A 143,760-nucleotide genomic window follows, 5' to 3' on the forward strand; every position below is an offset into this window, starting at 1 on the left:
ATAGCTCAGAGATAGATTTCCCCTAGGTTCGATCCACAGTAACACACACACACACACACACACACACACTCATACTTACACACACACACACACACACACACACACACACACACACACTGTAATAACAAACCAGTTTTATGGTAGTAGGATCAACATATATTTTTTCTGGAGAATAGCTATATTTCTCTGAACAGAAGTCATTAGTGAGAAGCATGGCAGTGTTGTGCACATTTTCCACACTTCTCTGCTGTTGCTTAGTGAAGGCCATGGGCTCTCTTACCCTTCCGTCTCTTGCAATCTGTTGTTTTCACGGCAGTAAGTGGAGGGAGGACACCAGCCCCACGAGGGCACAGGCGGACATGGACTTGGATGTGAGGGCTGTTCACGGAAACTCTCCCACAGACCCCAAGCTCAGCAGGCAGCGGTGACTGAGGTGCCTGCGGGATCCCAGGCCACGTTAAGGTGCTCAGCACGCCTTGTCCGCCCTCCCAAACCCCCTGCCCTTGGACGTCCTCACCGGAGCGAGATGCTAGCGTCCCGCCTTGACCGGCTGGGGCCGGTCACTTGCTGGGGCGCCAGCTGCTCAGTGTGGGGTCTGGCTTTGGTGCTCTGGAAGCCCTTCCTCCTCCTCCCCCTCCTCCTTCCCAGCTGGACAGGCCTCCCTCCTGTGTTCCAGTGCTCAGTCCTTGGAGAGCTGTTTCCGTCTCCAGGCTGACCAAGGTCTAGCCCACGCGGCCCTCTCTCTGCCTCCATCTGCCAGGGCACTAGCTGTGGGCGTGGTCAGACAGGCGGGCAGGCCCCTCGCACCAGCCTGTCCTCAGAGGTCCTCAGAGCCCCTGCTTCACTCGTCCAGGGGCTGAGAAACCACATGCAGATTAGAAAGAAAAGCCAAGCGTTCCGCACGCCATACAATCGGTGCTCCGCAGGGGCGGGGCGGGGAGGAGGGCCCGCGCAGGAGGCCACGAGAGCCTCGCGGGACGAGGGCTCTGCTCTGGGGTCTGGCTTCTCTTTCTCTGTCTCTAATGCTTCATGGATATTTTGGCCTCTGAAAGGTGAGAGGTAACTACATAGACTTGCAAGTCCTCTTCACGCAGCAGCAGGCTCTGCAGCGGGGACGCCTCTGTTCGCTGTGTGTGAGTGTGAGTGTGAGTGTGGGTGTGGGCTCTGACGGGAGCGATCTAGGAGCCACGTTGGTCGTGGGGCACAATTGCAGGATCACAGCACGTGCACGCATAGGTATTGGGAACGTCTATTTCACCAAGAACTTCGTCGCTGCAGAATTCCGGTCCTGCCGTAGCACAGCAAGACTGAATGTTATTTAATCATTTCTTTCTAGCTGGGCGTGGTGGTGCGTGCCTGCAATCTCAGTACCTGGGAGGCCGAGACAGGAGGATTACAGGTTCGAGGACAGCCTCAGCAAGTAGTGAGGCTCTCATCAACCCAGGGAAACCTTGTTTTCAAATAAAAATAAACTGGGGGTACAGCTTGGACATAGAATGCTCTTGGTTTCAATCCCTGCTCCCACACATACCAGAAACCTTCCTCCTCTTATTGGCAGCCTTCTGCGCCTCATCGGTTATTAGTGAGGCCTAGCAGATGTTTGCATTTGCTGCATATTAATTTTTTACTTTTCTGTTAATGGGAATTAAAAGAAAATTCTAAATTGTTCTCAGTCTTCACTGGAGAACTGTGTTTATACAGCTCTCTGAGCCGTATACCTGCGAATACTAAGCCGTTTCCTGCTATACGCATGAAGGTTTCTTTACCTTCTCTTCCTTCCACTTGTCTCCTAAGTTTGCTTTTGGCATCTTTGCTGAGAAATAAATGACAGTTACCGGGAGAAATTCATTTTCCTCACGCATCACCGGGTTCATGGCTGAGGCATCTGTGACCAAAGCTTGATCGGCAAGAGAAAAGCACGCGGATTTACTTAGCACGAGCTTACATGTCACAAGAGCCTTCAGCAGCGAAGACCCAAAGAAACAGGAGGAAAGGGGACCTCTGGAGCCGGGTTTGGTGGAGTGCGGCTGGCAGAGCCGATCCAGCTGGCGCGGTGGCCCATGGGGATGTCCTGGGGCTTGGAAGCCTGGGCAGCTTGCTGGGGCCTCCGGCGTCTGCCCCTGGGTTCAGGCTGTGCACCTCTGGACCGAGTCCTGGGGACCCGAGGGCTGGCCAGTCCTGCTGCTCGTGTCTTCTCAGGCTCCAAGGGCCGCGTTCAGGGCCCAGGGCTCTGGCTTCACCACCTCCCCTTTGACTCCCCCTCACCCCACCACGATTAGTTTTAAAAACAATTCTATGGTATCTCTTGGTCCTTTCGCACTATTTTGTGTTCATCACGTCTGGACTGAATTTTTAATGTAGAATATTGGATATTTTCAAAGTGCGGACTTTGAAACCCCCCTGGAAATCACAAGTTTTCCCTTGGTTTAAAAATCCCACGGTGCACAGCAGGCTCTTGGCGCCTGTCCTGGACGCTCCCCTGACTCTGCCTGCTCAGAGTGTTTTGATCTCTGCTCCTTACCAGCTATTCTTTGATAGCTTATCTAATTAGTTTTTTTTAATGTTCCTTCCTATACATCTTTTCTTCTAGATGAAGGTTGAAATTAGCTTGTCAAATTCCTAAGGATTTCCTTTGGGGTTTTGACTTGGCTTGCATCGAATCAATTAGTTTGGGAGCAGGGTCTTTTTTTTTTTTTTTTTTTTTTTTTTGCGGGGCTGGGGATGGAACCCAGGGGCATTTGACCTCTGAGCTACACCCCCTGCCCTATTTTTTTTATTCTTTATTTTGAAACCGGGTCTCACCGAGTTGCAGAGGGCCTCACTAAGTAGCTGAGGCTGTCCGCGAACCGTGATCCTCCAGGTCTCAGCCTCCCAAATGCTGGGATTACAAGCGTGCGCCACCATGCCCGGCTGGGAGCAAGTCTTGATGGCGCCGTGTGGCGTGGTCTGTTCCTCGCACCCACGCTTCCCACACGGGAGCTGCGCCCTCAGCGTGGTGGGCTCTTCCTGCACCATTGCCCCGCTTTCTGCTGCCTTTGCTGTGGACACCCCTGCCCTCCATTGCTTGCCCTCGCCCTCTCTTTGCTGAGAACTCTCGGGAGCACTTCCTACCACCCTCCCATCTCCTTCAGTGCAGCTTGCTGATGGCACGGCTCTCGGGGATCAGCTGCCTCCCTGTCTTCATTGCAGTGGCCTCGCAGAACTGCTGTAGGTGAGGATGAGCTGGGTGCTGGTGCGTGGGCATCAGTGGTGCCCCTCGCCGGAGCCAACCGCCCCAGCGAGATGACAAACTCTAGCGGAGAAGAGATCTTCTCCCCGAGAGGAGCAGGTAGAGAGAACATTTGTCATGGGGTGTATGAACATACTTTGGAAAGGTTTGTGTAAAACTGAATGGGAAAACGGTGGTTATTCACAGTGCAGGATACCGGTGAGTTGTGAGGATGTGGCGTGTGCAGCCCAGAGTCACACGGCCGGAGAGAGGAGAGCAGGACTGCAGGAAGGTGGTGCACACACTCCAGCAGACTGGCGGGGGCAGGGCGGTGCTTATGCCTGGTCAAGTGTGACATGTGCGAGTGGGTGGTCACATGTGTGTGCAAGGGGAGGGCACACAATCCTGGCACTTTATCCCTCTGTCCATCCATCTCTCCCCATAACACCGGTGTACCTGTGTCCCCCACAGCCCAGGCCCCTGGGTCCCATCATCTTCTCTGAGGCGAGGTATCTCATCCTTCAGAAACAGATGCACACCGTAGGCACCTGCCCAAGCTCCAGCCCTCTCTCTGGTTGACTCTGGGGAGACGCTGGGTAGCCAAGGCTCCATCTGGCTTTTGGCCGGGGTCCTGGTCTCCGCTGGCTTTGGGCTTTGACACTGGCCGGGCCCTTGTGTCCCAGGCTAGAGCTGGTCTTCTCGTCCACTCAGTAGCACAGAGTTCATTGTAAGATTATTCTACCTGGCATGCCCATAAAACTGGCCAGAGTCAGATAGTAAATGGTGACATGGAGACAGCCTCCAGACCCTCCCGCGCCTCACGGGGTGCTGGCTCCCACGCGCTGCTCCATCCCGGTCGCCATGACTCCCACATGTCAGCCTTCGCCTGCGTGGGGTCATGGCCCATCGCGCGTTCCTGCCGTGCTTTCCATCTGCGCCTGGGTGTGAGGTTTCAAGCGCCTGGCCTCGCGTCCCCTCACAGAGACGGGATGAACCACCCCAGGAGGAGCGAACACGGAGTCCTACCAGCCACACACGCAGGCCCTTCGCACAGCCCCGCTCTCTGGGCTCCGAGCTGCACAAGTTTCCTTTTGTTCTGAGAAACATTGGTACCAGTTGACTTTTGGCATAATTGAGACAACATCTCTCTGTACATTAGCTCCAAGGCCACCTTACTTCATACAGATGAAAATGTCACTTGGGTTTAATTAAACCACTGAGTTAAAAAAAAAATGCTCAGAACACAGTTCTGGAGATGACGCACGCCCTGAGTCCCAGCGTTTGTCCCTGCCCCTGAAGACAAGCTCACCCCGGCCGCCCCCGCGGAGCGCAGCCCCCGTCCCAGCCGCAGAGCCTCTCTGCTGCTGAAGCAGCGGCAGGAGGGTCAGGAGGCAGGCGTTGGGATCTTGGTGTTCTGTTTGTTGGGCAACAAGTTACCACTTGGAGGGCCTGGCACTCATGGGGGGTGCTGGCTCCGGACACTGAACGGGGCTCCAACTTCCTGGGCTTCAAACTCTTGCCCCCGGTGGTTGGGGACAGGCCTGGGAGGGATCCAGGACTCCTTTCTCGTCCCAGGCTTTCTTGTTTTTAGCACAGGGTAAAGGCAAGCTTGCTTCCTGTCACCGAGCTGCCCTTGGTCTCAAAGAGGAAGGCACAGGAAGAGCTGGCAGCTGTGTTGTGGTCGAGGGTTACCAGGGCCTCCTCAGCCTTACCCACAGCGGTGCCCACCACCGACCCGGCGGGGCCGCGTCCTTGGACATGCGTTCCTCTCCACCTGCGGGGCAGAGCGGCTTCCTACTTAGACTCCTGCATGTGTGGAATTCCAGTACGTGCTCACAGTGACTCCGGATTCCCTGGCTACAATTCCCTTCCTGCGTGGAGCAGCAGAAGCTGTATTCTACTAACAGGCCTGCTGGAGTGTGGGTCAGAAAGCTGGGTGCCCTGGATAGGGGCCGCTGCTGTGATCCCCGCTGCGAACAGTTCAGCTCAGTGCTTGTCCTCGAGCCCAACCCTGCTGCCTGGCCTCCTTACCACTTGGAAGACTCCGGGCTCTTACCTACAGCCTAGCGTCTGCCGTGAGGCCCAGGCCCCAGGAGGTGTACGGCATACATATAGCAATTAACAAAATGCTGGACCCAGATCACTGGGGCTCGTGAACCATCACTTCAGGGAGCAGGACCTGCCAGCCGGCTGGAGAGTGTGGGTTTTCTGTGCGTGCTGCAAAAACGGGCACAAGGGGCACAGGGACCCGGCGGCGTTACGGACACTCTTCCAAGTAACGGCCGCCACCAGCCCCTTGTCACCGGTACCTAAAGCCAGCATCTGCACCATCTCAGGACAGTGCTTCACCCCAGCGCTGGCTGCCCATGCAGGTGCAGGGCAGACATGAGGCCCTGGCAGGTGGTAGGCGGTAGGGGAACATGGGCTTGGAAGGGCACCCGTGGGCAGGACAGCTGTGGCAGGCACCTGTCCTTACTGAACACAGGTTCTTCCTGGGCACACCTGTGTGGCAGGGCCCCAGGAACCTGAACTGGGACAGTACATGGCAGTCCTCATCTGCCCACTGCGGGGGACCCAGAGGGGTCCCCATGGAGAAAAGGCTGGGGAGGGAGAGTTGCAGGGCAAGTGGGGCTGGGCAGCCTACTGTGCCCATATATAGCCAGACACAGCCATCAGGTATATGGTCCAATTTGGATAAGGTTAGCATCAAAATCAGGACTTTGGGTAAAGCAGATGCCCCTCCTTAAAGCAGACAGGCCTCATTCGATCTCTTGAAGGTCCTAAGAGAAGACCGAGGGCACCAAGCAAGAAGAGGCCGTGTTTTCAGGGCCCTTGAGCTGGGGCTTCAGGAAGAGCCACTGCCCGTCTCAGCCCGAGGCCCCTGCGGCTCAGGAGCCCGAGCCTCAGACGCACCGCCCTGCCTCTCCAACTACAGACCCATAGACAATGTCACACACCTGTGTGTGAGTAGGTGGAGGTATAGATACCTAGGTAATAGACACCTCACTCTGTGAATATGGATAGGCAGGTAGGTACACAGACACATAGAGACAGATCCGCAGAAGCAGCAGCAGACCTCTTGATAGATAGAGAGCTGGCTGGGTATAGGCGTAGGTCTGCAGACATTAGAGCCCCCCACCCCCATTGGCTCTGTTATCTTTTTTTTTTTTTGAGAGCCCTAATACATGGTCCCACTTTCCTTGTGAATTTTTACTAAACAATTACTAAATACTAACTTTTTGAGTGCATGTGGTATTGTGGATTGGGCCCAGAGGTATTCTACTCCTGAGCTACATGCCCAGCCCCTTTTTATTTGAAGCAGGGTCTGCCTAGGTCACAGAGAGTCTTGCTATGTTGCTGAGGCTGTCCTCAAACCTGCGATCCTCCTGTCTCAGCCTCCCAAATACTGGGATTAAGGATTACAAGTTGTGCCACCATACCTGGCTAAATCCTAACTCTTTTATGCACATTGCTCAAAGTTACCCTGTGTGTTGCGTAACGTGGCAGGTGGTAAAGACCTGGAACCCTGCTGTCCTCCCCCACTGCGCCCTGCGCCCGTCCTCCAACTCCTGCCTCTGCCTGGAGCAGAGTGGGTGTGGCCTCTCACCCTTAGAAGCCCACACCCAACGGTGTTGTGTCCCTCCTCCAGCCACCCCAGGAATGCTAGGTCCAGGGTTCCCAGGGATGCTGGCACCAAGGGCAGCTGCCCACGCCTGCTCTCATGGCCCCAGGGCTTCTCTGGGGCTGGACTGCTTCAGCTTGGCTAGCCCTCCTACTCGGAGGCTCCTGGCAGCTGGGAGGCCTCTGCGCCTGCCTTGTGCCGGCCCTGCCCACCTTCCTTAGGGCAAGGCTGTTCTGTTGGAGGCGAGTGCCTGGATGTGCTCAGCCCCCACGGAACCCTGTGGATTTCCCCTCACATACTCCCTGGCTCGTCTCCAGCCTTGTTGGCCACACCACCACCTCCAGAGGAGAGGAGAGCCTGTTCAGACCCCACTCTCCCTGCCTGCTGGCACCTCCTCCACTTCCATTAGGCCACCCAATTCTGTCCTTCTGGCCCTGGCAGGAGAGTGGGCATCCAGGGAGGACCTGGGTCCCCCTGGGCCTCACTGCACATGGAGCTCTGTCTGTAGAAGCCGCGGGCTGGCCCTGGCGTGAGTTCAGCAGAGCAATTATTCCCACTGGGACGCTGGGCTCTTTCCTGGCCAGAGGACTTGGCAGAGCCTGGACCCCTGGGGCGGTGAGGGCGCCTCTCTGGCCTCTTCTGTCGAGCAGAATCTCCAGTGCCTCTCGCTGCCATTGACCACGCACTTGAGCCGGCACTGCAGTCATCATCCAGTTATGGGGGACGAGGAGGGCTGTGCAAGCCCCGAGCGGGCGGGAGGGACGTGGGCTCCCGCCTCAGCCCACCGCCCGCTGCTCCTGGCCAGCGGCCAGCCCTCCGCTTCCCTCAAGGCCAGCCTGTCTTCTCCTTTATTCTTGAGTCATCATCGCTCAGAAACACCGAGAAGCCCTGGGGCCGTGAGAGCAGGCGTGGGCAGCTGCCCTTGGTGCCAGCATCCCTAGGAACCCTGGACCTAGCATTCCTGGGGTGGCTGGAGGAGGGACACAACACCATTGGGTGTGGGCTTCTAAGGGTGAGAGGCCACACCCACTCTGCTCCAGGCAGAGGCAGGAGTCGGAGGAACGGGGCGCAGGGCGCAGTGGGGGAGGACAGCAGGGTTCCAGCTTCCCAGGGCCTCCTGAGCTTCCTTGTGCCAGATGGACACAGTGGGCTCTGCATCATGCAGTCGCCTGATGCCCACAGCCCCTTCCCACCCATGTTGGGCTATGGTTGCTTCTCTTTGGCTACCAAAGGAAATGGAATGCAAGGTGGAGACCAGCTCACGGTCGGTGTTTGTGGCTGCAGCTGTCTGCAGCTATCTAGCAATGGTCTCACCCCCAAAGCAGCCCTTGCTCGGCCTGGCTTCCCCAGGGCGTGGACCTGCTGCTCAGGGCGTCTCTGGAGACAGCTCCCTCTCCCCAAGACAGCAGCCGCTCCTGGGATGGTTCTGCTCCCTTCCCAGGGCAGTCAGCAGCCTTCCTCAGGCCCCCTCCTGGCCCCAGGACTGAGCGCTCCCTGGCCCTGGCTGTGTGTCTTCCCAGCCCTCCTCTGCACAGAGATTGCCCTGCAAAGAAGACAAATGGCCGGCTAGTGACACTATGCAGGACAGGGATGTGGGCGGGCGCCGTGGGGCCTGGCCTCCTGCTCAGCAGGCCCCTTGCACGCTTCAGGTGTGCCCGTCCTCCATGCAGCTGGGTGGCTTGCAGAAGGGCTGTGCATCTCACGAGGCATACATATGTTCAGAAGGAACGGATCTGAATTTGTAATGGGGCACTGACTGCATACGAATCACTCCCTAGAAGCTAATGTCATGTTTCCAGTGACTCGTAACAGAGAGGCCCTGGGGCAGGACTGAAGCAGAGAGGACCACCCAGGAGACTTCACTCTGAGTGTGGGGGCTCAGTCCTCACCGCCGCGTCCAGGGGCGCAGCTGCCGGCACCTGCCCCCGGAGCAGCCTGACCTGGCGGGACAGGAGGTGGCATCTGTGTGCCCTTTCAGAAGGCCCAGCCCTGCCTTCTGCCATCCCGTCAGCTCTCCCTGGAATAGCCCCGCCTCCACTATCTCCACTAGTTAGAGGTCTTGTGTTGCAAACAACAGACACCAATTCTGGCTAATTTAAGCAGAAAGGATTCAGGCAGAGAATTGATGGTGTAGTTTGGCAGGGACCCGCCTGGCTGGGAGGATGCCCTGCCTGGGTCCTCAGCCGTGGTGACTGTGATTGAGGGCCCGCTGGCCCGTGGCGTGAAGGACGCGAGCAACCTGGAGCCCCAGCCATCGCCGAGTGTGTGGGAGGGGAGCTGGTGGAGGGCAGGCTACTTCGGGATGGAGCACGCGGGGGAGGCAGTCAGTGGTCCACCCAGCACCAAGGAGATGCAGGACTGGAGGAACGACCAGGAGGAGGTGGAATGGAATTCTGGGAGATCTCTGGCTCAGTCTGCCAGGGGCAGGAAGGGTGGCAAGAGCCAGCCGGGCGTGGGGGAGGGTGAGCGGCTGGCTGGGGAGGGCTGCAGAGGGCGGCGCTGAGCTCCTTCCTCTGTCCTTGGCCCAGGCCCTCCTCTGGCAGGCTCACCCTCCCAGGCCACTGTGCCGAGAGTGATCTTGACCACACTCCTTTAGGAAGTACTGAGCGGCTGATTTCTGGGGTGGGAGCTCCTGGAGATTTGCGCTGTTTCTGTAAAAATGAAAGGTTAACTTTGGAGAAAAGTGACAGGTGGTTGGGAGAACCACTCTGACTTTGAGATACAGTGAGTGGGCCCTCTCCTCCTCCCCTCCCCTCTCCATCTCTCCTCCCCTCCTCCCCTCCCGTCCCAGGCTTTGACAGAGCCCACAGCTGGGTGTCTAGCCAGCCACCCCCGAAGGACACGGGCAGCCCGCTTCCACAAAGGGAAAGCAGACTGCTGCGACACGCCAAGGTCACTCCTGCAAAGCCCAGGCCCACTGCCGTGGACACCCAAGAGGGATCACCTCAGGGTTGGCTCCAGCTCTGGAGAAACATGTAACAAACATGGCAAGTTGCCCCCAGTATCTTTCGTCCCTTCCTCTCTCTGTGCTCGATGAAGGAGATAATGATTAGCCACTACACCTCGCCGAGGCCCTGTGCTTCCTCACCGGCTGCCCGGCCGGAGCTGCTGCCTCTGCTCACCGGCTCCCAGGCCTGTGTGTGGTGAAGGGGGCACAGAGCCCCGGCCAGCCCAGCCATCTTGGCATTGTCATTTGAGGTTTTCTTTAATTAAGTCTGCCTTGGAGTGTGTCAAGTACTCTGTATTGGCGCCATTCTTCTTATCTCTATGGCAACGAAAATATTTCAACATTTACATGGACATCATATTCTTTGCTAATGTACTCTCTGAACCACGCGGATGCCGAGGAGGGGCGCGGCAGACGCTGGCTTTGGGAGCTGGGGGAGCTGGGGTTGCCAAGACGACCAAAGGATCTGAAGATGTCCTCACCGGTAGCATTAAATGGAAGCTTTAAATTAATTCACTCTCCTGTGTTTTTGTAGCTTATGCTGTTAATTGAAATAATAGGAATGACCTTCCCTGTACATCCAGAGCACCTGTCCTATTAAAATTGTGCTATTTGCTTAAGTACACTCATCTATCAGGCAAATCTAGCATGAAATGGGGTGAGTAGAAGACACTCGCACCGCCGCGTTTGCCTCGGAGTCACGGGAAAACAGTTTTGCTTGTGTCTGCTTGAAATAACAGTAATAACATTTTTTTTTAAAGTTTAAAACTTCTTTTCTCCCCGCCTTGCAGGCTCGGAGCCTGAGAAGCCTTCCTTCTGTAGCTCTGGCCAATGTTGGTGAGGGGCAGAGGAGGGCAGGCTTGTTGACTGCCCATGCATTTGTGCAGCCTGGGCACTGGCAGGGCGGAGCGCCCTGGGCTTCCCTGCCCTCGGGAGCCTCTCCCATCAGCCCACGCGGGTGCTGGCAGTGACTCTGGGCTCCCTCGGGAGCCCAGGGAATCAGGGAGGAAGGTGCTCTGGTCCACACGACCAAGGCCAGCCAGGCTCACAGTCCCTTGTGACGCTTTGCTTCTGAAGGATGTCCTGTTTGGGACTAGGGATTAGATTAGATAAAAATTGAACATGTAAATTTGAGAGTTTAGGGGAAGGAATCCGAGTCAAGATTTGCAGGATCCAGAATTAAAATTGTCTCTGGCTGTAGAAAGAGGGGTCATCTCCAGGCAGCATTGGCACGTGAACTAAGACTAAGTGGCCAACAAGCACTCCCCACGAGAGCCCTGTAATCTCAGACGTTTAGGAATGAAGTGTCTGATCTGAGCCAGTCCCTCGAGGAGGCAGGAGCCCCAGGAGACAGGAGACCAGAGGCGTCCCGGGGCAGGGGTCACGCTGGTCTAGCCTTGGACGCACAGGCATGATGAAGTCCCGGCTCTGAGAGCGGGGCTGAGGGGGAGCAGGGAGGATGAGCGCTCAGCAAGGGGCGCCGACGTCTCTGGTCCCTATCTTCACCTAAGACCAGCTGCACACCAACGTAGTGCAGTTTGTACTTAAGTCCCGTGTATGTAGTATGACCAGAAGTTGCAAAGTCAACTTCAGCCATCCACATCTATAGCTACAGAACAAAACAAAAGCAACAAGCAAGCCACAATTAGGGAGAGCCGGGCGTGGTGGCGCGCGCCTGTAACCCCAGGGAGGCTGAGACTGGAGGATCACAGGTTCGAAGCCAGCCTCAGCAACTTAAGCCCCTCAAGCAACTTAGAAAAAACTTGTTTCAAAAAAATAATAATAAACGAAATAGGGCTGGAGTATAGCTTGGAAGTAGACTGGCCCTGAGTTCAACCCTATTACTACAAGCAAACAAACAACCAAGCAAAAATAGGTGTATCTCTCTATTTGGAATGAGATTCTGATTTTCTTGAGTGCCTTAGTAGGAGTGCTAGAAAATAAAATACATTTCGTCCTGGGTCTGTGAGTCAACAGGAACGCTATTCTAGGTCTGTGAGTCAAATGTGACACCAGTGTGAGAGGCGGTAGGGGTTGAGAGACACAGCTTGGGGTGGAAAGGCCCAGGCCTCAGAGCTACCACCCCCAGAGCTTTCTTGAGCCTCTCCCCGAGCTCAGCCCCACCTGCTGGGGCTGCCTGAAGGACCCCACCTGGTAGAAGAGTTCACCGGGCCCCGCTGCTCAGAAAACAAGTTCCCCTCCTGCGCGATGCCCTCCCTCAGCGAGCCGAGCAAGCCCGCAGCAAGCCCGCTGGGGAGCCGGCCAGGAGGAGCGCTCAGGCTGCTCCCGGAGCGGCTCCAGAGTGATCAGCCAGCGCTCCTCGGGGATTAGCAATTACTCTAATGGTTTTCTGACTGCTGACTTTAAAGGCATTACATGAGGGCTTTCAAAATGATCACTTTTGCTTTATAGCTACAGTATGCACTGCCTTTCCTGCTCTCAACCACACACGCTGCTGACCTAAGCACAGGCCTGGCACACGCGCCCGGGCGAGCCGCTCCCGTGCTTTCTGAGCTGGGGAGGCTGGCTTTACTTTTGTTGGGGTTATAGGTTTTACCACTTTTTACTTTTCAAAGAAATATAGCAAAATATTGCTTCCAGAAGATAATATTTCCACCCCCATGTTAAAACTGGTCTTTTTTTAAAAAAAAAATTAAGTCATTTTATAGACAAGATACTTGATTTCCATTAAACAATATAAGGCAGATTTGTAGCCAGAAATAATTAAATAGAAAAAACATATATCATTAAAAACGCATTGTTCAAAATCATTATAAAGTTATTATTGTCATATAAAGACAGCGCTCCCCGATTTTTCTCCAATTCTTTTTCAAGTTTGAATGCCCACACTTGGCCAGTAATAAAACAAGAGCAAGTACAGAGGATCCATTTGAATATCCACATCTGATAACTGCTTGGACTGAATTTTGCATATTATAAAAGAAAGACGCTGGGTGCTGTGGTGCACACCTATAATCCCAGTGCTTGGGAGGCTGAGACATGAGGACTGCAGGTTCAAGGCAAGCCTCGGCTACTTGGCGAGAAAGACCCTCAAATACTTAGTGAGAACCTGTTTCAAAATATAAAATAAAATAAAGGTAGGGGTATAATTTAGAGGTAGAATGCCCCTGGGTTTCATCCTCAGTACACCCCCACCAAGGAAGGACGTACAGTGTTGAAGAAAATAGAGTGGATTGAATATTTTGGGATGACACCAAATCAAAAATGAAGATGTATTTTGGGAACGTTTTTGAATGTGCAGCTGGGGGACTGAGGCCAGAGCAGATGCGCCCCACGCGGGCCGGCCGGGGCTCTCCCCGGTTAGGGAGCAGACGGCGTTATCCAGCTCCTCTCTGGCTCCAGCCACACTGGGACCCGGCGTTGGTGCCTGCGGGTCCTCCAGCCGGGCTGCCGCTGGCAAGTGATGCTTCACGAGAAACAGGCGGGGAGGTCTAGGTTTCCAACCAGCCTTCCTGCGTTCTCCTTCTCAAATGTGCTAAGTTTATTCTTACCTTGCCGTGATTTTTCCCCATACCTTTGTATATTTAATTTCCTTTTTAATAGACAAACTGTCATGGGAGGTTACACAAGCATTATTATTCAAAGGAATGTTTATATCACTCAGATAAATATCATAGAGAGCCCCGATTGGGAGTGTGTTACACACGCAACCCAGAAGCACGAGCGTGCATGGCCAAGTAAATACCTGCTGTATTTAAATAGCGTGATAGCAATCACCAAGCACCAAGCTTTCCTTGGCGTTCTGAAATTAGAATATACGGAATTAATATTTAAACTCTCCATATGATTTTGAGAATCCAGAATCTGCATAACAGAGAGAAGCCTGGGCCTTGCTGGGGTAGGATGGTGCCTCCCCACAGGGTAGGAGGGTCGCGGAGGGACCCGTAGGGAGGACCCGTGGGAGGGTCGCGGGCCTGGAGCTGATCTCCTGAGCACAGCAGGTCATTCTCTGCTGTCAAGAGCATCACTGCCTGTGGCTCCTCTTTGGCACCATACAAAGTACTTGAGCCTGAGCCGTAAGTTGTTGATTTCTGTGAGTGTGGGATCCTGGCCACCGAGGGCTGAGATGCCCAAGGGTCACTAAGCGGACATGAAATGTGTGCCAATTCACGAAAGCCAAGGGCGGTAGCTGAGGAAAGGCACCTGCACGGGTGGACGGTGTGGTCCACGTGGGGAGGCGTGCCAAGCGAAGGAGGCCGCTTGTCAGAGCTGCCCGCCACGAGAGCGGAACGGACTTCCCGCTTTTACACCAAGTCGTGTGGGCTTCTGCCTTCTGTCCAGAGGGTGAAGTAATACTTTCCTGGCTCAATTCTACCCTACGATCCCCAGGCCATAATGAATTTAGTACGGGGTGCCCTGCTATGAAGAACACCTAGGTAGAGCCAGGCATGGTGGCGCAACCCCGTAACCCCGGTACCACTGAGGCTGTCTGGAAGGTCGCAGGTTTGAAGACAGCCTCGGCCACTAAGTGAGACCCACAACAACTTAGTGAAATTCTGTTTTAGAACAAAAAATAAAAAAGGGTAGGGGATGTAGCTCAGAGGTGGAATACCCCTGGGTTCAATCCTCAGGGCCCACAAGCAAACCAACCAAGCAACCTAGATAGGGCCGTTAGCCACTAAGCGAGGCTCTTAGCAACCTAGTGAAACTGTTTCCAAACAAAAATAAAAAAAGGTCAGTAGTGAGGCCCTCTGCAGCTTAGTGAGACCCTGTTTCAAATAAAAAATAAAAAATCAGGCTGTGGGGGTAGCTCAGAGGTAGAATGCCCCTAGGTTTAATCCCTAACACCACACACACACACACACACACACACACACACACACACACACACACAAGGCAGGGGATGTATCTCAGAGGTAGAATGCCCCTGGCCTCAATCCTTAGTACCACAAAAACAAGCAAACAAACAGCATAAAAATCTAGATAGAGCCTTTAAAGTGGTGCCTTTGAGCTCTTCAAAGAATATACTTGTCTTTACCTTCTCCTTATAATAGAGAGAGACAGACAGACAGTCGATAGACAGACAGAGTAGGTGGTAGGAGTCACCTAAGCTTCTCTACATTTAGGACAAGAACAAAATCAGACCTGCTGGCTCTGGAGGTGAGGGCAGCATGTTCTTGGTGCACCACGGGGCAGCCATTTATAAGCTGTGTGAGTCCGGAGTCTTCTGTGGTGACCAGAATCCCACTCCAACTATTTGGGGATGGTAGGGCTGGCCAAAACTTTAGACATTTTAGTGAGACCCCTTTACTTCATGAGCAGTTGAGACCTAAGAGTGGAGACCACCCTCGCTTGGGATGACCTTGAGAGACCATATAGAACAGGGCCTCCACTTGGTATTTGTGTAACAGATACCTCTCATGGGGGGCTTCCAGGAGGAGGTGTGCACCACCTGCATCAGCAGCCTGGTTCCTTTGAACGTCCTAGCATACCTTATTTTTTTCTAGCTTTCAACCAATAGAAACTTTGAATATAATCTATGTGCGACACATAGCACTATATAATATATGAATCTAATAAAGATATACCACAACTCTTCAATAGGGACCTAGGAATTTCTAGAACTTGTGCTAGTTTTTTTTTTTTTTTTTTTTGTGGTACTAGAGGTGGATCCCAGGGGCATTCTACGGCATTCTACTTCTGAGCTACACCCCCAGCTCTATTTTTTATTCTTTATTTTGAAATAGGATCTCACTGAGTTGCAGAGGGCCTCACTAAGTAGCTGAGGCTGTTCATGAACCGTGATCCTCCAGTCTCAGCCTCCCAAGTCCTGGGATTACAAGTGTGCGTCATCACGTCCGGCGTGTGCTAGTTTTTTGAAAGAAAGAAGCCTCTGTAGTCCTCAGACAATCCTGCCAGGTAAATAGGAAGTCTGCATGTTGAGTGGCCAGGAAAGCAAGGTCCACAGAGACGGGGGCAGTGACGAGTCGGGCTCACACTCTAGCCTCCAGGACCCAATCCGGACTGAGATACGCCATGACCTGTCCACCCACTCCAGACCCTGTGTGCCCTCACGCTGAGTTACACTCCGAGAGCTGGTAGGGATCATGGGAAGTGGGGTCAGTGCTGACTCCCCCAGGTCCTCCTCCCTGTCTTCGTGCAGGGAACCCGTGCCAGTGAGCCTCTCCCACCCCAGCATGCTTCCCCTGGGTCTCGTTAGATGCTGTCAGGCCGAGCCACACCAACCACTTGCTGACTAAAAGCCACACGGGGGATAGTTTTGTGGTGCAATCGAATACAACTTGATCCGGTGCTCGTGAAGCGTGCACAGAGGTCCTTTGCACTAGCAGTCATTAGCAGCACGCAATTATCCTGCTGTTCAGAGCCAGGCCTGTTTCCCTCCACGTCCCTCTCTTCTACTGGTTTCTATGGACAGCATCAGGGCCGACAGGTCCTCTGCCGTGGCTGCCCCGGTCCTCGTCTCAGGCTCCTCCTCAGGGCCCGCCTCTCTTCCCAGCCACCTCTTCCCTTACGTACCTCCATGAACACACATGCGCAAGCCCACACTCCCATATGCATACACGTGCACCTCTGTGCACAGAGGCCGTGCTAACCGAGGCGCCCCTCCACACAGTTTCTCAGAGTCTGCCCAGAGCAGGTCGCTGGGTACATGGTAGCGCCGTCTCTCTCAGGTCAGGGAGCCCCAGGTGGGACCCCATCTGGACGGGCTGCCGTCACCCACGGGCTCGCGCTCATTACAAGGACAATGAGCACTCCAGAGATGACTTTCTGCACTGGCTGGGAAGGCCGAGGGGAGAGAAAGGAGGAGAAGACAGCGGGTCTGTGATAGTGCAGGATGCCGCCGCAGGGCACGCGGCTGGGACTGCTGGGCGGAGGCTGGCTTGGCCGCACCTGCTTCTGCTTCCTGGGTGCCTAGAATATTCCACAGATGTTGATGATGTCCACTTAGTCGTGACCCCTGGAGACCTTGTGGGGCAGTTGTAGGGTGTGGGTGCTGGTGTTGGGAAGACCTGGATTCAAACTGGCTCTGCAGCTCCAGCGTTGCCGTGGCTGTTCCAGAAGAGCAGGAGGAAGGGGCCTGGATGTGCCTTCTGGAGGCAGGTTATAGCTGAAGACATTGGCATGAACCTTAAGACGGTTGGAAACACACAGCAATGCCTGACGTGGGGTACACTGGTCCAGGGTGTGCGTCTGTCAGCCAGGAGCCCCAAGAAGCAGGTCCTCGAGGATGAGCACACCGGCCTCTGCGACGGAGCGGCCTCGGAGGACGCTGACTGGAGGGTGGGCTGGCACAGGCAGGGAGCTCGGTGAGCCGGTGCGTCTCCCGTTCCAGGAGTGGGTGCACGGCAGGAATCCACCTTGGGCATGTGCGGCAGGGTGCAGGAGCCACGGCAGGAGCTCCTCAGGCCAAAGCTGGAGGGCCTGGAGCATGTGCTAGTGGAGGGCAGTGTCACCCGGGCCCACCTGCCATGTGTGCTGCTGTTGGCCAGTCAGCTAAGGTCCAAAAACATGGACCTTAAATGCATGGACATTTCCAGAAAGAATTTTAGATTAACTTGTATTACAGAACAGTGTTACTGTTCCCTTTTGTTAGTATTTTTTTTTCTTTTTTTTTTTTTTTAGTTTTGGGGATGGAATCCAGGGGCATTCTACCTCCAGGCTACACCCCAGCCCTATTTTTTATTCTTTAGTTTTTGAAATAGGGTCTCACTAAGTTGCAAAGGGCCTCACTAAGTAGCTGAGGCTGTTCGCGAACCGTGAGCCTCCTGTCTCCGCCTCCCGGATGCTGGGAGTGCAGGTGTGCGCCACCACACCCGGCCTTTTAGTACTTATTGATGACCTCTCATTTTGTGCCTAATTTATAAATTAAACGTCTTCAAAGGTATCCTTGTATAAGAAACCCATAGCACACATAGAGGCCAATACTATCTGTGGTTTCAGGCGTCCGCCAGTTTAAAAGGCTTCCCTAGCCAGTCAGGAGGGGGCTATAACATCGACCTATCACCCCAAGAGCACGGTGAGTGCCTACAAGTCCATGCACACATAAGTCAACAGCTGAATAAGTAAATGGAAGACTAGATAAAACGCCTTTTGGAAGAATTCTAAATAATTTGCAGGCTGCTCTGCCTTGCAGGAGGGTAGCTGACTCCGCTCCATCTCTGTGAAGTGACCTCCTCACAGGGTGGGTGAGCTGCACAGGGGGAAGCCTGAGGACCCCCCTCTGCCAGGCGGGTGAGGGGACAGCGCCAGTGGGCACAGGCAGCCTTGATGTGAAGCCACGGGTGGCCCTGTACCCTGACCATCCTCTCCAGAACACTGTAGCATGGATCAGGTGCAAAATACAACCCCAAACAAGGACACTGCAGAGAGCTCACCAGTGCTTCTGGAATGGTCAAGGCCATCAGCCCAAGACAGGTCTGAGTGCCCTGGGGTCCCAGGACACCGGCGCCCCGGCATCCTGTGTGGGCCTGGGTGGGGTCCCAGGACAGAAGGAGGACACCCTGAGAACCAAGGGAACGGAGGGAGTGCGGCCCTCGGTTAACAGCACTGTGCTGCGGCCACTAACTAGCTCACAGCCCACTCCCGCGTGACCCAAGGAAAGGAGGGGAGCGGGAGCAGGACATCCCGAGGTCTGCGCTGTCAGTCCAGCCATCCCGAGGCAGGAAGCTTACTCTTAAGTTCCAGGGCCATGGGGCACCGGTCCTGTGCTGCATGGTGCCCCGGTGTGGGCTGGGCTTGCCCTGGGGTATGTACATGTGAGGTGTCCTGTGCAAGCTCCAGTGGGATGCCTGCGCCCCGTCGGCCTGGGAACTTGGATCTGCTGGCCCCTCTCCAGCCCAGATCCTCAGCAGCTACCGTGCCCTCTAGGAGTGTCTCTGCCGGGGGCGAGGGGGCTGATGTGGGGCACAGAGGGGTGCGTCAGAGCAAGTGTAGTATGAAGTGGCTTCACCTCCCTCTGACCTAGGAGCCTGGCTTCAGAAATCCAGAGGAAGAGTCAGGGCTGGGCTGAGGCTCAGGGGAGAGCCTATCTAGCATGCCCGAGGCCCTGGGCTCCATCTCAGCATGGATAAAAGGAGGGAGGGAGAGAGAAAGAGGGAAAAGAAAGAAGGGAAGAAGAGAGAGGGAGAGGGGGAGAGGGAGGGGGAGGGAGGGAGGGAGGGAGAGAGAGAGAGAGAGAGAGAGAGAGAGAGTGAGAGAGAGAGAGAGAGAGAGAGAGAGAGAGAGAGAGAGAGGTCGGCCACGCTCATCCGTCACGTGACTTCCTGCCCCACTTCTGGGTGGACAGTCTCCTAGGTTCTGTCAACGCCCACCTGCCTGGCGCCTGCATTCCTGGGCCGTAGCTCCCTGATCTCCTGGCTCCTTGTCCTGTGGACTCTGGGGGACTCCCAGCATCCGAGAGCTGTTGCAAATGCCCAGCCTCTCTTGGTCCTGGGACTCCATCTTCTTCTACCCAAGCAGGAAAATGTGGCAAGCCTCCAGGCTGCATTCTAAATCACGCAGAGAGCCAGGGACCACCGAGGCCCTGCCCGTTCACCCCACAAGGAACATCGCAGCGTCCTGTGTTAATTTGTACTGTAAGAGGCGCACACCAGGCAGAGACCTGCCAGGGGACACGGTGGCCTCTGTGCGTCTGAGCTGGGGTGGCGGCAGCTCCAGCTTAGCAGGATGGTGGGGTGTGGGCTTCCCGTCTCCAAGGAGAGGGGAAGGAAAGGAGGGCTGGGGAGCGATTTCAGTTTTTGGAGATGATGTTGGAAAGATTGGTTGGGAATTTGCAGCCAGGATAAGTCGCAGAGGGAAGCCATTTGCTCCTGGCTTCTGTACCAGCTCTGAGCTCTGCTCCCAGAGGCTCCCACGGACACCAGCAGGAGGGACATGCACACTCACTCCCATACACTAATGCACTTCCACTAGTGCATGCACTCGAGCACACGTGCACATACACTTACAGTCTAGCACACACGCAACTCAAGGTCATACACACTCACCCGACTCACATATACACCAACACATCCATCTCATCCACAGCCTCACACACCCAGCACACACACATGTACTCACACACTCGTGCACACACTCCAACCACACATCCACACCCATTCACCCTCACACACCCACACACATACACATACTCTGACACACACTTGCCAACACACACTCTACCACACACCCACACCCATTCACACACTCTCACACCCTTGCACGTACACATATACTCATACGCATGATCACACATCCACACCCATTCACACCCTTAGCATGTACACATTACACACTGATGCACGCATTTCAACACTTTCACACCTGCACACACCTCATTCACATATACTCACGCACTCATGCACACACGCATTCACACCCACATTCACATACACAGATGCCCACACTCACACACTTGAAAACACATTCACACACTCATTCACATACACATATACTCACACCACTCATGCACACATGCTCTAGCACACAGCTACTCTCATTCACACCCTCACACTCTTATGTATGTAGAATACACTCATCACTCATGTGTATACACTAGCACACCCCCCGCACACTCATGCGCACATACACACTAAGACATACTTACACCCATCCACACCTTTGCATATGCATGCACATACACACATCCACCTGGACTCATGCACATACATGCTAGCACACATTCAGACTCACACGCATGCACACTCAGGACACACACATCATGCCTGCACACTCACTGCCAAGCTCGCTCACGCGTGTCCAGCCCTGGCAAGCACTGAGTGCGTAGTGGGGTGTCCTGACCACAGCGCCGCAGAGCGAGGGGGCGAGGCATGAGTTAGTGCTGGCAGAATGCAGCCAGTGCCGCGGAGGTGCTCTCCCAGGGCCTGCTCCGTGTTCCAGGACGCCTGGGACCTCCCCAGCCTGGGGGGGGGGCAGGGTGGGGTGAGTTCTGCGTGCCTGCTGGACAGCTGCTCACCTAAGGGCCGGCATCAAAGCCTCAGGCTTTCTGCTGGTGACGTTGGCTTGCACTTGGAGCTCTGCCTGGAGAGCCGAGGGCCGATTTGCCTGGCGCCTTCCGTGCGGTAGTGTCCATTATCAGGCACGGGCTCCATCAGTGTCAATATGTCAGCAGCCAATTAATCCAGCTCACTCCTTCCCAGTAACTGCCGATCGCGGGCCCGTCCACCGCACGTGGCATCAGACGCCACCTTGACCACCGCAGACAGCATCTCCAGGAGGACGTGTGGGAGAGCGGCATGTAGCGTCTCGGCAAGGAACCGGCAGTATTGCTTGGGAGAGAAAGAGGAGTCTCTCATAGGGGGATTTCCCACAGAAGGACCTAGATTTAGAATTGTGTATATTTGAGGACTTTTGTTCAGTAGTATATATTGTTACTATTTATAAATCCTATCTGAAGGATCATATATTAAGTATTAGAATTTATTTGGTAAATTATTTCATAAACATAAAGAATGATTACAGGGTAAGTTTTTAGTTCTTTTTAAAAGTTTTCTGTCTAGTGGGAAGAAAACAATAGTGTGAAGTAGTTGATTGCATTTGAAAAAACACAATCACAGCCGGGCGTGGTGGCGCACGCTTGTAATCCCCGCGCTTGGGAGGCGGAGACAGGAGGATCGTGCAGGTTCGAAGCCAGCCGTGCTGGCGTAAGAGACCCTGTTTCAAAAATATAAAAAAATAGGTCTGGGAGTGTAGCCCGGAGGAAGAAGGGCTTCCAGGAACCCCAGTACTACCAAAAAAAAAAAAAAAAAAAACAATCACAGAGAGGGGAGGAAGAGAGGGAGAGAGAGGGAAGGAGAGAGGGAGGGAGAGGAAAAGAAAGGACAGGGAAAGAGAGAAAGGAAGAGGGAGAGAGAGAGAGAGGGAAAGAGAGAGAGTGAGAGGGGCAGAGGATCTGGAGCCTTGGGTCCAGAAGACTAGGGGCCTGGGGGACAGGCCAGGCCCACAGGGACAAGCCCCAGGGTGGCTGGTGGGGCTCAGTGAGAGTGACTACTTCCCCGCTGCTCCCCGAGGAAGGCTGGGGAGGGCCCAGAGGGCACAGGGCAGCTGTTTACCCCAGGCTGTGAGGAGCAGGCAGCCCCTCCCTGGAGAACCAGGCTTGCAGCTCTGTGGCCAATCCCACCAGGTGCAGTAACAGTCACTAGGGCTCCCCCCAGCTGCAGGGCTGGGGACCGCCAGCTCTTGGTCAGCTATGTGGAGATTTCAGATCTGAAAGAAGTCTAAGAGAAGAAAGCTACAAAACTGAAATGTAAAACCTTTTCTTTGTAAAACTTTACATATGAGGACAACAGAAAAGATAACATAGCTTTTCTTTTTTATTATAACTTAAATTATATATATATATATATATATATATATATATATATATATATTGCCCTGGGTTCAATCCCCAGTACTGCAATATATATTTTTACCTCCAAGCTATACCACACCCCTATTTTTTATTCTTTATTTTGAAACAGGGTCTTGCTAATTTGTGGAGGGCCTCACTAAGTAGCTGAGGTTGGCTACTGACCTGCGATCCTTCTATCTCAACCTCTCAAGTTCTGGGATTACAAGCGTGCGCCACCATGACCAGCGTATCCATATAAAGATGCTTTTCTTGGTGCATTGGAATGCCACATCATAATGAAGCTGGCAGTGCCAGGCACACACGCAGTGCCCAGTGAGCTTCCCCTGGGTCCCTCCCCATTCCCTCCCCTTCCCCATACGTGACATTTAGATTGGCATTGATAAATGTTTCAAAAATATGGAAAATGTGTCCAGTTCATTGGCAGTTGTATTTAGTTTTGGCCAAAATGGTGTTACACCGTGAAATAGTTCGTAAGTTAACTTTCCTCACTGCCTGGAAGGCACACCTGATTGTAAACCCCTTGAGTCAGGTGTCTCCAGCAGCAAGCCAAGCAAGAGAAGACGGGAGCGTGTTAGAGTGCCAGGACCTTCCACGCCCTTCCAGATGTCAAGTCACTTACTCTGCAATGACGGGGACAGATGCAGGGCTGCCATTTCCACTTCACAAGCGAGACCAAGGTGTTAGGTAACTTCTCCCCGCTACATGTGCAGGCTGAGCTGGGATTGTAACCCAGCCCTTACCCGCCGCTCGAGGCAGACCCCTGTCCCATCTCTTACCAGAATAACTATGAAATATTTCTGGGAACCTTAAAGAAGAGATGCAGTTTACTGTGAGATGGGCGGACACTGGATACTTAACACGGGTGGGGCAGGGCCTCTCACAGTAAAGCTGTGTGGACTCCCGAATTAGGCAGAGCCTTTGACAGGGTCAGGTCTGGAAACCATGGTGGCCTTCGGAACTGGCCCTGAGGGCCTGGCTGCAGGGGAGAGAGGTCCCGAGGCTGGGGGGCTGGACCCTCACGCGTTTCCCCACCTCTTCCTGTGTGAGACAGTCAGGTCAGTGGCTCAGATGCTGCCACCTTCTGTAGCTCACCACGGACTCAGGACCCAGTCTTTTCTGAAAGAGCAGTCCTTGGGTGAATCGAGATGGTTCCTCTTCGTCATTGTATTAGCAACTCAGCCTAGCTATTTCTCCAGAATTAAAAAGGGAAAGGAGAAATGTAAGGAAGAAAAGCTGGTGGCCTAGCCAGAGCGTGGTGGCCACTGTGAGGCTTGAATGACACAGAAGAATTACCATAATGTTAAACCTAACATGTTTTATTTTTATTTGTTTGGTGGTACTGGGGTTCCTGGAAGCCCTTCTACCTCCGGGCTACACTCCCAGACCTATTTTGTATATTTTTAAATTTGGAAACAGGGTCTCCTAAGCCAGCGCGGCTGGCTTCGAACCTGCGCGATCCTCCTGTCTCCGCCTCCCAAGCGCGGGGATGACAAGCGTGCCCACCATGCCAGGCAACATGTTTTATTTTTAGCAATGTGATTGCCTGATCATATCTCCCAGTGTAGGCGGTGTTATGAAAGTAATGTTTATAATTGCAAATTCATTTATTCTAAGATGGCTCAAAATGACGTTAGAGACCATATTACCAAATTTTAAGCTTAAAAACAATCTATCCTATTGTGTGTGTAACTCCAGGGATGGGGACAAAAACCAGAATTCTCCTGCACATTCACACGGGACTTGGAATGGAGCCCCTGCTGCTTAAGCCTGCTTCCCCAGGCAAGTGCCAGTGTCTGGTTTTCCCTCCCGTCTCTCGTCTCTCTCCTCTGTCCTTTTCCCTCTGACATTTATGCCTGAACCTAGAGAAGGCAGGGGAGGGGCCCCCGGACAGCCTGCAGGCCAGTGTGCACAGTCTGGGCCTGGCTGGGACCTTCTGGAGGCGCCGGAGCTGATGGGCTAATTCTGGGTTTCGGAGCAGACTCCTGCTTTCATGATGGAGGATCTGACAGAGTCCGTAGAATCCTGGGCTGTGCCTGTACTGGGCCGGCTCACTCACAGGAGGTGCCCTCTGGAGCGCCGGTCACACACGTGGGGAAGATTGGGACCCAATCCTGTTCTCTGCCCCCTGGCCTTCTGTGGAGCATGCAGGTACCCATGGAACTAGCTGGTGGGAGGCAGGGCAGCTGCCCAAGCAGACACTGTGGAGTTCTGGGGATTAAAAACTGGGAAGAGACTACCACCAGGGAGCCCTGTGCTGAATTGGATTGCTGGCCACACCCCTCTCCAGCACCTGCTGAGGCGTGGCCCATGCGGACTGTGCCTCCCTCTGGGCTGCCTGAGGTCACCCCCTCTTCCACTCCCCAGAGCTTCCCCGGGCTGGGGTGCCGCAAGACCAGAGATGGGCTGGCCTCTTAAACCCAGCGAGGGTGCTATTATAAGTCTTCCAGGTACAGGACTCTCTGGATTTCTTGGGCCAGCCTTTTCTGGACGTAGAATGAGGCTGGAGGACAAAGATTCAGCTGGGGAGAGCTCGTCTGGTAGTTTAGAGACCCTTTGTCCCTAACATGATCGCCCACACTGCAGTCAGTCACTTCCAAGTGGGAAACCCACACAAAACAAACACTGGATCCTCGCTACACACACACACACACACACACACACACACACACACACACACACACACGGCGCAGAGTCCTGCCCGTGAACCTGTCGTTCCTCCTAAACTAAAAGCAGCGTGTTTAAGTGGACAGGGCAGCGTCTGCTCCCTAACCCAGCCATGCACCTCTGGGTTTGACCCTTTTCTTCCTGTGTGTTTGCGAATCTGTAGAGGGGCCTCTGGGCAGGATGGGGAGTAGGGTTGGTCAAAGAGACAGGCATGCTCTTGAGAAGCAGGCATGGCCGTTATCTGTTCCAGTGGTGGGGAGATTAGGGGCTAGGAGCCAGAAGACCCACAGGATAAACTGCACCGGGTTGCGTCCAGCAGGCAAAACCCACCTGGGTTTTTCCGTGTCTTATCTTTAGAGGAAAGAAATTAATGGTGATTCTCTCTTCAAGCTGTGTTTCTAGTAAGCTTCTTATGACTTCCACATAGGGAAAGGCTCCCACATCATCTCACGTCAAACTTCAAGGATCCCTTCATAACCAGCCCCAGCCCCTGGCGCCAAAGTGGTCTCCAGCCCATGGCACCCAATGAAATAAACCTACCAAAGAAAGTGCCACTGTATTAAAGCATTGTTTAAAAAAGTGTTCATGCTGATTATTTTTGGGTAGGGGAAAGTAATTGTTGTTTTGCTTTTTTGAAAATTTACCTTCAGGGTCTAGACATCAAGATTCCTGGATTATTTCCCATCTGGTGTCGTTATAGATGAAGGGCTGTGGTAGTCATATCAATCACACTAATAGCCACCATCTTTTCTGCATTTCACAATAGATTAAGTGTTTCCTACTGGCATGAAGAAGCAGGCATATGAACCCCACTTAATAGAGGAAGGAAGGGGTGCTGATGGCTTCAGTAAGAATTGATGCCAGACTCCCGGGTCTTGAGAAGGCATGTGGGTCTGAGGGCCCTACTGGGGGACAGTCCCTGTCTCCTAAGCACCGTCTCTCCTTTGCAGAAGGCCAGGTGCATCTGAGGCCATCACCAAGGAGCCCCCTGTCTCCCAGTGATGGGTTCTGGGTGGGCAGAGGAAATCAGCACAAGAATGTCCCTGGAACCAAGTCCCTGAAGAAAGCCTCCATTTTACAGTCAACACGGTGAACTAGCAAAACGGCGAGCTTTGACTGTTAGCGCTGTCTATGCTTTCCCATAGCCGATGGTAGCTAAATTCCGAGTGGAATGTTGATGGCGCACTAAAACAGTAAAATCATAGGACAAGAACCGTGGTGCTAGGTAAGTCTCATTTGCTTCTCTGAAGGGATAGGGATGCCAGAGGATTCCGTAATTTGTATTTCGATAAAATATAACTAAAGAAAAAAAGATGTCAATCTCAAAATCCTGTATAGGGAAAGGGGAGGAGTGGGGAGAGAGCGGGGAGCCCGCCGAGTGCCGTGTGCACGCGTGGCCCTCTCACCACAAACTGCATCGTGATGTGAGACTGTAACGCGCCAATACAGGTATTAAAAAAGGAAGAAGAAAAAAAGAACTGCTTTGGAATTGATGAGAGAGATTGAACTCAAGCCCGACGTGGAAGCCGCCGTTTCTCAGTCATGTTTAGTGTCTGTATATTGTGAGGAGAGGGCCGGGCGCTGGCTGAGTGGCCTGTCCCCACGCTGGCGCAGGTGACATTTCCATGCACACTGAAAAGTTGCCGTCAAGGAATCATTTACATCGCGCTCTCTGGTGTCCAACAGTGACTGATATAAATATTTTATTAGGCAAGCCTGCAGGTTTCTGAAGATTATATGTCTTATCAACTTGACCCTTATAATTATGCTGTCTTCTGCAACCGTGGGATCTCTTTAATTTTGCAGCTCTTTGGTAAATATTGAGCACAAAGAGGTATACAACTGTAAGCAAAGATGGCGAGGACACACCCGTGTAAACAGCCCTCCACGTGTGGCACCTCGCGCTCCCTCCACACCTCTGGAGACAGGCTCACGTGGCGAGGCTTCACCTGCTGCAGAGAAGGTCGGCCTCGTGCGCCCCATCTTCATTTTATGACCTGTTCTGCTAGGCATTGGGCTCCCGTCTTTTTATTGTGCAATGGAACCTCGGTGCTGAAATAATTTGCCACCTGAGGAGGGCTGGGCCGCTGGGAAGGAGACGCTCAAAGGTTAGCTGGGTATTTATCTCTGTGCGCCCCACCCCCATTTCTTCTTATCAGCATTGTGTGTTCAGCCCCCTACGGCCCGTGGACACGGCCTTCAAAGCACCGTATGCATGACCCCTCGGTGCAAACGCCAAGCGCTCCTGCATGGGGCAGCGGCGCGAGGAAGGAGCCCCTTAGCCCCCGAGTGTGCACCGGGAGGGGCGGTCACAGGTCAGCCGGGGGCCTTGATGTGCCCGCTCCCCTCTCCGGGCCCTTTCTCATCTCCGTCCGAGCCCCGTGGAGCTCAGCCCAGCACGGAGCCCAGCCTGGCCCGGGCGCCTTTGAAGCGCGGGAGGCCGTGCCGTGGCTGTGCCCAGCAGGAAGGTCCAGCGTGGCAGGGCACCTCCGCGTCCGCTTTCTTCCCTCCCTGCCCTCTTGCCCTCGAGGCTAATCACCGCCTCACAGCCGCACGGGCTTGCCCCATGCAGGGCACGGAGACCGCTTAGGAGCGCGACAAAATGGCCGTGCCCGGCCGCCATCGGCACTAAGTTCTGAGTGTTGTGGGTGGTAAGAATGGGGGTTCTGGGCTCTTTTGAGGCAGGAGGAAGCCTGCTTCCTCCTCGCGGGCTGAGTTTGTCTTCAGGGCCTGTTCTGTGGGGCGTGGCCGCGACTTCTCATCCAGGCCCTGTCGCGAGCTTCCTGCACAAGAGCGTGGTGTTCAGACGCAGCGCTAGGAGGTCCCGCGGGGTCCTTGGCCTGGCGGGGGTCTGCCAGCTCCAGGTGCTCACTCAGCACCGGCAGAGACCACAGAGGTTCAAGGACAGGTGGTAAAGGACAGGGGAGAAACTTCTAGAAAGCCGAATGACTGCCCCTCATGTGGGCTCCACCCCAGCCCTGCCAATTGGAGACCAAATCCCTCTGCGAAGGAGCCAGCAACTGGCCATGACCTGGTGGCTTGCTAAGAGCTGGGATGGCACTGTCTGCTCCCTGGGAAGTGTGCAGAGCTGGCGGATTCAAGGACCTCAGTCTTGAGACATGGCGGTGGGCTGGGCCAGTGCTGTCCAATGGTGTAGGCGCCTTCGTGGGTCTCAGGGCCGCCCAGCTAGTGTTTGTGTTGGCAGCAGCGCATGCTGCGACTACAGTGAAGAAACTGGAGACAGAACCATGGACATTGCTGTGTAGTGACCACAGGACACCCAGACCCTTGGGGATGGCCACCTGGGCTGAGCAGTGGGCATCATGAGGTGCCTGGAGAGCTCCTGTCCAGCAAAGTGGAAGGTCCTGGGGTCCCGGGGGTCAGTCCAGTTTAGAGAGCAGCCTTCTGTGGCCTTTGGGGCACTGTTCTCCTGGGCTCAGCTGCATCCTCAGGGGCAGTCACAGCCCCGCTCTGCTGCACTGTGAGACCTGGACCCCTATTCATTCACCTGTTCCAGGGGTCTGCCCAACGAGGTAATATCGGATGCCACTGTTGGAAGAACTGTGAGGCTCAGATGAGACGCTTTGCAGAGGGCTCCACAGTCCCTCCACTGTGGTCATCTAGCAGCGCCCTGTACCCGCATCAGCCCGTTCCCGGGGCTGCCTGCCCAGGGTGTCCTCGTGTGGACCACTGCGCCTCACTCCTGCCTCCAGCCCCGCTCTCCTCTGCTGCAGCGCCCTACCCTCGGGGTCCTTGGTGTGATGGCTGGGCTTTGTCTCTGCTCTGGGTGGTCTACACGGTTGACACTGGGTATTTACTACCCCATCTCCTCACGTGAGAACTAGCAAGAGAGGCGTGGAACTGGGCAAGATGAATGGTGGGCCGGGTGTGTGTGTGTGTGTGTGTGTGTGTGCATGGTGGGCAGGGTGTGTGTGTGTATGGATGGTGGGCAGGGCGTGTGTGTGTGTGTGTGTATGTATGGTGGGCAGGGTGTGTGTGTATGGATGGTGGGCAGGGTGTGTGTGTGTGTTTATGGATGAATGGATGGATGGATGGATGGATGGATGGATGGATGGATGGTGCTGGGCAGGATGGATGGTGAACCAGGTCAAGTGCCAGCCTTGATGGCTCTGTGGCTTCCTGAGCACCTAGGAAGCCTGGACGGTGGCTTCTTAGCCCTCTGTGTCTTATTTTTGACACCTGCTCTATTCCATACCTTGATCTCAAGCTTTGGAGAAGTTGGGAACTAAGATTTGTCTTTCCTATAAATTATACATGGGAGATGACTGCAGAGTGAATTGCTCACGCGCCATGACGAATCACCACCGCCTCAGAGAGAAGTCTCGTTTGGCTCTGACCTCTGGTTCCTTCTCAGTCTTGCATTTCGGAGGTGTGTGGCGTGCCAGAGCATCCGCCCTCCTCTGTCTCCCCTTCCTCCTCCACCTCTCCCTCCTCCTTCCCTCTCCTTCTTCCTCCACTCCCCCTCGTCTACTTCTTTCCCTCCTCCTCCTCCTCCTCTCCTTCCTCATTTTCTCTCCTTCTTCCTCCTTTTCTTCCTCTTCCTCCTCCTCCTCTTACTTTTCTTCATCTTTTTCCTCTTCTTCCTCCTCCTTGCTCCTTCTCTTCCTCCATATTTTATATTGTGGTTAAGTTGCTTATTTAAAAACAAACACACTTTTTATTCTGAAATAATTGTAATTCTACCAGAAGTTGCAAAGAAATGTGCTGGAAGGCTGCAGGTGTCTAAACCCAGCTGTCATCAGTTTAGCACCTTTTACACCTGTCGTGTACTATGGAGGCCAGGCCACGGGCCGGGCACCGCGCAGGGCTCCTCTGGGTCTCATCAGCGTGCAGGACGGCCTTGTGGTAAGTAGGATCCTACGCAGCTTCACGCATGCGTGCTTCCCTAGCTGCCCAATGTCAAACCGCAGCCTGCGGGTCAGCAGCATTCCCTGTTGTACTGAGCACACGTGCCCTTCCAAGTTGGACTGCATCTTCCAGCACGATTTTCTTGTGGTTCAACCAATTTTCGCTTATACCAGTAATTTGTTTCTTTCGCTCGCTGAGTAGTGGTCTGCGGTGTGGACACACCTCAGTTTAACCCTGCAGCCACTGAAGGGTGTCTGGATTGTTTCTAGTCTGTGACTTACGTGTGGTGTAGCTCTGACTGTGCTTGGGTTCTCAATGAACGTAAGTTCCTTTGGAATAAATGGCCAGGAGAGCAGTTGCTGGGTTACCTGGTAGATTCCCATTTTACTTTTAAAACAAGCTATCAAGCATCTTTCCGGAAGGAGTGCAGCGTCTCATCCTCCCTGGGATTCTGCATTATTGTCATTTTTATTCTTGTGTCTCTGCTGAGTGCATGGTGCCATCTTCTCCTGCCTTCAGTTTACATTTTCTAATAGTTCATGTTGACCTTTTCACGGTCTTAATTGTTATGTCTTCTTTGGTGAAATAGCTAGTTTGTTTTTACTGTTATTATTTTTACTGTTGAGTTTTGGCATTCTTTATATGTTTTAGATACACCTCTTTTTTTTGCCAGATATATGATTTGCAAATATTTATCTCAAGCTAATTTTTATACTCTTAATGTTTTCTTAGTGGTTTTCTGTTCTAACAAGTTCCAATTTATTGATCTTTTCTTTGATGTTTGTGTCAAATCCAAGATTCTTCAGCTAACTCTACATCCTGAAGATTTTCTCCTGGTTATTTTTTTCCTGAAAGTTTTATGGATTTGCATTTAGCCCTGAGCCTGTGGTCTCTTCTGAGCCAACTTTGCTGTGGAGTGCTAGGTGTCATGGCCATGAGCATGCAGTCACCCGCGCACCATCTGTTGAAAAGGCTCTCCTTCCTCTCTTAAATCACCTTCCCACTAGTGCCAAGAACCTGCGGGGTGCATCTGTGTGTGCGTTTCACTCTGCCCTAGTCGTCTGTGTGTCTGTCCTTCTGCCAGAGCCGCCCGTCTTGCTTCCCGAGGAAACCCCATGTCTCGGATCTGGCTGATGGTCCCTCCTACCTTATCCTTTTTCCATTTCCACATACAGCCTAGAATGACCTCGTCGATGTTTACAATAAAGACCTTGCTGGGATGTCAGGCAGCAATCGTATTAAAATCCAGCTCTTTGGGGAGGAATGTGGCCTTCTGTTTATGTCGAGCCCTTTAATCTGTGAACAAGGTGTGTCTCTCCAATCATCCAGACCGCTTTCATTCATTTCAACACTTTTGTCTTTAAAAAATTTCACTCTGTATTTTCAGTGCAAAATTCTCTGCACCCTTGTTTTTCTGAAGCAAGCTCAGCAGTGTTGAATTTCTGGTTTGGTTTCCAGAGGGTTATTGCTGGATTGTTGTTAGAGAGTGGATTTCGTGTTTGTCCCGTACCCTCTGACCTCCCTGAGAGTGGTCTAGATTTCCTTTTCCACATAGAAAGGCATGTCATCTGCCAACATAGGCCGGTTTCCTCCTTCCCTTCCATCGGTGTGCCCCTTCTGGCCTGGCAGCACGGAGCAGAACTTTCAGCCCCAGGCTAAGGGTGCTGCTGGGACCGGCTTTGCCTTTTCCCAGATGTAGGAGAGGCCTTCTGGTTCACATTAAGGAAGAGGTCAGCAGGTGTAGGTTGTGTTTTCTGTTTACTAAGAATATTTACTCATTTAGTAATTAGCATACTTATTTATTTGGTGCATTGTGATTATGCGTCCTAGTGAGGTTCTGAGTCACGTGAACACCCACACGGCACCCACATGTGTCACGTGAACACCCACACGGCACCCACGTGTGTCACGTGAACACCCACACGGCATCCACGTGTTTCCCTCCAGCCCCCGCAGATAAGCTTTATATTGGTACAGATAACGTCACATATGATGAACAGAGGGTTATTTGAGCTCTTCCCCTCATAAGAGCTCCCCCTTCTCCCCACCTCCCGCCCCAAGCCCTCCCTCATCCCACCATGTCAGGCTGGATTCCCTGCCTTAGGCCGTAGGCCGCTCAGGCCGAATCTGCTTAGGCGCTATATAGACACACCCCATCACCACCAAGGCCTCCTCTCATTGATCTGGTCTCTTTTCCCCCCAGTTTCTCTCTATCTGGTGAGAAGTGGGGAGTAGGAACCTTCCACACTGTTGGTGGGATTGCAAGTTAGTACAGCTGCTATGGAGACCATTGTGGGCTTATTTCAAAGACTAGGAATGAGCTGTACGACCCAGCCAGGCCGCTCTTGGGGATTTGATGTCAGATTACTCTAGGGACACATGCGTGTCCACGTCTACAGCAGTGCAATTCATGGTAGCCAGACTATGGAGTCAGCCTAGGTGTCCATAAACAAGCGAACGGGTTAAGAAATTATGGTATGTACACACAATGAAATTTTACTCGGCCATAAAAAAGGAACGCGACCATGTTATTGCAGAGAAATGGATGGAGCTGGAGAATCATGTGCCAAGTAAGATTAGCCAGTCACAGAGAGTGAAAGGTCTTACGTTCTCCTTCAGCTTTGGGTTTTTTTGTGGTCTTCATGAAGCTTATAGGAAGTCCCCTTTATCCCTAGTGTGCTCTGAAATTTTATTCTACATGAGTATTGAATTTGTCAGGTAATTTTTTTCTGCATCAATTCAAGTGAAACTATGATGTTTCTTCTTTAGCCTATTGATAAATCAAAACATTGATTTATTTTTTAATGTTGAGTAAGATTTTCAAACTTAAATCCCATACATAAAATAAATTCCACTTGCTCATGGTATATAATTTTTGCACATTTCTGGAATTGGGTTTCTACTGTGTGTGTGTGTGTGTGTGTGTGTGTGTGTGTGTGTGTGTGTGTGTGTTACATCTGAGTTCATGAGAACTACTGGTCTGTGCTCTGGGCTCAGGGTAATAACTGGCTCATACAATGCACAGGAGGTGTCCCCTCCTCCTCTATCTTCTGGGCGATAGTGTGGAGAATTGGTTTTAATTCTCTAAATGCATGTGCGGTCCTTCAGTAAAACTGTCTGGGCATAAAATTTTCTTTCTCTAGCTTTCAAATCACAAAGTCCATTTTTTTGCAGGTTGTAAGACAACCTATTTTTCATTTTTCGAAAGCAGGAGACAGGCATTAGGAGAGATTCTTGAGCTAGCAGCCGGCGGAGAAGAGAAAGGCAGATGATGAGGGTCAGGGCCAGCTGGCCTCGAGGTCCTGCTTGTAAACGGTCCATTTGCTGGATGTGGTGTGGGAAGCAGAAGTTCATCTTTATTTTTACACATCGTATTTCTAACACATTTGGGGCATTATTTTGATAAACCTTACCATTTCTTATTTCTCTTACAATTTAAAATCTTGGACCTTTCCAACACAGAAATGTTTTTGGTCTGAACCTGGTTTTCACTTTCTTTCCCTTTCCCTTTCTATTATATTCAGAGGTGTCTTTCCAAAGGCAGTTTCTTTTCTTGAGTTTATTCCACAAGCTGTAACTAACCGCCCCCAAAGCTAATGGGTGTGGAAATCTCATTTCCAGCCTCATCTCTCCCGTGGGAGACAGTTTTTGAGCCATCCATGTTGTAGGGCAGGGTGAGCCAGGAGGCCCTGTGCCTGCGTCAGCGCCATTCAGGGGCCTCATCAGGAAGGGGCCCCGCCTTGGGCGCCACCTCTCCTGTCACTGGTGATAAAAACATCCGTGGAAACAAGAATGGACAGGCACAGTCCTCCGCACGGCCTGACAGTGCCTTTGGGATCTAGAAGAATACTTGCTGCCGGGTAGTGTTTATGAGGGTCTTCCGAATGCATTATTTAAAAAATATAGCCAGGCATGGTGGTGCATGCCTGTAATCCCAGGACTTGGGAGGCTGAGATAGGAAGATGGTATATTTGAGACCAGCCTCAGCAACCTAGGGAGACTCTGTTTGAAGACAAAAAACGAAAATGGTTGGGAGTGTATCTTGGAGGTAGAATACCCCTGAGTTAAATCCCCAATAAAACATACATACACACACACACACACACACACACACACACACATCCCCAAAACAAAACACAAAAACAAAAAAAATTTTGTGTTAAGCTGGGAAGGAGATATGTGTGTATATGTGTATGTTGTGTGTTGTGTGTATATGTGTGTTGTGTGTATATGTGTGTTGTGTGTATGTGTGTGTTGTGTGTATGTGTGTATGTGTGTGTTGTGTGCTGTGTGTATATGTGTGTATTGTGTGTATGTGTGTGGTGTGTGTATGTGTTTATGTGTGTTGTGTGTATGTGTGTGGTGTGTTTATGTGTATTCTGTTGTATGTATATGTGTGTATGTGTGTTGTGCGTATGTGTGTTGTGCGTATATGTGTGTGTTGCATGTTGTGTATATGTATGTTGTGTGTTGTGTGTATATGTGTGTCGTGTTGTATGTATGTGTGTTTATGTGTGTTGTGTGTATGTGTGTGGTGTGTTGTGTGTTTATGTGTGTGTTGTGTGCTGCGTGTATGTGTATTGTGTGTGTGTGGTGTGTGTATGTGTTTATGTGTGTGGTGTGTATGTGTGTTGTGTGTTTATGTGTGTGGTGTGTATGTGTGTGTTTATGTGTGTGGTGTGTATGTGTGGTGTGTATGTGTGGTGTGTGTTTATGTGTGTATGTGTGTTGTATGTATATGTATGTGGTGTGTATGTGTGTTGTGTGTATGTGTGTGTTGTGTGCTGTGTGTATGTGTGCTGTGTGTATGTGTGTTGTGTGTATGTGTGTGTTTATGTGTGTGGTGTGTATGTGTGTTGTGTGTTTATGTGTTGTGTGTATGTGTGTGTTTATGTGTGGTGTGTATGTGTGTTGTGTGTTATGTGTATATGTGTGTGTTGTGTGTATGTGTGTTTATGTGTGTTGTGTGTATGTGTGTTTATGTGTGTTGTGTGTATGTGTGTGTGTGTTTATGTGTGTGTATTTTAATAAACACCAGGCAACCAGAGGAACAGCTGTTGGCAGCGCAGGTGCGGAGGTGGACGTGGCTGGGGGTCTGTGCTGGGCACAGAGCTTGGAGCCGAGGGTTCCCAAGGCTCCGCTTATTGTCTGTAGGAACCAGAGAGCCCCGATTCCCGTGCGGTCGCTCCCCACCCAGCAGAGCCAAAGCCGGTGTTGCTGGCCTCAGCACCAGGAATCTTCCTGCAAGGAAACCTCCCATTACTCAGACGCTTAGAAGCGCACTGTTGTCAGTAAACAGAAAGCGCCCGTCACCCCACACCAGGACAAGAAGGCGCAGGGACGGCGCGGTGATCACTCGGGGCCTCAGCACACCCGGCTCCCTGAAAGCGGGCGCCGAGCAAGAGCCGTCGCGCAGCCTGCAGACGCGTCTCTGTGGATCTCTTCTTATCTTCCCTACAGAATGCGCAAAGAGCAGCTGATCTTTTTATTTCTTAGGGGATGAACAATTGCAGCATTAAGAGACATTTAAATAATGCTTAATTTTTGAAGCAGGAGAATTGGACAAATGGAAGTGTTCAGCCCAGACTTCAGATCAGGTTTCTGTTTTTTAGCTTAATGTGTGGTATTAGCCTATTAAGCGGCATTCTTTTATTTGATATATTCTCTATCCCCATTAGACGTCATTTCCACTGATGTTTGGTATTGTTTGCATGTTAGCTCTTCTTATGTTAAACTACAGGGGCTGAGGGGGAAATAATTAGATTTATGGCTTTGTACTTTTAGTTTTCAATTTAAAGGTCTATTCAAAAATAACTCACGATATGATACACACATGGGCATTTTCTGCTCAAATTAGCTTATCAAAGTGAAATATCTCCTTTAGCAATTTTTCTGGAGATGCAGAAAGCAGGCGGCTAGGCCTCCACTCAGAGGGAACGGGCTTGAGATTTTCCGTGGCAGCAGGGCCCTGTAAACACAGCCGTCACCCTGAGCACTCACTCTGCGGCAGGGCTCGCCACGCGGGGCCTCAGAGCAGCCACGGTGCACGCAAGGCCTGGCCAAAGTGTAGATTCTACTCTGAAGATGGTGGGAAGGGGCGGCTGCCTCGGGTATCTACACGGCCATCTACCGCTGACTGGGCCTGGCCGTCTGTCGTGGACTGTAGATGGATATCCATCTTAGGAGGACACCCTTCTCAGACACAGAGACCTGCATCCAGACCTGATTCTCTGACATCTAAGTGTTTCGTCCCGTGGGTCCTTATCCTCTGGAGCTGTTACCTGGGCTTCAAAATATAGACAAGAGTGTTAGTGTCAACCTGACACTAACACTCTTATCTATAAATATATGGAGAGAACGCAAGCCCCCCGCACAAGGCCCGCATGCATCCTGCGACTCTTGGTCGGCTTGCTGACAGATTCGTGTTGCTAGTGGCCGGACACGTTTCAGCTCCCGTACGTCACGCTGAGCGTTGACGCAGCCCTCGGGTCATGTTGGCACCCAGCGGTCCAGGCTAAAACACCCAGCCCTGCACTCCCCCGCGACGTCCCTCAGCATCTCTGTGTCTCGGGTTCTCTATTCACAAAACCGATACCAGGGTCCTGGTTCGAGGGCTGTAAGAGCATCCTGGGCATTCCATGCGAGAGCCGGCTGACCGGGAAGAGCTTGTGTGCCCTGCAGACTCCCCTGTGTCAGGCCAGCTTCAGAGCCTGCTGTGAGGACCGCTGTTTCCCTGCCTACCAGTGAGCGTGTTGAGGAGCCAGGGTGGGACGTAGGATCAGGGCTGTCTGCCCCTGGAGGGACCTAGAAAGACATGGGCTCTTGAGGCTCCCACGTACCCAGGAAGTGATTCTCTTAGACCCAGCCAGGTCCTCTCCTTGAAAGCAGGTCCCCGTCCTCACCAGTGTGCAACCTGGTGTCACTGAAGTGATGGCAGTGGTGTGTCCCAGGCAGCCCGCACTTCAGGGAGTTGTCCCTGAAGACCTTTGCCTTAGATGTCAGGGATGGCCTCCCAGGGGACCCTGCAGATGGGCTCCAGCACTGGCCACGCCCCTCCTGATGACCCTAGCTGTTTAGCAGGCACACAGCCATAGCTTAGGAGAAGGTGGGCACCTGGATACAATACTCAACAGTGAGCGGCAAAACCACTCAAGGCCCCAAGGCCCCAAGCTAAAAATAATTAGAAAAAGATCTCAGGAGAGCCAATGTTTTAAACGCACACATCTCTCACTGGGAAACTTTGGCAGGCAGGCGGAGGAGATGGTTTGGGTTCAGGGAGCACGTTCGCCAAGTGGCAGGAGGTGCACTGACTTCCACTTGGCCCACACGTGGTTTCAGTGCCAGACGCGGTTTCCAGTAAGTCATGGGGGTGACAGCCGGGACTGTGCCAGTCTCTGCCGCGTAACCTGGGACCACGCAGCCTGTGAATCAATCTCTCACGGGCTAAGGCTGTGCCTGTGAGGAGGGGTAAGACATCTCCTCCGGGGACCTGGAGGATTAAGTAAAATCCATCTAGAAACATGTCTAGACTCGGGCCTCAGACCCCGGCCCAGCATGGGTGCTTAAAAACCTGTTTCTTTCTGTCCCTGTTGGTTTGGGGTAAAGGTAAAAAAGCGTTTGGTAATTTATTAAATGTCTGTCCATTAACATAGTTCCGATCTAGGGGTTTGAAATCCTACACATATGCCCTCCAAGACAACTTTCTTCTTCCAGAATCCCTGGGCGTTGACAGCCTAGTAGAGCTTTGGAGATAACCTGCCCCGTGACTCTCGGCCCTAATCCACTCCCGGAACGCGGCGCCCTCCGGGTAAGAGATCAGCCGGATTTATCAGCGCACAACACCTCGGCTCATTCACGGCTCCGTTCACAGTGTCTCCTCAAGGGAGCAGATAAGAAAGCGCTGCTACACCTGTGTGTGTTCGCCCCGTCTTTAAAGATAAATGCTGTAATCAGGAAGTCGAATATTAGGCAATTATAAGACTTCAGAGCCGGATGATGAATTCAGTGCCTTTCTCTCTAGTGGGTGGTGGATTAGAGCAGAAGCAAGACTCTCGCCCCCGCAGCCGCACCCCTTTCTGGGTGGCGAAGGCAGGCGCTGAGGTCCTCTGCCTTTTATTTGCTGGTGTCTTACTCCAAGAAACTTGTGCATTTTCTGAGGTAAACCTGGGTGTTAATCCAAAGATCGAGGCGGCTTATGGACACCGGCCGTGGACTTGGGTGATTGCATCGCAGTCCTGGGTGAGCAGGCAGCTGGGGCACCGCGCGTGGACCCAGTCTGCCAAGGTGGGGGAGCGTGTTCAACTCAGGTCTACAGCCTGAGACCCGCCCCGGGGTTGCTGGGTGTCCAGAGAGAGCGGAGTGCCTGCAGCCCTCCTCTGGGCATCTCCCCACTGGACCTTCACTTCGCCTTCTTTGAATCACTACATATGCAGGGCCTTGATTGGGGCCGATAACCGGTTACCCCTCTACCAGGACATTCAGTTGGGACTACGGTCCCACCCAAGCATGGGGCCGGCGCCCAGCTATTGCAGAGGGGCCCTGCTGGAGGGAGCCAGCCGCACAGGAGGGGGCAGGCCACCTCCCCACCATGTGTGTGTACAGTGGGGACCCAGTGAAGGTCAGTACAGAGCCCAGAGCTTTGAGGTTTGGGTTTCCTTTAGATTTACTGCCACCCAAGAAGGGTGACTTTTATAGGAAGGGATAAAAAGAAGGGAACAGTACCCCAAAAAGGAAGGTACTGAATCCCCAGGATTCAGACACTAGTGGGAATCCTTCAGTGAGGTGAGTGAGCCACACAGATGAGGGGAGGGAGGCGGAGAGGAGGAGAGAGCCCCCCGGGGAGCAGGCCATGGACTGCAGAGGGCCTAGAGGAAGCTAGACTTGGAGGTGGAGGCTGGAGTGGAGATGAGAGGGAGCACTGTGAGATGGCGGCACCGCCGTGTCTTACGGACGCTCCTCTTCCTGGACATTCACTCTGTATGTACCAGAGACGACAATGAGGGACTGCCGCAGGGCGCTGCAGGACTTCCCAACTGGCCTGAGAAGCCAACGCCCCATCTAGACCTGGTAGGGGAGGACCGTGTGTCTAAAGACGGGTCCCGGGGCCCACTGCTGTGAAGTGACAGGGAGGGAGCTCGGAACCAGCCTGGGCCGGCCGACTGCTCAGGCAGCTCCCGCTCGTTTCTTTTACACCGGCCCCAGTGAACTTTTCCTAGGGTAGAAAGAAATAGGTTAATCTTTGCTGGTCATATAATCTCTGCCACAAATCAACCAGCAGACAATGATGAAAATCCATGGCTGTGTACCAATAAAACTTTATTTATACAACAGACAGGGGCCAGGTTTGTCCTGAGAGCCCCAGTTGGCTGCTGCCTGTTCTTCATAAAAGTGAGCAGGAAGATGTTCTAGAAAGATGAGAGTACAAGGAAAATTTTTAACAGGGACAAAATAAGGTAGTGCTGCTGGCCACCAGTGGATTGCAGTGAGGGCGGTCCTTGGAGCAGCTTAGTTTCACAACCAGCTGTGCTTCTAAACATCTTTGTGTGTGTGTGTGTGTGTGTGTGTGTGTGTGTGTGTGTGTGTGGTACTGGGGTTCCTGGAAATCCTTCTACCTCCGGGCTACACTCTCAGACCCACTTTTATATTTTTATTTGGAAACAGGGTCTCTTAAGCCAGCACGGCTGGCTTCGAACCTGCACGATCCTCCTGTCTCTGCCTCCTAAGCGCGGGGATTACAAGCGTGCGCCACCACGCCCAGCTAAACATCTTTTTTCATATGCTTTAAATTACGAATTAAGTAATCAGTGTCCTGGCTGGAATATTTGCTTTCCCGAGCACCAGCCGCCCATGTCCATCTCCTTTGCGTCCTGTGTTCAGCCGTCCCATTCCAAAGTTGACCCTGAGGCTTCTGGGGTGGGAGTGGGCTCCACCCTTCAGAGAGGCCCGGCCGAGCTGCCTGTGTAGCGCTGTGCTTCCTCAGAACATCTCTCTTTTGGAAAAGAATCAAGAGAATTCTTCAATGACTTTTTATGCATCCTAAAAAAATATCAAGTGCGAGCGGGGGCAGTTTTTCAACAAGCAAAAGTCGCCTGATGGAGATGGATTTAATCACGTATTTGTGTTTTCTCCATGAGTCTAAACAGAAACAGTAGACTTTGCTGCGAGCTGCTGTGAGCTGCTGCGAGCACACGGTTTTTACCATGATGCGTTTTTGTTGACAGTAAAACTGCAGGAGAATGAACGTGTGAGGTGGTATATTAGCGCCAACCTGAACTCGCCCGCGCAGGCATTGGTGTAGAGCACTGATGTACGTCAGCGATTCGCAGAGAAGCGCGGCGGGCTCCTCGTCCACCGAGGCGGTTCAAGGGCGCAGCTGGCGGCTTGCAGAGAGGGCCTGCGCTCCCGGCCTGTGCGGCGAGGCTCCTCCGAAAGCACTGCCGCCATCTGCGCTCTCCTCCCTCTTTTGCCTCATCGACAGCTTGGCTTTGTCTCGCCCTGCCCATCTGCAGTACCAAGAAGCATTTCTTTCTTGTCCTTCAGGTGTCTCTTATGAGCCTCCTGTCTCCTAATCGCTTCACCTCTGCCCAACAGTCTCACCAAGAGAAACCCCGCCTGTTCACCATAACAGCGGTTCACTCGAATCGTAGCATGTTAGCATAGTCAGGGCCCCGGGGCCATGGGGCTCATCTCTAAGCTTCTTAAGCCTCTCAGAGAGCTCGGTGAAGTCCCGGGGTGTCCTCAGCGATGGCCTGCGCTTGGACCCAAGGGTCCGGAGATGCCCACGGGTCTCCAGATGCAAGTACGAAGGCAGAGGGCTGCAGCTATGAAGAAGATGCTGGGATGTTTACCCAGAAATACGAGCTTCATGAAAGAGCAGCAGCCCGTTTCTTCTTGCTTCCGCCTCCAGTGTTGGCCTGAGCTGAGCGGAATTGCTGGCAGCCTCCCTGAGGACTAGAAATATTATTTTACAGTGGCACCCGGGGAGCCAGGCCCCTGAAGAAGGCTCCATGCCCATTTACCCTGGAAACACTGGGGGCTGGGTGAGCTTTGGGAGAGTCGGAAGTCCAACCTGCTCTTCTACACGTAGGGCATCAGTTTTCAGTTTGTAGGCATCCTACCTGGCATCCTCCCCTTGGTACCCAGCTCACGGCACTGGCTGGTGAAGGCCCGCTGACGGCTAGAGCAGGCTTGAAGCCCGCAGCCCAATGGCAGATCTGCCCACACTTCTGTTTGCATGGCTGGTGATCTAAGAATCATTTTTATTTTAATGGTTAGAAAACAAATGTAGTATTGATATAATTATTTTATTATTGGCTATTGCTAATCTCTTACTATGCCTAATTTGTAAATCAAACTGTGTCATGGGTATTTATATATGGAAAGAAACAGTGAGAGCCAAGCGTGGTGGCGCACGCTTGTAATCTCGGCACTTGGGAGGCTGAGAAAGGTTCACAGCCAGCCTCAGCTACTTAGGCCCTTTGCAACTCAGTGAGGCCCTATTTCAAAATAAAGAATAAAAATAGGACTGGGAGTATTTCTTGGAGGTAGAATGCCCCTGGGTTCCATCCCCAGTACCTCAAAAAAAAAAAAAAAAAAGAAAGAAAGAAAGAAAGAAAGAAAGAAAAGAAAGAAAGAAACAGTGGCATGTTAGAACCAATGTGAAGTTGGCAGCATATAGGGTTTGATACTCTCCTGGTTTAGACCTCCACGGGGGTCTTGGAATGTGTCCTCCCTGGGTAAGGAGGGCAACTATAGGTGCAATGGAGACCGGTGGCCTGAAGAGTCACGGACGTCCACTGCATCCCTTCCGAGGACCACTGTGGCGGCTCCCGCACTGGAGGGCACGCTGACGCTTGCGAGCCCTCCTCCACGCTGCACCCGCTTGCAGTCCCTGAGTTCTGTTGCGGATGGTGGCGCTGCAGTTCTGCAGACTTCCAGCCTGCTCTTGACCCACAGTGTGGGTGACTTCAAAATGCAACACAGATATAAAGGCTGATGAGTAAATATAAAAGTGCATGATGCTTGACTGACTGACTTTAAAGGCTTGGGAGCTGTGGGCCAGTCAAGCCAGTCCCAATTCCAAACTATTTTCCTCAAGTAGAATGCATTTCATTACATATTTAGAAAGCCCATGGGTGCTGGGCCGGGCAGCCCCAGGTCCAGGCAGCAGCCCCGGGATCTCTGGCCTCCTCTGCCTCTGTCCTGCTTCGCCTTTGCTGGGCTCTCCTGGGAAGCTGGCTCCTTTCTGTGGCAGCTGCAGGTCCTGGTGCAGAGGAGGCCGTGGGGCAGGCCGGCCCTGCTGGTTCACCAGCTAAGGGACGTTCTGCTTTTCTATCCTTCTGAACAAAGGTTCTGGAATCTCTCCGTTCTGTGGCTTTTGTATGAATTGATCAGTTCTGTAAAAACAAACCAGAAATAAGAAAGTTTTATTTAAAAAAAAATGCTAAGTCCAGGTTGGGTTTTGCAACCAACCTCTCTCCCTGCCACCTCCCTCCAAGCCCAGGCTTTACAGCTGGCTTACTTTGCAGTAATCGAATCAGAAGGTTGATTCTTGTTCTTTAAGAATTGCCAATGGAGCCCTGTAATCCTCTCTGGTCTTCTCAGTGAATCAGGACTTGGGTTTATTGACATGTAATTAGATCAGTATGTCACTACATCAATGCCAGTGTAAACATCATGGACTAAGTAGCTGATCCTTACAAGATCAGCAACCTAATCTCCGCCGGGACGCCAGCACTCTGTCAACACTCCAGCTGGGCCGGGGCCTCTTCCCCGATGCCCGCTCTCAACAGCAGGGCAGACTCGGCCATCGGACTTCCTGATCGACGCGCCGACCTGTCTAGTGTCTCCTCACCACTGAAGGGCACCGGGGACAGCAAAAGGCAGGCCGGGGACAGGAAGTGTCATCTCAGTTCTTTCTTCTCCGTCGTCACTGCCTGGACGGTGCAGGTGGACAGGAAGACCAGAACAAGCGAAGCAGCTGAGATGCCCGTTAGCACGTTCTTTCATGACTTTTAACCCACGTGAATCACTTTCATGGAGAAGAAGCTTAGCGTTCGATTCTGAGACGACCAGTTAAAACAGCTGCTTATTGATTACAGTCATGGACCGGCGGAACCCCGCTAGGCAGGTGGAATTGTTAAGTCAACAGAGATGGGCTAACAGGTTATCATGAGGCCGGGGCAGGCTGGCAGGGTGCTGGCAACAGCTAACTGAGCGCTCCTGGCCCGTGCCTCATCACAGCCCGGCAGCTCTCATCTCTACCGCACCGGGGGAAGCTGAGGCTCTGAGGGGTTCGCCATGTGGATGAACACAGGCTGGCTCACAGGCGGGAGTCGGGCCTGGGCTGCATCCTCTGAGCTCCTAACAGTCACGCTGAGTGGCAACAGGGGCTTTCCTCGTTCCTAGTCGCTGGCATCAGCAGTGCTATGTCAGCTGCCGCCAGCCCAGGAGAGGACAGGGAGGGACACGTAGCCAAGTCCAGGAAGTTCCCGGCCTGAGATGCTGGCCACACACTTGGCCCTCAGGGTGGCGTGGGCGACCTCAGGAGTGGGCAGAGCCACTGACCTGCAGCCACAGCAGGCAGGAGCTGCTTTCCCACTCCCCGCCCCGCCATCGGCCAAGTCAGCCATCTCTGCCCTCTCTAGGGAGTGCCTGGAGGTGTCTCCAGCAGTCCTGGACCCCTAAAGCTAGCCATCGTTCTCCTCCTGTCCCATCTGCTCCCAGCAGACACCCATGAGCACATTGGTGTTGGGGCCTCTGTAATCTCTCTGCAGCAGCCACAGGAAAACTCCTACTTCTGAAGGTGGGGGGGCGGCACTTAATTTCTGAAAGGAAATGCCCAGAGCTCTTAGAAGGCCTCAGTCTGGCTTCTAGGCCTACGCAAGTGTCCAGCACTGATGAACATCACACATGAATAAGGACAGCATCTGCCTAGGAGAAATTAGAAGAGTTTATGACGCCATTTGTGGTGGTAAGTAAGGGGCATCAACGTAGAGTTCTGGGGCAGCGGAGAACTCTGTGCAGAGTCGTGACCAGCTGTGCCCGCACTGAAGCTGAGACCCCAGAGACACTGGTGCTGACCTAGGCTGTCTGACTGTAGCTGGAAAGGCGAGGGCTCCTCCCTCTTCAGACAGCCTCGGGACCCATGAATCTCAGCTGCTTTGGCTGTAAATGGCAGGACTGTGGCCTTGCAAATCCTCCGCTGTGAGATAAGGATGCACTGATGCCTCTGATTTAGAACTGAGAGGCCTTTGAAGGTGACAGGCGTGCTCTCAAATGCCACATCAATCAATAAGGCATATGGCATTTGGCAGGGAGGACAAACAGCGCATCTTATCTTCTTTACGGTGGACATACGTTCTGGCCCATTTTATTTTTGGTCATTTGAAGAACGTTGGAGAAAAGGTGTGCATGTTAATAAATGAAACCGTTGCGGACAGTGTCTCATGAAGAGTAGGGCGGGTCCCCAGAGGCGGCGGCTGGCACCAGCTTCCTTTCTCTCTGCAGTGACTGCCCACGCGTCTGTGAGCACAGGTACCGCACGGGCACCTGGTCCAGGCTCTTGAGCATCCGCTGTGTGTTATATGTATGTGCAGTGCTACATATGGAATTCATCTCTTCAGTTCTCCGGGTCTGTGTGTGAATTTTAAAGACAAATCACACCCTTCCCTGTCCCAGCGATCATCTCCTAGGACACACAGGGTTACCTCAGTTAGCCTGCAGCGAGGGTTATCTGGTGGGCACAGTAGGCAGCCCTGTGTCAAGCTTTCGTATGATTTCATGTGGTGTGAGAACCCACTGCCAGGAGCCCTGGGTGACCCCGCCACCTTCTGGTTACCTTCCCTCGGAGCTGGCCCTGAAGCATAGCCAGGCCCTGGCACCCATAACCAGCACGCTGTGGTCCTGTGGCCTAGTCCTTGCCTGTGTGCCCAGCCCAGGACTGAGAGCTGGCCCAGATGGAGTGTGTGTGAAGCCCATCCCGTGCCAGGTTCTCCCCCAGACACTGTGGGGACTAGTGGAGGCGAGGGAAGCCCCCGTGGGGCACCCAACCGCCCAGCATCTGCACCCTCATGTCAGGAGCCGCCTCGCTGCTCTTAGTGACTCCCTGATGTATTTCTTCATGTGGCGAAGCCCTGAACAGGCCCACACGCCCGGCCCCAGCACTGGACTCCCCTGCACGGGGCACGGTAGAGTGAATTCCAGACGTGGGTCGGAGGGACAGGCATTCGAAATTCAGAGAGATCATTACTAACTCCCTCCAAAGCTGACTCATTTCAATTAACAATCTCTGGAGAAGACACCTTGGAGGACCTCGTGTTCAGCCAGAGATGCCCGTGGACGCAGAGGGCACGAGCTGGAGCTGAGTGTCTGCGGAGCGTTCTTTTGTTCTGAGCTCAAGCACACTGCGGGGTCGGCAGGAGCCATGGATCTGCTGGGCTCCCCCCACTCGGCGGTGAGTGGCGCTGGGAGCCAGTGCCTGGGTGGGTGGATGGTCAGGCAGGGCCTGCAGCTCAAGCTGCTCAAGTCAGCCGCCCCTCCACCTGCTGCCTGCGTAGCGTCTTCCCGCTGAGCTCCTGAGGGGAGGAGGGCCTTCTGCGGGAGGAGGGTCCCTGTGGGGTCCCAATCCAGCTCCAGGCTGCACACTCCTTACTCCTTGCCTGGCTCATCCGTCCTGTTTCCATTTTGATCATGAGCTAATTTCAGGGCCAGGGCCACCAATAAGGAGCGCTCAATAGGACATGGGTATTCTTATCCAAACCCTGTAGAAAATGCAGACGGGCAAAGGCCCAAACACACGAACATTGTAACAGTGACAGTCTTTTTATTTTATCCATCCATCCATCCATCCACCCATCCATCCATCCGTAGACGCCTAGGGTGGTTCTATCGTTTTCCGTTGTGGATTGTGTTCTGTAAGTATGGATACGTGTGTGTCACTACAGTCTTCTGACTTTAGTGCTTTTGGAGGGGTACCGAGGAGTGGTGTGGCGGGTCGTATGTAGGCCTCATTTTTCGTCTTTTGAGGAACCTCTACACTGATTTCCATGGTAGTCGTACCAACATATAATCCACCAACGGTGCCCAAGGGTTGCTACTTCCCCACATCCTCATCAGCATTTACTATTTGTATTCTTGATGGTTGCCATTCTAGCTGGAGTTTTAAAGAACTTCGAGTACTTTTTGTTTGTATTTCCCTAAATTACTAATGCTGTTGAACATTTTTTGCTATAGTTATTGGCCGATTGCATTTCTTCTTTTGAGAAGTGTCTATTCAGTTCAATGGCCCATTTATTGATTGGGTTATTTGTTTTTTTAGGTAAGTTTTTTACACACAGAATGGAATTCTACTCAGTCATTAAGAAGCACAGAATTATGCCATTTACAGGAAAATAGATGGAATTAGAGAACATTGTGCTGTGCTGGTCAGCCGGTCTAGGGAAGCCAAGGGCAGCGTGCTTTCTCTCATATATAGAAGGTAGAGAGAAATCTGAAATGGTCAGGAACTTGGATGAGTGTGCAGAGACCAGTATAGTAGTGGGGGTGGCGAGGGGGAGGAGAACGAGGGAGGAAGGAAGGGAGGAGGCCATTGAAGTAATGCTTTGGTGGTAACCTTATCCCTGCCGTTTCGCTAGCGTCTACAGGGAGCAGACGCCAGTGGGTTGGGGTGTGGAAGGTTCTACCAAGAGCTAGGCGCACGCATGTTACATCACATTGGACCTCACTCTGATGCATAATTGCAACGTTCTCATAAAAGTGTGAAAAATCATTCTGTGCTTTTACAGTTACACTTAATGGTGTACTTGGTACACAGTTATATTGTTTCTGTGACATATAAACAATACTGATGTCCCTCAAAAAGTTAAACATGATTTATTATACAATCCAGTAATTCCAATCCCAAGGACATGCACCAAGTTCTTCTCCACGCGTACACAAAGCACGTGCACACTCGTGTGTCTGCACACGTTGTGCAGCACTGGTCAGAGAGCCGACATTTGGAAACAGCCCAGGAGACCATCAGCTGACCGGCGCACAGACAAGGTGTGCTGTGTCCACACGAGATAGGATTCCGCATATGAAGGCAGGACGTCACCGCCCCGCGCGAGGGGAGCCGGACACGGGGTGGGTGCTGAAGGGTTCCACTTATTGGAAGGACCAGAGAGGGCATCTGCAGTGACAGCAGATGTGGCGGGGAGGGGTGGGACTGCTGGGGAGCCAGGCTTTCCGCGTGGGTGGCGAGAGCGGCCGAGCGGTTGTACAGCACTGAGGTTGTACTAAGCACCGCTAAGTTCATTTGACAGTGGGACATCTCATGTTATACAAATTTCACCAGGACATTTTTTTTTGGTGTGGTACTGTGGATAGAACCCAGGGGCATTCTACCTCTGAGCTACATCCCCAGCACTATTTTTATTCTTTATTTTGAAACAGGGGCTCACTGAGTTGCAAAGGGCCTCACTAAGTAGCCAAGGCTGTCTGCGAACCGAGATCCTCCTGTCTCAGCCTCCCGACATTTTTAAAAAGGGGTTAGAGGTGTAGTAGCAGGGTTGTGCAGACATCTTCTGGCCTGTTTTATTAGTGAGTGGCCACGTGGAGGTGGTGATTCTGGCTCTGTTTAAGGCTCGGAATTCCTGGCCCTGATGTCAGGTGTGTCTCAAACCAAAACATTTTAAAACTACAAAATGACAGTGCGGGTTTTGCCCTCAGAGTCTCACCCAGGATCTCCAAGAAGGAAGACTCTGGGCGCCTTGGGGCTCTCAGCACACAGTGCTCGGGAGCCCATCAGAGAGGACGCTGGGGGCCGAGGGGAGAGAACTCTCCCTGGGGCGTGGGGAGCAGAGAAGGGCGTCCTCGGGCTACATCTCAGGTGGTTGTGAAGGGTGAGTGGAATCCCCTCTGCATCTACTTTAGTGTCTTTTGTCGTTATATTTTACACGCTCAAACTAGGCCTCGCTATTATCATGAAAGCAGAACATGTGAGTCAAGAAAGACAGACTGAAAACATGCTGTCTGACCAGGGGAGAGGCAGGACTGCTAGCACTGTCGTCTTTAGCTTTTCAGAAACCCTTTCCCTCCTCCCTCCCGACTCGTAACTGGATGTTGATTCATCTGTGTGCGTGTGCGTTGCATTAGGGCGCCCATAAGCCGCTTAAGCAAGCGGCAGGTCTGTGCCTAATGGGTATATACACACGCACACATGGAGAGCAGAAGAAAGACATGAAAAGTTTTCTAATCGGCCTTTTTCTCCTAATAGCATATTGATTCCCCCTGTAAACACATTTACTTCCACAGGCCGCGTCATGTCATCTGTTATCTTACGAAGTACATAAGGGGTCCTCACACGCTCCCTCGTGCCGGGCGTCCGAGTTTCCGGTGTTCGCTGGCATAATCAGCTGCAGCAAACACAGCGCTGTCCATTTTCCACATCCTTATTTATTTCCTTCGGGTAAATTCGCAGACGCACTGTGGCGGCGGCGAGCAGGTACATTCTGAAGGGTTTTTTCCAGTGCGCTAAATTGGCCTCCTCGGAGGTACTGATTTATGCCCTCTCGGCGGAACATCATTGTGTCTGTTGCCCTTAGTGCTTGTGAGAATGTTTTGCCAATTTGAGAGGTGGGAATCCACCGTCCATGTGTATCTATTTGATTACTGCTGAGCCACCTAGTTACTGCCCTTCCCCCTCCTCCCCTTTCTCCTCCCTCCTGTTCTTCTCCTCCTCCCCTCCTTCCTCCTCCTCTTCTCCCTCTCCCTCTTGGTGACTTCCTTCCTCCCCCTCCTCCTCCCCTTCCTCCCCCTCCCCCTCCCCTCCCCCTCCTCTTCCTCCTCCTCCTCCTCCTCCTCCTCCTCCTCCTCCTCCTCCTCCTCTTTGCTGAATGACCTGCTCATACTCCTGGCTCCTGGTGTTTTTATTTCTGGTTTATAGAAACACTTTATGTTGGCCTTTGTGTTATTTCCTGAGGAGGTTCACTGGGCTTTGCAAAGAGGAAGGGGAGGGTGTTCTCAGCACAGGAGCAGGACGGGGAGGCAGAGGGAAGGAGCGGCCACAGCATCAGGCCCCGGGCCCTGCTAAGTGCCTCTGCTTCTCACACCTGCGAGCCATCCTGACACGCGTGGGCAGAAAATGTGCTCCCTGGGCCATGTTGGAGCCCGGCCCAGTGCCTCGGAATGCGACTTGCTTGGCAGTGAGCTCACTGCAGATACAGTCAGTGATGTTGGGGTCAGACCGGGAAAGGGGCCCTGACCCAACATGACTGTGTCCTTCTCAGAGGGGATTTGGACAGAGAGAATGTCACGTCAAGCCCCAGGATACCTGAGCGAGGACCGACAGAGACAGTGCCCTCAGGGGAGCGTGGCCTCTGGCTGTCCTGGGGAAGCGCACGGCCAGCTGGACTCGTGGGCTCCAGGCGTGGGAATATGTTTTTAGTGTGAGCTGCCCAGTGTGTGGCCCTTCGTTTCTGCAGCCTAGGGACTCAGTGCGCAGAGCAACCTGGGAAGCAAGGGCCCAAGCATCGAGGCGCAGCGTGGTGTCACCTGATCTGGGCAGCTGTGGCCTGTGGGCTCTGCGCAGCCAGCGTGTCACGGGCCACAGTCACGGTGGCTTGCTTTCTTAGTTGCTAAAACAAGTCGCAAACAGTGCAGAGACGCCATTTGGGCTTTCCTCTGCTAAGCTGCACGGCCAATATATTGTTTCCAACTCTTCTCAACTTGTGAGCTGCAAATCCCAGGACCTCTCGGGGAACGCTTCGCAACGCGCGGCAGGAAAGGTCAGATTGTTTGAAGATGACTAATGATTAGTTTACAGCTCTCATGATACACGTTGCACAACAATAGAATTAATCTTTAGAGGAGAAAAATTACAAGGTAGTTTGCTCCCGAGGGAGCTGTGCTGGTTTGCGTGTTCTGTGATGAGCACTCCTCGGGACGGACAGCAGAGCCCCAGGGCGCCTCAGTGTTTAATCAGGATGGGAGCGTGGAGCTGATTAACTCTCCAGCTTCTGTTCTGGAAAAGCTTGCACTTTGCATAATGCCAGGCAATGCCAGGCCTCTGGCCTCTCCACCGGGCCTGGGGAGGACAGGCCATGCTGGCCTTTGCCTGGGCCAGCCCCGGTGTCTTCTGTGAAGGGCATGAGGTGCCGGGGCACCTGGGGTTGGGGGAGTCTGTGCCTTTTGCACAGAGGTGAACCGTAGGCACTGCGACAGCATCTGAAAGTTGACTTGTCTCCTTGGGCCCAGCCCCAACTCAGGACGGGACTGTCATTGGCTGCAAGTCTGAGCCCTGATCTCCGTGTGGTCTCCTCAGCGGCTCAGGCTCCCTGTGCACCTCCCCCAGGCACAGCCTGGACTTGGAGGGTGAGGAACTGTAGACCCAGGACCATCTTGCCCCCAGGTCCTAGGGAGCAGGGTCAAGGCAAAACCATTCCTGTGCCCATTAACAGAAAGTTAGTTGAAGGCATGTCTGTTCTGTAAAAAAAATTTTTTGTGTGTGTGGTACTGGGGTTAGAACTCAGGGGCTTTCTACCTCCGGGCTACAATCCCAGACCTATTTTATACTTTATTTGGAAACAGGGTCTCACTAAGTTGCCGAGAGCCTCACTAAATAGCTGAGGCTGGCTTCGAGCCTGTGTGATCCTCCTGTCTCAGCCTCCCCAGTGTGGGGATTACAAGCACGTGCTGTCATGCCCGGCTAAAGGCATGTTCATTTTGACTTGGCCAACTTGTGAGGTGGGGAGATGAACGGCCCATCCCTGTTCACTGCAGAAGGTCGCCGTGTGCGGGGACAGGAAGCAGTGCGTGTGAGCGTGGCAGGGTGCCTGCGACACACGCCCTGGCACGCCCTGGCACGCTTGACCCTCCGCAGCGTGCTGATGGGATGGGAGAGGGGGGTGTGCGCGTACTGTAAGTACTGACCCAGAAGCGAAAGCTGTCACTTGTCCTGAACATAAATATCCTTGCTTCCATTCGAGACACCTTGGGAGGTGGCAAAGGAGAGCTGGAGGGATAATGCGACATTGCATTTAATATATAACTCTCCGGCATATTCAAATTCCGGGACTTGGAGTCATCGCACAGTCCCACATCTTCGTCCTCGGTCACCATTTGCATAGTCGAACACTCCACTGTTTGCTAATTTTAGAGTGCTGGAAGAGTTATAAAGTGGTGGTTTTGGCAACTTCAAAAATCTTCTTATACACACAAAGAAAATTAGCATATTTATATATTTGCATGATTTTTCCCTGGCCTTGAAGAGGCTATTTTAAAAACTGCTCAATGGCAAATAAGGAGACTTTATTGGTATCAATAAAGAAAAGAGAAATTTTATGTCACTTTACCTTCTAGCACAATTAAATAATCTTGGCGAGTACACTAGTCTCGATATTTGGTAAAATTTATATGGAGAAATTTACTATTTATAAAATATATTGTCTTTTAAAATGCTGCTTATTTCACTTTGTGGAAAACATAAAGAACTTCTTATAACAACTCGTCACAACGGTACATGCTACCCAGCCGGGGACATCGGTCACCTCTGCGGTTCTAGATTTTGCCATCTTAGAGATAAAAAGGCTATTTTTAAGCCAGGAGCAGTGGCACGGGCCTGTGATCCCAGTGCTTGGAAGGCCGAGGCAGGAAGGTCACAGGTTCAATGGCACTCAGCAGCCCAGTGAGACCCTGATGTTTCAAAATAAAAATAAAAAGGGCTGGGGTGTAGCCCAGAGGCAGAATGCCCTGGGTTCAATAGCTAGTAGCTCAGAGCGGCTCACAGACCCTTCACCTGCTGTTCCTGCCGTCTGTTCACTCTGGCAAAGAGCCGCAGGGCACAGAAGGGGGCGCGGCCCTGTGCTGGCCCGGAAGTGGACGGCAGCCGGTGTCCTCACTGTACCCAGGCACCTGCGCACCTGCTCTGGAATTCTCGCCCCGCAGAGGCAGTCTTGCCGGACTGCTGGCCACCTGGGCCTTCTGAGCAGCGGCAGCACTGCACCCAGCAGCCCTTGTGGTGCCATTTGCTATTGACAGCCAGCAGGGAGGCCAGCGGACTAGCCTCCATTTGTAGATGCGTGGGTCAGCGGTGGACTCCACCCAGGTCTGCCCAAACACTGGGGCTGCCTGGGCTTGTCTGAGGGTGCTGGATGAGCGCGCCTGGTTTGCTGACTGTGGTAGTAGGGTTGACTCCAGGGTCGTTTGACCTCTGAGTTACTTCCCAGCGCTTTTCATTTTTTCTTTTAAGACAAAATCTTACTAAGTTACCTCGCACTGAGATCCTCCTGTCTCTGCCTCCCAAGCACTGGGATCGCAGGGTGCACCACCACGCCTGGCTAGGATAAGCCCTCTCACACAGGGAGGGGGCCAGCTGCCCGGAAGAGTCATAAGCAGAGCCCCACCTTGGCCGAGGAGGGGGATTGCAATTCTCCTTTTGCAGAGTTCTTTCCTGGGGGAGCTCATGGCAGGGACTACGAGACACTCTATAAATGGGAAGAGGTCCCCTCTCTGAAGGCCTGCCTGCAGCCCTCCCCAAGGTCAGCACTGGTCCATGCAGCCACTCCAGCCAGTGGAGATTCCCACCCTGTCATAATGGGAAGAGAAAGTTCCAGATTATGTCCACCTGTGGATAGCAATGTGCTTATATCTTTTTTATTTTTTATTTTTTAATTTATTTTTTATTTTTGGTGGCACTGGGGATGGAACCTTTCTCTAGGCTACACTCCCAGACCTATTTTTTATTTTATTTGGAAACAGGGTCTCAATCCAGTGAGGCTGGCTTCGAACCTGCGCGATCCTCCTGTCTCTGTCTCCCAAGTGCAGGGATTACAAGCGTGCGGCACCACGCCCCGCATATTCTTAAGTGCATAAATTTGATTACACAAATCCCAGTTGCAGAAAGTCACCCTCATTTTCTTTGGCCCAATCACTGTCTTTCTCTTTTAATTCCTTTATAGTATGGAGATGGACTGGGGTGTGTGAATGGGAGTACAGGGATGAGCCTTTCCGGGGCATCTGGGATGCAAGACTGAGACTGTCAGGAACTTCCATTTCCAGAGCCGGTGAAGGTGGCTCTGGGGTGCGTCCCAGTCACACGGCACATCTGCAGGAGAAAGCGGTGGCCTTCGCGGGGCTTTTAGACCCGCTTCAAGGGCTCTGGGCTCCGGGTGCTCAGGAGCTGCACGGGGTCTGAAGGGGGGGCAGGTGTTCAGGATTCACAGTGCCCACCTGCTCTGTCTTAACCCACTAGTTCCTCTCAGGACCTTCTCCCATGTGAAAGAGTGTGGGTCAAGATTTAAGGTGTTGGATGTGAGGGCAATCTGGCTGCGACATCTGCCACCCATTGGTCGCCAGGGTTGATTCAGCTGGTCTGGCTGGCGAGGCGGGCGTCCCCTTGCCCCCTCACCGCTCCCTGTGCGTCCCTCCCTCCGTTGGTCGAAGAGGACGACCTTCCCCATAGAGGAGGACCGGCCTTGGGTCAAGGGTATGCGAGCAGCCGCGCTCCCCTGCCGGAACCTGCACACAGGCTCTCCAGGTCCGTTTGCAGGAGAACGTAGGGAAGCCAAGCTCCCAAGACCCCAGACGTCCAGATGAGGCGCTGCACGTGGCAGGCTGCCTTTCTTAAATAAAAGAAAAAAATGATTTAAGGTGTTTATTAATCATTTAAATTACAGAATTTAAAAATGCTTCCTTCGTGAATATACATCTGGGTTTCTTTCTCATGGCTTTTTGTGGGAGGTTTTTGGCACTGGGGATTGAACTCAGGGCTATTCTACTGCTGAGATATATCCCTTTATTTTATTTTTATCTTGAAACAGTCTCACTAGGTTATTGAGGGTCTCCCACTTGCTGAGGCTGTCCTCGAACCTGACACCCTTTTGTCTCAGCCTCCCAAGCACTGGGATTGTGGGAGTGCGCCACCTGCCTGGCTGTTTCTCATGTTCTGAAATTCTGCAGCATCGTGGAGCTCTGCTCGTGCGCAGCAGTGAGGTAGCGCTCTCGCCTGGGGGAGGGCAGATGTTACTGTTTCAGCAAAAAGCATTTGGGGTGTGCAGGGAGCCACTGTCCTTGTGAGTGGCCTTTGGCCTGAAAGCTCAGGTCCCCGGCAGGACACTGCCATTCATAGGGCAGGAAGGAGACCGTAGGCAAATGGTGGGCAGCTTGGGGTCCAGCAGCACCCCATCTCCTGTGCCCCACCCCTAACCATGAGCCCGCGTGCTGCGGGTCCCGCTCAACGTTGCTTAGAGCCGTCAACCAACCAGTGAAAGTTGTGAGGCCCCTGGAACCAGCTGAGGTCCTGGGCTCCAGCAGCGCACCCTTCCCCCACCATGAGCCTGGCCGGCACAGCCTCCATCCTGGCGGGACTGAGGAAGGATTCCAGGTGCCGTGGCACAGGACCGCCTCCAGCCTGTGGACAGGTCCCAGCTACAGCCTCTTTTTCCCCTCTTCTGCCCATAAGTCGTTATTACCACTTGAGTCTGTCAGAAAGATGGTGCGCAAGGAGGCTTAAACCTTGTTTAGAAAGTCTCTTGCACACCGTGAAATGGCCCGCTGTTAATGGTGGCCTTCCTCGCTGACAGCAGAGATGATGCGGGCTGCAGAGACAGGGCTGAGGGAGGAAGGCGCAGCTCCCAGAAGTCAAGGCAAGGCCACGTACCCTTCAGTTTCCCTGAAGGGAAGAAACAAAAGATCTGGAGATTCCTACCTGGACGGTCCAGATAAAGCTGCCCACTCACAGCCTGTGTCTGTTTACGTTCCTGCTCTGCTGTGGACTACACAGCAAGCCAGAAACATGTGCCTAAATATCCCAGCTTTCCTGTTCTCGGCTTGCATAATTACCAGGGACAGAAGCTGAAATTTCATCTGTGCCATGTCAGCTGTAAAGGGGCTGGGACTGGAAGTGACTAGGAGCTGTGAATTTGCACTTTGGTAACTTAAGTGAAATAAATTGATAGTTCTGAATAGAGGAGAAAATGACAGGTTTATACCTATAGACTTTAAATGTCATCCAGCTTAGAAATTTCAGCAAATGAGACAATGATAAAAATCAGTTGGTCATTAATACATATTTTTAACACCTATAAGCGATTCTAAAGATTGGCCTTATTTGATTAGCACTTGGCTGTGCATTTTCGTCTTCGGTACGGTTCATTTGGAGCACAGACCTGGGCTCACTGACTAGGAAACAGCTCTGAGAGAAAAGACCTTCTGAGATTGCCTCCACTTGAAGCGGCTCGGTTGGAGGTGCTCGCCCTCAGCTGGCCACGTGTACAGTCCTGCAGAAGTCCATTTCCTAAACCCAGCACAGTTCTGCCGCTCAGGATACAAGGATGGTGAATGCTTTGTCAAAGTGGGTAGAGCTACCCCTTGACCTTGAAGCTGGAGTCCCTGCCTCTGAGGCCAGCGTTTTTTACCTTCTCTGTCTACATGCGCCCAGCAGCTTCTATCACAGCCAGGGCTTTCAGACCTGCTTGTTCCAAAACATTGTAACCATACACTTATTAACAGCCATAAACATAATTTGCAACCTAGATACCCATATTTTTGACCACTTTTTTTGTATTAAGCATTGAACCCAGAAGCATTCTACCTCTGAGCAATACCCCCAGCTCTATTTTACTTTTTTATTTGGAAACAGGATCTCACTAAGTCGCTGAGTCTGGCTGCAAACGTGTGATCGTCCTGTCTCAGCTTCCCAAATACTAAGATTACAGGTGCGTACCACCATGCCTGGCGGTACCCATATCTCAGTTATATTTTGACAGTCATTGCCCCCATCCCACCATCACTGATGATTCCACAGCTAAGTTACAGTCTTCATCACTAAGAAGGGCTAAGCCTAGACTCAAGATACTGTGAGTGCGCGTAACTTAATCTCTTTGACTTTCTATACAGGAAGAAGGAAGGAATGGGAAGGAGGGAGAAATACAGGTCCTTAGGAACGGCAGGGCACGTTAAAAAACTCTGATACACTCTACAGTCTGTACAAAAGAAGCTCTTACTGCAACTGCCTTATTTCCACCAGTTATTTTCCTTTTTATTTCATTTCATTTTTGTTCATTAAATCTTTCAAAGTCATTTCATGTGTAAAATAACGTATGAGGACCAGAGATATGAAGAATTTATGTATACCAAAAAACTTCACGTGCATGACCCGTTTTTAGTGCCCTCCGTTTATTTAGGGTGAAGACCATAGACCCGTGCCTTAGGGTGTGAGGTGTCGGAGGTGACACAGAATCGGGTGGGAGCCGTGGGCTCCACAGGAGGGGTGCCGTGCGGGAGGGCCGAGCAGCTGCTGGTGCACATTAATTCTGTGAAACATGTGTTTCTTGCCCACTTAAGAACAATTTGTCATTTTATTTCATATGTAAAAAAGAATCATTGGGTTGATATATGACTGCCAGGGAATTGGAATTCGGCTTTGGGTGGTGATAGGACAATGTTAAATATGGGTTCTAAAAAGAAAAAATATATACACATCCTGGTAAACCCATGCATGCGCCAGGCAATCTTCTAGATGGGGTAACTAACCCAGCCTCACAGAAAATGGAGGCGTTAGCTGTTCTATTGCCACAGGCTCCCAGACGAGGGCCCCAGGCCTCAGGGAGGTAAGTTGAGGTGTCCAGGGCAGCTCAGCCACACGTGGCAGGGCCGAGCTTCGCGCGGAGCTGGTGGGATCACTGCGCACCGCCTGAAGATGAAGTCGAATCTGAGCACTCTGGCCCCGAGCTCCCGACTCAGTCTTCATTCCCTGGGAATGGAGACGAGTAGCTTTTTCATGGACCTGTTGAGCTGCTTTCCTTGTTTTATGAACCTAGGGCGTCATCAGCTAGTGGATGCTGGACACCTACTCTGTCAGCGCTGGAGCTGAAGGTCAAGGCCACGGGCGGGCGGCCTGTGCAGCCTCTGAGGCTCCAGGGCAGGACCCCGCCTCCCAGGCCCAGTGGCGGCGTCCCCAGCCCTCGTGTGGTGTCTCTGCTCTCTTGCGTCTGCTCCCCGCGCGTCTCTGTGTCCAAACTCCCCAGTTATGAGGACACTCGTCCCATGGGACTCGAGCCCGCCCTACGCCCCTCCGGGCTCATTTTAACCAATCACACCTGCAACTACCTGTTCCCACAGTGCTCTCACAGCAGTGTCTAAAGACCTGGCCATATAACTTAGAGGAAAAAAGTTTTATTTTCTTAAAATGTCAGGTTCAGCCCATGTGAGGCGGGGACCGTGGTCTCGGGACTGGCGGGAGGAGGCGGAGACAGGGAGAGCGCAGGGGCTGCGCTCCTCACACCATGGCGGCTGGAAGTGAGTGAGCAGGGGAGGAGGGACCCTGTATGACCCCCAGGCCGCACCCTAGGGACCCTCCAGCCACACTGACTGGCTCAGACCACGCCCAGGTAAACCCATCCTCTGCTGAAATTACACCCCCATGACTCCACTATATCAACCCTGAATATTAATAAATGAACTCTTTAGGAGACATTTTATTTTATTTGTGATATTGGAAGTGGAACCAGGGGCCTTCTACCTCTAGGCTACACCCCCAGCTCGATTTTATTTCTTATTTAGAAACAGGATCTCACTAGCTTGATAAAGAGTCTCACTACTTGCTGAGGTTGTCCTCAAACCTGTGATCCTCCTGTCTCAGCCTCCCAAGTACTAGGATTGCAGGCATCTGCAACCACACCTGGCGACATTTGGTATCTGACCATAACATTACCCTCTTTCCAAATAAATCACATTCTGATGTACTGGGAGAGAGACTCAACCCAGGCCTTTGGAGGGCACATTCCAACACATGATGGCACGTGTAGGGGGAATGTGACCAGAATAAGCGATACACAGAGTGCTCGATGACTGCATTAGCCTGTTATTACTACAAGGAGAGCCCAGAGGCAGCTAACTGGGTAGAAGAGAAGGCTCAGTTGGTTAGTGCAGGGTGCTGGAGGCTGAAAGCCAGCAGCATGGTGCGCGGTCTGGCCCAGCTCCTTTCTGGGAGGACCTCGTGGCAGATGGTAGAAGTGCCCTGGGAGGGAGGGGGGCATCCACAAGCAGGGAGCCAGGGAAGCTCTGCCATCTCTTCCCAGAGCACTGACGAGGGCATCCACTGGCCCCTCTTAACGATCCTACCACTCAACCCTGACGCCCTGGGGGCCGGGCCTTAGCACATCCGCCACCATCCCCAAGCTCTGTGTGGTGCAGGTTCTGATGAGCAGAGCTGAGAGCTGGTCCCTGGGAGTGGCTGTTCAGTCCAGCAAAGCTGACCCGGCCACTGGCAGGGTTCCCGCCTTGTCCATGCTCGCCTGGCCAGTCTGAACAGAGCCCCATCAGCTAGGCAGTCAGCATCTCCACCCCAGGCCAGGCAGAGGGCACGTGAAGCGTGACCTGGCCGACAGTGGCCCTCACGGCGTGGCCTCAGTATGCCGTACTCAATGCACAGTGGACCTGAGGTTCCTGTGGGCTGGTGGCTTTAGTGTCAGCCCTCGTCTGCCTATCTGAGGGTCCAGATGCCATCCATATGTCTGCCTGTCTGTCTGGAAAGCCGGAGGTCCAGGAATAAGTGACCATCAGTGGGTGTCTTTGTAGGACAAACAGCTGGACATTCCCAACGACCTTCTCCAGGGGCCTTGCTTGGGACACCAGCTTTGCCCCCAGGAGCCCTGTCTGCACCTGTAAAGCCCAGGAGTCTGGCTGTGCTTTAAGGGAATTCACAAGAGGTGTGAGTCATGCCCCAGAGATATCCTCTGCAGGGTCTCACAAGAGGCAGCGAGGGCCTTGTTCAATGGCTTCCAATCTTGCTGGAGAAGGAAAAAAAGTAAATAAATAATAAATGCAAGCTGAGCGTGGTGGTGCACGCTTGTAATCCCAGCATTTGGGAGGCTGAGACCTGAGACGGGAGGATTGTGATTTCGCGAACAGCCTCAGCTACTAAGTGAGGCCCTTTGCAACTGAGTAAGACCCTGTTTCGAAAATAGAAAGAATAAGAAAGTAGGGCTGGGGGTGTTGCTCAGAAGTAGAATGCCCCTGGGTTCCATTCCCGGTACCGCAAAAAAAAAAAAAAAAAAAAAAAAAAAAAAAAAAAAAAAAAAAAAAAAGAAAGAAAGAAAGAAAGAAAGAAAGAGAAAAAGAAATGCAAACAGAAACTGATTTAGTTTTCAGGACTGAATCTTCCACACTGTAGCACTAGGGCAGGGAACGCACGTTTTTACATTTATGCGAATCCTAGCCAGAACCTCTCCAAAGCAGCTGAGTGCAGGAGCTCCTGGATTGTTCCAAATCCTACCTCTTACCTGATGTGACCTCCTGTGCTTGGGAGCAAGGCGGCCGCACTGCTGCCTTCAGCCTGGGACTTGCCCCCTCTGTGCCTGTGCCGCTCCAGGGCTGCCCTGGGCCTCTGCTTCTGCTCCAATAGAAGTTTTCTTTTCCTGGAACGACCACAAACTTGAAACCAAAGGTGTGTGGGATGTCCACGGGGTATGCTGAACAGGAGCAAAGTACTTCCAGTACCTCCACCTAGAGCTGCCTCTGTGCTGAAAGCCTGCACCCTGTAGCTATCAGTGTGGAGTGACGCGGTCCCCACGTCCCCGCGGCTGGGTCTCAGTGCTGGGCCTCGGTTTCCCAATACCACCTCAATTTCCATTCTCCTGAGTCACCGTCACCAACACACAACTTGGCTTCCCAGCATCTCGTGTTTGATGAGTATTTTTAAAGTGACTATTTGTGGCTTAAGTGTTACTTCTTGTGCCTCCTATGAAGCTGAGGGCTGGTGCCCCCAAGAGTTCTGTGCTGCGCTGGGCCCCCTCCCCGCAGCTGCACTTGGGGGCTGCGTCGGCCTGAGAGGCTCTTTTCAGTGCAGGGTGAGTGACAGTCGAGAGACGGCATTAAAGAAACCCTCCAGGCATGAAGAAGTGGGGTGCAGGGGCTCCCGGGCGCTCTGAAGGAAGAGACGGGACACAACCAGCCAGGGACTGCAGCCCCCAATTCAAAAATTGCCGGTGGATTGCAGAAGAGAATAAAGGCACAGTGTATGATCCGCTAGCGGTGAACATTGAATTAAAGCGAAAACTTAAAGGACAGTGAGAAAAATTGAAAGTCTGAAATCTCTGCTGTAAATGAGAGCCTCTAAAAAAAAAAGTCTCTCAGACACACATCAAAACAAAAGACTCTTCGTAAAGTTCGCTGTGTCCCGGAGGGAGAATGCTTTGCACAGGGGGCATGTTGAGTCTTTGTTTCTGCGGGGCGTCAGTATTGGGGGGCAGGTAGAAGGTCCAGCGGAGCGAGCCTCTAAGGTTCGGGGGCTCAAGGAGTTCTCCCAGCTTCTTTAAGTGAAACATTCTTTATGCTATTTTTTTGTGTGTGTGAATCTCTGGGCTCCGTTTTTCTTAAATGGGATAAATTAATTTCTTTTAGATTGCTTAACCTCTTCCTATAGATTTAATGGGAGAAAAATTCATTCCTAGATCTAAAGGGCGCGGCGGCTGATCCCGCAGTGCCTCCTGCTTGCAGCCGTGCGAGACCCGGATTCTAAGGACGGACTCCTCCAGGCGCGGGAGACTTCCGTCGTTTTCTTTCCTTTCTCTGCGCTGCCGAGAGGGCTGGCGCGGATTTTGGTTCACATGAAAGTGTACAGTGTTAACTAGGTGACATATGGGTGGGGGGCATTCCTGCTTGTCCACTGCAGCCAGGGGGGCGCGTTTCCATGGAGATAAGAAGCAAAGTGCTCTGTGCAACCTAATTGGTATGCATCCCCAGTTCAGGTTCATTGTGCTTGTGCTAATGACAGGGTTGTCTCAGTAATAAGGATGGTGCACTGGAGAAATTTGCTGCCTTGGTATATTTTTCCCTGGCAGAAAACTACTTAGAGACTGTAGTCAGTAAGAAGAGTGACTGGCAGGCTGAAGGGGCTGCGCGCGGCCTACGGGGCAGGCTGGCTCTCAGTGCGCATGCATATGCTGCCATTAAGCCCCAGCTTTGGGCTTTGTGTGTTCCTGGTCGCATGCCAGGAAGCCCACCTGCTGCAAGAATACTTGTAAAGCCCGACTCAAAAGTGATTGAAAAGCTACTAGAATAAACTGTAATAACACAGTTACACAGTGCTTCACAGATGGGACGTAATTGCAAGCTAAAGTGTACAGCCTTCACTGTAATGAAAACACAAGCCATCAAATTAAAATCACAAGGGAAAAAACCATAAAAGTCTGTTGATTTTTTTTCTAGTTTTATTGCAAAAACTTCAATTTTCCTGCCCTCATTAATCAAATACCATAAAACTATCGTGTCACTTTGTTCTGGAGGAGATTCAGGCAATTAAAATGATGAATGTTGATTAAAATGATGTAACTTTCGTTATTTACTTGCAAGGATAGCTTGAACCCTCTGTCACCGGAGCCACCGGCTCCTGACACGCATCTTGCCGCTTGCGGATGGCGAGAGCCTTGGGGGCTTGGCCAGCAAGTTTGTGGGGTGATGTGTCTAAGTGTACCTGAGGTGGAGGGCGGCACAGGAGCAGACCTTGGGGTCTCCTGCTCTGTACTGGTGGGTGTGAGAAATGAAGCCTTTCCTACTCCTCGGCCCTGCTGTTTTGCTGAAATATCAGCGATTTTCATTTTTTTCTTTTGGACAATTAATTGAGACTTGCCAAGTTATGTAAACACAGACGCTCCCAGGGCCCCCCAGTGCTGTTATAATTGGCTGCTGGCCGGCCGGGAGCTGGGGGCTGGCCCTGGCGGCCTGAATGGGCTCCGCGGGGCTCAGCCGCCAAGCGGCCGGAGCATCTTTGTCCGCTCTGTTCTGTGGGTGGGCCCTGAGAGGAGAAAGAAACGTTTGTGTCACCGTCCGCACTCAAGTAAACAGCCTTGAAAAGACTTCCTTTTTTACTTTTTAATTATGCATTTTTTCGGTGCTCCTCCTGGCAGAGTGGAGTGATTCCCACCCATTAAAAAAGGAAAAGAAAGCAAGGACACAGAGGACAAATACATTTTTGCTTTCCAGACAGAGATAGGTGTGCAGCTCCTGGCCCGTGGGCATGCACGCAGCTCCTGGCCCGTGGGCATGCATACAGAGGAAGGGGACCAGTGTTTGACGCTTCTCTTTGTTCCCACCTCCCTGCTTTCCCTGGAAGGATGCTGGGGTCATCCCTCTAGCTGTGAGCGTCCCTTGCTCTGAGGAGGGTCTTGGCAGGGCTGGAGGTGCCCACCAGACAGAAAGGGCAGCCACCCTGCTCTGCTGCGTGGCTGCACAGCCTCCAGTGGGGCCGCACCCTGCAGCTGCGTGAGCCCCGCATGCCGGGGAGGGAGGTTCCAAAAATAATAACAAGCTGAAGCGCCTGCCCAGCCCGGAGATGGCGCACGGGCGGCACAGGCACGGGCTTGCAAAGAAAGCGACCTTGTCTCAGGGACCGCAGCCTTCTTCTGGACGTCCGTTTCTGAGGAAGGAGCTTTTTCTGAGTGAGCAGACAGGTCGTAGACGCTCACACGGGTGAAGCAGAGGCCTGCGGCAGTGATGGCAGCCCCAGCAGTGGCGGCCAGGCAGCCGTGCCCAGGTGCCAAAGGCCACTCTGTTCCCGGGCAGGCTGCCGGGGTCTGTTTGCCGGAGCTGGGCGGCCATGTGAGAAGCCTGTGTCCTGACGCCTCGCCTGTGAATCCCAGGCCTCACGTTCCTTTCCTGTTCAATCAACACAGCCACCACTGCAGCCTTCACACCTGCGCCGCCAGGACCCGTGGACAGTCCACCTGGCAGGTGGCGTTGTGTGCTGGCTGGGAGTTCGGCCCAGGACTGAGAGCACCAAGGGGCTGCCAAGCTGCTTGTTCGTTGATTCCAGTTCCCAGCGTCCTCCTTGGAGATCTGGCACCCTAGAGCTGCCTGCGGAGGGACGGATGCCTCCCAACCAGGCCTGATGTCCCCACGGTGCTGGCCAGCTCACCCCCATCTGCTGCGCGGCCCTGGCTAGCATTCAGAGGCCAGTGGGTCCTGGGTGGGCTGAGTCGGGACGGAAGCGGACCCAGGAGTTTGGAGCGTTTTGTGGGGCAGGGCTGCTGTGCACCTCCTTGACTGACGGGGGGACGCTGGTGGACGGCTTCGTGCTCCTGTGGTGAAGCCGTGGCTAATTGTTGCATATACTGGGTCCTTTGCCACAGAACAGAAATATGCCAGAACACGGTCCCTCCAGACGCTTAAAGCGCCATGCACCAACTTTTAAGTATGGAGATGGCAAAGAAGGGGAGAACAGCCATTCGGATTTATGGACTTTTTCCTTCCGCAGCTGAACAACCAATTTGCAGAATCCCTGGGCAGCATCTGCTGCAGCTTAGATCCCGTGGCAAGCTCATGTTTGTTTAAAATTTGGGGAGCTGTTTGGAAGCTGGGGTGCTCTGCTGAGGCCACACATTGTAGCTACAGAATCCCTGTTGTCATCTGCAGGAAGGACAAGGACAGGGAGCCGGTGGCAATCCTGTGGCTGTAGGATCCCCAGAAGCACAGAAGCCCAGTTAATTTTTATTTTATTGTGCTTTCCCAGGAACCTCTGCGCTGTCTTTTTGCTGGGTCACCAGCCAGTGTCTCAACTTAAAATTCTACCAAATGAGCGCGGTTCAGGGGGCATCTGAGTCCTAAGTCACATGCACAGACATGCCAGGGCCAGGGACCAGGAGCACTCTGATGCTCTGTGCTTAGTCTTTACCTGAAGTATTCAGAACAATTTCTCGGGAATCCCTCTGGTAAGCGTGTTTATCTTATTCAAACAATGAAAGGGGCTTTGTGAGCAGGCAGTGATTGCTCACGTGTGGGGGAAGGTGTGGTGGGGGGCTCTCAGACCCCGATGCAATCGGATGCGGTCCCACGGGGCTCTTCTTGCTTTGGCAACAACAGCAGCCTTCTTTTGCTCCTGTCTGCATTTTAAAATTCCTAAGCCCCAAGTCTATATGGCAGATTCAGTGCATTGCTTGCTAGCTTAATGGGCGCTGTTGACATCTGGGTGTTTAGTGGGAGTGTGGGAGTCTGTGGCCACGGGGCTGCATTAAACAGTGCCCTTTCTTGGCTTGTGGCTCCATTTATGGGGATGGAATTGGCTGACAAGTGGGTCAATTTTCCCCCCATTTTGTTTTAATAAAGTATTTTAAGGGGAAAATGGAGAGTTCTTTGGTAGTAGGTCTTGGGGTAGGAACAGAGGGTGCTCCGTACAGTGAGCTGCGGGAGTCATCCTACAGTCTGCGTGGGGGACGCCGGGTGTCACAGATTTGGGGTCGGCCTCACTGTTTACTAGCTGGCGTCAACTTCCCATCTTAAGAGAACCGAGGAACTAAGAAGATGGTTGCTGCGAACCCTGAGCTGGGAGAGACGATGGAGTTGCTTGTTTCTTGGGTCTAGACCTGTTGGCCTTGTTATTTGTCCATAAGAAACATACACACACACACACACACACACACACACACACACACACACACACACATCATGCCAGTTGATTCACTAAGTGTCCTGGTTCAAGGGCTAGGTCAGGCTGTGGTGGACCCCTACACTTCGGCCGACACTCCTGCCCAGTGTGGCCAGGTTGCTGGGCTACAGCGGCCTGATCAAGATGGCGTAGTGCTGCAGGACCTAAGCCAGCAAGGCCCAGTCTGGCACCATCCCAGGAGGCCGCCCTTGCGGCTCTGTGGAAGGAGCCTCTGATCCCTCGCTCATCTTCCAGGATTTAATGGTTCTACCAGAAAAATAACGAGGAGAAATGAGAGGCCAGGGCCTCATCATCCTGTTCTGCTAGCGCCGAGCTGATCGGGGCCAAAGAAGGCTGTGAAGCTGCTGGCATGATGTCGGGGTTTATCTGAAAAGCTGACACCTGCCCTGTCTGGCTTCCTTCCCCGACTGAGCCGACTGCCACCCGGAGCTCCGGTTCTCCTGCTCGGCACACGCGAGTGTGGTGGGGTGAAAGTTCTTCTGGGAGGAGCAGTGAGGATGGAGCTGCTGGTTAAACAAGACAAGTCCTTCCCGGCTGACCCTCCTTGCCCAGCAAGGTGCCCTGGCTCTGGGGGGTCAGGGGGTTCATGAACTGGGTTTGGCAGTGGGGAGCCAAGCGGGGACATGTTGTGTGGGACAACCCTGAGGGAGCTCTGGGGGTGGGGTGGCCCTCATGAATGCCCCACACTGAGGCGGGGTCCAGCAGGCAGAGAGGGAAGCTGAGAAGTGATCAGCTTCCAGGGGCTGTGGGGACAAAATGTCCCAAATGTGGGTTAAGGCAGTAGAAACTTACTTTCCTAGCGTTCCAGGCAGGAAGACACGCTCCTTGCTGGAGGATCATCTTGGCTCTCCTGCCTCCTGTGTCTGCGGCAGCCCCTAGAGTCCTGGGCTTTTTGGCACCTCTTCACAGGTGTCCGGCTCTGTGTGTGAGTGTCACAGCGTAGGGTCCGGCAGAGCCCCTCCTAACTGAACTCACTGCATCTTCGAGGACTCCGTTTCCAACTAAGGCCACCTGCAGGTTGCTGGGAGGTGTGACTGGGGGACCGCACTCCCCTAGTCCTGAGAGCAGCTGCTTAGCCTGGTGGTAGCTGGGTCTCGCTGGGCCTGCCTTTCCTGTCCTCCTCGCTGTCCCTTAGCCTGTCTCTGCCCCGACCCCCAGCCTGTGGCCCCCTGTTCTGTTTCCTTCCCGCTGCTGGTCACTCTTTCCCCAAGCTGTCCCCGCAGTGGTGGCCTCCCTCTTCCTGAGGTTAGGAGGAACTTGAAGAAGAAGAGTGTCCAGTGCCAGCCCTGGCAGGTCAAGGACGAAGAGGCTGGGAGGCGCTGGGGCAGGAGGAGCGGCGTGCAGGCTCCTCTGGGAAGGGCAGCTCTGGAGACCCTGCCCTAGCAAATGGCTGGCCCGTCCCCTGTGGGAGCACCGGGCGTTGGAGGTGGCCTGCTCCCTCTGGGCTCATGGAGCCAAGAAGCCGACACAAGGCATGGTGCTCACTGATCTGGGAACCAAGCTTACAAAGTAAATAGGGAATTCTAGGCTAGGGTGGAGCCCAGCGTGACGGTGCATACCTGTAATCCCAGGGACTCGGGAGCTGAGGAAGGAGGAGCATGAGGTCTAAGCCAGCCTGGGCAATTTAGAGACACCCCATCTCAAAAAATAAAATAAAAGCAGGGTATGCGTTCCCGGTGGGGTTGAGCCAGGAGCCTGGGCTGCCGTGTCACTGATGTGGGCAGGCCTGAGCGACAGAGCAGAGCTCCCTGGAGCCTGGGGCTCACTGGCAGTTCTAGAGACAAGAGAGGCTTGGCCACAGATGTGGAATGATATCCTGGCACGCATGAGGGCAGCTAGCGGCCACCCTCTACCCCAGGCCCAGGGAGAACAGCAGCGCCACGGAGGGGGGGGGGTGTCCTGGGAGCTTTATGGATGGATCCAACCCTCGGCCCTTGTTTTTCCCCCATACCCACGCCTGACTCTCCGCAGCCACAGGGACCAGAGCTGTGCACAGCTGCCTCGCTTGGGCTGCGCCTCAGCCTGGACACAGGTCACTGTTTCCTCAGCAAGATGCTGCAGGTCTGCAATGCTCGTAGGTCCTCTGAGACTCTTCAGAGGCCAAGAAAGGGTCTCCAGCGCTCAGCTTGTCTTCCTCTCTCTGGCTGAGGTCACTAAAACATAGGAGCATCCCTCAACCCTCCCAGAGCACCTGATCGCCCTGTGGTGCGGCCACGTCGCACCTGCCCAGCTTAAGACAGGGCTGGAGATGAGCAGGGCCGGGCCCGCCCCTGAGGAGCTGGGTGGCAGGAAGCGGGCTCTGCTGAGATGCCTCCACAGAGGCCAGTCTCGAGTTGGGGCTCCAGAAAGAAGAGGTGGCCCAGAGGAGGAGAGGGCAGCAGCTGGTGTCAGGGAGATGCCTCAGCGGAGAACACAGGGTCCTTCTGCTCCACCCCACGGGGTCCTCGGCAACTCCAGAGCCTCTCTTGTAGGTTGGAGGGTGAGCTGGGTTGAGAACTCTCCCCCATGCCCACATCCTCCCCGCATCTGAGAAAGCAATCTCCTTGGAGGTGTGGTCATTGGCAGTAAGCTCATGGTGCAGCGGGAAGGACCATAACCAGCAGGGCTGCTGTGCTTATGAGGATCAAGACGCAGGGGAGGGGCCCTGTGAAGGAAGACCCAGGGCCCCAGAGGGAGAGAGAGCCCCACCAAGGACAGGGTGTGAGGGCAGAGGTGCCTGGCCACGGGATGAATTGGGCAAGGCAGCTGTGAGCCATGCCCCGCCAAGGGTGGCGGAGCCGGCAGGAGCTGGAGAGTGCACGATTTGCTGACATCTTGACCTGGGCCTCTGCATCACGAGCTACCTGGTGTGTGGTCCTTGGTTACAGAAGCCCCAGTGAACACATAGAGAGAGGGCTGAGCTGGGCCTGCTGAACACCATGGGCCGATGCCCTGCGGTTGGCAGAGGGAGCCCAAGAGGGAAGATGGGGCAGAGGAGCCTAGTAGGATGTGGAAGACTCCAGGCAGAGTGTCTGTGAGCCCTGGCTGCGGAGGCAGAGAATGTGCTGGATCCAGGCCTTTCTTCCAGAAGATGCTGGGAGGCCACGGTGCCCCGCAGGAGGAAGCCCTGTGCTCCTCCCTCTGCACACGCTCCTCCAGGGTCTCACACTTTGGGGGAGAGCAGCTATTTACTTTTCTTTCTTGGATGCAATTAGGCTGCCAACGGGCGCTCCCTCTGTGGCGACTCGGCAGCTGGAGAGCTGAGTGAAAGCCGTCCGCCTGGGCAGGCAGCCCTCAGGACAGCTTGGGCTCTGTGCGGGTGCTTAGCCTGGGCGGGCAGGCGGGTGGGAGGTCTTTCCTCCAGCAAGACACCCTGAATGCAAAATGTCATTACAGCCCCCTTCCTCTAGTACCACGTCTCTTTAGAATAACAAACACATCAGTGGTAAGTTTCAGTGTTATTTTTAATAAAAGAAAACCCTTTAATTTACATATATTTAAGGCTAAGTAAATGAAAATGCATTGTGTAACGACCGTTCTACTGAATAATGAGCCTCGGCTCAGAGGAACCGTTGGCTTCTCAGACCCCACAGCCCAGCTCAGCCTGCTGCTGGACGCCGGCGGGGCCGGTGGTATTGATCCTCGGGCCACACTGGACACTGGGGGACAAATGGATTCCTCGTGCTGCTCCGCCCAGGCCTGGTCCCGGGCTCCCCACAGGGCCCACACCAAGGTCAGCAGGCCGCGCTGTGGGCGCCTGCCTCTCCTGGAAACACGCTGAGAGGTAGGCGGGAAACAAAGAACCCAGGCACACGCGCATGCACTTTTGTGTGCGCTATGTGTACACACACATGCGCTTGGGCGATATACATGCAAACACACTTAGGCATGACATGTACACCCACACCTCTTTCACTTGGAAGGATTCAAAACCCAACATTTCTTCAGATTCCCTCTGGGCTCACACGTGTCCCTGGGGGGAGGGCGGGCGCTTGTCCAGGCTGGGGGTGGAGCTCCAAGGAGCACCAGCACTGCCTCGGGGCAGGACTGCAAAGCTGGCACCTCGCTTGTGGTCCCAGGCTCCCAGGGGAATGCCTGTTGTCCCAGAGGACACTTACTGTCCTGGTCTTCCCAGCTGGCCTGCCCCTCCCAGGAGCCAGCTGGATGTGGTGGAGCGCAGCACCCTGGGATCCTCCCAGCCAGCTTCCACCTGCCCTGGGTTTTCTTTCAACAGTCTCTGGCTGTGACCTCTCTGGTGGGGAGAGGCAGCACAACTTCATCTTTAGAGCAGACTGAGCACCCCAGGCCCGGGCACCTCAGCCCCTACGGAGCTCTGTGCTCCCTGGGGCAGGGCAGCCAGGGCTCCAGCCAGGCCACTCTCCCCCAGAAGCAAGGGGCACTGCAGATGGAGTGGCCCCCCAGGCGGCTGCGGGAGGCAGGGGTGGTGAATGTCCTGTCCCCTGTCCTCAGGCGTGCTGACATTCTGGCCTCTGGACAAGGACACGCTTCCCTTTCTGTTTCTATTTTCTCAGGTTAATCAGGTGACTTGAAAAGGAGTGAGATAAGGGCATTGTCTGCATTGACAACATCCTGATGATACTGCTGGAGATTGGGGGCCTCTCAGAAACACAGAGTCATTAGGGAGGCCTGCCTCACCGGCCTCTGGGTTAATTACCACAGGAAGCCTGGGAATGGCAGCCGTAATTCTTATCCAGAACTACTGCTATTTTTAATCTTAGGGCAATAAAGTGCTCCCAGCGCCTCTAAGGATCCCATCTTGTTGTCTGATTTTAGCACAGTGTCCGCCTCTCCAGTTCCAGGGCACTGTCCTCATGCGTTTGATTAAATTGGGGCTGTTAGTTATGAACTGGAGTAACGGAGTCCACTCCTGTTTCTGAGGGCCAGTGCCCTCAAGGGCGATGACTGTGCAGTTTGCTGCCCAGCTGCGTCTCCCCGGGAAGCGAGATGTGCTGGGTTAAAATGGGCAGCGTCTGCCGGGCGCCTGGCCACCGTGGCATGAGCTGTTTGGAAAACTGCGTGCAAACCTTGCTCAACAGCGCAGGCAGCGAGCCTCTGGGTGGGCATCGGCATTATGCAGGAGTGCTGCTTAGGGATCTTGGACGGGGCTCTGTTACGACCTGTGTGAGTCTCACTTAAAATCCAACTTGAAGGCGGAGACGGCAGGATCGCAGGTTCAAAGCCAGCCTCGGCAACTTGTGAGGCCCTACACAACTTAGTGAGACCCTGTTTCAAAATAAAGAATAAAATAGGGCATGGGGTGTAGCTCAGAGGTAGAAGGCCCCTGGGTTCATCCCCAGCACCATACTCAAAAGATCCAACTTGGAAAAAGAGTCTATCTGCCAGAGAAGTACTTGTGTCCACATCGATGTTTCCCTCCAGGAGGCTTCTTTAGCTGGGTGGCATCTCCTATTTCCTCTTGTTTCTGGACTGGATGGAACTGGCAACGAGTCACTTTGAGCCCTGGAGGGACAGCACATGCCTAGGGGGGCACCTTGCCCCTCCTTTCTCTTGGGAAAGCTTGTCCTCTGGCTGTGACCAGGGATTCAGCACCCCGGTTGTAGATTCTGACTGTTACACTCAAAGTCCGGGACCCCAGGGGGAGAGAGACCACCACCACACACAATAATGCAAGAAAACAGAAAGGGGTTTACTGGGGAAGTAGCTCGAGCTGGGGTCCGAGTCCTCCAGTGCAATGGAGTCTTGACAAGGACCCCGAGTCTGTTCCAGGGCAGTTTTATACATTTCAGTCACTCGGGCTGTGACTTACAGAGGAGCTATCTTTACTCTTACGTTATCACAAGCAACAGACAGGATGCTTGGTGCCTCCCATTTGGTTCGTGCCTCTTGGGGTTGGTTGGGAGTTTTTCATCCTGACCCAGGTGCCAAAATTGACACTTAACTGTTAGTTGTATTCCTGGGAAACTGAACCTTAGGCCTAGAGTGTTTGCTGTGTGGATGAAGCCTGTCATGGCCCCGCTTTGGTCCTACACTGACCACAGATGCGACACAATGCTCAGAGCCCGGGACACAGTGCTGCGCAGGACTCCTCTGTTGGCTGTCATTTGCTGTGCCTTCTCCCCTTGCTGACTCGGGTGCTGGCCTCATCCCGCCTGAGGGTGCTCGGGTGTTGTGCTCTTGTTGGGGGAGCCAGGAGGGTGCCTGGAGGTGGAATGCACCTTCCATCCACGCCCAGCCCTCCACACAGGACATGCCGGGCCAAGGCCCCGTGGCTCTGGCTCACTGCCCTTTCTCTCTGGAAGGTCTTTGCACAGTGACTGTGCTTTGTGACTCCCTAGCGGGGCCCGACTCTCCCACAGATTGCTAGGGACCACAGCTGGCTTACCGTGGCACCCCAGAACAGCACGAGGACCCCGCTGGGGGAAGGATGGCAGATGTTGCTGTGGTGCTCAGCACGGGTGCCTGTCAGCTGCTTACCCCAAGATCACGCGGGCACGTTCCCCCAAGGCACCGACCCTGAACGCTTTGCCCCGGAGGCAGGGGATGGATGGGGCGGTTTGCTTCCCTGTAAGGAGATCATCTTGTTAGAGATTTGTGGAGCTATTCCCCCAACCGAGGTCAAGACGGTCTTGTAAATGGGTGTTTTATGATCCATGAGGCCGCCCATGGGGGCGAGCTTCAGGCCCCAGCCCAAGTCTGCGGGCCTGGAGGGGCCATCAGGCAAAGGAGTCAGCTGCACATGCGGCTCAGGGGACACCGTGCCCTTGGGTGCGTGAAGGGGGGAGACTTGCCAGCTCTTTATCAAAGAGGAAGTCGAACTCCAGCGTCAGCGCCTGGGCGGAGGTGATCCGCCCCTCCTCCTAGGCCCAGCATGCACAGCACAGGGCTGGCTCTGCCTGCCACCACAGGACGGATGGGTGGGCCCGACCCAAGCGCCTCTTTCTCCTGGACCGCAGGTATCAAGTCTCTCCTTATAGGGCACAACTATTCAGACGACCCCGATCATAGGACAGAAACCCATTAGAGAGGCACCGGGGACAGCCAGGACCACAGCCAGGCCCCCGCCGTGCCCTCCGCAGGGCCCCTCACCCACTCCCTTGGGGCCTCATGGACGGCAGCTGCTCAGCCTGGGCCCAGGTAGGGAAGGGCAGGAAGAGAACCCGATGAGGGCCATCTCAGCTACCAAGGAATCCGAGATCTGGCCGGGGTGCCTGCCCTGCTCTCCTCTCCCCCTAGAGCCCCAGGGGTCCCTCCTGGCTGGCCCCTGCCCCAGTGGGTGAGGCGGGAAGGCTGGCCGTGTGCTCAGGGTGACTGTGGCACCGCGCTGCTCGTCTGGATGATCCTTAGGGCCGACTTTGTTTTGGGTTGAGAAGTCAGTTGTAAGAAAGGGTCCTTCAATCAATGGTACCAACCATGTGCTCAGGGGATGCTACCTGGGAAGGGTGCGGGAAAGGGGCTTTGAACTCAGCAGCCGACAAAGGATGATGTGTGCCACTTGACCCGGATTCTGGATAGTGGGAGGTTGACAGGTGGCAGAGATGCTATAGGAAGTTCCATGCACCCCGCACCCACCTCCCTGCTCTTAGGATCTTGTGTTAGCATGATGTATTTGACATAGCTAACAGGCCAATATTGGTGCTTGAGTAAAAATCAGCATTCATGCTTACCTAATCCCCTTCTTAATGGAAATGTCCTTTTCTACATTAGGTTGTCATCTAGTTTTTTAACTTTACATCTGTAGAGTAGTCAAGCATCGTGCTAAGTGTTTCATAGGCATGTTTTATTTTTATATTTATTTATTTATTTATTGGTGGTACTGGGGATGGAACCCTTCTACCTCCAGGCTACACTCCCAGACCTATTTTTATATTTTTTAATTTGGAAACAGGGGCTCTTAAGCCAGCACGGCTGGCTTCGAACCTGCGCGATCCTCCTGTCTCTGCCTCCCAAGAGCGGGGATTACAAGTGTGCGCCACCACGCCCGGCTTATAGGCATGCTTTAAAACTCAAGAGCCCTGACTCCAGGACTTCAGTGGGGTGTTCAAAGAGAAACACCAGGCGAACCCAGGGTGAGCATGGACCTGTTTGAGCGCACGGCCCATTTACCTTGATGCTAAGATTCTTGGGAGGGAACAGCAGGATTATTAGTGTCCCCAGTGGGGTCCCCCTATGGAGCCCCCAATGTGACACCCCATGTGGAATGCCAATGTGAGCCCCCAGTGGCCTCAGGGCTCAAGCTGTCAGAGAGAGGGGTTGCGAGTACTCAACTTTTGGTATGGCTGAAAAATATTAGGGGCAGAGAAAGGCATGGCTTGTTAAAAGCCACCTGTGAAATTCAGGAGTCTATATTCAGATGTGGATTTTCCTCCAACAGAAGGGAGAAGGACTCAGATTCAAGATGTGGTTTTAATTCGCAAAAGAAAACAAGCCTGTGTGCTGGGTCTCACGGCGACCGCACAGTGGGCTTAAAAGGAATGAGGTCTCAGTTCGGGGCGCCTTCTAGGTAAATATCGGGAGACAACGGCACTGTGTCCTCAGCCTTGGCGTGAAGCCAAGCGGCTATCTGGTAAAGTCCGGATCGCTCAGCTCTCGACGTATGCTGGACATCACCCCCCAAACACAAGGTGGCCAGAGAGGGGGTTCAGTGCTCGTCTGTAGGCGACGTGGCCCCGCGCTGGGCTGCGAGCCGTCGGAGCCGCGAGGCCTTGATCTTCACCTGTTGCTGCGGTCTCACTCTCAGCCCTTCTCAGGACAGGGCAAGCTGGGCCCTAGAGCCCTGAGCTTGGGGAAGAAACTTTTCATCATTCAAGAAAACAGGCGCCTCTGCCCGGCACTGGTACCTGGTCTGCATCCATGCTCAGCCACACCGTCCTCACCTGCCGGCTGGCGGCCTCAGGACAGCCTTCAGCTGCCCACACGTGTCCACCTGCTGCTCAAACCCTAAATCCCAGGCAGCTCTATACTTCCTGCAGGTCACCAAGAAGACTGGTCCTTCATGCAGAGCCCACCAGAGAGCCTCGGCCTCCCAGGCTCAGCCATGGCATGACTGTTGTGTGCCATCATGTGCTCTGGGGTCTTCAACTCCCTACTGGGTGTGTGAGGCAGGCCCCTGAGCCATCCCAGCCCAGACAGGCTGCTGCCCAATTCCATGCAGACAGGGGAGGGAGACTTCTCTGCTGTCTTGGGTCCTCTTGCCTCCACCTGGGCCAGCCTGTCACCAGGAGAACATGGCTTTGCTACTGGGCCCAACCACCATGTGCAGCGCTACTTTTACCCCAGGGAAGTCTTTCTGGACTTGGCCGTCCCTGTGTGAGGGCCGCCATAGCACTGTGCCGTGGACTGAACAGATTCAATAGAAATGGATCCTCCATGTTTGCTGGAGGCTGGGCCTCCATAATCAGAGTGCCTTCGGAGGTGTGCTGAGGGAGCACTAATCTGCTTTCTGTAATCTTGTCAGCAATGTGATACTATAATCTAGCTGCTGACTGAAACCTGACTGCATTTAGCCTCCCCTGGCCTGGATGAGGCGCCGCGTGTCACCCCTGCTTCCAGATGCTTCTTCCTATCTGCTGCTGCGGGATCAGAGCTGACGGCGTCATCGGTCCCCACACCGCTCATGGGGCTTCCAAACTGCTCCAGTTCCTGCTCCTGGCTGGAAGATGGGGTGAAGGAAGAAGAGGCAAGTTCCTTTTCCTAAAATGCGTTAATAGGAGGCGACCTCTGCCACGGAGCATGGCTCCTGGGCAAACTTGGGGAGCCATGGCCACTGCCGGGGGAACCGCAAGAAAGATGCCTGGCTGCCCATGTCTGCGCCTCCCCCCACCTCCACCACAGAACACCTGGAAGACGCCTGTTCTGACACACTTGGTTGAGAACGGGGCGTCCTCTATTTTTCCTATCATGACTTAGAGCGTCTGAAGATAATGTATGAAGCGGAATGCCCGTTGACGCTGACTTTGATCCTTTTTGGTGGTTAAGTACTAATAAAATAGAGACTAAGCTGGCTTAGATGTCTCACAGCTGGTGTCCTGAGCGGAATGACAACTGAAATCCATCAAATATTAATCTGCCCCCTGGCATCCATCCCACTTTTGGGCAGAGCATGTGACTAGTTTGGAAGGGAGCTGGCTGGCCTGCCGCCCGGCTTCTTCACATGTGCTCCTGTCCTCTCTATGCCAGCCATGCTGCACAGGTGACTTTGTGAGCGTGGAGAATGGTAGCACAGGGTGCTCTGCGTGGTGATGGAGGGGTGTGGAACCTAGTCCTCGAGTCCATTTTCTTGCACAAATAACATAATACAATAGACTGGGTAAGTTACCGAGAAAGAGGCTCATTTTGGCGCTCTAGTCTGCAGAACCAAGGTGGAGGGCCCTGGGCCTGAGGCCGAGGTGATGGATTTCTTCCTGGCAGAGTCCCGTGGGGGTACAGGACATCACGTGTCGTCTGGGCTCTTTCTCTTCTTCTAAAGCCTGGCCAGGACCTGATCAAGGGGTCCCTACAACGGACCATCCAGTCCCGATTGCCTCCCAAAGGCCCCTCTCGACACCAGACTCAGATTAAGATATCGCCCTCTCGGGACCTCACGATGTGGATCGCACCCCAACACACAGCCTCGGGATGCTCATATCAGATCCAGACCACGGCATGCTCACCCACTCACCTGGCCACTCTCCATCATGTGGCTGTCAATAGCTGTTTCGCAAAGAACCTTTGGCATGCCCGAGGCAGCTTTGGGTACCTTTTGGTATACTCCAACCCACCCCAAACACACGCACTGCCTTTCTTTCTTACAGAAGATGCATTGAAACCTTTTTAGTTGGGGAAGTTGCCAGGGCTGGGCGATGGGGAACTGGATTCTGAGGAGTTAGTCTGGAGGGAATTTGGGGGGTTTCTCTATGGGACACTGAGGGAACCTACCCTTCGGAGAGAGGGAGGGCTGGGATATCGACGAGGCCTGCCAGGGGTCACTGTACCCCCCAGTAGAGGCCTCTGCAGGTGAGCTCGGTCACAGGGCTCAGTGTGCCGGCGCCGTGTTGTGCGTCCTCACTCTTCAGGCCCCAGCGTCCTCGCAGGGCACGCAGCCGGGCCGTGGGGAGGCGCAGGAAGAGTGTTGTTGGTGGTCTGCTCATTCGCCTGGGAAGGGGCCTCTGTGCTCTGAGGGCTCTGGCTCTCTGGCTGGGGAGTCACCCCAGGTTTCCCGAGCGTCTCCATTCAGGTTCAGCCTTAAGAACTGGGAAGATGACTGCTGTGCCAGTGGAGGACTCACACTGATGGCCCCACCGGCTGCCACCTCCCACATGGCCCACCGTGACACGGGCTGGTTGTGCTGTGGAAGTCAGGTGTCGGTGTCGACGGAGACTGACTCTTCATGTCTGTCAGACTCCGGCTTCCCCTGCGTAGCACCCTGGCCTGCCAGAGGTGCAGTCTGAGGTCTGTGGGCTGAGCACCGCGCGCACTGGACTCGACATGAGTGGCTGTCTTCTGTGCGCGCTGCAGTGGCTTGGAGTTCATTTCAGTGTAACAATGCAGCTCATGTAACTGCTGTGACCCAGGCTCTGATGGCGACCCTGGATGCGGGACGCGCAGAGATCGATGTAGTAGTTAAGCTCTTTGATGAGTCGGTGCACACTTTCGGAGCCTCTACCTCAGCAGCCCCGGGACTCAAGGTGTGTTGGGATAGCACGTGCCCGGTGTGCAGAGCCTGGGGAGGGGGCTCTGCGCACCTGTCTTTCTTCCATGGAGTCCTGGGGACCTGCGGCTGAGCTAGCGCCGGTTACACTCACTCATGCTGTACACTGGGGTGGAGGAGGGTAAGGCCGGACGCAGACACCACCTCGGGGGTTGCTCACAGTTCTTCCTCTGTTTGAGAATAAAATGCCTCAGCCAGGCATTGCGGTACAAGCCTGCAATCCCAGTACTTGGGAGGCTGAGGCAGGAGGATCGCAGGTTATGGTCAGCCTCTGCAACTTAGTGAGACCCTGTCTCAAAATAAGAAATAAAATAGAAATGGGGGTATAGCTCAAAGGCAGAAAGCCCCTGGGTTTAATCCCCAGTATAAAGAAAATAAAAAACAAAAAAAAAGGAAAGAAAAGAGAAGAATAGAATGTCTCAAGCTGTAGACGGTGGGGTATGCCTGTAGTCCCAGTATCTGGGAGGATAAGATAGGAGGATTGCAGGTTTGAGACCGCCTTGACAGCCTAGCAAGACTCTGTTTCAAAATAAAAAATAAAATAGGGCTGGGGGTGTAGCTCAGAAGTAGAATGCCCGTGGGTTTGGTCCCAGCACAAGGCGCGGGGGGAGTAGCATGTCTCCTGTCTCCCCTGGCATGGCACGAGCCCTCTCCCAGTTTCCCAGCCATGGCTTCTGGCCTCATTCCCAAGCTGTAAGCACACAGCCGTCTTTGCTAGATGTTTCCTAGCGGGCATCCCACCTGGCTCCAGGTCCTGGTGAGCGTTGTTAAGACACCTTGCCCCGTGACAGTTGGTCTACCCTTCTACACTGTTAAACTTCCGTGGCCAGTTACTCCAAAGAAGCCGAGGGTCCTGGCAAATGGACGTAGTTTGCACCACAAGGCATGGGTGCGGCTGTTCAGAGTTAGCCCGATGATGGAACGTCAGGCAGTGTAGACGGGGGATCTGATGTTGATTTAAGAGTGTGTGCTAGTTGGTTTTCCATCCCTGTGACACAAGACCTGAGAAAAACACTTAGAGGAAGAGAGACTGAGCTGGGCTCATGGTTCCAGAAGCTTCCATCCATCGTCCCTGGGCCGCATCACCAGGGCCTGGGCCAGGCGGAACATCACAATGGAAGGGTGGACTGGAACATGGCAGCTGGCCTCATGAGAGCGAGAGGCGGGGCCAGGGACCAGATGTGCCCCAGGGCATGTTTCCTGACCTGCTCCTCCAGCAGGCCCCTCTGCCTGCCTTCCCGCCACCTCCCTGCAGTCCACTCAGCTACCACTCATCGCTGGGTTGACCCGCGGATGGAGCTGAGCCCTCGGAATCCAGTCCCTCCCCAAAGCCCCACCTGTGTGCACTGCGGCACAGGGGACCAGCTTTCTCATCTGCGGCTGGGGCGGTGCTCCAGGTCCAGCCAGAACCCCGAGCGTGATGCTCCCACTCAGCAGAACATGCCAACAAGCACGGCGACCTGTCTGCCTCTGCTAGCACACACCTAACCGCAGGTGCCCACCAATAGCCATGGGCCAAAGAGGGGTGTGTTTGGGAGGGCGTGGGACGTGGGCTGGCTTTGGGGGAAGGGTTGAGCGGTGGAAAGTTCTAGATGGAGGCGGCGCTGCACAGAGGCCTGGGCAGGAGACAGGGATGCGTACTTCTTCGGCCGAGCCCGTGCTTCCTTCCCTCCTGGCTGGGCCTTCCCACCACATGGGCAAGCCGGGGGCTGGCAGAATGTCCGCTTCTTGTTTAAAATAATGTTTTCTTTGTGGCTTTCTGGCTGTTTTATTATTGTTTTGACGTTCGTCGAGTGCCAGGATTATGAGTGTAGGAGGTGGTGTGTATAATTACTAGAAGCCCCGTCTCTCGTCAGCTAGACACGAAAATCTATATAAGGAAAAGCGAACAAAGCGGGGCTGGCAGGGGAGGAGATGAGCGTGAGTCACTGGGCGCGCTGGCGGGGCGGCCACCGTGGAGCGGGCGCGCGCCTGGAGGGACCGTCAGCCCGTGGACAGTGTGCAGGCCTCACACCGGGGGTGGGTTAGCATGGGTTTCTGAAAATACTCTGCCTATAGATAATCCAGCTCAGTGTGAACGCCCCCGGCCGCTGCGTGGACTGCGGCCTGAGCATGCACAGCCCCCGCCCGGGCATCTGGGTAAATGCAGGTTCCAATTCTGGGTGGGCGGAGCTGGGGTTCCCCAGCAGGCTCCGGGGGGAGCCTCCTGCTGTTGTCTGAGGATCAGTTTGAGGAGTGAGGCTCCTCCGGTCAGCACAGGGGCCCTGAGCAGTCAGGAGCGTGTGGTCCGGGCTGCAGGGGAGGGCCTGTGCTCTGGGAGCACTGGGCTTGACCCGCACTTCCTGCAGTGCGGAGGCTCCCCGGCTGCATCCAGAGCCGGCCCACGGCTCTGCTGGCGTGGGTTCTTCCCTGTGGCTCTGATCCCACCTTGGCCTGGGCTGTGTTCTGGGAGCTCCCACGGCCCCTGGTTCTCCGTGGCAGGGTGGTGCTCGGGGATCGCTGGAGGCCTCAGTGGGACACGCCCCTCGTGAGGCTGAGGGAGGAGTGACAGCTTGTGGAAATCAGTATTTGTCAAAGATGTTAACCCCACAGTGCAGTCATTTTATGGGTCTTTTTTTATTGGTTTAGCTGCTTCTAAAAAAGCCCACTGGTTCGACTACTGTTGGCTTTATTCAGAACATTAGATGACAGGACTCTTCTGAGTGTTTTGGTGAATCCTCGTTCACAGTCTCTAAATGACCAGGGCCCTTGCGTAGGACCTGGAGGTGAAACTGAAAAGCACTTCAGATGGACGGAAGTTTGAAGGGGATCACGGGAACCATGGTGAGGGAGAGGAACGATCGCCACACAGGGGGAGATGTCTGGAAAACGTGAGGGTGCGTTGCCTTCTGTTACTCCCAGCCTTAATTAATTAACTAATTATGGCCTTGAGAGTCACACCCAGAGGATCCCTATACCACTGAGCTATCCCCCAGCTCGTTTTTATTTTTTTTAATCGAGACAAGGTCTCGATATGTTGCCCAGACTGTCCTCAAACTTGTGATCCTCCTGCTTAAGCCTCCCCCAAGTTACTGGGCCAGATTAAATTTTAAAACATCCTCCAAAGCTGGGCGTGGTGGCGCATGCTTGTAATCCCAGTACTCGGGAGGCTGAGACTGGAGGATCTCAGGCTTGCGGCCAGCCTCAGCTACTTAGGGAGGCTCTCTGCAACTTGGTGAGACCTTGTTTAAAAATAAAGAATATAAAATAGAACTGTGAGTGTAGACCGGAGGTAGAATTCCCTGGGTTCAATCCCCAGTACTATAAAACCGGATATTCTCCATACCAGACATAACAGTCTCTTTAGGAAAAGCACATTTCCAGGGACAAGGAAGTGAAGTTCAAACGTGATCTGTGCAATGGAGGGGTTGGTACAGTAAAGAAAAAGGCTACAGATGCGGATAGCTGTGCTATTCTTACTGGCAAGACCATCTCAAGGACAGGTCGATCATGGCTGCTGGGCACGAGAATTATTTCTAGTGAGAACTCACTCAGGCTTTCCTTGCTGTCTTCGCTCACCCACAAGCGCAGGGCAACACTTCTTAATCCAGTTGTCCTGTCCTAAAAGTAAAAGGTGTGTGATGGGTTTTCTGGCTTTTTAAATTATTCATAAGAGAGACTTTTATTGTTTAAAATTGATTTTCTGTCCCTAAATCATAATTTCACCTGTGTGTGGAAAGGGCGAGGAATGGGGATTGAACGCAAGTGTGTTCTATCTCTAAGCTACCACGCTGACCCCAGCACTATTTGAAACTGTCTAAGTTGGGAGGCTGGCCTCCAACTGCACTCTTCCTGTCTCAGTCTCCCAAAGGCTGGGATAACAGGCGTGCACCACCACACCTGCTCCCCCCCCCCACATTTTTCTTTATAACTCATGGATTCTGGACTTTTATCTTTGCTGCTGCTGCTGCTGCTGCTGCTGCTCCTCCTCCTCCTCCTCCTCCTCCTCCTCCTCCTCCTCCTCCTCCTTCTCTTCTTCCTCCTCCTCTTCTTTTTCTTCTCCTCCTCTTTCTCCTTCTTCTTCTTTTGCAGTACTGGGGATGGAACCCAGGAGCATTCTACCTCCGAGCTACACCCCCAGCCACACCCCTATTTTTTATTCTTATTTTGAAACAGGGTCTCACTGAGTTGCCAAGGGCCTCACTAAGTAGCTGAGGCCGTCCTTGAACCGCGATCCTCCTGTCTCAGCCTCCTGAATGCTGGGATTAAAGTGTGCGCCACCACGCCCGGCTCTCATCTTTGCTCTTTTTCATCTTTAAAGCTTTCGATTCCATTGGTGTTGCGTTTTAGCTCTGTCTTTTCAATGGTGTCTTAGTTTGGATACTCTGGCCACTGTGAAGGAGTGCTCCCTGGGGGGCTGACAGCAAGGGGCACTCGCAGCCAGCCAGGAAGGCGTTTCCTCCCTCCAGCCTTGGCGCCCTCATCAGAAGCCAGGAGCAGGAGCGGTGGCACCAGGAGAGGCCTTCAGACTGGTGTGATGGGCTGCTGCAAGGCAAACCCTCGCTGCGGGCTGGGTGTTGTCACGGGTGCGACTTTTATCAGCATCCCTGTGGGATTCTGAGGCTTCTCTACTTAACCTCTGTTTTTAATTGTTGAATTGGATCTCATTAAGATTATGATAATATGATTATAACATAGATCAGAGTTAAAATAATGTAAGCAGTCACATTAGGAAAGTGAGACGGACACGTGTCTCTGCTCAGTGCCCCTCAAAGCCTCGTGTGTTCTGGGTCTCCAGGAGGCTCTCCAGCCCTTCTCTGCAGGGGAGGCCTCCGCTGCAATCTGTGTGCCAATCACGCCTGCTTCTCCTTATCATTTTAGCAGGTCTTATGTATCCATAACAACATGCTAAGTAGTTTGGGTTGTTTTCTGACCTCAGTGACAACGGAGTTATTCTCCACAATGACTTTTGGCTCAACGTTGGCGACCTCTGGGTTTGCACCCTTGCATTTGCTGCTAGTTGTGTGATGCCGAACCGCATGCTCTGGACCTTCCCGTGTTCCTCCGAGTGTGTGTCGCAGAGCCCCCTCAGTAGGAGTGTGGCTATGTCGAGGCGCAGCGTCGGCAGGTGAGGAGTCGTTGATCCAATTGCTGTCCTCCAGTGAGCCAGCTCATCTGCCCTGGGTCTTCAGGAACATGTCCTCCCATCTGAATGCCGTCTGGACGCAGTGCACGCTCTGCTCGTGGGTCATGCTCTTTCTTGCTGCAGCTCAGTGCCTGCTCTTACCTCTTACCTTTAACTCACTTCTCCATGGGGGTGATGGTCTTTTGCTTACTGATTCAAGGAAGCTTTTTAGAGAGTCTGGATAGGTGTGTGTATGCGTGTGTATGTGTGTATGTTTCTGGCAATCAAACTCAGGGGCATTCTACCTCTGAGCTATACCTTCAGCCTTATTTTATTTTATTTATTTTTGGAAACAGGGTCTCACTAAGTTGCTGAGGCGGAGGCTGGCTTCGAACCTGTAATCCTTATGCCTCAGCCTCCAAGTACTGGAATTACATGTGTGTGCCACCACACTGGCTGGATGGTTGTTTTAATGGTACATGTTTAGCACTCTCTTCACAGTTTTTGACTTGCTTTTTCATATACTATATTGATGCTTTTGATTAGCAGAAGTTCTAAATGTTAATGCAGTATGTGTGTGTGTGTGTGTGTGTGTGTGTGTGTGTGTGTGAGTGTGTGTTACTGGGGATTGAACCCAGAGGCATTATATCTCCAAGCTATACCTCCATACTCCCAGCCCTATTTTATTCTTTTTTGACTATTTATTTATTTATTTTAAACAAATTTTTTATTGAACATAAATGGTATACATTTAAACTATACTTGATGCCCTCTCCCCTCACCCCCGTTTTCCCTTCCCCCTCCCACCAATGGTTGTCCAGGTTAACCATGTCATATTCATAATTTTACACATATTCAGATGTAGACCCTCATTAATCAAGTTCAGCCTTCCTCTTCTCCTATCTTTCCATTCAAACTTGGCTGATATTTCCCCTCCATTATCTGGAGTCCCACTGGTATCCTTTGTGTTTCCTAGTTTGGGCATATTAGAGGGAACATATGTATCTTCTCCTTCTGTGCTTGGCTGATCTCACTTAACATAATGTTCTCCAGGGCTTTCCATCTTCTTGCAAATGATATAATTTTGTTCTTTATGGCTGAATAGAATTCCATTGTGTGTATTTCCCAGAGTTTTGCCATCCATTCATCTGCTGATGGGGACCTGGGTTGGTTCTAGATCCACCATATGATCCAGCTCTACCTCTCCTGGGGATCTTTCCAAAGGGGCTGAATTCAAGAACTACAGCAACATATGCACAATTCGCAATAGCCAAAATATGGAACCAACCCAGACCTCCATCAACAGAGGAATGGATAGCAAAACTTTGGGAAATACACACAATGGAATTCTATTCTTTATTTTTAAACAGTGTCTCACTAAGTTGCAAAAGGCCTCACTAAGTAGTTGAGGCTGGCCATAAACTTTCAATCCTCCTGTCTCAGCTTCTCAAGTACTGAGATTACAAGGGTGCACCATCATGCTCAGCTTGTATAATTTTTTAAAATTCTCTACCTGAAATTTACATGTAAGTTACTCTACCTTTTCTTTTGAAAACTTATCTTTGGCTGGGGGAAGATGGCGACCGAGAGAAGCAGCAGTCCTGGGTCCTGCTGACATTCGATCTCCATTGCCTCAAAAACAGTGCTCTACAAAGCCAGAAAATACTATCAGTAGAGGAATAAAGTCAATAAACACATGAGACAGAGAAAAAGAAGATTAGAAGATCGACCAGAGAACAGCAACAAAAAAATAATAACCTGCCCACCACATGGTGGTAGGCGCCAGCACTGGCAGTCTTCCCTCACAGCTCCACACACCAGAGATGAAAAGGAAAACAAGGATTTGAAGTGAGCAGCTGCAGGCCCACAGGTTGTAAGTCATCAGACATTCCCATGCAAAGACCTGATACAGCTTCCAGGGCCCACCATGCCCTCCAGGGATACAGAGTGGAGCTCAACACCAGAATAGAAATCCACCAGTCTAGCTGCTGGTGCCGAGCTCACTATGCCCCCCAGAGTTCCAGACCAGCACACACCAAAATCGTAAGTGAAACTGCAATCCCCGAAGGAGAAATTCCAGCGCTGTGCCCCTAAGGACTTGCGTAGCCATGATAAACTCCCTGGGTCTGAGATCTTGTGGTTCAACCCAGTGAAGGAGGAATGGTGGCAGAGATTACCATACCCTCCAAAGACTCAGAGTGGTGCTCAAAACCACTGTAATTGAGGTCACAGTCCCTGTTGGAAAATGCCCAGCCAGGCACCCCTAGGGTAACACCCTGAGTCTGAGACTTTTCAACACAGCCTGGAGAAAGTTAGAGTGGGGGCCACTGTTGAACATAACAGAAGCTCAAACAGACTCAGGCTTTGATCAGCAGAAAGTGTGGGGGGAAGGTCTAACTTTACACTAGACCCAACTAATAGAAGCTCCAGGATCACCACAGACCTCCCAATTGTGACAAACAGAGAGAAGTCGGATCAGAGCAGCCCTAGCTGTGGAGAACAGAGAGTTCTACATTGAGTTTGGGCTCAGAGGCATACATCACCAACAGTAGCAGGGAGAGACTGTGGAGAGCATGGAGGGTGACCTGTGCTTAATAGTAAATCCAGCCCCAATGATGTCGCCCATCTACATAGAAACGCACAGCAGGAAGGGTGCCAGTGGCATGCGGTATCTGCACAGAGAGACCGCAGTGGACCTATCTGCGGAATAGTCATGTATTGGTAGTGTTGCATTAATTCATTGTTGGGGTTGTTTTGTTTTGGCTTTTGTTCCTTTTTGTGTGTGTCCGTGTGTATGCCTCTTTGGTTTCCTTTTTGTTTGTTTTTTCTTTTTTTTACCCTCTTCCCAAACCCTCTCCCAAGCTTCTTCCTTTGTACATACCAACTCTCTTCTCACTATCCCTCTCCTATCTTTTTTCTGCTTTTTATCTTTCCTTTGTCTTGAGTCAAATCCACCTCATATCAGCATACTAGAAACTCTACATAACCACTAGAATACTACTACATTTTCCTATCTCTAATCTCTAGTATATACTACGTTACCAAACTCTTACTCTCATTCTATTCAACCCTATCTGAGACTTTACCCTATTCCTCCACTTACTCCTTCACTTCCCTCCTTCCTCAACCTTCACTGCTGAATACAATACAAACTGCCCCTGGACATACCAGCTGACACCTAGAGACTGAGAGAAATCTATCAAAAGCAACAGAGGCAAACTTCTGAAATCATGAAAAGGAGGAACAACAAGGGAGCAATGAGCTTGCACAACTCCACAATTACAGAGCCTGAGAACACAGAATTGCAGGGATCTGCAGAAGGTCAAATCAGGAATGTAACTGTAGAAATAATACAGGAATTCCAAAAAGAATTTAAAGAGAGTCTGAAAGAAATAAAGAATGCAATCTTTGAGGTAAAGGCATCAATTCAAACTATAAACAATCACTTAGACCACATGGAGAGTAGAATCTCGCTCCTAGAAGATGATCACTCCAAGAATGAACGCATAGTATATAACAGAAAAAAACAATTCAACAGCAAGAATTGAACACTGAAGAAATATGGGCACACCTTAAAAGAGATAACATAAGAATAATTGGCATAGAGGAGAGAAATGTAGGTGGAAACAAGGGGTTCAACAATTTTTTCAAAGAAGTAATAGCATAAAAATTTCCAAACACAGAGCAACAGATTGACACACAGGTACAGGAAACTTATAGAATCCCCTTTAGACAAGATCAGAGAAAACGTTCCCCACACCACATAATTGTCAAAATGACCAATGTAGAAGCCAAGCAGATAATCTTAAAGGCAACAGAAACAAAGGGCCAAGTGACATTCAGAGGCAAACCAATTAGAATCACTCCTGACTTCCCAAACCAAGTCATGAAAGCCAGAAGGGCTTGGAGTAACATATTCCAAACTATGAAAGAAAACAACTTCCAGCCAAAAATTTCCTACCCAGAAAACCTATCCCTCAAATTAGATGGGGAAATAAAAATCTTCCATGACAAACAGAAGCTGAAGGAGTTTATGTCTTCAAAACCAGTGCTAGATAAAATACTTCAAGATATTAACTACAAAGAAGAAACAAGTAATACATGCCAGAACCAGAGAAACAAGAATTTCCATTCAGCAGACAACTAAGCAAAGAAGAAAAAACAGTATTTCAAACAGAAGTAAAATCTCAATATGTTAGGAATTAAAAATCATCTCTCAATAATCACGCTGACTGTAAATGGCCTCAACTCCCCAATAAAAAGACATAAAGTGTCAAAATGGATTGAAATCCAGAACCGATCTATATGCTGCTTGCAAGAAACACACCTTACAAGTAAAGATAGCAACAAACTTAAGATAGAGGGCTAGAGCCAGGTCACCCATGTCAATGGAACTTGAAGGCAGGCAGGAGCAGCAACTGTGATATCAGACAACCTAGACTCAAGCCCAAGCTTATTAGAAGAGACAAAGAAGGTCATGTTTTACTATTAAGAGGAATAATCCAGAAAGAGGAAATAAAAATAATCAACATCTATGTCCCAAACTTAGGTGCAGCTACTTTCATAAAACAAACTCTTTGTGACATTAAGTCACACATAAATCACAACACAATAATACTGGGAGACTTCAACACACCTCTCACAACACTAGACCGATCTTCTAGACAAAAAGTCAGTAAAGATGCCTCAGACCTAAAGAACACCATTAACCAAATGGACCTGTTGGACACATATAGAATATTTCACCCAATTACAGCAGAGTTCCTATTTTTCTCAGCTGCTCACAGAACCTTCTCCAAAATAGATCACCTCCTGGGCCACAAAGTTAGCACTAGCAAATTAAAAAAATGTGACATACTTCCCTGTGTCTTTTCAGACCATAATGGAATGAAATTAGAAATCAACTATAATAATACTCAGAGAAACCATATAAACATGTGGAGACTGAACACCACACTTCTAAATGAAGAATGGGTCATAGAAGAAGTAAGGGATAAGATCAAGAAATTTCTAAAAACAAACAAAAATATAGATAAAACATATCAAAACCTCTGAGACACATTGAAGGCAGTATTAAAAGGAAAACTTATAGCACTGAGAGGTCACATTAGAAAAACATAAAATCATCAAATAAATAACTTAATGACACACCTCAAATCCCTTGAAAAACAGGAATAATCTAATCCCAAAGCCAGTAGAAGACAGGAAATTGTGAAAATAAACAAAGTATAGAATAAAAAAAAACAATACAGAAAATCAACAAAACCAAAAGCTAGTTTCTAAAAAAAATAACAAGATAGATAAACACTAGCCAACTTAACTAAAAAAAGAGAGAATCAACCCACATTATGAAGATAAGAGATGAAAAGGGAGATATCACTACTAACAGTGCAGAAATACAGAGGATTATCAGAAACTGCTTTGAAAAACTACACTCCAACAAAATGGAAAATCTGGAGGGAACTGACAACTTTCTAGATAAATACAACCTTCCTAAACTGAGTCAAGAAGACATAGAAAATTTAAACCAACCAATAGCAAGCAAAGAGATTGAAACAGCAATAAAGAGCTTACCATCAAAGAAAAGCCCAGGACCAGATGGCTTCCCAAGTGAATTCTATAGAACCTTTATAGAAGAGCTAATCCTGATACTCCTCAATCTATTTTGTGAAATAGAAATGAGACTCTCTCAAATACATTCTATGAATCCAACATCACATTAATACCAAAACCAAATATAGACAGTTCAAGGAAGGAAAACTACAGGCCTATATCTTTGATGAACTTGGATGCAAAACTGCTAAACAAAATATTAGCAACATGCATTAAAAACCACATCAAGGAAATTATACACCATGACCAGGTAGGGTTCATCCCAGGGATGTGAGGCTGGTTCAACATACAAAAATCAATCCATGTAATTCATCACATAAACAGAATCAAAATCACATGACAGTGCAGAAATACAGAGGATTATCAGAAACTGCTTTGAAAAACTACACTCCAACAAAATGGAAAATCTGGAGGGAACTGACAAAATCCCCAAAAAAATCACATGATCATTTCAATAGACACTGAAAAAGCATTTGATAAAATCCAACATCCATTTATGCTAAAATCACTGCAGAGAATCAGAATAGAAGGAACATACCTCAACATCATAAAAGCAGTCTACAATAAGCCCACAGACAACATCATATTAAGTGGAGAAAAACTTCAAGAATTCCCCCTAAAAACAGGAACAAGACAAGGATGTACATTATCACCACTTCTTTTCAATATAGCACTTGAGATGCTAGCCAGGGAAATAAGGCAAGAAAAGAAAATCAAAGGAATACAAATAGGAAAAAAAAAGAACTCAAACTTTCACTATTTTCAGATGACATGATACTATACTTAGAAGACCCAACAAGCTCAACCAAAAGACTTATAGAACTGATCAGCAAATTTAGCAAAGTGTCTGGATACAAAATCACTTTAAAAGTCAGAAGCTTTTCTGTACACCAACTATAAATCCACTAAAAAAAAATTAAAAAAACACTTCCATTCAGAATTTCCCACAAAATATAAAATCTTAGGAATAAACTTTACCAAGGAGGTAAAAGACCTCTACAAAGAAAATTATAAGACATTGGAAAAATAAATCCAAGATCTTAAAAGATAGAAAGATCTTCCATGCTCATGGATAGGCAGAATAAATATCATCAAAATGGCCATACTTCCAAAAGTGATCTACAGATTCAACACAATACCCATTAAATTACCAAGATCATTCCTCACAGACATAGAAAAATCAGTCCTTAAATTCATTTGGAACAACAAAAAAACCAGAATAATAGCCAAGGTAGTTCTCAGCAACAAAATCCACGCAGGAGGAATCACAATACCTGACTTTAAGCTATACTACAAAGCCATTGTAACAAAAACAGCATGGTACTGGCACAAAAACATATATAGACCAATGGAGCAGAATAGAAGACTCAGAAACAAATCCACACACTTACAGCCAATTGATTTTTGACAAAGGGGCCAAAAACATACATTGGAATAAAGATAGTCTGTTCAATAAATGGTGATGGCAAAACTGGTTAACCATATGCAGAAAAATGAAATAAATCCTACTTTTTCACTGTGGACAAGAGTCAATTCAAGATGGATCAATGACTTGGAAATTAGACCAGAGACCTTGAGGCATAGTCCAACACTGCAACACGTAGGCACAGATAAAAACTTTCTCAACAAGGCACTAAAGACATAAGAAAGTAAAAGGTGAATCAATACATGGGATTGCTTTAAACTGAAGAGCTTCTGTTCAGCAAAGGAAACTGTCAAGAACCTCAACCGAGAGCCAACAGAATGGGAGATTTTTGCCACCTACCCCTCCGATAGAGGACTAATATCTAGAATATACAGAGAACTCAAGAAACTCAACACTAAGAAAACAAATAATCCAATAAAAATGGGCAAGTGAACTAAATAGACACTTCACAAAAGAAGAAATTCAAATGGCCAATAAATGCATGAAAAAATGCCCAACATCATTGTCATTCAGTGATGCAAATCAAAACTACCCTGAGATTTCACCTAACTCCAACTAGAATGGCAATTATTCAAAATACAAACAACAACAAATGCTGGTGAGGATGTGAAGAAGTGGGAACTCTAAAACATTGTTGGTGGGGTTGCAAATTAATGCAACTACTTTGGAAAACAGTATGGAAGATCCTCAGAAGAATGAGAACAAATTTACCATTTGATCCAGCAATACCACTTCTGGGTATCTACCCAAAAAATAAGAAACCAAACTAATACATGTGTATCTATGTTCATAGCTGCATAATTCACCATAGCCAAACTATGGAACCAGCCAAGATGTCCATCAACAGATGAATGGATTACAAAACTGTGGGATATGTACACAATGGAATTTACTCAGCCATAAAAAACCAGAATTGCATCATTCTCAGGGAAATGGATGGAACTGGAAGATATTATGCTAAGCAAGATTAGTCAGTCACAAAAAAATAAGAAATCAGATGTTTTCCCTAATATGTGAAAGCTAAGGAGAAATGGGTAACAGGAGGAACTCTAGATGAAGAAGGAGACCTATAGAGGAGCAGATAAGGCAACCTAACTGAGGGGATGGGGGTGGGAGGAAGAAGGAAACTCTCTAAAGCACAGGATGTACTTAAACAAACATACCAATGTCAACCACTAAGCCAAGTGTGGGAAGGAGGGATGGGGAGTAAATGGGATCGGGGTTGGGTAGGGGCTGACTGGGCGATGTGTGCATGTATGTCTACACAAGTTTTTTTTTTAATCCCATTATGATGTATGAATACAATGAACCAATAAAAAATTAAAAAAAATAAACTTATCTTACATGTAAGCTACTTCTAATGCTTTGTTTTGTATATGGTGTGAGGTAGGGGCCCACTTCTTGGTTTCTTTGGGTTATTAGTTGTACTATTCTTTCTTTATTCATCTGTAATGACTGTACTGTTGGAAATCAAGCTTCCATTTATGTGTGGGTCTGTTTTTAAGATCTCTATTTGTTCCATTTCTTTGACAATCTTTGTGCCAGGCCCATACTGTCTGGATTACTATAACTAGAATGGTCTCAATAGCTGGTTTTAGTTTCCCTATTTTGTATTATTTATCTGATAGTTATGTTAATACAATTTCAGTGCAATGGCACCCTTAGAGTCTTGTAATAAACTCCATTTGGACACAAATTGCCACATCGTGGATTTGCTTGTGATTCTTGTGTTTGTGTTATGTGTTTCATTCAGGTGTGAGACTGACCTGCCATCTCTCTTGTCCTATGCCTGGTTTTGTCAACTAGACAGGCGAAGAGACAGCGTGGTGTGGATTCTGTCTATATTTTCCAGAACAGTTGTGTGGTGAAATAACACCAGGCTTGGTAGACCTCACCTGGAAACTTGTTTGCATTTGCTTTGAAGATATATATTTGAATCTTGATTCTAAGTGTTTAATGGTAATAAGACCATTCAGTCCTTTTGGGTTAGTTTTGGTAATAATGTGTGTGTGTGTGTGTGTGTGTGTGTGTGTGTGTGTGTGTAGGACTTTTCATGTTCATAGTATTTTAAATTGGTTAGCTTAAATTTGCTTCTGAATGTTCTCTGGTATTTTAACTTTCTCTTATATACATTGCTGTCTACTCTTTCATTTATACAATGTGTCTTTGGCTTTAGCCCTTTCTACCTTTATCATCTTTCAGAGAGTTGTTAATTTTTTATAACTAACTTTTGTCTTTATCATTCCTTTCTCCTTCATTACCTTTTGTTTTTATTATCTCATCTCTTACTTTTGTCAGGTATACTGTGCTCTTCTGGTCATTCATTAATTTCTGGACTTTTCTCTCATAATTTAAGACCATGCATTTGCTTTTCATCAGGACGTTACCTGAAGTTACTGCACCCTAGCATTTTTATTACTCATCCCTAAGTATTTTCTAACTTTCATTATAAATACTACTTTGATCATGAGATTTGGGGAAGTATATTTTATACTTAATAAACATATGAATACTCTTCCATATGTTTGGCATATGGTGTTGGCAAAACTGCAAAAATGTAGAAAAATGGGAATAAACCCCACTTTCTCACCCTGCACAAGAGTCAATTCAGGATGGATCAAAGACTTGGAAATTACACATGAGATCTTGAAGCTCCTTGAAGAAGGCATAGGTCCAACACTGTAACACACAGGCACAGGTAAAAACTTTCTCAACAAGACCCCAAAGGCACAATAAAGTAAAAGGCGGATTAACATGTGGGATAGCGTTGAACTGAAGAGCTTCTATACAGCAAAGGAAACTATCAAGAACCTCAACTGAGAGCCAACAGATGGGAGAAGGGTTTGCCACCTATTCCTCTGATAGAGGACTAATATCTAGAATGCACAAAGAATTTAAACTTAGCACTAAGAAAACAAATAACCCGATTAAAACATGAGCAAGTGAACTAAATAGGCACTTCAAAAAGAGGAAATTTGAATGGCCAATAAATGTATAAAAAATTCTCAACATCGGAGACAGTGGTGGCAGCAGCGGCCACCAGTATTCAGGAGAGCTAGGTAAATCCAATCCAACCTCCCTTCAACTGTTGGAGAAATCTCTCCCCCAAAATCCTGCCCCACATGCTCAGGAATTCTGAACAACATACTATGTAAGAAAAGTGCCCGGGAGGAGGCAGCAAAGGCAGCAGCCAGGATCGGGGAGAGGCAGGTAGATTCATTCTAATCCACCCTGAACTTTTGAGGAAATCTCCTTGAAAGTAGACTGCACTGCCCCACGTGCTCAGGGACTCTGGACAACTTAATAGTAAGGAAAATGTCCGGAGCATGTCAGATGGAGCCCTGCATAGTCGGATTGGCCAGCGTCGCACAACTGGGGAGCCAAGGGCGTTCCTCTGCGCAGCGCTGGGGCTGAGTTTGATTTAGTAGTTGATTGGGACAACACACAGAAACGTTTCCAGTCATGACTTCCTATCTGAATATAGGAGAGAGAGTAGAAAATGGCAGAATTAGAGGCAAGACGGCAGCGCAGTGCCCGCCACTGCAAGAAAAGTGATTTTTGGAGGGATATTGCAGGAGAGATCGGAAAGCAGATTGCTCCGGCTACCCGTGCACAGGAATACTTAACAACAACATACTCTAGGAGAGACCAAGAAGGCAGCATCGGCGGTGTTGGCCAGTACTCAGGAGAGGCAGACAGATCCAGCTAAATTCACCTTGAATTTTTGAAGAAATTGGGTCTCTGTTTTTCCCAGGCTAGCCTGGAACTCCAAAGCTCTGGACTTAGCCTCTTGAAAAACTGGGACTATTGACACACATCCCTGCACCCAGCTGTGCAGAAATGGTTTTATTTTATTTATTTATTTATTTATTTTTTTGTGGTACTGGGGTTCCTGGAAGCCCTTCTACTTCCAGGCTACACTCCCAGACCTACTTTTACATTTTTATTTTGGAAATAGGGTCTCCTAAGCCAGCGCACGCGGCTGGCTTCGAACCTGCGTGATCCTCCTGTCTCTGCCTCCCAAGCGCGGGGATTACAAGCGTGCCCACCACGCCCGGCAGAAATGTTTTTGATATACTGCTATGATGCTAGATTTGCCATTTCTTCTTATAATTCTATCCACTTTTGTTTAAAATATTTTAAAGCTGTGTTAGTAAGTATAAAAATATTTTAAATTATTTCCTGGTAAATTGAGTCTTTTATCAATATTTCATCATAACCTTAAAATCTTCAGTAATTCTTTTTATGTTAAGACTTTTCCTCCAATTGACACCAATATATTTATATCAGCTTTTTTGATTATTTTCTGAAGTATATTTTTCATCTTTTTTGCTTTTTCCTGTCTATGCTATTATGCTTTATATCTTATAAGCAGCAGACAGTATTTTTAAATCCAGCCTAATAATCTTAACATTTTAATTAGAAAATTTATTTATTTATGTACATCTCGAGTACTGATGTACTGGGATTTCTTTTTATCATTTTATTTCATACATTCTCTTTGTTATTTTTTTCCCAGACTTCTTTTCTCATTATGTTCTTACCTTTTAAAAATTAATTGAAATTTTTCTCCCCATCTTATTCCCAGCTCAATTTGGAGTTAACACATTCCATTTCTATAATGTTATTTATTACCCTATAAATATTAATATGCTATAGCCATTTAACTCAGTGTCTACAGCTAATATCAACTCTCTTTACAAATAATAAAAGAAACATAGATATAAAAATTACATGTTGTAGTTTTCCTGGTTTTTTAGTTCTATGTTATTTTTAATCACATAAATTATATGTTTTTATTTCTGTAGATAATGTTTGTTTAAGCTTATTCATATATATCTTATTTTTATGATAAACATTCCTTGTTGAGTCTCAAATATGTTTCCTAAAACCTTTTCTTCTTTCTAGAGTTCACCTTTAAAAGTTCTTTTAATAAAGGTCCATCATGGCTGGGCGTGGTGGCGCACGCTTGTAATTCCCACACTTGGGAGGCGAAGACGGGAGGATCGTACAGGTTCGAAGCCAGCCACGCTGGCTTAGGAGACCCTGTTTAAAAAAAAAAAATAGGTGTGGGAGTGTCGCCCAGGAGGTAGAAGGGCTTCCAGGAACCTCAGTAACACAATAAATAAATAAATAATAAATAAATAAATAAATAAATAAATAAATAAATGTCTGTCATGGTGTCTTGAAATGTCTTTTCATTTTTCGAGAATGTGCTTAACTGATGTGCAGTTTCACATCGACGCCTACTTCCAGCCCTCTGAAGACATCATCGCACTCTCTTGACCTTTCCTGCTTCCGTTGCTCAGCTCACTAACTTTCCAGTTCTTGATTCACTCAGGGAACCTCATTTTCTTCCTGGCCCACTCTTAGCTCTCTCCTCATCATATTTATTCAGATTTCATAGAATATACCCAATATGGGTTATGGAGACTTAACCTTCTTGGGGTTTAGTTTGCTCCCTAAAAATGAAAGTTCGGGTCCTTGAAAAGCAATATAAAATTTTCATCTGTTATTTTTACAAATATTGCCTCTTCCAATCATATGATTCTCTCTTCAGCTGCATCTAGTCTTCTACTTGACCTTTTCATTAAAAGGTCATTAAAATTTCATTAAAATTTTCACTTTTGATTACTAGTTTTTTTTTCATTTTTTATAAAAGTCTCTTTGATTCTAAGGCCACTATCCCACATATGGCAAAGGGAGATTCAGACTCTTGTAAGTGTATTGAGCTTATTGTTGAACTCATGACCATCTTATGGGACTATGCAAAATATAGCTTGGCCATTTGATATACCTTTGTCTTTGTGTGTGTGTGTGTGTGTGTGGTACTGGGGGTGAAACCCAGGGGCTTTTCTACCTCCAGGCTACACTCCCAGACCTGTTTTATACTTTATTGGGAAACAGGGTTTCACTAAGTTTCTGAGAGCCTCATTCAGTAGATGAGGCTGGCTTTGAACCTGTGCGATCCTCCTGTCTCAGCCTCCCAATACTGGGATTACAAGCATGTGCAACCACGCCCGGCTACCTTTTGATCAATGACTATGGCAGAAGCTGATTAGGGCTCAGTATAAATTAATCAATACCAATGCTTCAGGAAGTCTGGATGCTAATCCGACTTTGAGCTATAGCCAGTTTAGTCAGGGTTATTTGGGTAGAAATCTGAGTGGTAAAAATAAAGCTGTGTTATAGATCCTTTTAAATTTAAGGTATTAATGACAGAATACTGGTTTTATTTATTTATTTATTTATTTATTTATTTATTTATTTTGGTGGTACTGGGGTTCCTGGAAGCCCTTCTGTCTCCAGGATACACTCCCAGACCTATTTTATATTTTTGAAACAGGGTCTCTTAAGCCAGTGCGGCTGGCTTTGAACCTGCGCGATCCTCCTGTCTCCACCTCCCAAGTGTGGGGCTTACAAGTGTGTGCCACCACGCCTGGCAGAATACTGGTTTTATGTGATCTGAGTTATTACCTCATGGCAAAGAATAAAAATACAGATATTCTTTTTATGGTTCACTGAGCAGTGTTTCATGGCAAACCCTGACCTCAGCTGATATGAGGCTATTTATAATCTTAACCCAACTTGATATGAATATTCACACACTTTACTGTGGGGATATGCTTGACTCTGGTCTGCTGCCTGAGATTCCTGGATATATCATATGCTATCTGGTATTTGGCAGTCACCTTTCCTGGGATCCCCTAGGTGTGAATATATATATATATGGTGTGAATATATATATGGTGTGAATATATATATGGTGTGAATATATATATGGTGTGAATATATATATATATATATATAGTGTGTGAATATATATATATATATGGTGTGAATATATATATGGTGTGAATATATATATATATATATGTGTGTGTGTGTGTGTGTGTGTGTGTGTGTGTGTGTGTGTGTGTGTGTTGTTTGGTGGCAATACCTTCCCCAAGTATAGAAGTTATGGGTTTTGAAAAACAACTGGTCCTCAAATCTCATGTGTACAATTATGGTCCTGTGTTATGTCATTTTTTTCCAGAAAGGATTATACAAAGTGTAGTAAGTTCTTAATGTACTGTATCCTCAGTAAATAAGAACTGCTGTCATTATTGTCGTTGGGTCATTCCAGACATGTTCCTGGTCATTACATTTCTCAAGGGTGTTGGGGACAAAGAGGCAGAAATGTGGTGCCAGTCATGTTAACAATGACATGGTGTCTTACGTTTCACGAATGTAGATGAAAATACACAAGCATTCAGGAACTGTGAGGCAGAGGTGTAGCTTAGAGCCAACAGTAATGAAAGCCTCCATCTGGATGGTTCGGCTCGGCAGGGGTGGGTTCCTGAGAGTGTGGAGCCAGCTGATGTGGCCCTCACAGGCCACCGACACAAACCTGAGACATCTGGGAAATCAGGGGCAGATACTGGCTCTGTCACCCAGAAGGCGGTCTGAATCAAGGGGACGAGGCAGGAGATGGTTGGAGAAAGATTGGTTCTAGATCAAATTATCAAATATAATATAGATGATGTTAACTGCTACTGGGTTGATAGAGTTGGCACATAGCTCTTTGGTATTTAAAAGCAATTTGGCAGTATTTATCATAACTCCTACGGATGTCAGAACCCTTTAGCCTCTTTCTAGAAATCAGTCCCAAACCGATCATAGGGAATGAAAAAGAATTTTTATGTGGGAGTGTTCATTACCAAGCACAGTTTGCCATAGGGAAAGGCTGATCCCCACCTGTCGGCCGTGGAATGGCTGAGCCGTGGTTTGTCTGATGTATGGAATATTACAAATCCCAAATAATGGGAGTGAAGAGGTTTTCATCGCTGTTTCCTTTTGATGACATAGGAAATGCTGGTACAATCGCGAAAAAGCAGGAGACAACATTTCATATAGCGTATTATCTCAATTGTAGAAAACATACATATACATAGAAAAATAATGGGAGAAGGAAGCTACCAGTGTGTGAGTGTCTTCTCTTCTCTCTGACTCTGTGATTCCCAGCGAGATAAGTCAGTGTTGGGATAAAGCAGTGTCATGTGGCTGGGGTCCACAGTGGGGGCCCTGGAGCAGGATGGTCAGTGCCCATCCCATGGGACAGACACCAAGGGGCTGGACCGGTGTCCACACCAGAGGATGCAGAAGCAGCACATTTCAAAATGTGATGTAAAACCACGTGAGGAAAACCAGACCCTTTGCAACTTAGCAAGACCCTGTTTAAATAAAAAAAAAGGATTGGGGGATATAGCTCAGAGGCAGGATGCCCCTGGGTTGAATCCCCAGTAACACACACATAGATACACACACATACACACACATACACACACACACGCACACACACATGCACACACACGCACACACACATGCACACATGCACGCACACATGCACAAACATACAATTATTTTGCATATTATACAGCGGTCCTTTATATAAATGTATAGTTATGATTTTTAAATTGAATCATTTTAAACTGTTCTCCTCATGAACATTCAATTTCCACCCCCTCAGGTTTGATATAAAAAGTTACACTTTATATCTTTGGTCCAAATCTTAGTGCATATATAGATATATATCCGATTATTTCCTCAGGGGGAAAAGTCAGAGATAGAACTGCCAACCCAAAGGTGCCAACATCTGCAGCGCTCGGAGACACACTGACGACCCTCACTCCAGAAATGTCAAACAGCCGATACACTCGTCAGCAAGGTAGGAGAGTGATTTCCGATCCCTGTTGACAGCTGATCACCTAAGTAGTGGTATTTTTTGAAAAACTTACCATTTTGACTGTTTAAAATATGACATCTGGTCCAGTGGTTTGTGTTCTTCAGTTACCAGTGAGGCTGAAGAGTTTTTGTGTGGTGACTGGCTCTTTATTGCTGTGCTTTTCTGAAATGCCCATTTGTATCCACAGTTCATTATTCCATGGAGATAATGGCTTTCTATTGATTTGCAAGTATTCTTTACATATTGAGATAATTAATAGTCTTTGAGTACTGCATGTATTTTAAATATTTTCCCCAACTTATCATTTTCTCCTATCTACTTTTTAATAAAAAAGGTATGAAAATTTTAGGCTGTCAAATCCATCAAAGTGTTCCTTAGTATTTCTACTTTGATGCCATGTTTATAAAAATAAGTCTCCAAGCCACCAGTTATTTACATATACATATTTATATATAGCATATATATATAGTCCCTAGATCTTCCATAACCTTGTTGCCATAATTCACCTAGAGTTTATTTAGATGTGTGATATAATTTTGTTTCAAAATTTGTTTATTACTTATAATTAAGTAATTATTTCAGCAGAATTTATGAAATGATTCAGTTTTTCCCCACTGACTTGGAGTGCCTTCTTAGAGGCATTAAACAATTAACAATTAAACATGAAACAATCACACACGGTGTGTTCTTTTGCTGCTTTTTGTCTGTTTCTTTGACCTCTCTAAAGACCTGACTGTGTAACTTAGAGGAAAGAAGATTGATGTTCTTACAGTTTCAGGTTCAGTCCACGTGAGGCCGGGGACCGCGCCTCAGAGCATGTCAGTGGGAGGCAGACAGAGAGAGAGCACATGGCTGAGCTCCTCACATCATGGAGGCCGGGAGCCAGAGAGTGAGCGGGGGAGGAGGAACCATATATAATCCCCCAGGGACCCCTCCCCCAGCCGTGCCCTGCAGGTCTATGCCACGCCCCAGGGAAAGCATGGCACGGGATTTATCCACGCTGGGATAACAATCCTCATAACTCCATTATATCAACCCTGAGCATCTTTAATGAGCTATCGAGGGGACATTTTATATCTACTTATGAGCGCTCTACAGATGTCAAGAACTGACTCTCACCTGTACAAGACTAGGAAATGGCTCTTTCCTGCACCTGAAAAACCTTCTAAGAACTGTTGAGGGTAGTGTGGGAATTTAAAGCTGGACAATACTAATAGAGCTCACTTATGAAATTTAATTCTCATGAATATTTTGATATTCACTTGTGGAATTGAATCTGCAGTTAAATAGATTTAATCCTAAGCTCATTTGATCCGTGTACCGTGGTGCATTCAGGTCTCAGCTGGGTTGAGAGCGCCTTTCCATGCTTTGCTTGGGGGAGGCTGAGAACGTTGTCCTGAAATCTTCAGGTCTGTCCCAGAGCCCCGCCACCTTTGCACAGGATGCTGATGCCCTTGGGGTTGGTGCACAGCTCACCTCCTCAGAACTGTGTCTATGTGTCATGGGTTTTGGTGACAAAGTCAGAAGACCACTCCTACTTTGTTTATTTACCTGTTTTTTACCCTGAATACTAGAAAGCTATAGGATTCCTTTCTTCATACTTGGAATTCAGTCCATGGGTATGTGCTTAGGAGTTCCCTTGGGTTCTTCACCTCGCACATCCTGGATGAGGAGGACCAGCAGGTAGTTCTGCTGCCACCTCCTGCACACAGGACTGAAGAAGGTCTTGTCCTCCTGTGGCCAGTGTTTGAACACATGGTTTGGCAGCCATCTAGTCAGCACAGGTCTGTGAGTAACATGAAACCTGATAGTTGTGGATACATTTGAAAGCCACCCATTTTCCTTTTCATTTTGAAAACTATTTATAAAAACTCATCCTAAAAGAATGTGCGGCTCCCACTTCCCTCTCCCTACCTCTGCTTTGCTGCCTGCCCAGGTCATTGGACCTGGTCATTGGAAAGAGATGCTTGGGTCCTGCCCCCAACAAGGCCTCAGGGTTGCAGGGCAGCTTGAACACCTTCCCAACTTCAAAAGTGGTGTTTTGACTATTATAAACATTTACAAAGGCTTAGGTTTTATTCACCTCCTTGAACTGCCCGGGGCCATCCAATTATCATAATTAATGTGGAAGACAGAAAAACCTAAGAAGGCTATGCCATGGGGTCGACCACACACTTGACCTAGCTGTCCTTGGGGCACATTGGCACCTGTGCTCCGGGTTTGCTCGGCTGCGATTCTGATGTTCTCTGTGGGTTGGAGGAGCAGTGAGGGAGATGGGAGGCGCATGTTCATAGCATCCCTGCTGTTTTAGTGGGGGAGTAGGAGGGACAGTGGGCCCTTGCCAAGCTATTCAGCTGAGAACCCCACAACGATACCTGTGCTTTGTGCTGCCATCTGAAGCAAAGGGGGGACCAGTAGAGTTTTCTATAGTCGTGGGTCACCAGCACACCCTAGCACACATGTTTTTAGGTCTCAAACTGGCTGCTGCCCCTGGTGAGTAGCAGCTGCTCACCTGTGGGGCTGTGTTTGGGGAGGGAGGGCTTGGATGGCTGGGAGCCAGGGTCCCACAGCAGCTGGACCCTTTTCCTGGACCACAGTGCTGTGTGAAGCACCTGCATCCTGTCTGGGACCTCTGGGCCAGCAGTAGTCACCATGAGGCTGGCGGTCACTCTTGGCTCGCTGAGGCAGCATGGGAAGCCTTGCATGTGGACTACATGACACGTCACTGGCAGGTCAAAGATCTGCTTGTTGGCCTAAGACCCCTGGGACTCTGACCTGCTCTGGTGAAGGAATGCCATTCAGGCAAGTGGCCACTCCACTGTGGATGTGGGGTCGGAACAGGAGGCGCTGCTTGGTTCCCTGCTGCAGAAGCGGCCACGGCCTCATCTCTGATGCACGCTGCTGGACATGACATTTGTATGGACTCTGTGTCTGTCATTCACAAGGAGGCCTGGACCACCTTTTTCAATGTCCATCTTCAATGACCCTAGCAGATGGCAGGGCCTTAGGAGGGCCCCAAACACCCCTGTGCCTAATTCCAGAACTGCGAATATGTTGGGTTATGTGGCAGCAGGGACTTTGCTGGTTGAGTGACGGCACTTAAGGCGGGGCTCCCCTGGTTGTGCGGTGGACATACTGTAGTCAGGGGCTCCCCTGGTTGTGTGGTTGGACACACTGTAATCACACAAGCCCTCAGGTCTGCAGGAGAGAGGAGGTGGGGCTCAGAGACATGGGAGGGAGGGCGCCACCCAGGCCCAGCACCTCCGCTCCCTTCTGGCCCTTCTGGGCTTTGGGATGGGCTGTCATCGCTCTGGAGAGGATAACCTGAGCTGCCGTGTCGTGGTGCAACAGTGTCACTGCCCTCCCAGGGCATGAGTCCAGCTGGGGATGTGGCTGGCACATGTGTCCCCAGGACAACTGCGGCTGCAGGCATCACGCGGGCCCTGGTGATGCTTATACTGCAGTGCTGGCGGCTCCAGCCCTGGGAGACATCCGGCTCCACAGTCCCAGGAGCTCTGTAGGCTGGGGAGGGGAGGCACCACAGGAGGACTTGCACACGCCCCAGCTGAGGATCGAGGCACAGGAGCTCCAGGGGAGGCTCAGTGGGAGGTCCTGCCACACAGAGCCGGGGGCTGGGCATGTGATGCCCACCCTCCCTCGGTCACGGAGGACACTCAGCTGTGTGCAGGCAGGCCCCGGGAGATGGGCGCCCACTCTCATGAGCATTCATGTTCCTAGAGCCAGTGAGTACCTGCTAGGTGACTTGTGTGGCAAGGGATGGACATGATGGTCCAGTCGCCCTGGGCACACTTTGATGGCAGGGTCTGCTGCACAGGCACAGGAGGGATGGCGCAGCCAGAGGGCGACCAGGCCCGGGCTCCCAGCCCTGCACATAAGACTGTGTGTGCAATTCATCTGTATGTGGGTGCAGGAAGGCCTTTCTTGGGCTGGACTTTTCCAGAACAGTTTTGCATTCTGGTTGGACGCTGTCCCAGTGCTAGTCCAGAGGGATGAGCAAGGCCAGGCAGAGGCTGCCAGAAGTGACTGAGCCTTGGACTCACACTAGCTGGTGAGGCTCCGGGGACTGGAGGCAGCGGTGTGGACATGTCCTGAAGGCACAGGAATGGCGCTGTAGGCAGAACAGGGGCTTGTGTGGTTTGGACCTGCTTAGCAGCTGATGTGCTAAGCACCCTGGCCATCTCCAGAGGACACATGACAGCAGAAGGGACCGGTGGTGAGGCCGGGGCCTCTGGAAGGCCTTGTTGGGGACAAGTGTGAGCACTCGGCTGGGAGGTGAGCACTGTGATGGTCCTCTCCTGGGCAGCGTGGCCTCCACACCCCTGGCCCCACTGTCAGGTCTCCTCTCCCAGCAGGCAAGGACAGGTGTCAATGTGTCCTGGTAGCAGGAGTCCCAGCATCTCATGCCCACCCTCCCCAAGTCCACAGCAGAATGATGTGATCCCTGCCGACAGCGTCCCGTCCCTGGGTTCCCTGCTTCCTTTGTGGGGACCTAGTCATGAAGGCAGCTCTTTTGTCTTTCTAGTTCTTTACCGTATCAGCTTCCTGGGGCTGTTTCACAGAGGACCACAGGCTAGGGAGACATAAACCACAGAAACCAGTCCTCTCAGAACTGATTTCAGCAGAAACCAATTCTGGAAGCCACGGGTCCAGGATCAAGGTTGGCACTGTTCCTGAAAGCAACAGGAGAAGGCCCTTCCTTGCCTCTTCTGGCTCTGGTATTGCTGGAGGCCTTGGCTTCTGTGGCATCTAGATGTTGCCCTCTAATTGAACCCAGGGTCATGCTACCTCTGAGATACGCCCTCCACCCTATTTTACTTTTTATTTTGAAACAGGGTCTCGCTAAGTTGCTGAGGCTGGTCTCGAACCTGTGATCCTCCTGTCTGAGCCTACTGGGGTTATAGGCGTGTGCACCACCACACCCGGCTGCTCTTTTCTATTCTAGATTGGAAGCATAAGAAATGGGAAAACGGGCTCATACCTCATTCATTCTTTTTCATCAAAGTCTCGAGTTTTATCAGAAGAGAGGACTTCAGTAAAGTCAGAATCTTACTCACTGTTTCTGTTGTATTCTTTATTTTATTACATGTCTGATATTTTCAATTTAATTCTAAAATTCATTTAAAAATAATGAAAGAAGGCAGGAAATCACGAGAAGCCCTGGGCAATTTTGAGTGTTGGAATGTAGATTTGAGTGAACTACATCAGGCTCCTGGCTGCAGTGGTGAAGAGAGTTACTATTCTTTATGTCCTCGACGTCGAGAGTACTGGTCCCCAGCAGTTCCCAACGGGCAGCTGCAGCCTAGGGGAAATTGGGCAATATTTGCAGAAATGTTTGATTGTCTCTACATGGTGGGCTCACTTGAGGTGACACTTGAGGTGTCAAGAAGTAAAGCCCACTCTACCTAGTGTCTGATGCCCCCACCCAGGGCTGACCGCCTCTTCCTCCAGGTCCCTGCCTGGTGAGCAGGAGGTCGGGGCTGCCTGCCTGTGCTGTTTGTTTATTTGTTTGTTTATTTATTTATTTATTTATTTATTGCAGTACTGGGGATGGAACCCAGGGGCATTCTACTTCTGAGCTACATCCCCAGCCCTATTTTTTATTCTTTATTTTGAAACTGGGTCTCACTGAGTCGCGAAGGGCCTCACTAAGCAGCGGAGGCTGTCCTTGAACCGCGATCCTCTGGTCTCAGCCTCCCGAATGCTGGGATGACAAGCGTGCGCCCCCACGCTGTGCTGTCTATGAAGGACTGGCCAATCCGCTAAGCCATGGCATCCCATACGATGACGCAGACATGCTTCTTTCTGGAGTAAAATGTTAAGCTCACAAAACGCTGAGCTGAGAGAGGAGACGGCAGGGGCAACCTCGGTGACGTTTCTCCATGAAGGAGAAAAGCGAAGGGTTAGCTCCCGCGAGCCCGCGTTTGCTAAGTCTAGAAGCTGCCTGCTTACGCCCACCTTTCCGGTTTGAGAAATCTGCCTGAACTGTGAGCAGACAACTAGCCGTCTGTCAGAGTCACCACTGTGGTCAACTAACTCCCTGGCCAGGAACCCAAATGGAATTCTTGGATCTTAGGGAGAAGACAATGACCGGTTTTTTACCAAAAACCTAAAGTAGGCACTAAAATGATGCCAGGGAGAAGCCCGAGGGGTCTTGGGCAGAGGAGAAAGGGGCTGGCCCTCTAATTATTTTTTAAATAATTCTCTAATTCTCTCCTCTGGCCTCTTTTTTTTCCCCTGAGAGGGGAAAGCCCCCCTAAAAGAGAAAGGTTAATCTAACTCTACATTTTAAGCTTTTAAAGACTCCATTACAGGACTTATTATGCTAAAAGAAACACACCTGGCATGCTGCGGCTTCTAAGTGTATCAGCCATGCGTGTAATGATTCACTTAAACGCTGTGGCCAGAATTCCTTCCCATGATTTCTATGTAAATTGGATGCCTCACAATTACTGTAATATGTGTGAAATTCCACTTATTATTTCTTTTAACATAGAAACTTTTATCACTTAACTCGCTGGACAGAATATTTCAGCCATTTGCAATCATTAGAGCATTCTTGTTTGGTCAAACCTTGTGGGATTATACTTCGGAAGAGACAGAGTGAATTATATTCATTGCAAGAAAACAGCAATTTTAAATATATAAGGGGCACCAGGAAAATTTTCATTTTAGTGCAAATTCAATATTATATCTTACTTCTTTTTGCAGCAGGGTAAGCCTTTTATCTTTAAGCAATTTATAAAACCCAGCATGTAATAGGAGTGAGGCAGGGAGAGGAAGATCAAACCCGTAGATAAATAGATACTTTGGAGACAGAGGGGAGCCAGCTAGCCTTGGGGCTTAAAGCAATAACTCTGCACTTGGGGGGCTTTGCCTTGAGATCCTGGGGGAGGCCACAGGATGTTTGCCGATTTCTCCCGAGTTCTGGCATGCAGCATCTATTTTACCCTCCCCACCCCTCAGGGCCGAGGTCCAGGCTGGCCCTGCGGGTCATTGTGGGGTGACGTGCCTCCCACCCAAACAGGACACTCTCCTGGGTTGTGCCGGGCCATCTAGCTAATGGTGGCTTCTCACTTTAAGGGACATCGACTTTTTTTCAAATAGATTTTAGAATAAAAAAGAAGAAAAGGAGACATTATTACATAATACACATGTTTCTTTTTGTGTGTCAAGGCTGTTTAGGAGTGTGACAGAGAGGGTAAATCCCTGTTACAATGCGATATTTTGAGTGGCACATTTCCGTGCTGGCCTCTTTATGTCGAAGCAGAAGAGTGACTTGAGGAGTCGTCCACAGACTCTGAGTGCGAAGACGCAAAGGATAGTTAGGTTTGTTTTTAATAACCAAGTAGGAAAATTAAATGCAGGTCTTGATTAATGTCTAATCATATAAACACACCTTAATTATTTGGGCAGATTCATTATTTTTGCACTTTTGTGCCATTCTAAAATGAGATAATTTCTAAGTAACATGAAATATTTATTTCCAAAATTTTATTCTCCAAACTTTTAATAAAGACAAGTTAAAAACTTTCAATTCTCTTGAAAGCACTGACATAGGAAATAAAAATTATCTTATTTGTACTTGATCTGTTTTTCAGCGCTTTTCCTCAAAGAGAAGTTATTTACATTTCCCTAGAAATCAAAGACAAAGTACTTGTCATCTCCCTGCTAATGCAGTGTTACTTCACATGCTGACGGTAATCTTTTTAGCCATAACGAAGGAATTAAAATATGCCACATAATATACAAACCCATGGCTGCATTTTTATATTTGTGTGTGTATAAGAGAGAGACAGAAAGGGACAGAATCACAGACAGGAGGTGGGAGGGATAGACAGAAAGGCCTAGGAGTGAATATTGACATCTGTGCCCTGTGCATCTGGAGTTAACCTGCATGTTCTTAATATCAGAGCCATACTAACGTTATAATCTTTACAGCTGAACTGGTACCGGGCCTAGCTGTTAACTTTGCCCTAGAGATAGACTTTGAATTTTAAATAAACGGTGGAGACTGAAATTCTGATTGTAGCCCTATGGAAGTCAAGGGCAGGGCAGAGAGGCAGCTGGCTGGGGGCCGTCCTCTGGGGACAGGAGCCCGGGCCCCACCCGTGTCCAGCTGAAAAAACCCAGCCCACGCCAAGCACCAGGGCCCCTCGTGAGGCAGGCCCTTTAGGCCTGAGGGCGTGCACACACACACACACACACACACACACACACACACACACGTTCACATAGCTCTTCCAGACACATGAGACCCAGCGAGGAGACAGGTGCCTCCTTGTCGAGGGCAGGCGCACCCTGCTCTTCCTGGCACTAGCCGGGCGATGCTGGGGCTGCGGGCGGACTCCCCGGGTGCGGGTACCCTCCGAATGAAAGAAGAAGCTTGGAAGGAGGACATTACCTTCCCTCCAGGTTGAAATACTAGAGGAGCCGGTTTTGCAAAGCTCAGATTGATAATGTATTCCCAGCGAAGCAGAGGAAAGCCCGGTGCGTTTTTTACTCCCCTCTTGGCTTGCGTATTTTCAAAGCCCTCCTATAGTTAACATTATAATATAGTTAGTCGCTACAAACCATCGGGGTGATTATAGGAAAGCTGTCAGCCTCTGCTCACGCTCTGAAAGGGCTGCGGCAAATAGCTTCTCTCTTTGCCATGGAGACGGGGTGTGTTTTCACGGTTACTCTGGAAACCGGAGCCTTTCTGTGGTTAGTCCTTTTCAGTTACTTTAGCTATTAAACCCTCTGGTTGAGACAAAAGGCAGGAGGCATGCAGACACTTCTGCAGGGAGAAATGGAGCTGGCGAGGAGCACCCTCAGGCTGATGGCAGTAAAAGGCCTGGCCGCTGGGCCTGTCCCTTGCTGGCCCGAGCGGCGGCCGTGCACGGGCCAGGGCGCCACCCCTGAACTTGGGTCTGGTGCTGGGCTCCTGTGTGCCGGCCGGGGAGGCGGCCGTGCGTGGGGCTGGGGAGCCCCTCTGAACTGCGGGATGCTGATCAGGCCAGGACTGAGGCCCCCAGGCACAGACCTGTAACCCGCCAGCTCCCAAGTTCCTCCTGTGTGCAGAGAGGCCACGGGGACGTGCTCTGCCACGCACCCAGTTCAGTGGATTCCAGAATACATGGGATCAGGTCTCTGAAAATAATGTGGCTATTTATGACGCAAATCCACTCGAGCTGAGTGCATTTATTTTTATTTTTTTAAGAAATCGAGGCCCCCAAACCATCAATAGCCCCTTCATCATATCAATAAAACCAATAACCTCAAAAGATGAAGAGCCTCGTGTGAGCAAATATTTTACAGAGAAAAGAGGAAGAATCTAGCCCTGTGGAGCACTCAAGGCCTGGGGTCGCTGGCCAGCAGCGCCCCTCCTCACTTCCGCCTTGCTTCTGAGTGGACGCGCCTTCGCGGAGGCAGTGGTTCATCAGTGCCAGCACTTTTGGGCTACAGCGTCCCTTCCCACAGTAAAGAACTTCTGCCAGGCGTGGTGGCGCACGCTTGTCATCCCAGCATTCGGGAGGCTGACACAGGAGGATCAAGGTTCGCAGACAGCCTCAGCTACTTAGGTCGTCCGCAACTTAGTGAGACCCTGTTTCAAAATAAAGAATACGAAATAGGGCAGGGGGTATTGCTAAGAGGTTGAAAACCCCTGGGGTCCATCCCTAGTACCACAAAAAAAAAAGAAAGAAAAGGAAAGAAAAAAAAAAAAGAAAGAAAAGGACTTCTGTTTCCTAGAGAAAACCCAGAACCATGCAGCCTACACGCCACAGGCTCCAAGAGGAGACAGTCCGTTCTGTCCAGAAGGTGGTCACATGACTGCCACGGGTCCCTGGCAAGAGACCACCAAGATCGTCAGTTATGTCACCTGAGCTATGAGACGCGTCACCCACATTCCCACTACTATTCCCCTCCAGTGACCACCACTAAGGGATCTGTTCTGCCAGCAGAATTAAAACACTTGGCTTTTAAAGAAGCAAGGAATCAGTAGCAGCTGATATTGCTACAAGCAGCCCCGGAGGCAGCTTGAGCAGGAGAGAGGGAGGCTGTCCCTCCTGTCTGCTCACCGCTGTTTGGCAGTTCCAGTTTTCAGTCAAGTGAAAGTCAGGATATCGGAATGACAAGCAGGCCAGTGCCCTGGCCCTTGGCAGGGAACATCCCACGCCATGCCATCGCATGAGACCACAGCAGCGTGGAGCCCGCTGTGGAAATTTGCCTGCAACCCCAGTACTTGAGGGCTGAGACAGGAGGATCGCGGGTTCGAGGACAGCCTCAGCAACTTAGGAAGACTCTCAGTAACCTATTGAGACCCTGTTTCAAAATGACAAAAGAGGGCTGGGTATCCAGCTTGGAGGCAGAAGACCTCTGGGTTCAATCCCCAGGACTGCAAAAAAAAAAAAAAAAAAAAAAGGAAAAGAAAAGAAAAAGAAAGACAGACAAACAGAGCCCAGAGAAGGCTCCCGTCAAGCAGAGACTGCACAGCCCCTCGGCCAGGGGTCCCGGGGCGGGGGGGTTAGCCATCCTCCAGGCAGCGTGGCTGCTGGGTGAGGCCACCCTCAGCTGTCTAAACCAACTCATGAGGGTGTCCACACAATGCAGGGACCCCAGATGGCCTTTTCGGGCCCCACGGTACTTTCCAGCTAAACCACATTGATTTCTCTCCAAACAAAAATGACCACATCAAGCTCGTGTTCACAGAGCTTCTGACAGCAGAGCACTGCCATTTCCATCCGCGTGCCGTGGCGTGCACCTAGAACCCCAGGGGCTTGGGCAGCTGAGGCAGGAAGACCACCTCACAAGTGTGAGGTCAGCCTGGGCGATTTAGTGAGGCCACACCTCAAAAAAATACATAAATAAATGCCATTACTAATTTCCTAGCATTCATAAAATTAGCTTTGGTTGTGGAGAACACAAGTATACAGCAACTAATAAAGTCCCCTCACATCTCTCATTGTCCTGGGTGTCCTGAGAGCTGGGTACTGTCTTGCAGCCGCTCAGTTATTCCAACGATGCCTACTTGGTGCACGGTGCTTTCCTGGAACTGGGAAGAACTGCACCTGCAAACCTTTAGACCTCTGGGGCGACTCTGTTTAGGAGCTGCCTAGTGAGGAGGACTCCTCCGGGAGTCCAGGAGCCGGGCGGGGAGGGGAGCCCCCGCCTCGATTCACACACCACTCACTGCCGTGCGGTGGAAATTGCATTGACCTGGGCAGGCTGCGCTCCTCACAGACGACTCTTCTCTCCCAGGTGTCTCTGATCACTCGGGGTGGGACAATCCCTCCCGCGCAGTGGGTGGAGGCCGCCTGGTCCCGGGTGGGACAATCCTTCCCGCGCAGTGGGTGGAGGCCGCCTGGTCCCGGCCCCTCGTTAGCGGCGGGGCTCTGGTTTGAGTCTTTCCCCATGGCATCTATCTGGGCTCGGGCTGGATCCTTAGCACACGGTGCTCTGAGCTCAGGACTCAGCCCACACGTTTCCACCTTGATATCCTACCAGACGCGAGCCTTCTGGATAGCCCTTTGTTTGGGCCTTGTTATTAAAATTGTAATTGAATTCTGGCTGACGATGAGTAAATTAGTATTTTCTGTAACTTTGTCAAAGTGCATTGTTTCCCTAAGTAAATTTGGTGGCTGCTTTGGAGATGCATATAAATTCTTAATTTGAATTTTTTCTTATTGTTTGACAAAGGTTCGGTAATACGAATGTCCTTTGTGTAATGTCAGACATAACTCCAGGGTTTTATATATTAAATGCTGCCGTCTTTTATAAATTGCTATTTAAAAGTGAGTTATTGCTCCTTGGTAACCAGAGTCCTGCAAACAGTAGCTTGTTGTACAGCAGACTGAAAGCCAGGTTCACTCTAATTTTCTATTGAATTCAGTTTTCTGTTAGGAGGAACTGCGTGCACTCGCGCACGCTCAGGAATGCCTCTGAGCGCGTGGCCATCCCGCATGCCGAGTCCCAAGAGCCCCTCTCTCCAAGGCGCTCTCCTCCACAAAAAGTCGGCTTTTCCACTGGCCGTGGTGCGGAACCCCTGTAACCCCAGCGCCTGGGAGACTAAGGCAGGAGGATCATGAGTGCAAGGGCAGGCTCCGCAATTTAGCGAGATGACTCTGTTTCAAAATTAGAAAATTTTTAAGAAAGGCCTGGGTATGTAGCTCAGAGGCAGAATGCTCCTGGGTTCAATACCCAGTAACAACAATAACAACAACTATAAAAAGTGGGCTTCTCCTTCTGGTTCTAACAGTTATTGCCACGGTCAATGTTGTCAATATCTGTAGTGGAATATGCTAGAATAGTCTTTAAAGTCCACTCCAATTTCGCTCTTCCTCATTGCGTTGTGTGCCATCTTCCCCACTGGACCAGCTCCCCGGGAGTTGGAGTCGCATCTGAAGAGCCCCACGTGCATCTCCTTCCACTGGACGTGGAGGGGCGTGGCGGCCACCCTGCTCACGGGACACTCCCCGGCGCCAGCCATCGGTGGCAGCTGCCACGCATGGCCGCGTAGAATTCTAACCCATTTTAGAAGACAGCAGGTTGGAATGCCAGCCCGACCTTTCCCCGCGAGCGCATCGACACAAATCCTAAGGACGTGTGCTTTGTCATCTGTGACCTCGAGGCACAGCTTCGGTCTACCATGTCTGAGTGCGGTGGGATGTGGGAAGGAAGAGCCCCAGAAGCTCAGGGAGCAAGTCAGGCAGGGGGCCGGGTGCCAGCCTTTCCCTGAGGGGTTGTTGCCATTCCCCCTCCTCCTGCCTGTGCCCTCCTGCGCCCCCGCCGTGCTGACACGGCCTGAGAACATCCTAGGCCGCGTGTCTCCCTGTGCCCCCATCGCGGGGACCCCTGCAGTCAGAAAGCCTGCACCGTGCACTGAAGGCACCGGCTTGTAAGGGCTGGAGAGATGGCGGATTTGGGAGATCTTTGATTTCAGTTGCATATTAAGTAATATTATGCTCTCTGGGACAATGGGGCTTTGCAAAAATATAGACACAGTTTATGGAGATGTTTTTCATTACGTTTTTAAATAGAATCCTGTATTTTCTCCTGGCTTTATAACTTGAGCAAAATATCTCAAAAATACGCAGAAGTGAACGGCGACTGTGAAAGCCACAGATGTGCGGGATTAATCTGTATATTTTTATGCAAAGGACATTTTATGCCAGGACAGACAATAAAGGCATCCTTTCCCTCCTCGCCAGTCTATTATTCGAATAGCTTCAGTACCCAGAAATTGTGTGCATTAATAGGTTGGCGAATCTAGCGTTTTATTCATTTGTCTGTTTGAGCCATAGACAATTGTCGGGGGGAGGCTGGGGAGTCGCCTTTGATGATTCTGTAAATACTTTGTTTGTGTAAGTTTTATTTATTTGTGGGAAAGTACACAGTTTTCTAAGAGCCTCTCGCAGGTCAGAATTGCTAGAAAAGAAGAGTCAAGGTTCAAAAGTCCGTCTCCAAAGGCCATGCTCTCTCAGCGTGCTCCGCGTGGGGAGGGACGCAGAGCTCCTGGCCCACCCCTCCCTGCGGGTGAGTCCTCACGGACGCCGTTGGTGCTGACGACCTCACTCTGGCCTCAACTGCTCCCCACGCTCCTTGACTTTCCACTTTACCGCGTGCTTTTGCGCTCCTTCCTTGTGGATTTCCACAATACGCCTCATTAATCACATACACTTGCATGTGCCCACACACAGGAGAAAGAAAAAAGGTGCTCAGGCAGCCGGCGCTGGCGCTGAGCAGCAGCCTGCGATTGGTTCTGTGGTGCTCCGTGTCTGACTCGTGGTCCTGGAGTGTTGAGGCCCGTCGGCGACCTCGGGGCCACCCTGGCACCCCCGTCATCGGCTGAGAACTAAAGTGGGGTGGGCCGGGACGCGCCGCTTGCCAGTCCTCAGAGCCGGCTCCCGGAGCGGCCGACGGGCCCCGGCAGCCGTGGCTCCTTTCCACAATTAAAAACTACAGCCAGATACAGCGGCTAGGTGTGTCCGAGGAGACAAAGCCCGGGTACTGGAGATATTTCGATTACAGCAATTTTGTTTAGCCGGCTGCGGCGGCACTCCCTGAGCTGCTGAGCAAAGGACAAAGGGTCCCCTCGGTGTTGACGCTCTTTATTACTCTATAGGATTAGGTCTGTTGCACACACAGAGGAGGAGGCCGCTTTATTTTACACAAATCAGCTACTTAAAGTAAATTGAGATATATAGAATTTGCCGATGAAATGACTGATTTGATGTGAATAAAGAGGTGGGGTGTTGTAAATCAACACTGACAGCCAAATGGGGAAATTGACAGAGCACTGTAATCACGCCCAACATCCACTGAAGTTATTGATCCAGAACCGCTGTAATCCCCTCCGCAGAACACAAGCAATTTCATATAATACCTGTAATAACGTGCATTCAAACTGAAGTAGCCATCTGAAGCATTGTATCTAATGGAGAGGGGCCTCTGCTGAACAAGTGCAGCAACTGGTCCACAAAGCGCAGGCCTCTTGCCTCGCGGAGGTACCGCCTCCCGTCAGAGCGAGGTTTGAAGATAAACAGTTCCCAACGCCCCGGAAAACAAGCTATTAATTGCCGGCTTGCTAAATATGTTGTAAAAGATGGTGCGGTCTGGGCGCAGCGTGGGGAGAACCGGGCTGGATTTGGGGGTTGATAAACTTCTTGGGTCATCCGCATGCCGCTATCAGATGTTAATTACAACAGAGGGGAGACAGCTGACGGGCATTTAGCTGCCGGGCCATTACCTCCCGCCCAGGTGTTTCTCCCATGAAACGTCGCCCCGGTTTTACAAGCTCCTCCGCGCACTGATGGATTATTCCGCAGCCTTATCAAAGCTTTGCCAGCTCCTCATTAATATATAGAGCAAGCTGCACTGTTCTATATATCATTGTCTTCCTCGTGGGGAGGGCTAATCAGTCAGCCATTATCAACCAGTCAGCAGAAGGGGAGGCAATCAGACCTGACGGCAGAGAATCATGGGAGACCAAGAAGGTTAAATGAGGCTGACAGGCGTGATAATGATGATTATACTATAAATTAAGATATGATGATAAAGGAGAATAAAAGACACAATCTGAAGCAATATTTGGTTTAACATGTCTCTCTTTTTCGTTACTGTGAAATGGCCATAACATTTATCACACCGCACAAGAATGGACGTTTAACGACCATGATAAAATGGAGCAGCATCAGATGGAGAACCCAACAAGTTGTGATTACAATGTCAGGCACTTTTCCACTGGTGGAGAGAAAACGGGAGATAGAGCATATGTTATAATCATTCATGCATTATTCTGTAGAATGAAAAGAAAATAGATCTATTTTAGAAATGTCTTTCAGCCTTCTAGACGGAAAACCAAAGGAAACAGTTAATATATTCTTCTGCTTCCAAGATCATTTTTATCAATGAGACAATAGGAAGTTAAGCGATCGCTCTTCCCATCATGCCTTCGCCGCAAATGCATGTTTATTAGTCGCTGATTCAGAGCCTGCGGAAGGAGCTCAGCGGACGTCTCCTGCCCTGCTGGATTTTGAAAGGGAGGCAGCGAAAATCCACCCGCTTGTGCCCGTGTGGGGCTTCTCGTGGGAGGCGCTTACAGGCTCACAATGGGCAAGAGGGAATCATGATGTGCTTTCAAAAATTAAGCAGTAAAATAGCGGGCACAGCTGGACAGGGCATCCATTTGCCTTAACAAATAGATTTCTTCAGGTACCGAGGCTGTGACGGCTGAAACCTAGAAGAGCTTTGCCGGCTTCGTGGCAGAAGGTTGGAGGAACAGAGTCCTGTTTTCCCCTGTGCGCTCACGTGTTGAGTCTCATGGTTTCTAACCTTCAATTCCCGCACGTAGGAGCGACCATCGCCACTGCCCACACACGTGCTTCACGAGAACCTCCGCGTTGACAGCCTCAGTCCGTAGGCAGGCTGGTGAGCGGGACCGACTCTGAGTTCCACGGCTGAATTTGCATCCACAGCAAGAACACTGCATTTTTTATTTTGTTTTCCGTTTCCTAATAAAATCAGGGCTGGGGGATAAAGAGACCCCGAATTCTCTTTCCTCTCCTTTGACAGTTTATCTTTTGGCTAGGAAGGAAAATAGCTTACAATTGAAAATAATTCCTCGTGTTTGAATTTCAGAGGTGAGAAGTTGGGAGAATAAAAATGTTAGCGCCTTGACCGCCCGGCTCTCAGGCTGGAACTTTTTCTTCATCTAAGTTTGCCCCTTTCAGCCAGGGTTCCTGACTCGGTGCTATGGACTGGTAATTCTGAGTGGCAGGCTGGGCGCTGTCCTGCCTGCGGCTGGGTGTGGGCCAGCATCTCGGCTCTGTGCGCTAGAGGCCGGCCGCACAGCCGGCTCCTGGTGTAACCTCCTGAAGGTCTGCAGTCACAGTCAGACACCCCCTGGGGGCATTGGTCTCCGGCTGAGAAATACTGATTTAACTGGATGCAATCCACGTACAGCTAAACTGGCATGGTTACCTGGGCTCTGGGAAGTCTTCGGGTGATATCTGCTTCACCCTTCCGCCATGGCTGCTTGCACAGAGGTGAAGGGAGGAGGTTTTGCAGCGTGGGACATGTCAGCGTAAGGGTGTAACTTACCATACGGCCAACGCACTTTACAACTGCCTGCCATTCGGGTCTGTGATGAGGTGAGAGTGTGTGCCTTTGTTTATCTAGCTGTGAACTGTGAAGGACTCCCAGGGCTCAGGGACGAGCCCATCAGCCTGTGCTTGACATTTAGGGAGTGGTCTGACTGGGCCTCAGAGAAGGACCAAGGACACAGTCCAGCATTGAGACAAGAAGGGTTCTTACCCAGGACTTAACTGTCCCTGTGACCCGTCTGCTCAACGGTGTGGTCGCATATTTACACATAAAAGATATTGTAGTCAAGGGCCATTTTGCCATTTTACTTGGAGAAGTGCTTTAGGCAGAGGTCTGCTATCCTTAGAGATACAGTGACCATGTTTGACTGTCTATCCTCCTGGCCACCAGGCCTGTATGGAGTGTTTTCTAAAGCAGAATGAGCCTTCTTGCTTCAGCAACTTCCCTGGTATTCTCTGGCAGTCGATGTGGCCCTCCAGGGCTCGCTCTAAGGGGGACAGTGTGCCCCTCTGGACCTGAGCTATTCTGAGATGGCGCCTTCTTCCAAGACACAGGGTGCGCCCAAGGGCGAGGGCCCGGAGCGGGCCTGCACTCTCCCGAAGGTGTTTGGTGGATGCTGGGTGGGTACTCTGGGCAGCAGCCCTTCTGTGAATACTTCACCATCAGCACCGCCGACCTGCAGGATTTACAGGTGTTGGACCCGCAGAGCAAAACCCTGAACAGCCCCTGCGTCAAGCCAAAGAAGCTGTGGCCAGAGCTGGAGTGCCTTGACTCGCTGCTGAGGCCGCAGGCCAGCCTGCGCGGGCCGAGGCTCAGAGAGCCACAGCCGTGGCGAGTCCTGCCCGGGTTGTGCAGTGCTGACTGGGTCGGTGCTGCCCGCACACAGGCCGCAGGCAGGGACAAGCCTTGTTCCGTGGCCCGTTTATTCACTTTGTTTTGTTCGCTGGAGCCCAGCCCCGCGTCGCCTGTGCATAATCACGGCGGCACAGGTGGCTGGGGTGAATGGAGGCTTTTCCTCCGGCCCTCCTTCCTGCAGAAATGACTTGTACCTCCGGCTGATTGTCACAAACAGAAAATGAGAACAGGGGACATTCAATGCGAAGTAATGTGTGCTGTACAATTACTGGATTAATAATTTTATTCCATTACTGTGTGGGAGAGAGGACATCAGCCTGACGATCTGCAATTCTAGTGTATTTCTAAGCGTCCTGTTAAAAGAGTGAGCAAGGGTCAGGAAACTTAATTATGCTATAACTAGATAGAAATTGCCAAGTGATAAAAAGAAACATCCAGACAGATTCAGCAGGAAATTACAGCCTTAATAATATAGTATAATGCCTACTTCTATACGGTTATTGCAGAGACCCTGAGCAGTTCCATACAACAGGCGTGGGTTTCCAGTACCACTACCAAAAAAAAAAAAAAATCCCACTAAAAATGACATTTCCCATTCTTGCTGTAAATATTTTTTTGAAAAATAAATAGCATGATTATTCAATGATCCAATGTCCAGATGCTGTGGCCACCTTGACACTCTGTGGGAGTGAGAGCTGGATTGGGAGAGCGGTCACTTCTATTTGTAAATTAAGTTTCTTGAATCATAGGTAAACAAAATGTCTAGTACATGTAGCCTTTCAGAACCACCCCCCTCAAAACCAAAAAGCAAAACAAAACTGACATGTAGACACTTAAGCTCAAAGAGCCCGGGGCGGGGGGGGCGCGTGTCCCCGTAGCCCATCGAGGTAGACGTGGAGGGAGGGCTCACCCTCCTCCCGTCAGGGGTGGCGGGCAGTTCTTCCATGACTTCGGAGGGAGGGAGGACTTTCTGAAGATCCGGCTGAAGGAGGCCTGAACCGAAGCAGTTCTGTTCTGCAAACACGCCACGGTATTTTAAGCCGCGGAGCCCGGTCGCTCACGGGCTGCGGCACGTGGCACCGCCCTCCTCTCTCTGGCTGTGGCCCTGTTCCCCTCCGTCTGCGGGAGGGGAAAGCCATCTCTGTGTGTGCCCAGGAGAGCCCATGTTTCATTTTGCATTCTGAGGATGAAGATTAATCAGCAGCTCCTTTACCCAGAGATGGCCGCGCTGCCCAGAAATCTGCATATCTGCAGATTGCGCCTCTTCCCCGAATTTAATTTCCTACAGGAACTGATATTAATCACCCTGTTTAAACAGAGGGGATTTGGGGTCTATACAAATGTGACATTTTCTTCTTGTAGAACTTGCAGAATATTTTCTCCTTTTTTTATTCCAATTTAAAGGGACAATAGCCTTAGCAGCTTAATCCTAAATAGTTGCTGATGTTGTGTTTTATTTTTTATTTACTTGGCTGCTGATTATTGGTAGGGTAACAGTGAACTCAGATTCCATTTCTTACACTCAAGAAAAACTGGAACTAGATTTGGAAATAGAGGTCCCTGCATCTCACCAGCGGTGACTGGCTTGTCTGCCAGATGCCCGGTTATCTCTGGGGTTAAAGCAGGGAAGGTTCGCGGGCTGGAAGCACTGTGTTCTAAAGAGCCCTCCCGCCCTGCACCGCACATTATGTGTGGGGAAGTTACATTCGTCAGCCGTCGGCACCTCTGCCAGGGGGATTTGGCATATTTTAACTCTGGCTGCCTCCAGTACAATGGTGGCTGAGTAGAAACAGGAGACAGACGAGCAGCGTGCTTAGACAAATGTGCCGGTGTGTGCGGCGAAGCCGGCGCCAGCTGGAAGCGAGGGCCAGGCGTCCGTCGCGCCCAGAGCCTCAGCTCGGACTGACGCGCGAGCTGCTGCCCAGGGCTTTGTTTAAACTCCGGCCCTGGCCCTCCTGGCCGCAGAGGGTAATTTGGGTTGGCGTTTGTTTCACGTGCAGTGGCCTGGGGAAGCGGGAGGAACGGGGGATGCTCCGAGGCTAAAGGAGACCCGCAGAGCCCGAGCCCCTTGCCACCACCCACCCGGGGATTCCGGAAGCAGGTCTCCACCGAGGAGATGCCAGACGGGCCGTCCTTTGGGTGTACCCCTTGGAGGCCAGCCCGGTTTCCTGGGCTCTTCTTTTTGCCGTGGTGACTCGTGATGAGCCTTGAGTGCGGCAAGGCAACTCCCCCGGGGTGGGTGTCCCTGATTCCCGGCCAGGTCAGACGGTGGCTCAGAAGGTGGCAGGACTTGCACGCTGCACACTACTTGCACAGCCTCGGAGGCTGCTTACAAATGGAACGACTCTCCTTGCTTCACCGAAAATATTCTCTGGTGCTCAGCATCCCATCCTTCCCCTCCCTCACGCCCGAGTTGGAAGTGGGAGGTGGTGTAGGAGCGGCCGCCCTCCTCCGTGGCGGCCCGGGCTGCGGGGCACCTCTGGGAGATGCCTGGGTTCCTGGCAGTCCTCAACACCACCAAGGCGGTTTCTTTTACCCATTGTAAATCACAAGGCTATCGCCCCAGGCACACAGAGACTTAGAGTGTTTATCTGTCTGCGCTAATAGCATTTTATTTGAAGTCTTGAAAGTTCCAAGTGGCTTAAAAGGGGACTATTACGTGACTTCACCTTTTATTGCAAAACGACTGGGTCCCGCTTCACTTTGCTTTGAAGCCTTAGTGCCTCTAGACTACCAGAGCTGAATCTTTTCTAATTTAAACTTTAAGCAGGATCCCCTTGAAACAGACTCTTCTGCAGGAATGAGGACCAACTAATCAGAGACACAGTCCCGCGACGGTGAGTGGCTGCCGCTGCTGAGGTGCACCTCATGATGGCCGACAAAAGTTGAAGGAGTAAATTAGGTTATACTTTCTAATTAGGGAAGCGTGCTTGACCGAATATGCATGGATATTTTTTTCTGTCAAATTATTTAAAAGAAAAAACATTTTCATTACCTAACCCCATTCCAAGTGGGTGTGTTAAAAAGTTGGATAATTGATAACTTCATTCTCAGAAGGGCAAACGCATCCAGGCGTTGACACAGCTGCTGGGCAGAGCTTGGCGCGAGAGGGTGTGGTCCCAGAACAAGTGCCGTCCAGAGAGGTCACAGAAAGTGCTGTGTCCCCACGGCACGGCACCCGCCATGGGCCTGTGGTCAGCCATCGGGGAGCTGCCGCACGCCCCGAACCGGGCTCGCCTGTCTCCTAAGTTGATCAGCTGTCCTGGGGACTAAAGATGGGAACTCACGGGGTCCTGAGCCCACTATGGGGGAATCTTAGAGGAAGCTCTCTAGTATCAGGTATAAACCCAGTGCTAACTGCCCATGTCTTAGAAAGGCAAGGACTGAGTGAGTGTGCGTGTGGGCTGCATGTGCATCCATGCAGTGCTGTGGTAGTGTTCATATAAGATGTGTATGTGTGTTTGTGTGTCCATAGATGTGTATACACATTTGTGTATATGTGTGTCTGTAAATGTCTGTGTACATGTTTATATGTTTGTGTACATATACATGTCTATACACATGGCCAGCATGTATGTGCATAGATGTGGGCTATGCATATATATATATATATATATATATATATATATATATATATATATGTGTGTGTGTGTACACATATATTGTATGTTTGTATGTATGTACATGTGTAGATAAGTTATAAGTACATGTGCGTTTGCATGCATTTATGTGTGTGCATAAATATGAGTCTGTGCATATATATGTGTATATATTGTATGTGTCTATCTGTGTATATACTCACATGTGTGTATGTGTGCATAAGCATGCAGTATGCATGTGGTTGTGTGTTATACATATATGCATGTATATTTGTGTGTAAATGTATGTGCTACATGCATGCATATTTGAGTGTGTACATGTGTTTATTTGTATATATATGTATTGTATGGCTGGGCTTGTGTGCACATGTGTGTGAGTGCATAGGTGTGTGCTGTGTACATATGTGTCTACTGTCAGATTAAATGAATGCACACGATCTGCTGGGTGACAATTCTTGGAGGTCCTTCAAGCTTGGAAGAACTCTAGGAGCTGGGGTCTTTGGTGGGGCCCCGGCTAAGGACAGCACTCAGGAGCCGTGGCACTGCCTCCTGAAGCCGCGTGGCTGTTGGGAGCGGCAGATGGTGAGGACGGCCCTGCAGTCCCGGCGAGGGCGCTGAATGGCTGCCACGGCATAGTCAGCGCAGTGAGCTGCGCAGAGCTGCGGTGCTCAGAGGCACACAGGCTCCTGTGGAAGCACAGGCCCCGCTCCGGGCTGCCGGCCCCAGGTTCACTCCAACACAGACCGCGTGTCCCATGTGCCCGGCAGGTGAGACATGGCATGGGCTGGCTGGCGGCAGACTCAGCGTCCAGGACAGGGCTGTCAGGAGCTCTGGAGCCAGGCTCAGCCTACCAGCCAAGCAGGCACGTGTCCTGCCGTCCCTGGCTGGCACAGGGCTCATGGTACGGCATGATGTAAGGCTGACCCGAGCCCACCACCTCACCCACTGCAACTCCATACCCTGCAGAGACGTGATGCGCAGGCAGCGTGCTGGAAAGTGTGGTGACCCCCAGCCTGTGACACTGATCCTTCCCATTTCTGTCACTCTCTTTCTTTGATTGTGTGTGTGTGTGTGTGTGTGTGTGTGTGTGTGTGTGTATAGAACTGAGAATGGGACCCAGGGGCATTCTACCTCTGAGCTACTCCAGCCCTATTTTTTATTTTTTTTATTTTGATACAGGGTCTCACTAAGATTCTGAGAGCTTCAGTAAGTAGCTGAGGCTGGTCTTTAATCTGTGATCCTCCTGTCTCAGCATCCCAAGTACTGGGATTGCAAGCCTGTGCCACCAGGCCTGGCTTCTCTGGTCAATTTTGTATTTAAAATTTAAAGCAGATATGGCAAACTAAGGCCCTTGGGGAGAATCTGACTGTCTACCCAGAGGGAAGCAGACAGGCACTCTGTACGTCCAAATATAAGACTATCATCGCCATCGTACGCGGGCGTGAAGCGCTGTGCACCGAGCTCTCCAGCTGCGAGTAAAGGTAACTAACAAAGGTAACTAAGGTAACTAACAGTAAAACCTTGGAAAAGAATTCCTCTGGTCCTTGCAAAATTGGCATCCAAATAAAGATCCTGGTGAGGGAGGGCGGGTTCCTCGCTGGAAACCAAGAACCACACATTGGAGGGAGGCGCCCGCGGGGATTCTCCTGACTCTACTTCCCCTTCATTCCATCCGGAAGTCATGAGATGGCCCAGTCTACAGATGTTGGTGCAGGGAGATGCATGTCAGAAGGAGGTAATTGACGGTAAATGTCAAATATTAAATCCTATCTGGTTATTACCCAGCATATGAGCCATGTAAGGAGCTTAACAATTACCGCTATGATTGACTAGGTGGGAACCAAAATCCTAAACACCAACTGCCAGAAGAGATAATTATAACACATTAGCACCTGCTTAGACAAGATTGACAACTCCAGTCTAACATCTGCTCGGTACCGCGCTCTTTGCGTGCGTTCCCCCTTTGCACAGAGCCACATGCCATTTCCCGCAGGATGACAATAACCCGGCATCGACGCTATTCACTGAGGCACGGCGCGGCCGATTGCCTTTGGTCATGGTTCTTGCTTGCTCTCCTGCAACTGAGTAAAGCACATGGAGATGGGACTGGGGCTGAGGTGGGTGTGTGGTGCATTTCTAACCAAATCAGGTCCTGTCAACCCAGTGGTGCTTTGAGGAAAATCCCCAAACATGATGGGTCATCTTTAGAGTGTTGGCCGACTCAGTAAATATCACATATATGTAAGTCGTCTCTGTAGCAGACTGAAATCTGAAAGAACGGCCTCCTGGTTCCTCAGGTAGAGGTAGGTGGTCGCGCTGGAATCCCATGGAGATGGTATGCGTCCACCTGGGGCTCGTGGGGCGTGGGGCCCAGGTGTGACGAGGGCACAGTGTGCCCCCACCCCGTGCAAAAGTATTTGAGCCAGGCATGGAGGCGCACACTTGTAATCCCAACATTTGGGAGGCTGAGGCAGGAGGATCGTGGTTCGTGGCCAGCCTCAGTTGCTTAGTGAGGCTCTGTTTCAAAATAAAGAAAAAAAAAAAGATAGGGCTTGGGGTGTTGCTGAGAGGTAGAGTGCCCCTGAGTTCTATCCCCAGTACAAAAAAAAAAAAAAAAAAGAGAGAGAGAGAAACATGTTGGAAGAACGCTGTCATTTCCTGGTTTGGCTCTATTGCTCCAGAACGCAAAGTCTGATTTCCTGTTCACTGTTACCCTGCAGGTTAGAGATTCACTTTATTGACGTCCTATCTTGTAAGCAGCAGTTCTTCAATATTTAGTGCTATGCTTAGTTCTTACCTTCTCTTCCTCGGGCGGGCCCGGGCTAGTGCTCTGGCCAAATGGCTGGCCTTTCTGCCTTATCTGAGCCAGTCCACATGGGACCGGCAAGGGCCAGATGCTGCCGGGCGACTGCAGGCCAGACACGCAGGAGGCGGTGCTGCTCAGGAGCCCGCACACGTGTTCATGCTTTGTGCCCTTCTGGTCTCTGCCTTCCCTCCTCTTCACCCACACGCACCTTCATCTTACGAAAGCCTATCGAGTATCTACTAGGTACCAGGCCTGCACAGCCAAAGGACGCAAAATCCAATCTGCTAGCTTCAAGTCGGAAAAGGAAGATGATCTGACGGAATCAACACTTGCTGGCCCTTGGGTCATGGAAAGCGTCGCAGGAGAGGAGCTTGAGCAGGGCCGCGAAGTCCACACACACCTGGAGGGGAACCGTGCCAGGAGCCTGGGGCCTGGAGGCCAGCCTCGCGGGCAGAATGCAGAGAGACACAGAACGTACACAAAATAAGCCAAGCGCATGCTTGGAAACATGGCGAAGGCCCGAGACATTGCCATGGTTCAGGAATCTCCCACGCGGCTCCCTCCGGGAGCCAGGTGGCCACCTGCAAGGGGGGCAGGTGCTTGCTCCTGGTGGCTGGAATGTCGCTCTGTCCAGGAGCATCCTGAGAGCAAGATGAGACAGCGCTGGATACGGAGGAGAAAAATGCCCAAGTAGATTCTTCCCAGACCTTTGCTGTTGGTGTTTTTGGTCCTGGGAATTGAACCCAGAGACATTCTACTCCAAGCTACACCCACAGTCCTATCGTTATTATTACTGTTATTATCATTCTTATTTCTTATTTAGAAACAGGGTCTCACTAGGTTGCTGAGAACCTCGCTAAGTTGCCAAAGCTGGCTTTGAACCTATGATCCTCCTGTCTCCGCCTCCCAGTAATGGTATTTATTGCAAGTGTGTGCCATGACGCCCAACTCCTCCAGATCTTTGTTAAGACGAGTAGGATACCCGTGTCCCACCCTGCAGCCGTGTGGCTCTCTCCCTGCTCTGCTCGGGCCTGTGCCTCCTTCTCCTTGCCCCACCTCTGACTCTGCCCCAGGAGGCAATCCAAGGGTAGGTAGAACGTTGGGAGGAGGCAGGTGCCTCGGTCCCCCCACACCCCCTTGAGCCTTCTATCCTCAGGGCCACCAGTAGGTCACCTTTGCCCACCCACCCCGCCCCAGCCGGACATGCTGCCAGTCTCTGATTCACCTGCGTTCCTCTGGCCCCATTCTGGATTGGTCTGTGTGGCCTTCCATAGACCAGGCGTTCTCAGATTGGCTTTCCTGAGCCTTGGTATGGTATCGCTCCCCATGCCAGGGGAGAGGCAGATGACCCTGGTCATTCTTCCTCTATGTCGGGTGCCAGGGCGCTCTCCTGTGGAGGTGGCTACACGCTGTCCCACGCAGCCTGGACTGGGAAGAGCAGGGGCACGCTTGAGGGGACCTGCCCCTCCCCAGCCCCCGAGACCACCAGCCTGCCTCCTCCTCCCTGGTCTCGCCCTTCCAGGATGTCACACACTGACTTTCACGGCTTGTAGCTTTCAGGACGAGCTTCTCTCCCTTAGTACAATGGATTCAAGACCTCCCCATCTGTAGCATGGACCGTGCGAGTTTATTTCTCTTAATGCTGCAAACCAAACACACCTGAAGCCACTCCGGAGTCACGTAGGCAGTGCGCTAAGCTTGAGAGAACATAAGTTTTGCATCCACTTGGGTAGGAGTAGGAGGAGTGGGATTGCTGGCTTGTGTGGTGTGTGTGCGTTTAACTTTGAGAAACCGCCAAAGCAGGCATTCCCTATGCCTGGCTCAGAGGTGTTATTTTAGAAAACCACATTTACATCTTACATTCAGGCATGTGATCTGTTTTAAGTGTGAAGTGTATGTCAGTGTTTATTTGTATAAAGATGTCTAATATTTTTAAGCAAAAACCATCCCTTCTCCATTGAGGTTGGCAACTTGCACAAAATTAGTTCCATTTCCTCGGTCTGTTTCTGGACTCTGTCCTGGCCCATGAACCTCTTTGCCCTGCTTTCTGTCAGTATTACATTGGCTGTTCTGATTACAATACCATGTCAATAAGTCTTACAACCGGGCAGCTTGAAGTCACTTTCCAGAATTGCCTAAGCTATTCTAGTTTCTTGTCTTTCCATATCGATTTTAGAATCAGCTTGTCAGCATCCACAAAAATCCTTGCTGAGGTTTTCTGGGGACCGAGTTTACCATGGCGATCAGACTAAAGTGAATGGGCATCATGAGGAGAAACCTCCTGCCCAAGGAGGGCAGGGCATCACCCGCTCGCTCACAAAAGAAGTCTTCTTGATTCTTTCCAAACACACTCTGTTACATTTATACCTAGGTACTTTGTTTTTGGGTATTAATTTAGATGGCACTTTTGAGTTTCACATTCTACTTTTTGCTAGTGTCAAGAGCCCAGGGGCACCGCAGGGCCTGGGGCTGCCGGGGGTTGCAGGGGGAGCGGTGGACTAGGAGAGAGAGCCGAGGTCAGAGGGTGGACCAGGGAGAGCCTGGTGCAAGGCAAGTATCTCGTTGTCTACACTTGCGGCCACAGGGAGTGGGGGACGGGAGCACGGCTCTGGCCCCGGTGCCTTTCAGGTGAGGTTGTGTGGTCCCTGGGACAGCAGGCCGCGTGAGTGACTGGGGGGCCCATCACGGACCTGGGGCTGGGGGCGAGGGAGAGGAAGAAAGGACACCACGGAGCACTGTCCCGGGAGGGGAGGTGTCCTGGTGTCCCTGTGAAATGGGGTTTCTTGAGAAGAAACTCGGTGTTTCCTTACCGTATTCTTGTCTGCGGTGAGCGAAGAATGACACCCGCAGACCGCAGGAAGGAGAGTAAAAGGTTTATTGGAAGCAGCAGGGAATAGGGAAAAGTGGCCGAACACCCCTAAGGGCTGTCAGGACTCTGAAGTCCAGCAGCTGCCTTCAGGACAATACTTGAGGGTATCCCAACCCAAATGCCTTCAGTTGCAAGCTGCTTTCTCCCAGAGTCCACGCGATCTGCCAGAAAAAAGGTGCAGGTCACCCCTAGGGGCCCTGGTCAGCCTTGATGTCCAGCAGAGGCCTTCAGGTCACTACCAGAGCGTAGCCCTGGCCAAGTGCCTTCAATTGCACCCCACCTTCTCTCAAAGCTAACGTGACCTGCGAGAGAGAGAGAAAAGCTCCCCAATAGGAAGGGGTTCCCAGAGTGGGTGACCATCCTGGTGACTGGTCTAGGGGTTTATATATCTCTGCATGTCTTCTGTTGGTTGGAGTCTGGGAGGCAGTTCTTAAAATCTGCATAGGGTATCTGCATGTCCTTTGAGGGTCTCCTTTCAGTAGGGGTGTCAACCTTGCTCCAGTCTCCTGGGTTTGTTGATTAGTAAACAGATGGTTTTGTGAAGCTTTGGTCATTCTTATCTCTGAACCTTGGAAGAGCTGGTCTCTTTTAGGAGCCTTGGAAGTTAATTAGTATTCATTGCCCCTCAGGAAATTAAGTTTTGCTACCAAGGCCTCTTCCTAACTGCCTACTTCCTTTCCCTCACCTGAGCTTCCTGGGCTTCCTGGGCTCAGGGTGCAGCGGGCATGCGTGTGGCCAGCGGGGCCGGGGCGGGCTCTGCAGTGGTGCGCCTCCTCCTGCTCTGCACACCACATTGCCTTCCTGGGGCCATCTGGTCACCGTCTCAGCTCTTACGTGCATGTCTGGTCCATAGGCTCCGCTCTCCCCTCTCTAGACCGGCAGCCAGTGAGTTTTCCTTGCAAGGTCGCACACTGAGATCTCGGGCTTCGTGGGCCCTGCGGGGTCTGTGGCAGCCACGCAGTTCTGTCACTCTGCCACGGGCAGCGCTGTGGACGGGGGTCCAAGGGTGGGAGCGCATGCTCTCCAGAGGCCCCATTCCACAAGCTGGGGCCAGCAGGCTGCAGCGTCCACCCCTGCGTGGGATGGTCAGTGGTCTTAGAAGAAGTGGAAATAAATTTGCATTTGCCTTCCTTCTGGCTCACGTTCTTGTCCTCTGATTCTGAGGATCTGGGTTCCAGCTGGATGGAGAATTCCCTTCATTTCTCTGAGGAGCACAGCAGTCGATACTGTGCTCCCTCTTTGCTCGGATGTTTCTGAGGAAGTGGACCTCCCTGGTGCCGGGACCATGTTGCATGGGTGTGCGACTCCAGGCCGCCTCCTCTGGCCTCTGCGGTGAGGGTGTGTCTCTGCTTCCTCCAGCCTTTCCACCTCGTGGGTTCTGGGCTCCTTTTCTACATCATCTTCTTTCTCTGGCTGCCTCCAAGATTTCCTCCGTGTCTTTGTTTTTAGCAGTTTAACGCAGTTCTGTGGTGAGTGCGCCTGTCTTGAGGTCGGCCTCACTGGCCTGGCGTCCTCTGTGCTCAGCGGGGCTGTGGCTGGCGCGGCTCTCACCTTGGGGGAAGCCTGTGCCACCATGACCTGATCCATGGCTCTGCCTCGCCCTTCCGTATCCGACTGTGTGTATTCTGGGTGCTCGATGTGGCAGAGGTTCTTGAATGTCCGGGTTTTGTCTGTTTTTCCTCCACGTTTCCCTCTGTGTTTCAGGATGGTGCTGGAAGTCCCGGCACCTGCCCTGAGTCCGCTGACTTCCCTTGGTGTCAGGAATCCTGCTCGGCCTCCAGGACGTGGCTGGGCTCTGGACAGCCGCGCGGGCTCGCTTGCTTTCCTCCTCCTCCTCCTCGCATTCCCATCTGGGTTCCCTTTTGCTTTTCCTCCCTCTACTACAACTCCCATGTGATGTTGTATATGACCCAGTCTTTTCCCTCTTGAGCCTTTCACACACCAATTCTAGTCATTTCAAGTTCCCAGACAGATCCCGCAATCGACTCTCGTCTGAGCCATGCTGTGCCCTCTGCTCTGCCGTGGGAAGATGTCCCGGCCTGCTGTCTCTTTCCTGCACACGCTGGGGAAGGGGGGTAGTTTAATTTGAGATGTGGACATACGTGTTTTCTGCAAGACCTGCAGGGTGAGGCGTGTGTTGGTCTCCAGAAGGGTTAAGGTCACTGCGCTGTCCTCAGCACAGCCCAGGGGACAGTGGCTGGCAGGGAGAGGCACGTTAGCGGGTCATGGTCCATCTGATCCGTGGTGTTGCGCTGTCTTTACTCACTGCCTCGGGGAGGGCGTCTGGCCTGCGCTGGCTCCGGATTCCACTGGGATTCTCCACTGTGGGGGGGCAGGTGCAGCTGTCTCGTGAGGCACCATCTCTGCCCCTCCTCTGCTCACAGTGCACCCGCACTATGGCCGCAGCCCTGGCCTCTCTGGCCCTCGTGCGATGGTGAGGGTCCTGGGGCCCGTCCTTGTCCCCTGGCTTTGCTTTTCTTCCTGACCCTCAGCACAGGGGCCATCTCCAGGCTCTTTGAGTCTTTTCCTTGTGTATTCCATGGGGCCAGTGAGTAGGGAGAACCTGGGACGCCAAGCAGCGTGGCTGGCGTCCAGCAGCCCTGGGCTTTCTCACGGGACCTCGGCCAGCTCTGAGCCTTCTCAGCAGAATTCGCCCCACAGCCATGTGTTCTGTCTGTCTGAGGAGAGCCAGCTTGCCTCCCTCTGCTACCAGCACTGTGGCTCTTGAACATGGGCCACTGTCTTTTTCTTTTCCTTAGCCTCAGCACACTGCTGGGTCATGGCCAAGTCAGAATTTTCAGTCCATCAGCCTCTCCTCTCTCTGGAGGATGGAGGCAGTGCTGCGTCCCAGGCTACATCCCTGGAGGTGCGGGAGCCCCCACCCCATTCCAACAGCTTCCCTGCTGGGTCCACGCAACCCTGAGGCAGGGACGCGCTCCAGACGTCCGCACCTGGGCTGATGCTAGGTTCTCCAACACTGACAGCTACAGTGTGTGGAGTGGGACCTTTGTGCAGCCAGCCTGGAACCAGTCATCTAGTCCCACGAGGATCTATACTTTCTCAGGTAGCCAAAAATGTGCCTGCTTCCTCCGAGTCTTCCTGGGACTGATGGTAGCTATTTTTGTAATCCATCCATACAAGTAGAAGCACCAACAGCATCCTGCCACCTTTCCACCAGGAGCAGCAAAACGGGTCCATGAGATGGAGTGGTTTGATCTCTCTTTTGGGCTCAGGATGGTAACCTAAAAGCACACCGACCAGGCTGCCCGTGGGCACCTAGCACTGTTCTAGAAGAAGCGGTCCACGCAGGCGCCTCCCTTTGGAGGCCCGCCCCTTACTCTGTCTTTAGATTCGAGTTTCCCGTCTCCATTGCGAGCTTTTCTCCCAAGCCGTTGCTGTTCTGCATTGAACTCTGTTGCCGCTGAAAGGACTCTGGGTTTCAGCCTCCGTTTCTCTTATTCCGCTCTTAAGAGCTGGCTGCTTTCATTTCATTATTGCCCCCAGAAAGAGTTTGGCTCATCGGAACTGCTTGAACTCGCTCTTGTCTCTGAAAGAAGTGTCTTCCATTAGCGCACTCAGGTTCCACACGGTCCACTCCAGAGTTTACTCATCTGCGTCAGATGTTTACAGAGCTCGGCATCCCAGTGCCAGCGATGGATTATTTGTGGAGCGTCTCTCCTTTGCACTTCTGAGAGCATCTGGTCAAGACCAGCCGGTCCCTGCGTCTTCATGTGGTCCTGGGGTCTTGCGCCCTCTGGGAGAGTGCGTGAAGCCTTGTGTGTACTCTAGGACAGCCCCTCCTCTAACACTGGTGTGCATCCGAGTCTCCACGGACTTCTAAATTGCCAGTGGACTCGGGGTCCCAGTGCTGGGGACTCTGCCCTCTTGCCAGCCCCAGTGAGCATCGAGGTGCCAGACGAGATCAGTAATAGAACGTCTTATCTTCCGGTTTTCCCAAGGAAAGTCCTAGTCCAGGTTGCTGTTAGCATTGCCTAACACGATAACACCTTTTCCCCTCATGCTAAGGATTTTTCTGCAGTGCCAGGAGGGCAGGGCCCAGCCCACCAGGCCTGGGCAGGGCCTAGAGCAAACGGTCTATAGGTATCAACGACAAATCCATGAGCTACTGGGACAGAAGGAGAACATGACGAGTTGCAAAGTGGGCAGGATGTTTCATGTATATGCTGTGCCTGGTTCATGTGCACCTGTGAGACAGGTGCCTAGAGAAAACACAGAGCGCGCGTGGGGCCAGCACCTCCAGGCGCTCAGGTGTCCTGGGGCCTTGGGGCATTTCCCCATGGGTGATGGGACAGTATAGCTGTACTGATCTCTTACTTGAAGGAACATTCTAGAGAAAAGTTGCCATACATTCATCAATCCCTAATATTTCCTTTAATTTTTACAAGGAACTTGTCATCTACTTGATTTCACATCTGTGGGCATGACGTGCTATCTAAAACTACAGTGAGCCTGCAGAGCCCTGCTCGGCCTTCGTCCATTCCCCCAACCCGAGCTCCCCAGCCCTGTGTGTGTGTGCGCGTGTGCGCATGTGCGCATGTGTGTGTGTGTGCAGGGCACTGTGCAGGGAGATGTTGCAGGAGGCCTCCAGCATGGCCCCTCCCAAGAATGTGTAACCTGTTAGAATGCAGGATCCCCAGGCACGGGTGACCAAAGAGCCATGGTGAGCCCTGAGGAGGGGTCAGGGGTTTGGGGCGTCCCACCAGGGCACAGCAACTGGGGGGGTGGCATTCATATGAGCCGGCCCTTCAGCAGGGATGCACGGCGCCACAGTGGGGCCTGGCACATGGCGGCAAGGTCACGCCCGAGCGCAGGGGCACTGGGAGCCCCTCTGCAGACTTGCCTGGGCACCAGGAGGAGGCCACACTGATCGTCACATCGGTGCAGGGATGGAGCTCGGCCTGTGCTGTCCCTTTGTTACACTTGCATTAGATTTCGATGCCAGTGAGTGATTGATGAATGGTGCAGTTGGTGGCTTTGCATGCAGACACCAGGGCCTAGGACGCCCCCTCCTCTCTGGTCTTTGCATGTCCACAGCGGGAGCATTTGGCTTTGGAGGACGAGGCTGCGGTGTGCTGCCGTGTTGCTGTTTTGTTATGGCCAAGTAAAGGACACGGCTGCCTCAGACAGCGTGGCCTTTCCCCAGGACCACTTACACGGAGTTCTGAGCGTCCACTGAACACGGGACTGTCCCCGGGCTGTGGAGCAGCGCCCAGTGTGGACACTGTGAGAAGGATGTGCCCCTGCGCTGGCCTCCGCCGGCTCTTGCCGCTCACCGCCTTACCACCGCGCAGAGCTGCCAGAGGCCAGGCGTGCTCGCGGTGCTCACCCCTTGGGGTCTTGCTTCATCCCGTGCGTTGGGCTGGGCCTAACTCACCACTGTCAGGATGGGGAGAGGCTTCAGGGAGGGGATGATTCCCTGGACCACACTGTGGAGTGTCTCCGTGTCTGCGGTGACAGAGGTCACTTTACCCTCCTCTGAGTCCCACAGTTAACAGCTCAGGGGCAGGGGAATGGCTGCTCTGTGTCTAGATGTAGTCCCTGCACCCCCGCCTCAGTGCTGTGAGCCGAGGACGAGGCGCTCTGCCGGGTCTGGCGCGTCGTCGTGTGGTTTGCCGTACGTTTGGGATAGAGGAAGACGTACTACGTATCTCAGAGTCCCAGACTATTGCCTGGCGTTCCATCCAGTGTACCCGGAAGAGAACAGCGTCCAGTTTTAAATGTCATTACTTGAGGACAGCAAGAAAAAAATAGATAAGTTGGACTTCATCAAAACTAAACACTTGTGCACTAAAGGACTCAATCACCAGAGTTCAAACACAGCCCAGAGAACAGGAGATGTTTGCAAATCACATATCGGATAAGGTGTTAACAGCAGAACATAGGAAGAGCTCTATAACTCAACAACAAAAGCCAAGCAGCTCAATGAGAAAACGGGCAAAGGGCTTGAATAGACATTTCTCCCAAGAAGTGGCCAATGAGCACAAAAAGAGATGCTGGACGTCACTCATCGTTGGGGGTATAAATAAAACCTCAGTGGGCTGCCATGTTCTACCCACTGAGAGGCCTATTATGGAACCAACAAAAACAGCACAAAACAAGTGTTGGAAAGAATGTGGAGAAATCAGGACCCTTGTTCTGTGGCAACCGAAAGGGTGCAGTCACTGGGGAAAACAGTATGGTGGCCCTCAGACAATTCAACGGCATTTTATGGGATCCAGAAATTCCACTCCTGGGAATCCACCCAAAAGAACTGAGATCAGGGTCTGAAATAGCTCTTTGTTCTTAGGAACATTATTCTCGATGGCTGACAGGCAGCGGTGACTCCAGCGGCATCCACAGAAGCAGGCACAGAGCAAGGATAGAGAGCCAGGTGCATTGGCGCACCCCTGCCATCCCAGTGCTTGGGAGGCTGAGACCGGAGGATGGCAAGCTCCAGGCCAGCCTCAGCAGCTCACCGAGGGCCTCAGCAACTTGGTGTGACCTTGTTTCAAAATAATAAATAAATAAATAAATAAATAAATAAATAAATAAATAAATAAAATGGGGCTGGGGTATAGCATTGTGATAGAATGTCCCTGGGTTCAATCCCCAATACCACACATGCACACACGCATGCATGCACACACACACACACACACACACACACACACACACACACACACGCACGCACACATGCACAAGCGAGTAGGCTACCCGTGCAGGAGAATGCCTTCAAGTGTGAAGAGGACATGAAATTCCACATGTACTGTGACATGGATGAAGCCTCAGGACAGATGCCGTGTGATTCCACTTGGACACGGTCCCTAGAACCTCAAATTCACAGAGCGGTGTGGCGGCTGCGGGTGCTGATGGTGAGGAATTAGGGTTAGTGAGCACTTCCGTCTGGGACGATGACAAACGTGCAGACGGTGGCGGCGACACCTTCACAGCAGCATGCATGTCTTTAATGTCCCGAGTGGCACATTTAGAGATACTTAATATGACAAATTTTTACACGATCTATATTTTACCACAATTAAAAATCCTAGGGAGGCCGGTGCAGGCTATTGGACGTGCCATCCCCAAATGAGACATCCATATCTCACCCGCTCAGGGCTTTCTCTGGGGTGATTATAATTTATCTCTTATTTAAAAAAAAGAAAAACATAGGATAAAGAAGACACTCAGGTTATTTTGCTCAGATTTTGTTCTAAGATATCCTAAGAGTTGTATCAGACATAGATTATTGCTTTGGGTATGGAAAATATATAAGGCCTGATAGGATCGCGGGGAGGGAGTGACCTTGGGGTCGTACATTGTTTTTCTCCTGTCTGCAGATACTGTATCTTTTAAATTACCCAGGTAAAGGAGAATCTATTCTTCTTAGGGAAAAAGATCTCTGCTGGTCCCATTTCAATTTGAAGCGTTTCAGGACAGAACGTTCTTATCCTTCCTCACGAAGCCCCTGGACCAGGAAGAACATTCCCCACGCGCCCCGCCTGCAAGACCCGCTCCTGGGGGCAAAGTGACAGAGTCAGGTGCTTCTTGGAGGCTCGGGGTCAGGGGAGGGGAATGTGGGCGCTGTGTGCTCCCTTCCCACCCTGATCCTTTGGACTGGGGGAGCTCCTGGTGACCAGCTTCCAGTTTTACAAAATCAAAGACCTGAAAGAGCATCCTTCTGTCCCCCCACCCCCAACATGTTACCCCACATCCCTTCTTCCTAGCTTCCTATCTGTCGTACTTTCTAACTATTGGGAATCATCGAACTCTTCTGTGGGAGCCTTAAAAATGATCCCCTGTGGCTGTGGATCCTGCAAATGAACAGTATAGTAGAAAAGCCATCTTGGTTTTGAAAATAATGGAATAAATGCATACGCTGTACAGTTATTTAGGAATGGAATTGCTCTGGCATTCTGCCCACCATCCCTGGACACCGCTAGGAGTTCCCCAGCTGACCAGTTTTACTTTCAACTCCAAAGGCCTCCTCATTGTCAGAGAATGCAGGCGCCACGACTGTGGCACGCGCAGCCTTTGCCTGGGATGCACCTGCCCAGAGGTGTAGCCTGCAAGCCGCTGGCTCACAGGCTTCGGGAGAGCTGTTAGGCTCCCAGGTTGTAGTTTGCCATTGGCAGGGTTAATATCAGTCACTTTTATCTGAATATCTAATTACTGATCGGGAAAATGCTTATCTTGGCCCAGCACTACTTGCTTGGGGAACTTGGCAGTTTATCGGCTGGGTTTGCCTTTTATTCCCGGCCCTTGTGATAGCGCGCCTCTCTGATCCATGTAATACTTTACTGAGGGGCTCCCTGTATATGCGTTTGGGGTGGATCAGGCACCAGTCTGTGGATGAAGAAACCAAAGTACAAGGATTATATCCCCAGGAAACCCTATTCAGCCCCTGCCTTCCGACCACAGAAGCGTGATGTGATCAAGAGTAAGTCCGAGCAGGGCAGGAGATGCAGGGAGTCCGGGAGGGCACTGCGGCGCGCACGGGAGGACACAGCCAGGTCCCTCCCAGCCCTCCTCATTGCTGACCACAGTCCTCGCGCTCCTCGGGCCTGGCCCTGGCTGACTGAGTGGTTCCCAGGACCGCAAGGAAACCTGGAGAAGTGGATATCGAGGTGGAGATTAAGTTAAATGCCATTGTACTGCGCAGTCCACAGCTGAACTGTTTAATCTGTCATATCGTCTGTCACGTTGCCCCACCATTGAAAGCAATTGCATTACCAACCCGGAAAGCTGGCGTTGCTCCGTGGGTGATAATTGACCAGGTTTGTGTTTCTATTCATGGGTTTTTAAAAAGAAGGCGAAGTGGGCTGAGTCCACGTGCGGCACTGGATTGTGTTAATACACGTGATAATCAGGCTTGGGTGTACAACAAAATGCCTCCCCCGAATAGCATGGTAGCCCGCCCCGCTGGGTGCTGTAACCTCGTGAAACCTCAGGCCATTGTCCCCAAATTACTGCGTTTATTGTACGAGGATTACTCGACCATACCCACTGGAATGATTCGGTCTAAAAGAAAGTTTTAAATGAAGAGTCATTTAAGAAAACAACGCGTTTTGCTCCATCGGTCCCTCCGCCTCTTCTGATCTACGCCCTGGGGTCTGAGCACAGGGAGGTGGGCCTCCCTGAGACCGCAGGGAAGGTGCTTTCTGGCCAGGGATCCAGACCTCCCAGGGCAGGTGTGCCCAAGGCCTCGGCCTGTGGGGTGGCCCCGCTCTGCCGCCTGCCACCCCCAACTCCCTAGCACACGCTTGGTTTATGATACCTGGATCTTTTTACCTGGGATTAAAACAAACTGAGAGTCCCTGGGGACAGACACCAGGCCCAGCAACAGGACCCAGGCCTGGACTCCGCTCTCAGACTGTGCTGCTCTCAGACGAGTCCCCTTGCCTCCCCCGTCCTGGCTCCAGCAGCAGGAGAAGGTGCCGCTTCTGCCAGGCGAGGGTTCCAGGCAGCTGCCCTCTGTCTGCATCAGTAGATTCAGCCAACCACAGACCAAAACTTAAAAAGAACTGCACCCATCCTGAACATGCGCAGACCTTCCCTGTCGGTCCTCGACACACAGTGGTACAGGCACCATCGGATGGCGCTTCCACTGCGTCAGGTACTGGAAGTAATTTAGAGATGACAAAGTACATGGGAGGTGTGTAGGCTCTGCAAATACTACGCCTTTTTACGTAAAAGGCCCGAGCACCCACAGATTCGGTTCTCCAAGGGTGGCCAGAACACCCCCCAAGAGTCTCAAAGGACAAGTTTATTTCCTAGAAAGTGACTGGCTCTCAAAACCATCACAGCCTTACCAGTGGCTTATATTTGTAGCATCAAATGCCACTTTCTCCCCTAGTTTTTGAAGTGTGGAAATCTGATTTTCAAAGTAGAATACAGCCGAAGCGTGCCATTAAAGTGTCTCGTATGGAGAGCGAGTCCGGGTCTGTGAGTTGCCCTGGAGACCTGCAGAGGGGCCGCGGCTGGGGAGGAGCCCCGGGGACCCAGCCTGCTGCTGCTGCCGTGACTCTGGAGAGCACGGCCTGTTCAGGTGGAAGTGACTCAGGCCTTTCTCACAAAACACAGGAATATCTGAAGATGCCCCCACCCCCGCGCTGCGCAGCAGCCAGAGTCCTGTCTGCCCAGGGAGGACCCAGGGGCCATTCCAGAGCTTGAGAATAAGTCCAGAGGCAGCGATGACCCTCCTGACGCCCCCTCCACCCTCTCAGCCAGCCCAAGCAGTGACGACAGGGCCTCTATGATCCCAGTGGTTCTTCCAAAAGATGGACGTGTAGCCACAGGAGGGGCGCTGTCAGCACCGCCGTCAGGGAGTGCGGAACACAAGCCTTTGTGGCAACTGCTCCTCTGTCTCTATTTCCATGGCTCCTGTCACCATGGTATTTAAGATCCTGGCAGGCGTGAGGCTAAAAACAGAGCCGGGGGTGGGGAGCGCGCCCTTCCTGCTTGGCTCCTCCGGAGTCATGTTCTTCTGGGAACAAAGAGAGCTGCCTGCCACCGGGCCCTGGCGCTGCAAGGCCACTGGTGTGGTGGGCGGTGGCTCTGGCTCAGCCAGGGAGTGCAGCCCCGGGTGTGGCTTGGCCTGCTTAGAACCCATGATCTAGGGTTCTTGATCCATCTGTGAGTATCTAGGGTCGCTGAGCCCCCAAGCAGGGCCAGGCCAGCAGAGCAGGTGAGGAGCTAGAACTCTGTGCTCAAAGAGTGATGGAAGCCTTCTGGGACCAAATGGACCACGCTGAGAATGACGTGCTTCCTGGGCCGGGCTGTGTGGCTGGATAGGACTGTGGCAGGCAGAAGTGAGTGGATGTCCCTAGGGTCACGGCTGAGCTGCTGGAGGCAAGGTGGGTGGGTGCCAGCAGCCTGTGCTCGAGAGGGGTGGCTGCAGACACAGCTGCCATGCTGCCTGTTGGTGTTCGGTCCAGCCAACACCTGCACGCACTGCAGCCCCTGCTCAGATGGCCCCTCGGAGTGAGTTCGAGGGAAGGCAGGCAGCCTGGGAGGCAGCTGCGCCGACGGTCTCCTGCAGGTTTGTTTTGGGCAATACGGGGCAAGGAAGCTCTTACCCAGAGAAGTCAGCAAAGGAGCCTTCCTGGTGCTCCGTGTGTGGGCGTTCAGTTTCCTGTGACGTGAAGGTAACCTGAGCAACAGGTTAACACCCAGCGTTATGCACAGGAGCACGTGTGTTGGCTCCACACGATCACTGAGAACCGTGTGCCGAGCTCTCTCCTGAGAAACCTGTCTCTTGGCAAAATCGTGTTTCATTGTTCCTTTGAATTCGGGACACGTCTTCAGGTCTTAGCTGACTGTCCCGTGGCTGGGGTGAGAATTTCTGTCTACTCCATGATGGGGCAGACCTCTGAGTACCTGTGTCCTCCTGTCCAGCTGTGGGCTCCTTGTAACAGGACCACATGGTGATGGTCACTGTATCTCTCAGGCTAACTCCATCCTGGCAGAGAAGAGGCTCCTTGTGAGCTGGCCAAGCTGGACTTGAAGTGGCTGAGCCTACTATCCAGGCTCCACCGCAGCCTTCCCTTCATGACTACTGTGGGCGTGACCCTGCTTCCCACATCTCCACCTCCCGGGGGGAGCTAGCTGTACTCTCGACCAGCTTTTGAGGCAGGTGTCCCGGGCCAGCCCCCTAGCACTAAGATTGCCTGCACCCTGATCTCATGCTTTAGAGCAGGAGGGACTGTGACCTGGGAGGACCCATGTCTGGAGAGCACATTTTATCCAAATTCCAGGGTGGGACAGGGACCCTTCCTTGTTCTCCTAAGTGCTCTCTGGTGGCTGTCAATTGCTCTTCTTGGAAGGTAATTTCAAGTCAGAAGTCAATGGAAACCAGGTCCCTTGGCAAACTTTCCTAAGCAGGGGTTTTGTTGAGTCTCAGAGCAACCATCTCTCTGGACTTCTAGGTGGAGACTTGGCCACGGGGCCAGCTGTGTGAAACAGATTGGCAGCTATGGGTTGACTTGTGCCCTACTCCCCATAACGAGCCAGGGTCCTGACCTCCAGTGCCGGTGACCGTGGCCTCATTGGGAAATAGGGTCTTTTCAGATGATCAAGCTATAATGAGACTGTCCGCGTGGGCCCTGGCCCGACAAGCCTGGTGTCCCTATGTGATGGAGGAGAGTGGCAGAGAAGGCCTGAGCAAAGGAGTGCTGAGGCGAGAACTCAGGAGAAGACGCCACCTGTCGCCAAGGCTCCTGGCACCGGGCTGAGAGCCTCGAGACAGGTCTGCCCTCGACGCCAATAGCTTGGTCTTGGGCCCCGGCCTCCAGGAATGGGAGACAGTAGAGTCTGTTATTTAGGGAACCCAGTTGTGGTCTGTGCTAGGGTGTCCCTAGGAGAGAAGACCATTAATTCAGTGGCATGGACCAACACTGGCACCCAGCAACTGGCCTTGTGGTCCTGTCAAAGAATATTCATGAGATCTTTGTAGAAGTATCTGGGCAACGCTAGCCCTGTGTTTAGAAGGTACTGTTGCAGTCACCTGGGCAAACATCCATATGTAACCGTGTCTCCCCAGGGCAGCTAGTCTGGGGTAGGAGTGAACCTGGGCTTGTTTAATGACATCCGGGAGGACCGTTCGTGAAGGCACAGGCTGGCCCGGGAGCACCATCACAGAGCCGGAGGCCCACTTCTTTTCATTTTGGACCTTTCATCGGTTTAGGTATGTCCTGTGCTTCTGCTTTTCATCAGATGTGGCTATTTCTCTGCCTTTCTTCTGTCTATGTTAAAGTGCTTGACGATTATCACTTTCAGTTACATCGCTTGGAAAAACCTGATAATTAGATTTAAATCATAAAATATGCTAATGCATGCAGATAGTAGCAGGATAAAGATTTCAACGGCAACTTAATGTATTCTTCCCCTCGGCAGAAACAATACAGTGCTGTGTAGATAATAGGTTCTATGCTGCTCCCAGCTCCAGGAAGGTTAAATAAGAGGAGCTAAGGATCTACCCAGGGCTGCGCTTAAGAATCTCAGGGCTGGGATCATGCTCATACTTAACAAATAATTATCTTTTGCTTCTGCAAATGCTTTCGGAGTGCGCCCCGTGCCATGCACATGCGCCCCTGTTGTTCCACCAGATCTCTCACCTCTGTGGGGTTGCCGGGGCTCGCCAGCTGGTGTTGGGGCCTTAAGGAGCCTGCACCTCACCCTGATCTGGGGCAGCCACTTGGGAAAAGCAGGCGACCGGTACAAAGGCCACCTGTCAGGCCACACGCCGGCCCCACGCCTGGAGGGGGAGGCCATGCGGGTACAGCGCCCTGGTGCAGCCATTCCTGGGGGTAGAGCCCCCGACCACCGTCCCCTTAGAGGCCCCACCTCCCCACACTACTGCCATGGCAAGGAAGCCTCCACAGGGTCTGCGGGGGACATTCATCCCATCCCACCAACTCGTAGTCGCAAAATGACTTTTTATCCTATCAACTCATCACTCTCATCCCATGAGGGCTCTGGAATGGCATCCCTTTCTCTGCTAGAGTTTAATTATGTTAGGATAGCATCTGTGGCGTTCCCGTTGCCCGACTTGTTTTGGAATAAAAACGATCAAATATTTGGTAGCCGGAAAGCCAAGTGACGAGAGTGACATCCAGCACATGGCCTCCTGCTGTCCACATGCCAAGTCAAGCGCGATGCAGCGCGTCCAGGGAAGGCCCGCACAACACTCGTGCTTGAGGCAAGGACTGGAAACAGCAGGGCTCAAAAGAGGCCGTCCGGATGAGGAACGAAGACGGGGCTCAAGGAGATGTGAGAAGACAGTGCCCAGGCGGCGAGGTCATGAAACCAGGAGAACTCCAGCCCTGGCGTGGGCTGCCGAGGACAACCTGCGTGAACAAGGGAGTACACAGACATCTCCAACCAGGGCAGGAGAGCCCAGCCATGAGATGGACACTGGGTCCCCAACAGCCACTCCTGCCCATCGTGAAAGGACAGCGCACGCCTCGGTGGGGTGTAAAGGCCCACGCCCCACAAACCTCAGCAGCAGTGTCCTTGGAGACCCTTCCCCCTGAGTGGAGGGAGCTGTTTTGTCTTTTATCTTTCCTTGGCTTAAAATGAACTCGCATGTTTCTGTACTCTTTGTTAATCCTTGGACTTCATTAGTCCAAATCCACTGAACGAGAGCCCAGTAGGAGAAGACCCCGCATGGCGCTGGCGCCCAGATGGGCCCTGAGGGAGGGGACCGGTAAAGAGGAAGTTTGGTCACACGGTGACCACCGTCTCTGTGACCTCACTCTGTGTTTTTTCAATAACTCTCCACAGGACTCATGCACATGCTTATACACACGCACACACGCGGCACTAGGCGTGTCTTCCAGCTTCTGCAGGCACCTGAGCTCCTGCATGCGTGTCACCCCGCACCAGCACCTCCCTCTCACGACTATCCCTCACAGTCAGGCTTCTCCAGACCCTGCTGCACCAGCTCCGATCAGAGGAAACATTTGGCTTTCTTCCCAGCCCTGGGCATCTCTCCTGCGAATGGCAATATGAATGCCTGGGCCTGCTCTGTCAGGAAGCTTCGTGGTTCACACAAAGTATGATGCTTTCTCAACAGGCCGTGGGTCCGCGGTGCCGCTCAGCTTCCATTCCCTCTGCCTGATGCTGGTCCACGTGTTGCTTCTCCAGAGCCCGCTTCTCCTGGCAGAGGTATCTGCGGGAGTTCTTGCTTCTCCAGAAATGTTTTTCCCATATCCACATGCCAATCAGCAGCTTGCTACCAGGTAGCAGATGATAATCAAAGGCTTTGAAATTACTAAGAGTTTTAACACCAAAATTTAACTATTCAGGGCTCAGAATGGTTGCAGAGTAAGTAGTAGCGTTCAAAGTGGGCCACGCTCAGAGGCGAGCTTCCCATTTTTCTGGAGTAATCTCCAAGTTGTGGTCATTATTCAGCCAGTTCTCCTGAGTGAGTTCAACTCCAAGTTTTTCTGCCACAGTGGGCTAGCAGGCGAAATCTCCTTCTAACTGTTTGAGCCCACGTGAACGATTGTTTTTAACTCCTAAATATTCTGTGGCCTCATACCCCCGAGCTTTGCCGAAGGTGGAGCCATCACAGCGTCACAGGGGTGCCTTGGAGAGCACGCAGCAGGACGGTTCTCACGTGGGGGACAGGAAGGGAGCCGTGTGTGGCAGCTGGCTGGAGTGTGCGCTAGACCTTGGGCTAGCACCTCTTGAGCCGGGCGGCTCTGGGCAGCAGGGCTACGTGCGCTCAGCCCGTTCTGTAGAAGGCCCTTGCAGGCCGATTTAGATGCTTGGCTTTGCTTCTGGGACTTGGTGGGGTCACTCGTCAGACAGGACAAGCTGGGGGGCTGGCACTTTAAGAAGAGACTCACCTGAGGCCAGTGGGCGAAGAATGCCCCAGCTTCCCCATACTGCGCAAAGGTGTGTGAGTGTGTAGGGTGTGTGTGTGTGTGTGTGTGTGTGTGTGTGTGTGTGTGTGTGTGTAGACAAGGCAGGGTCTGTGAGGGGCTCCTGCGGGTGATCAGGAGCCATGCTGGATGCCCTAAGAGTCCTGGAAATAGTGGTGGTGTGGTGGCAGGGATGGGCCACAGCTCTTTAGTGGCAGTGGAGCGGGGCTTTCTCCCATGATAGGGATTGCCATCCAAGGGTAAAAGAAGCAAAGTGCCCACTTAGGGCCCGGAGCCAGGACTCGGCCTGATGTCTGCTTCCCCAGCTCCAGCCCTAGCTTGTCTGGGGCCAGGTGGGGGTGAAGAGGGCCCCTGGCAAGTGGGGGCTGGGAGGCGACGCCTCTGCCAGCAGCTCACGGGGTGTTCTCGCACAGGAGCCACCTGGCCTGCCCGCCATCAGGCACCTGCCGCAGGCAGAGGAGCCCAGCCCACCCGCAGGCACCGGTCTGTGAGCACGGCTGGGGCCAGCCTCCTGGGGCCTGCAGGCCCTCTGAGAGGGCAAACCCCGGCCCCCAGCCCCGTGGAGAGGAGCAGGCAGGGCTGCGGGAAGCAGGACCGGAGGCCAAGCGGACACCACAGCGTCCCCATCCCTCTGCCGGCCCAGCAGATCAGTATCATCATCTTGAAAAGGGCGCAATTTGTGTACGAATTGCACCCAGATCAAAGATTCAGCACCTCCTCACGAGGTTCTCTCCTACTGTCCTCCTCCCTCCAGCGCAGGCTCCCTGGCTGGCCTGGCAGTCACTACCTGTGGGAGGCTCTGGCTCCCCATCCTCCTTTCTTGGCCCCAGACCCGCCTCCAGAGCAGAGGGGCTCCCGCCAGACCCACCCCGCCCCCACGTGCACCGGGGACCTCTGCCTCGCTCAGCCCCAAGGAGGCGTGGCTCCGAGCGAGGTTATCTGCCCATCTCCTCAAGGTGACCGGCCGGGCCCATGGTTCTGTGGCCACGCTGCCCTCCCTATCTCATCATCTTCCATCTTTCTCTCCTAATTGCATCCCACTCGGCCCGGCCGCCCGCCCCCAGCGACCCCGGCGCTCCAGTGCCTCCTGAATGTCACCTGCCTGTTCCCTCCGCAGATGTCCTTTCTTGGAGCACTAAGCCGGTCCCCTGCACCCTGCACGCGCACGCTGGGCCTGCACCGGTCTGTCTTTCTGGCTAGACGCCATGTCATTGGCTTGGTCCACTTGTAGCGCACACGCAGTCGCTCCCAGCTGACTATTATGAAGCTGTGCGGTGGTCATTTTCAGGGTAGTTCCTTCTATTTTTTCTTTTCCATGTCTTAAGGGAGCTAACAGCCCACTTTTTTACACTTGGATTGGTGCAGTGTAACCACCCATCATGGTGAGGTTCAAGCTGATCCAAACTACACGCGCTCTCCGCGAGCAGGAGCCGCGGTTCCTAATCAGCAGACCTCGTCCTACCCTGTGTCCGCTACAGGAAACGTCCTGCGTGCTGGGCTGCACGAGCGAGCTGCATCCTGCTGGTGTGTGTGTGTGTGGCCCTGTGTGTGTCTCTCTGTGGGTCTGTATGTCCCTGTGTCTGTGTGTGTCTTTGCATGTGTCTGTGCACCTGTGTGTGTGTGTGTCCCTGTGTGGGTCTATGTGTGCTTGTGTGTGTCTCTCTGTAGGTCTCTGTGTCTCTGATGTGTCCCTGTGTCTCTGTGTGTCTTTGCGTGTCTGTGTACCTGTGTGTGTGTGTGTCCCTGTGTGGGTCTCTGTGTCTCTGATGTGTCTGATGTGTCCCTGTGTCTCTGTGTGTCTTTGCGTGTGTCTGTGCACCTGTGTGTGTGTGTCCCTGTATGTGTCTGTGTGCTTGTGTGTGTCTCTCTGTGGGTCTGTGTGTCTCTGATGTATCTGATGTGTCCCTGTGTCCCTGTGTCTGTGTGTGTTTTTGCATGTGTCTGTGCACCTGTGTGTGTGTGTGTGTGTCCCTGTGTGTGTCTGTGTGCTCGTGTGTGTCTCTCTGTGGGTCTCTGTGTCTCTGTGGGTGAGGTGTCTATGTGTGTGCTTCTTTGCAAACACTGTCTCTGTAGGGTAGAAAACTCCAAATCTTTTCTACTGGATAGGAAATGCACCTCATCAGCTGCAACCCACCAGCCCACGGTCCGTACGTATCGTTCTGTGTGAGCCCTGGATGCTCCCCATCTTTGCTAATCATTTCTGGGCCGAGTGCATGGTTCATTTCCCTGGTCTCCCCAGGGTCTGGGCTGAGAGCTGCGCCCCCCGCCCCCCGGAGCCCTGGCTTGCGGAATGCGGCTGTGACTCCGGAGCCTTCCTTGTTCCTCTGCGGGCCAGCATGCGCCGCGTCATCTGCTCCAGCCCCTTTGTGAGCGACGAGAGAACATATTAATTGATTTTTTAGGAATTAATTATCACCACATGCTCCAGAGGCCCCGTCGTCTCTCCGAGTGACCTCTGGCTCTATAAAGTTGCATTAAATTGCATAATTTACCCCGGTGCTTCCGGGGCCTTGCTTTCCAAAACGACTCTTGCCTTTTTTTTTTTTAAACCCAAGAATAAGCTTATTTTCTCATCCCGCTTTGCCCAGCACTTTAAATCTGATCGGTATCTTTCTTAGAATTCATCATCTTTTACCCTTCTTTTTCCATGTAATAATAATGCTTAGCATTTATATAGTGCTTTTCATCTTCAAAGAGCTCCACAAACTTGTGGCGGTTTAATTGTCTTGCCCTTCCGGGCACCGTGGATCAGCTCCTGGAGGCCGAGATGCGGCCTCCGAGCTTTGGGAGGGGACCCGGGTACCGCTGGCCTCATCCAGCATCCCAGCTGATGCTGTGCGCTGCTGGGAGGAGGACAGCCCATCTGTCAGGGGCCGGCTGCAGAGCCTACTTACACACTTCACCCCATTAAAACTGTAATAGATTTCTACAACCGACGCCTTGAGGCCATTAGAGGAAGCACGGCACATTTAACTCTGGAGAAGACAGAAAATAGGGGTTACGCATTTACATATCTACCTTGGGTGCCACCAGCCACCAGGCCAATGGGAAAAAGGAGTTTCCCAGAGATGCTCAGCAATAATTACCGGTGAGCAAGATGTCATCGGGGTGCAAAATGACTACTTTCATTTTTGATTAGCAACAGCCTTTTCTGTGTAGCACCGTGCATTGATGAGCCATGAGGGCCTTGTGAGTTTGGTGGGCTTGCCGTGGTCAGTGAAGATACCGGGAGTCATTTACTAACTTTTCTTAGGCAAAATGCGAGGCAACGCTAAAATCAGAAATGTAGCATCAAGGCAGCCATTAGGATTGCTTCAACATAGGCCCCTCTGGGGAGCCTTGGACCAAGTAAGCAGCGCGTGTCTTGTGGGATCTCCGCCTCTCACCCCAGGGCTCTTCCTGCCCACAGGACCGAACTCCTCACACTTTGGCCTTACTTCTGCTACAAACATCAGTTTTTAAGTCTTGAAGATAAGTATATAACCACCAAGTTTTCAAGAAAACAAGTTTTGAATGTTACTCCTATGGACTCTTTTGAGTTACACCTGAAAAGATGGTCTGTTGAATGATGTCAGCTGACACGCTGACCCCGTGAGCAGCATTTGCTCCTGCGCCAAGCGCTCCGGCCCTGCTGAGCACGCGGATGGCCTGAGACACGCCGCGCCGGGGCCCAGTCAGCAGCGAGGAGTGTCGGCGACAGCGCCTGTCTACGCATGGCTGCTGTGTTATGACTACAATATGGAATTAGCGATCCGGTAACTGGACACGTGGGCAAGTTCATCAGCCAGGATGGCGTGTGCGCTCGGCATCACTATGTGATTACCATGTAACTCACAATGCAAATAAAACAAATAGACGAGAGAGCAACGCTTCTCTAACCTGGCTATTTGTTCTAGGGAACTGCCATCCCCAGCAGGGCGCTGTCCCCACGTCAGGACAGTCAGGCCTCCCGTCACGGTGCCGTCGCAGCTCTGGAAAGCCCCGGGGCTCATAGGGCACCAGAACCAGATGGATCACTGTGTATGGCTGTGATTGGATTGCTCGCAAAGGCTATAAGTGCATTGCAAAGTTTATTGATTTCCCAGAAAATAATCATTGTCTTGACCTTGTGACTGTTCAGATGGAATTAAATAATTCTTCCCATCGGGGACAATGAAAAAAGCAAATGGGCTTCCTTTCCCTTCATGAATTTGCTGAAACTTTACTGCAAGCTACTGATTGACCCTATTACTTCTGGGTACGAGTAAGGATGCCAAGATGTTCTTTTTCAATTAATCTTAATTAGAATAGGATTATCTGTTCCTATGGATTTGTCTCTAGAACCATGAGCTGTCATCAAATGTCCTCAAATTCTGGCTCCCCTTAAACTTGAGTTGACATTACCAGAGTGTGCAGGGATGCGGTTTACTAATGGGCAAAGCTGGAGGCAGCCCTCCTGTCCTGGGCGTGGTGCTGATGCATGTGTGTGCACACTTGTGTAGGAGTGTGCATGAGAATAGACTATGAACGTTGCAAGGGTGAGAGAATGTCACTTAACAAGTGTATTTCTGATTTGGGCTGAGGAGAGGAGGAAGAACACGCTCTTTTGAGGGTTGGAAAAGCAGAAATATAGTTTTGTCACCAATGCAGAGATCTCCCCCAGTGGAGTCCAAGGAAACAGTGAGCAATGGCGCTATGGCGATACAGGTCTGCTGAGCCACATCGCCTGCTGGGGGCAGAGTCCTGTGAGCTGTGGGGCAGAGGCCGTCGGGACCAGGGCAGGCTGGGCTGCAGATGCTGTATGAGACGCTAGAGCAGGAGTGACCTGGGAGCATGTGTATGTGTATGTGTAAGCACGCCTGCTAGGCAGTATGTGTGTCTGTGTGTGAACACATACACACTGGTGTGTGCGCTCCTGTGCATGTGTGTGTTTTGGCAGGTATGTGTTTGTGTCTGTTTTGTTTTTCAGAAGTGTGTGTGTGTGTGTGTGTGTGTGTGTGTGTGTGTGCACATGAGTGCACGCATCTATGTCTATCTCTGCAGCCTCTGAGTGCATTGTTACCGGGGGTCAGACCCGCGTGTGCCAGG

The sequence above is a fragment of the Muscardinus avellanarius genome (genome assembly GCF_963383645.1).
Source record: "Muscardinus avellanarius genome assembly, chromosome: 2".
Classification (NCBI taxonomy): Eukaryota; Metazoa; Chordata; class Mammalia; order Rodentia; family Gliridae; genus Muscardinus; species Muscardinus avellanarius.